The 139,175-nt window shown below is 46.9% G+C and overlaps 3 protein-coding genes across 7 annotated transcripts; 1 reads left to right on the forward strand and 2 right to left on the reverse strand.

Moving 5' to 3' along the window:
• The first annotated feature begins 6,084 nt into the window (after positions 1-6,084).
• On the forward strand, positions 6,085-34,139 carry LENG9 (leukocyte receptor cluster member 9). Its single transcript, XM_033960699.1, has 2 exons — positions 6,085-6,322; positions 31,847-34,139. The coding sequence occupies exon 2, from the start codon at positions 31,859-31,861 to the stop codon at positions 33,116-33,118; it is 1,260 nt and encodes a 419-aa protein (XP_033816590.1). The 5' UTR covers positions 6,085-6,322; positions 31,847-31,858; the 3' UTR covers positions 33,119-34,139.
• Positions 33,385-50,977, reverse strand: LENG8 (leukocyte receptor cluster member 8). 4 transcript variants are annotated; one of them, XM_033960696.1, is made up of 15 exons: positions 50,849-50,977; positions 49,580-49,751; positions 48,543-48,644; positions 47,424-47,537; positions 47,006-47,258; positions 46,682-46,820; positions 46,183-46,368; positions 38,977-39,267; positions 38,248-38,379; positions 37,570-37,858; positions 37,388-37,489; positions 37,213-37,281; positions 36,936-37,065; positions 36,636-36,843; positions 33,385-35,083 (listed from the first exon to the last, which is right to left on the reverse strand). In XM_033960696.1, exons 1-15 carry the CDS (start codon positions 50,965-50,967, stop codon positions 34,924-34,926), a joined length of 2,466 nt encoding a protein of 821 aa, XP_033816587.1. In that variant the 5' UTR covers positions 50,968-50,977; the 3' UTR covers positions 33,385-34,923. The 4 variants fall into 4 exon arrangements, with proteins under 4 accessions (XP_033816587.1, XP_033816586.1, XP_033816588.1 ...); XM_033960695.1 differs by having other exon boundaries at positions 47,006-47,282; XM_033960697.1 differs by having other exon boundaries at positions 47,006-47,282; positions 50,784-50,922.
• A 2,384-nt stretch (positions 50,978-53,361) lies between these two features.
• Positions 53,362-85,652, reverse strand: TTYH1 (tweety family member 1). 2 transcript variants are annotated; one of them, XM_033961334.1, is made up of 14 exons: positions 85,192-85,652; positions 83,365-83,537; positions 68,295-68,406; positions 67,663-67,883; positions 67,423-67,518; positions 66,396-66,468; positions 65,033-65,108; positions 64,858-64,913; positions 64,354-64,446; positions 63,446-63,538; positions 63,074-63,216; positions 56,104-56,152; positions 55,019-55,097; positions 53,362-54,058 (listed from the first exon to the last, which is right to left on the reverse strand). In XM_033961334.1, exons 1-13 carry the CDS (start codon positions 85,315-85,317, stop codon positions 55,059-55,061), a joined length of 1,350 nt encoding a protein of 449 aa, XP_033817225.1. In that variant the 5' UTR covers positions 85,318-85,652; the 3' UTR covers positions 53,362-54,058; positions 55,019-55,058. The 2 variants fall into 2 exon arrangements, with proteins under 2 accessions (XP_033817225.1, XP_033817224.1); XM_033961333.1 differs by having other exon boundaries at positions 55,967-56,152.
• Positions 85,653-139,175: the final 53,523 nt, after the last annotated feature.

Genomic DNA, 139,175 nt, shown 5'->3' on the forward strand with positions numbered 1-139,175 from the left:
GTGAGGGAGGAGAAGAGAGAGAGAAAGAGAGAGGGGAGGGAAACAAAAGGAAATATTTCATACTGGGCTGGGCCGGAGTGGAGGGAGGGTGGAAAGATTCTGGCTACCGGGTGCAGTAACAAAGGAAAAGGGGGGAAAGCTGAAAATGGAGATAGTGACACAAAGAAGAGAAAGAGTAAGCAGGACTTACTGAATAAGGATAGAGATACAGAGGGGACATGAAGAGGAGGTGAAATAGAGACATATAAGTAATGCTGAAAAAGTGTGGGGGGGGGGAGATAAAGACATTGAAAGGGCAAATGGTGAACATGGGGTAAAGACAAGGACAGAGACAAATGAAGATTCTGAAAAAGTGGTGAGATAGGGATTTAGGTGAGATGGACACAAAGAGGGGTGATGCTGGAAAATAGGTGGAATGGTAATTCTGACAAACACAGAAGGGAAATGCTGGATCAAGGAGAGATGGGGCTCAGGCTGGATGGAATGAGGAGAAATGCCTTGTTGGCCCGGAACTTCATCTCCTACGTCAGAATTGACATCAGGGAGCGGAATGCTGGTCAGCGTGACGCTTCTGCAGGGAAAGTTTGGGACAGCGGTAGCTTGGGGGCTATTCCCCGATGGCGGTGGCAGCAAACCGAGTGGCTTGGGGGAGGGCATGGAGAAAGAAAGAAAGGGGGCAGACAAGGAGACAGAAAGAAGGGGGAACAGGGAGACAGAAAGAAAAAGTTGGGGGAGAGAATGAGGTCTGGAGGACAGGAAACATACAGGAGGCTGAAAGAAAGGAAGAAAGATTGGATGCACAGTCAGAAGAAGAAAGTGCAACCAGAGACTCATGAAATCACCAAACAGCAAAGGTAGGAAAAATGATTTTATTTTCAATTTAGTGATCAAAATGTGTCGGTTTTGAGAATTTATATCTGCTGTCTATATTTTGCACTATGGCTCCCTTTTACTAAACCGCAATATCGTTTTTTAGCGCAGGGAGCCTATGAGCATTGAGAGCAGCGCGAGGCATTCAGCGTAACTCCCTGTGCTAAAACCTACTATTGTGGTTTAGTAAAAAGGGAGGGGGTGTATTTGTCTATTTTTGTATTTTGTTACCGAGGTGACATTGCATAGAGTCATCTGCCTTTCATTGTGCTTTGTGTTTTTTTTAAATTTTATTGTTGGTAGATCATTTTGACTTAGTCATTATAAAGTAGCTCGCAAGCCCATAAAGTGTGGGCACCCCTGCTCTTACTCTGGGGCACCAGACCTCCCTCACGGCACACACACGGCAAATGGAAGAAAGAGGAGAATTTTTGGTCGTAGGGAGGAAGGTACAGAATGTGATAGGGAAGAAAAAGATGAGAGTGAGAAATGTGGCAAGGGAACAATGGGACAGATTGAAAGGGATGCAAGAGGGAGGAATATTGGAATGGAGGGAGAGATGTGGCATAGTGTTGGAGAGGGGTGATAGAAGGAGAAATGTTGGGCATGGGGCTGGTGGGCAGGCACGAAAGATGAGAAAGAGATAAATGCTGGACCATGGTAGGGGGAACCAATGGACAGCAACAGAAGAATTTACAGAAGATGGGAAAGCGGAAAAAAGAAACTGGGACCAACTTTATGGAAAAATAAGTCTCCAGACAACGAAGGTAAAAAACGGAATTTATTGACTAAAATATGTTAGCTTTGGGAAATGTATATGGCAGATGTCTTTGTTTTGTGTTCAAAAGAAAAGGAAATGCATTTCTGGTTTTATTTCTACAGTGTTGAAGTACTTGTTGACCCTTGCTGTGACTGGTGGGGATCCCCAAGCACCGCCAGCAGAGGACCTCCTCTAGAGATGGCCAGAACTCCCCTCCACCAAGCGCAGCAGTCGCTGGCAGCATCCATGAGCCACTGAGGTGTCAGCATCTGTGACTCAGGGACGCTACTGCTGCCTGCCAAGCTTGGCAAAAGGGACCCCCGGCCAACTGCAAAGGAAGTCCTCAGCTGACAGTTTGTGGGTTCTCATCAGCTGAGTATTTATATTTTATATTTACATTAGAGGTTCTGGTAGAAACCCATTTACAAAGTATGTATTCTTCCCAATTAATAAAGTCTCTTTGCTTATTTGTAAATGGGTCTCTACCAGAGCCTTTAATTCAGTAGCATAATTAAATAAAATAACTATTTCTGAAGTTTATAGGGAAGGATGGTGACGGAGGGGATTCCTCGCGGGGACGGGTGGGGAAGGAGGGGATTCCTCGCGGGGACGGGTGGGGACGGAGGGATTTCTCACGGGGACGGGTAGGGATGGAGGGATTCCTCACGGGGACGGGTGTGGATGGAGGGATTCCTCTTGGGGACGGGTGGGGACGGGTGGGATTTTGGCGGGGACGGGTGGGATTTCTGTCCCCGCGCAACTCTCTACTTCAGAGGGATGGACAAAGTCTCTGACATCTCCCAAAGAAACTTGGAGAAAGGATTTCTCAGACAATAGAGGAGCCTCTTGAGAAGAGTGGCGAGTGGATTCATCATCTGAATAACCCTCATCTGCAGATAGGATCTTGTTCAGATTGAATCCCCCCATAGGTCTGAATCCTGAACAGACCGGGATGGGTGTTGAGCACTCGGTGTCGAAGGCCCGAGATGTTTTAATTTCTGGAGTGATTTTCCAGACTGCACCGGTGTCGTTTCAGGGGATGTCTTTGTTGAGGACGAACAATATTGACAAGTCAGAAGTGCCGAATCCTTAACCAGAAGTGTCTGCACCAATGGAGACTCCACTACAGGTGCAACTGGTGTCGAGGGCTCAGACTGGACTGGCACCGGGGGAGTCGGTGTTGACGTGGGCAGAAGTTGGTTCGGCACCAGCATTTGAAAATGCTCACCCAATTCCTCTCTTAGCAAATTGTCTATTTTTTTCTTGAGAGTAAACACTGGTACTGCTGGCTTTTTGGCTGGTACCTTCAGTGTGGCTCTATGCTCTGGCGATGAGGAGGCCGATGTTGAGGCACTTACCAAGATCTTGGGCCTCTTTGAGGTCGGCAGGACTTGGCTTACTGCTACTTTAACCTGAGGCCCAGAGGGGGTGGGGGAAGGCTTCTTTGACGGCTTACACACTGAAGGATGCGACACCGAAGATGGTTCCACCGGTGTCGAAAGTTGTAGGATCGATTTAGATGGCACTGCCATCAAGAGTGATGTCGAGTCTCCTTCCATCACGACACCAAAAAGAAGACGTTGCTGAATCAAGCGGTTTTTTAAATTTCTTTTCTGCAGAGAAGAACAACGGGAACAGTTGTCGGGATGGTGCTCGGGTCCGAAACACTAGAGGCACCAGCAATGCAGGTCAGTCACAGAAATGCAGCGAGCACAACGTCCACACTTTTTGAAACCCGTTTGCGGGCGGAACATCGAAGGGAAAACGGCCCCGGCTAAATCAAAATCAGAGGCCAAGGTGGTCGAACAGGCCCTGCTGGGCCAAACCCGTGAAAGGGAAAAAATGAAAATTGTTACGTTTTGGAGTTTGATTTTCTACTGAATTCAACTAAACAAACAAAAGAAAATGACTGAAAAGTCAAAAGTCCACGAGAGCGGGAAGGCAGCGGAAGAAAAAATTTCAATGGCTGTTGAAAAAACACACATCTTCTTAGCTCTGCAGAAACTAAGAAACTGAGGGACTGCACGCCCTACGTTGGGTGGGAAGGCACTCGCGCATGTGCGGTTCGGGCTATTGCGAACTTTCTAAGACTTAAGCGGCGATGCACTTTTAAAGTGGTCCGTACCGGGGCTCCGTCGGTGATGTCACCCATACGTGAGAATATGCTACTTGTCCTGGGATAACTTTATTTTCAGGGCCTTCTCTACAGAATTCAGTACCGCTGAATCTTTGACTGGAGCCTCCCTTCTCTAAATTCACGTTGTCTCTTAAGATGTACACTTTCTTTATGCATTACTCTTAATAAACTATATCATGGGGCTATGAGGGGGGGGGGGGAGAGGTGCTAGCCTGGAACTTCTAGCAGAGGGAATGCAATTCTATTGTTCTGGTATTATTCTATGCTTTCTGATCTTTTACTCTTTTTATATATTTTTATGTGCTTTACTGTTATTCTACTCTCTTTATATGGTCTATTTTACTGTTTTTACCCTGTTCACATATTTTATGTATTTATCTCCCTCCTTTACAAAGCCACGCTAGTGTTTTTGGTGCCAGCTGCTGTGGTAACAGCTCTGATGCTCATAGAATTACTATGAGCATCTGAGCTGTTACCGCCATGGCCAGGGCTAAAAACGTTAGTACAACTTTCTAATTTTTTTTTTTTTTTGCTCTTTTTATATATTTTATAAATTTATACGTACATGCTTTACTGTTCTTTTTTTATATAGCATGCTTTACTGTATTTTTAATATATATATCAGTGTACTGTTTTACTCTATATTTATGGATACATACTGTAATGTTCTTCTACTCTTTGTTATATTATATGCTTAACTGTGTTGGTTTTTGGGGGTTTTTTTTTACTCTTTTTATATATGTATATTTATACCACTCAAGTGGTTCACTAATGAATGGCATCAAAGTTTTTATTAAACTTGAAATCTGTTGGAGACAGCAGACCTTGTCCAGATCCATGGAGATGAGGCTTCCTGCTGAACCCACTCCTCAACCCTGTACTGTGATAACGTGTTCCCTATCCTATTACGTGTTGTCCTGCTGCCACCCCATGCTGTTCTGTAGCATAATTGAAGACCTCAGCCTGTGCAGCTCTCAAAAGAAACTCCTCTCCTTAAATTACAACATATAAAAATCCTGTTGCTCAATCTGCCTGATACACAGACATTGCCAGCCAAGCAATCCCACAGCACTGGCAGCTGCGAGTGCAGGGCGTTTCCTCAGACTCCCTGAAAGCCAGCATGAGGGAGGCCTTCTCCTCACATACGCACAATCCCCACCCCTTGTCACCTGAAGAAGTACAAGACCAATTAGCATATCACAATTCCAACCCTAACAAGAGATGATTAATAAATAACAACAATGGAATATGAGGCAATATCTTTCTTTTAGACCAGTGGTTCCCGACCCTGTCCTAGAGTATCACCAGCCAGTCAGGTGCGTACCTGGCTTTGGGAGCAGCTGAAAAACTTCTCCAGGAATGCAGAAGCTAGTTGAACAACAAATGTGTTGTCTTGCATGAGAACTGTGGAAAAGTGATAAGTTCAATTGCTCACGATTACTTCTATTAAAGCCGTTAAATGTATTTTGCCTTTACTTTTCGATTTACCCTTGTACTAAGGAAGCAGTGTATGCAACTCGATCTCATGAATATTCATTGTGGATATCCTGAAAACCTGACTGGCTGGGGTTTGGAAATCACCGAGTCCAATAAAAATGGGACACCTTATTTTCCATATTGTGTTATTACTTAACCTTTAGAGCATACTAACAAAGATTTCACCCTCCTGAAAGAGATGGATCACTGTCAATCCTGAAATGGTACGATTGATGGAAGTTTCAAGTTTATTAGATGATTTGATAAATCGCTTAATCAAATATTCTAAGCGATGTACACTTTAAATTTAACAATTAGTAAATATAAAAACAAACAAACAATACAGTACATACAATTATTAAATAATGGGTAAGAACTCATGATTATTAACATTGATAAACGGGAAAGAAGGGAAGAACTACAATTCATAAAGTAAAGAAGAAACATTGATGGGAAACACAAAAGGAAATAATTAACACAGGTTTCATATAGAAAACATAATACTAAAACTAAAATTATAATGTAAAAGCATCTTTAAAAAGGAAGGTTTTAAGTTTGCATCCACTTGGAAGATGTATCGTGGCTCCACCCAGGCACCCTGCATGTCTCTCACGGCTTGACCCTCGTCTGCTCAGAAGCACGTTAGACATTAACAGTCAGAGACACATATGACACACATCCTCCTACAAAAAAACAAAGCCAAAAAGGGAGGGGTGGATCCAAAGCAAGAAATAAAGGGAATAGGCAGGAGCTCTGCTAAAGGAACTAGGGATCATTGCCATCTGGCTCCATTCCTGGGATTACCCCAAATGCATGCAGGGATCTGCAGAGCTCACCTGAAATTGCAGGTCCCAGCATGACTTGGGCCACATCCCAGCTCTAGAAAGGCAGGACCTGCCCTCTGCCGGCCTCCCAGGGTAAAAGAAAACCAGCCCCACCCTGCTCTCTCTCCCTCGGCCTCCTGGGCTCTCTGCCATGCGAGCAGGCGCCAGGGGCTTCCAGAGGCACTGGCAACAGACCCAGGACTGCTCTTCTCGCCTGGGCTGCCTATAGGCCTACAGATCAACACCCAGAGAGCGGTAAGTCACTTTCCTATTTTGTCATTTTCAACAAAGTTGCTTTCTTCCTGGTTTCTCTGGCCTTGTTTTTTTCCCCAACCATAGAAGGGAGGTGCTGGGGGACAGAACAGAGTCCACTCTCTGTCTCTTCACCTGCTCTCAGCAAGAGACTTTGCTGCCCTCTCCAAAGTCATAAGAAATATGATATATAAAATATAAGCTGATACCTTTTACCTGGACTGAGCTCATCCATTTCAGGTCTAGAATGAACAAAAGATACAGATGAATCAAAAAATACATTAGAGCTACAGTCCTGGATGAAGTGGTGGAACTAGCCATATTTAGTCTGCTTTAAAGGTAATACAGAGGAATAAGCAATACAAAAGGAATAAGGCAATATGTGAGTGGGTCTGCCCTTTGAAAACTTGTCAAAAATGTATTATTAACTTAGATCCACGATTTAAAAAACAAAGTCATTTCTGGCTTTTTTTTGCGGATTGTTAGAGTGATATCCTTTTGTTGGACTGACTGACAAAGATTTCCCTTCAGTACATGACTAAGGGTTGACTCCTAAGTCTTTGTCCTTAGAAGCCCTTGTAGCTTTCAGGGAGGGGATGGGACATCAAGTGCCAGAATGTCCTGGATTAGCAGGTGTGGCACAATAAGTACATTTTAAGGCTCACCCCACAGTAGCCAGGCCCCCCCCGCAAGCAGCCACTAAGCTCTTTAAGGACCAAGGTGCTGGTCCTTGAACCCCCTCAAAAAAGCCCCAAGCACAGCTGTGCTTGACAATCTGAGACTGAATCTTGCAGTTAGTTGGCATCCCGGTTAGCCACCTCCCTGGCATTGGCATGGCTACTGCTAACACAGCTGATGAACAATAGCTTGAAGGAGGCGTGGCCAAGTGGGCACCTTGCCAAGTCAATGGGCTGTTGCTTTAACAGCTCTGGAAAGCATTTGGCAATAGAAGCCAAGTTTCACCCAGCTGCCCCCATTTTACTAGTTTATTTTGAATGTACCTCCCTCCTCGGCAGGTGTCTTTCTCATGACAGGAAACTGTTGCCCTCAGGGCTTTGTGGGTAATTGATGTCACTTCTCTCAGTCCTATCCTTGGACACACCCAGCCAGTCATATTCTCAAGATACCCATAGTGCACAAATAGGAGATAAATTTGCATGTAATGGAGGTAAAGCCTATAAATTTAGTTCATGCATATACATTTTAGGGATCTTGAAAATCTGACTGGCTAGATATGTCATGAAAACTGGGTTGAGAATCCCTCCTCTGGCTCCAAACCTAAGGCCACCAACTGGATGCAGATTTGGACAGGGTTGATCCGGTCCTGGGTTTACCCCAGTGCATGCTGGGACTTGTAGTTATGATTGTCCCACAGTATAACTATAAGAAAATCAAGACTACAAGTCCCAAACTCAGGACCAAATTAACCATGTCTTGCCTCCTCTTTGGCACAAGGGTCAGAAAGCCACACCAAGCATAGGAACCAACTCTGTGGGTGTCAATGGGTAACCCCCCCTCCCTGGAGGAAGTCTATATTGTAATCTGTTATTGAGAAAGACATGGGGGAAGCCACTGCTTGCCCTGGATTGGTAGCATGGAATATTGCTGCTCCTTGGGTTTTGGCCAAGTACTACGGACCTGGATTGACCAACGTGAGAACGGGCTACTGGGTTTGATGGAGCATAGGCTATTCTTATGTTCTTACAAAATGAAATTACAGCTCTGCTACTACTAATTTGCACCTTATTTTTAAAATCAAGCATGGTACCTGAGAATTGGACAGTGACTAAAATAAAGATAATTTTTAAAGAAAGTTCCAAATGTGACCTAGAAAACTATAGACGGGTAAGCCTAGTATTGGGTAAAATAGTAGAGACTGTTTCCAGAAACAATTGACTTAGCCTATACAAAGGCATGGTACCGGCCTGCATCCTATTACCACCAGGGAACCAAGTACTCTGCTAAACACTGGATGATGACTAAACAGACTCTACCTACCTCAAGGCTTGCTTCTAACCTCGTGGCTTCCTCGCACATGCTCCTCCCCAAATGTTTTTAATGTACTTCTCGCAATACCTTAGAGTTGTATCAAAGTCCCCTTTAATCACATAATACATCTTTATCTCTTCAGTTCCCCAAGATCTTAGCCTAATGCTTCTCTATGCTGTAATATAGACCTAAGCTTCCTTATACCACTCCTGTCAGTTCTCCATACTCCATTTTTGTAAGCATAGCATGGCCCATAAATCCTTATTAGATTAAGACAAAGCCAACATGGAGCAAACTAGTGCTGCCTGATTCAGGAAAAAAAAATTTCAATTCAATTCAGCCTATTGAATCGATTTTTCGATTCAATTTTCCTGTCCAATTGGGTGTTTGTTTTTTTTCAAACATCCTGGTGGGTTTATTTTATACCTCTTCACTCCCTTTGCCCTCTCCTACCCACACTGGCACTGTGGTGTAAACAAAATAAACAAACAAAAAAGACTTTTCCTCTCTCTGTTAAATCCTAGCTCACGTTCGCGGTCTAACACCAGCTCAGGCAGGATACAGATTTCAAATCTGACATATTTTAATCATAAAACAGAAGGAGAAATTAGGTTCTTACCTGCTAATTTACTTTCTTTTAGCTTCTCCAGACCAGTAGAGGTTAATCTTTACGAAACCCAATCATGACCAGCAGGTGGAGACTGAAAACAAAACTGTGGGACAGTATATAATATACTCCCTTCTCTATTTACATCAGTCTGCCGAATAGCCAAGCAGAACTAAGAACTGGAAAACAGAAAGAAAACAATACTCCGAACAGGAGTAACAAATAACATACCCAAATGCTGTTGGAAAATGCAGAGGAGAAATACCAGAAGGAAAATGTCCCCACAGCTCGCCAGCTAAGCCAGCTGAGCCACAGCCGCTGTTCTTTAATTCTCCCCGGCCCTAGAAAAATACTAGAACCTGCAGCAAAAAACAAAAACTGCCTGCGAAACAGCCCCAAGCACAACAACAATAGACAGGGTGGGGACCTCTACTGGTCTGGAGAAGCTAAAAGAAAGTAAATTAGCAGGTAAGAACCTAATTTCTCCTTCTTTAGCACTCTCCAGACCAGTAGAGGTTAATCTTTACGAATGGGACGTACCAAAGCAGTCCCTCACACGGGCGGGACCCCCGAAGGGCCGACACCAGAACACACACACCGAACACCGCGTCCTGACACGCCAGAACATCTACCCGAAAGAGTCTGACAAAGGAATACAAGGAAGACCAAACCGCAGCCGTACAAATGTCTACTGGAGGCACGAGCGACGACTCAGCCCAAGAAGCCGCCTGACCCCGAGTAGAATGAGCTTTGAGAAACTCCGGAACGGGCTGCTGCCCCAGAAGAGAAGCGGAAGCAAAAGTCTCCTTGATCTAGCATGCAATAGTAGCCCTAGAAGCGCCAGCCCCCCTAAGAGGACCAGTCAGAAGGACAAAGAGATGATTTTATTTCTTGATCTCCTGGGTCCGGTGCACATAAGAGCGAAGGACCCGACCAACATCCAACATGCTCAGCTGACTTTGCTCAGAAGAGCCCTCCCAACTACCCAAGACCGGGAGGACCACAGATTGATTGACATGAAAAGGAAAAACTACTATTGGCAGAAAAGGAAGGAACAGGCCTCAAGACAACCTGCTCCCTAGAAAACTCCAAGAAGGGAGCCTTCAAGAGAAGCATGTAGCTCAGAAACACGCCTAGCGGAAGAAATGTCCACCAAAAAGACCGTCTTCAGAGGAAGGTCCTTCAAAGAGCAGCCGCCCAACGGTTCGAAGGGCGGGTGCATCAGAATAGAGAGAACCAGACTGTGATTCCAAGAGGGAATAGAGGACCGCACGGGAGGCCTGAGCACCTTGGCCGCCCGCAAAAAGCGAATCACATCAGGAATGGCTGTCAAACGCTGACCCGTCACAAACCCCCGAAAGGCTGACAAGGCCACAAGCTGAACCCGGAGAGAAGCCGAAGCCAGGCCTCTATCCATGCCATCTTGCAAGAACTCTAAGAAGTTAGGCACAGAAACGCGAAGAGAGACCACTCCTCGCACCTGGCACCACCCCTCAAAGAAGTGCCAAATCCACACAGAAGCCTGAGAGGTAGAAAGCCTCCAGGACCCCAAGAGTGTAGAAATCACCCTATCTGAATACCCCTTCTTACCAAGGCGACCCCTTTCAAAAGCCAAGCCGTAAGACAGAAGGGAGACGGGTCGAACATGGGAATGGGACCCTGCGTCAGAAGGTCGTCCAAGGGAGGCAGAGGAAGAGGATCCGCCACCAAAGTGTCACCAGATCTGCGTATCACGGATGTCGAGGCCAATCTGGAGCCACCAGAACCCCCAGACCCGGATGGCGAACAATGCGGAGAAGAACTCTGCCCAATAATGGCCACGGAGGGAACATGCACAACAGCCCCTCTGTTGGCCATGCTTGAACCAGAGCATCCAGACCCTCGGCCAGTCCATCCCTGCGACGACTGAAGAAGCGGAACACCTTGGCCTTGCCACTCGAGGCCGACAGGTCCATCAGGGACTGACCCCAAGCCGGCATTATCAACTGAAGAGCCACAGGGCTGAGACACCACTCTCTGTGATCTAAGATGTGACTGAGGAAGTTCGCCTGAACAACCTCTACCCCGGCCATGTGAGAGGCCGAGAGGTCCAGAAGGCGTGACTCCGCCCCAAAGCATGAGCCGAGCCGCCTCCTCCGCCACCTGAGCGCTCTTGGTGCCTCAACGATTGACATAAGCCACCGCTGTGGCATTGTCAGACCGGACTCTGACCGACTTGCCCCTCAAGCGGGAGCGGAAGGCTAATAGCGCCAGAGGGACGGCTCTAGTCTCCAACATGTTGATTGACCAGGATGCCTCCTCCATGGACCAGGTGCCCCTAGACATTGAGCCCCCCCCAACCGAGGAGATTGGCATCCGAGAGAAGCACCGTCCACTGCGATAGGTCCAGACTCATCCTCTGGACCAGATGAGAGGTCTGGAGCCACCAAAGAAGACTGCAGCGCGTCAAGCCTCACAGAGGGACAGGGACCTCCAAACTGAGCCACTGGGGTGACCATCTACGGAGCCGAGCATACTGAAGAGACATGTGGGCCCACCACACAACATCCAGGAACGCTGCCATCGACCCCAAGACTTGGAGGAAATCCTGCGCCCGAGGACACCGGGACGCCAAAAGAAGGCGAATCTGAGATTGCAATTTGCTTACCCGGGCCTCTGGAAGGAAGACCTTCCCCAAGGAGGTGTCGAACAGAACTCCAAGGTACTCCAGATACTGAGCGGGGACCAACCGACTCTTGGAAAGGTTGACCACCCAGCCCAGCGACCAGAGAAACTCAACCACTTGAGCCGTAACTCGGGCGCTCTCCTGCAACGACTTCGCCCGAAACAACCAGTCATCCCAGAAGGGGTGCACCAGAATGCCCTCTGACTGCAATGCCACCGTGACGACCACCATTAACTTGGCGAACGTCCGGGGAGTCGTGGCCAGGCCCAAGGGAAGCACCCAGAACTGATAGTGCAGACCCAATATCGCCAAGCAAAGAAAGAGCTGAGGAGCGGCCCGAATGGAAACAGGCAAGTAGGCCTCCGCCAGAGCGAGAGAAGTCAGGAACTCCCCCGGCTGAACCGCCAGAAGGACAGACTGCAGTGTGTCCATGCAAATAAAAGGGAATTCTGAGAGTCCTGTTGACCTCAATTTAAACCAAGGATGGGCCGAAAGGTCCCCTCCCTTTAGGGCCCCATAAAGGAAATGGCGTACCAGCCGATACTGCACTCCTGAGGGGACACTGGACAACTGCTTAGAGATCTAGCAAGCGCTGAAGGGTCTGGCGAAAGGCTAGCGACTCCCATGCCACCTGACATGGAAAGGCTAGATATGATCCGGCAGAGAGCGGATAAAATTCAAGTACATAACCGTCCCGCACCACCACCAGGACCCACTGATCGGACGTGATCTTGGCCCACTTTGGAAACAAGTTGCGAAGCCGGGCACCCCCGGGAACCAAAGGGGGCGCCGGCAAAGAGACATCGCGCAGGACGGGCAGCAGGGGAACCGGGGGGGAAACTCCCAGCCCCCCGACGGGCCCCCTGAAAAAGACTGCATGCGCTAAGCCAATCGACCCCGGGGAAAAACCGGAAGCCTGGAAAGAAACAGTCCCATGCCCCAGGCGAAACTTGCGAAATTCCCGCAGACGCCCCCGGGCAATGCCAACCCGAGAAGCCGGGCGGGCACGGTCCTCAGGCAGACAGGGCACCTCCGGGTCCGTCAGAGTCTGAACCACCGGATCTAAGTCCTCTCTAAACAAAAAACAACCCCCGAAAGGGAAATTTTGGGAAGTTCAGTTTTGGATGCGGCAACCGCCGACCAAGCGCGAAGCCACAAGGTACAGCGTGCGGCCACCAAATAACCCAGACTTAGCAGCACCAAGTCACAAAGAACAACCGAGAGGAACGAGGCAGTCATCTCAAACTTCACCACCTCCAGATCCACTAAGGACCAGTCATCAGACTCACGATCCAGGACATGCTCAGACCACCGAAACACGGTGCGAGCCACCAGCCCCACACAAATAGCTGCCGGGACCCCCAAGGCAGAGACATCAAAATTATACTTAAGAAGTGTCTCTAACGTACGCTCCTCAGAGACCCTAAGAGCAGATCTGTCCATAACAGGCACGGTATGCCGCTTAGGAAGTGCCGAGACCACCGCGTCCCCCATTGGCGTAATTAAGGTAGCCCTATCCCCCTCTGGGATGGGATATCCATGAGCCAAGGCGCACACCAAACGAAACGGCACCCGTAGGCCACTGCGCCAACACAAAATCCCGAAAATCCTGATGCACAGGAAAAGAGCGGGAAACAGGACAGACCCCCTAAGCAGAGGGGCCCCCATACGCGGGGTCTCCGGTGGCGCAACTTCGAAAATGCAGCACCAAGGAGACCTGCTACATCAGGTCTAAAAGCTCATCCCTCTGAATAAAAAGCGCACCACGGACGCATCTGCTCTGGAAGACGGGAAAACCGCCGCCCCGCTGCCAGCGGGCGTCCCTTCTAGAGGATCCTGGAAGCCCGCCAAAGCAGCCAGGTTCTCAACCATGCCAACACGCTCCTCCGACCACCAATTCACAATCCAAGCCCCCCCGCGGGCGCTTGGATGAGGGAGGAGAAAGAGGGGACGCCAAACGAAAAGAGGGAGGCAAGCCATAGGGGGCGCGGAGGGAAACCCCCCCGAAACCCCCCAGGTGCACGTGGGACCCCCAATTGTCTGCACAAAGAAAGAAATTAAATTGGGGACAAAAAACCCCTGGGGGTCCCCAGGGACTCCCTGCCCCAGCAGGGGTCCCTGCTGAAACCTGCCCCCGTGTTTGCAATACAGGGGGAAGGTCACCTGAGGTTGCAGACAAAATGGAGGGGCCAGACAGAGAAAATGGTGAAGTTCCCGCCAAAAATGCTCCCCTCCATGGCCTATAGCGGCTGAGAAGGCTGAACAGTCCCAGCCGCTAAAACAGGCAAGTCGGCATCAGCTGTCAAAAAATCAGCTGAGAGGGAATCCTTCGGCGAATCCCTCCATGGGCGGTTGGGGAAGACCGGGCTTCCCCACTGCTCCCAGCCGACTCGCGAGGCACCATCGGCGGGGAGCTCTGGGCGCCTGCAGCTGCTGCCGACGGAGCTCCACCACCTCACCGACCCAAACCGCCGAGTTCAGGCCGGCCGCGAGTGCCTCGTGGCTGGACCTAATTGTGTCCCACTCCCCCGGAGAAGGGCACAATTGCTCCATACGCGACCTAGCTAGAAAAAAGTGCCGGTTAGATGAAAAAATACAGTAAAATACAGTTTTCTTAAAGGGAAACAACCCTTCAGACCGGCACTACCTCAGGATTTTTTTTTTTTACAGAACAGACTCCACAGGCTCTCGAAGCAATATGCCTTGCTTGATTTAGGGGGCAAGGCTTACTGCTGAGGCTCCTCTAAAAAAATGTGGGGAGGTGGAGGAAGTGGGGGGAGGGACCCCGCTCGAGACCCGCCGGGTTTGACACCCCGAGGTCGGACGGACCCCCAAACAGGGCCCGCCCAAGCTCTGTCCGGCCAAAAACAGGGACTAGAAACCCCCTAAACAAATTCCAACAGCCCTACCAAGGGAGATGGGTACAGATCACTCAACACCTGCTGGAGACTGAAAGAAGACTGATGTAAATAGAGAAGGGAGTATATTATATACTGTCCCACAGTTTTGTTTTCAGTCTCCACCTGCTGGTCATGATTGGATATATACCCATTCGTAAAGATTAACCTCTACTGGTCTGGAGAGTGCTAAAGAAAATAAAATTATTTCTTCTACCTTTTGTTGTCTGATCATTATTCAAATCACAATGGCCTGCTAGGATCGCTACAGCACTGGTGATCCTCTGCAGGCTGTTCTACTTGGCTGTCCCCCCCCCAAAAAAAAAAAAAAAAAAAAAGGACTTTTAGTTTAGCTACTGATTTGTAGTACTAACATTTCATAGGTAAAGTCAGTGCAACTAAAATCTAGATATTCCATCGCACAAAGGCAACAAATGGCAGCACTTCAGCAGTCTGGTAAATTCTTCCTCACAAATTCTGACGCAGCTCATCTGAAACACACACACAAGAGCTCCACCTCAGAAACATGTCATGTTACAATTCTTCTACAGGCCAGTACACTTCTAGGCCTCAGCTACTAGAGTGAAACAAAGCATTTCTTAACAGAATGCAGAAAAATTCAAGAAAAGACAGAATAGAGAGATAGTACAGCAACTTCTTATGTTCCAAATTGTGGAAAATAATACATCTTCCTCCCTTTATGACTGTGGCAAAGTTAGAGATTATTGCCCCCACCCTTCCCTACTTCTATGACTAGGCCTAAGTGCCTCTTCTAGGTTCCCTTTTGCTGTGATTAATCTTGCTCTAGTCTTATTCCAAAAGACAACAGCAGTACACGCTGAAAGTGGAATGGTGCACGTTTAAAAAGGAGTGAAGGAATTTTAGAAAAAGGAGAATGTTGTATAGGGTCACATCCACATGCCCCCGAGGTTTGGTGAGGGGCTCTGAAGGTTTCCTTCTACCATCCTCTGACAACTCATCATGTGCAGATTCCTGGGGGTGCCGGGCTTCTAGGACCTCTTGTGGATTCAAGCTAAGTGGTGCGAGAATGCAAATGGACCTGAGCAGCAGCCACTGGAAAGCAGGAACCAAAAAAACCCCCCAAAAAACCCACTCCAACTAAATGGTGGGCGTATCTCCTATACCTTGTAAAAGGATCCATTCGGTCCCTGAACCTCCACCACCAGTGCTTCTATATTGCTCAGTGCAACGGGGGGGGGGGGGGGGGGAAATCCTGCACCCACTTCCTGGGCCTACTACTGTTGTTTTTCCTTCGTCGAGCCTGGCGCATGAATTCCTATGGGCGGCTCTAAGGCAGGCTCGGCCCTAGTTAGCGAAAAAAATGAAACCGAAACAGGAAACCCACAGCTGACACAAGTCCAGGACAAATATCAAGAAGTCCTGCTTCACGCAGCGAGTGGTGGACACCTGGAATGCTTTCCCAGAGGAGGTTATTGCGGAATCCACCATTCTAGGATTTAAAGGCAAGCTAGATGCACATCTCTTTGCAAGGCACATAGAGGGATACGGGTGACTAAGGTTATGCCAGGGTACACCTGGCTGGGCCTCCGCGTGTGCGGATCACCGGACTTGATGGACCTAAGGTCTGATCCGGTGCTGGCAGTTCTTATAACACTGCTACAATGCCGCACTTCCTGACTGACCTTCCTCCCTCACCCCCTAAAGCAGGAGCGGCAGTGGATGGCCAGCAAGAGGCAGCGCTGACGCTTGAGGTTGGGCCCTGAATCGGCCAGGCTGATTTAAAAAAAAAAACAACCCTAATCCGAATCGATTCATAAATCAGGCAGCACTATCGCAAGCCATTGCAAAAACTCTATTACATTACATTATATTGGTGTCTTCTATCCCAATACCTTTCAGTTCTAGGTGGTTTACAAAAAGAATTGGCCTGGGCATTTCCAGGGAGATTATAAGGTTGATAGTTGGAAAATGCATTCGGATCTGGGGAGTCAGGAAGGTTTAGTTAGATCAATTGACAAATTTCTTAAATAGCATAGTTTTAAATTCTTTCCTGAAGGTTTTGTATTTGGGCATTGTGGTCATCAGATTGGAGAGGTGGTGGTCTAGTCTTGCTGCTTGGGTTGCTAATAGTCTGTCATATTTTTTTGCTTTGTATACCACCACTACTGATGCTCTTTTATGGAAAATCCATCATTGCAACTCAAACCCTGTTCGATACCAGCCGTACAGCAGCTCTTGTGTTGTAGTTCCTCCCAGAAGCTCATGTATCAATTGCAATACCATTACAGAATCTTATGTAAACCACTCTGAATTGATTCCCCGGTCCTTATTAACAGTAGAGAAGCTTTCAATAAACAATTTAAGTGATGGGAAATCTTGCCTCACCACTCCATTACATTTCTTTGAAGGGGAGAACAGACATCTGGATTAAAGGTGAGCCAGTTGCTATTTGAATCTTGATTTGACAGAGGACCTTGTCAATGACTCCTGAGGGACTCAGAAGTTATCAGATAGAGGCAGTGTTTCTTATGGTAGATTAACAACTGGTTAAAAAACAGACAATGAGGATGATTACATGATCATATTCTCAGTGGGCAAAGTGTAGAAAGTGGGATGACCAAGAGCTGTTTGGACCACTGCTTTTTCACATTGATCAAATCTGCTAATGACAATACAGGTAGGAAAGAGGAACCCAAGTCTAGCTTTGTGATGTAAGGTTCCACATTAGGAGTCACAAGCTTTCTAAAGTTCTTAAAGTGCACGTACACTTTAGCAGCTGTCAGTACCAGGGCTCTGTGGCTGACTTCACCCACATGAGAATATGCTACCTGCTTGTCCTGGGATAAAGAATCACTACTTCCAGCATCACATCTAGTCTGTGGCCTGAATTAATCATTGCTGGAAACAGGAAAGTGGGCTTGAAGGACCTTTGGTTTGTCTCAGTAAAACAATGCTTACTTATGAAATCTTCAGCCTGTTCTTTTCTAGAACCATCAGGGCCTGTGGCTCTTCCATACTAACATAGTAAATGACGGCAGATAACGACCCAAATGTTCCATCCAGTCTGCACAACCATACACTATACAATTACTGATTTAAATTGTCCTTTATTTTAAGATATTTCTTGGCCAGAAGACCAGAGCTCTGGCTGGAGTCTCTGTCAAAGCTCATTCCAGCCATCTAAACCATCCCCAGCCCATCCTCCACTCAATGGCCATATACAGGACATTGGCCATGCAAGTCTGCCCAGTACTGGCCTTAGCTCAATATATACCATTATTTTCTGATTAGAGATCCTGTTTATCCCAAGCTTTTCTGAACTCATCTCCTTCAATATTCACATGTCACACTCAGGCATTGGACCTAGAACTGCCTACAGGACCAGAGGAAAAGCAGGTGGCAGTCAAGTCACTCACATTCAGTTTTTTTTTAAAATAACACATTAATAGATATAAAAACCTAGAGTCACATCTCTAGTCTGTCCAGTTAGAACTGCTGCTTCATGTAGGTTACACCAGTCTTTGCTTAAGGTCATAAAGCACAGTTACTTACCGTAACAGGTGTTATCCAGGGACAGCAGGCAGCTATTCTCACTAATGGGTGACATGATCCAACAGAGCCCCGATGCGGACACCTCAGTCTTGCTTGAGGAAACTCGAAGTTTCAAGTCACCCGCACCGCACATGTGCGAGTGCCTTCCCGCCCAGGGCGCATCTCCTCAGTTCAGATAGCTAGCAGAGAAACCAACCCAGGGAGGTGGGTGGGATGTGAGAATAGCTGCCTGCTGTCCCTGGATAACACTTGTTACGGTAAGTAATTGTACTTTATCCCAGGCCAAGCAGGCAGGTATTCTCACTAATGGGTGACCTCCAAGCTAACCAAAGTGGGATGGTGGGAGAGTTGGCAACTTAGGAGAATAAATTTTGCAATACTGTTTGGCCAAACTGTCCATCCCGTCTGGAGAAAGTATCCAGACAATAATGAGAAGTGAAGGTATGAACCGAGGACCAAGTAGCAGCTTTACAAATTTCCTCAATAGGTGTAGATCTGAGGAAAGCCACAGAAGCTGCCATTGCTCTGACCTTATGGGCTGTGACTTTACTGTGAAGAAGAAACCCAACCTGGGCATAGTAGAAAGAGATACATGCCGCCATCCAATTGGATATGGTACGCTTAGAGATAGAACGTCCCAACTTGTTCGGATCAAAGGAGACAAAAAGTTGAAGAGCAGTTCTATGCGGTTTGGTGCGTTCCAAGTAGAATGCCAAAGCACGTTTACAGTCCAGAGTATGAAGAGCTGATTCTCCAGGATGAGAATGAGGCTTTGGAAAAAACACTGGAAGTACAATAGATTGGTTGAGATGAAACTCCGAGACTACTTTAGGAAGGAATTTCGGATGAGTGCGAAGAACCACCTTGTCATGATGGAACACGGTGAAAGGCGAATCTGCAACCAACGCTTGAAGCTCACTGACTCACTGAGCAGAAATGAGGCTAATGAGAATCACCACTTTCCAAGTGAGATATTTCAGATGAGCCTTGTCCATTGGCTCAAATGGAGGTTTCATCAGCTGAGCAAGAACAATATTGAGGTCCCAAACCACTGGAGGCGGTTTGAGATGAGGATTGACATTGAAAAGTCCTTTCATGAATCTGGAAACCACAGGATGCGCAGAAATAGGTTTCCCTTCAATAGGCTGATAGGAAAGCAGCAATTGCACTAAGATGGACTCGGATCGAAGTAGACTTAAGACCAGACTGAGAAAGGTGCAACAGATAATCCAAAACTGAAGCTAAGGAGGAAAGTAGAGGCTCCTTATAATGAGAAACACACCAATCTAGTCCATTTTTGGTAATAGCATTGTCTAGTAGTAGGCTTCCGTGAAGCTTCCAAAACATCCCTCACAGATTGAGAAATCTGCAGAGGAGCTATGTCGAGAGGAACCAAGCTGGCAGGTGTAGAGACTGCAGGTTGGGATGAAGCAGAGACCCCTGATTCTGCGTAAGCAGAGAGGGAAAAACTGGAAGAAGGTAGGGCTCCCTGCTGCTGAGTTGAAGTAGAAGGGAGTACCAGGGTTGTCTGGGCCACCGAGGAGCAACCAGAATCATGGTGGCGTGGTCGGACTTCAGCTTGACCAGCGTCTTTTGAATTAGAGGAAACAGAGGCAACGCATATAGAAAGAGATTCGTCCAGTCCAGAAGAAAAGCATCTGCCTCGAGGCGATGAGGAGTGTAGATCCCGGAGCAGAACTGAGGCAGTTTGTAGTTGGGGGGGGGGGCTGCAAAGAGGTCTATCTGAGGCGTTCCCCACTGAGAGAAGATGTGATGAAGGGGCGTGGAATGGAGATCCATTTGTGAGGCTGTAGAAGACGACTCAAGTTGTCCGCTAAGGCATTGTCTGCCCCCTGAATGTAAACAGCTTTGAGGAAGGTGTTGTGGCGAATTGCCCAATCCCAAACTTTCAGAGCTTCCTGACAGAGGGAGGCAAATCCCATGCCTCCCTGCTCGTTGACATAATACATGGCGACTTGATTGTCCGTGCGAATGAGGACTACACGGTCGTGAAGCAGATGCTGAAAAGCACTGAGAGCATTGAAAATTACCCTGAGTTCCAGGAGATTGATGTAACACTGACGATCCATACTGGTCCAATAGCCTTGAGTACAGAGACCATCTAGATGAGCCCCCCCAAGCGTAAGTTGAAGAATCGGTCGTGAGAACCTTCTGATGAGGGGGCGTGTGAAAAAGTAAGCCTCTGGATAGATTGGAAGAGAGCATCCACCAGCGAAGAGATTGTGTCAGTGCAGGTGTGACCTGGATGTGTCGAGTCAGAGGGTCGGAAACCTGCGTCCATTGAGATGCCAGGGTCCACTGAGGAATTCTGAGGTGAAGTCTGGCAAAAGGAGTCACATGCACTGTAGAGGCCATATGACCCAGAAGAACAATCATGTGTCTTGTCGAGATGGACGGGCAAGAGGAGATCAAATAACAAAGACGGAGAAGAGCTTCCAGATGTTGTTGAGGAAGTAACACTCTGAGTTGGACAGTATCCAGAACAGCACCGATGAATGGAAGAGTCTGAGAAGGTTGGAGATGGGATTTCGGAAAATTGATTTCGAACCCTAGACTGCAGAAACCAGATAGTTCGTTGGGTCGCGAGGACGACTCCCCGAGACGTGGAATCCTTGATGAGCCAGTCGTCCAGGTAGGGAAACACTTGCAGATCATGGTTCCTGAGCGCAACGGCCACCACCACCAGACACTTGGTGAAGACTCTGGGCAACGAGGCCAGGCTGAAAGGGAGCACTCTGTATTGAAAATGAAGATTTCCCACCTGAAATCTGAGGTATGGACAGGCCGGTGGATGGGAATGTGTGTGTAGGCCTCCTTGAGATCCAGAGAGCATAAAGCAATGTTACTTACCGTAACAGTTGTTATCCAGGGACAGCAGGCAGCTATTCTCACTAGTGGGTGATGTCATCCGACAGAGCCCCGATACGGACGTCTCACAAGCATATTTTGCTTGAAGAAACTCAGAAGTTTCGAGATGCCCGCACCGCGCATGCGCCAGTGCCTTCCCGCCCGATGGTCCGGGCGCGTCTTCTCAGTTCAGGTAGCTAGCAAAGAAGCCAACCCAGGGGAGGTGGGTGGGACGTGAGAATAGCTGCCTGCTGTTCCTGGATAACAACTGTTACGGTAAGTAACATTGCTTTATCCCAGGACAAGAGGGCAGGTATTCTCACTAGTGGGTGACCTTCAAGCTAACCTCAATGGGATGGTGGGAGAGTTGGCAACTTAGGAGAATAAATTTTGTAACACAGTTTGGCCAAACTGTCCATCCCTTCTGGAGAAAGTATCCAGACAATAATGAGAGGTGAATGTATGAACCGAGGACCAAGTGGCAGCCTTACAAATCTCCTCAATTGGTGTCGATCTGAGGAAGGCTACAGAGGCCGCCATTGCTGTGACCTTACAGGGAAGGGGTAATCCAGCCTGGGCATAGCAGAAAGAGATACAAGCCGCCATCCAGTTGGAGATGGTGCGCTTCGATACAGGTCGTCCCAACTTGTTTGGATCAAAGGAGACGAAAAGTTGAGGAGCAGTTCTGTGTGGCTTGGTGCGATCCAAGTAGAAAGCCAAAGCACGTTTACAGTCTAGAGTGTGAAGAGCTGATTCTCCAGGATGAGAATGAGGCTTTGGAAAAAAACACTGGAAGTACAATGGATTGGTTGAGATGAAATTCAGAGACCACTTTAGGCAGGAATTTTGGATGAGTGCGGAGGACAACCTTGTCATGATGGAATACTGTGAAAGGTGGATCCGCCACTAAGGCCTGAAGCTCACTGACCCTGCAAGCAGACGTGAGGGCCACCAGAAAAACCACTTTCCAAGTGAGAAACTTTAGTGGAGCCTTGTTGAGAGGCTCAAAAGGAGGTTTCATAAGCTGAGAAAGGACAACATTGAGATCCCAAACCACTGGAGGAGGTTTGAGAGGATTGACATGAAAAAGTCCTTTCATAAATCTGAAAACCACAGGATGAGCAGAGAGAGGTTTCCCTTGTCGAGGCTGATGGAAAGCTGCAATAGCACTCAGGTGGACTCGTATAGATGTCGACTTGAGACCAGACTGAGACAGGTGTAGAAGATAGTCCAATACAGAGGATAGGGAGGCTCGCTGAGGCTTAGAATTGGAAATAGAGAATGACACGGGGAGCGATCCTCGCAGGGAGCCGCGGCGTGGCGGCAGTTTGGCTGCGGGTTATGGAGACTCCATAGCCAAATCGCCGCAGACATGGGGACAAAAGTTTTCACTGCCCGCAAAAACGGTGAAAAGATTTGTCCCCGCAGGCCAATGTACCCCCTTCTAAGTACCGCTATTTACCTTGTCTTCACCGTGTGTCTTTGGTTCGGGACCGGGTGTTTGATTTTTTTTCCGGCGGCCATGTTTGTCTCCGCCATGTGGTCTGTCTCCTCCAACTGTCTACCCGACTTGCACGTTGCCGCATTGACTCCGCCCCCCAATATACTGGCTCCTCATTTGATTCGCGGCGTCCCCTGCCGGCTCAAGAGCTGTGATCAGCTGATCAGGAAGAGGAGCTGTGCCTAGCGATTGCTCTGCTAAGCAAGTACCAGGCACAGCCCCTCTCCTCTTTTACCGTACAAACAGCATGCTAGTTGTGTGAGCATAGCCTGGTAAGAACATAAGAAGTTGCCTCCGCTGAGGCAGACCCTAGGTCCATCCTGCTCAGCGGTCCGCTCCCGCGGCGGCCCACCATGCCCATTGCCTGAGCAATGGTCTATACCTATCTATACCCCTCAATCCCTTTTTCTTCCAGGAATCTATCCAAACCTTCTTTGAAACCATTTAATGTTTTCTTGTCTACAACAGCCTCTGGAAGCGCGTTCCATGTATCCACCACCCTCCCAACCCAGCATTTTTAACTGGAATTGATGGAGCTTTGTGCATCATACCCTTAGTATATTGAAATATGCTCACTATGCAATGACATGCCCACAGGGGGCTCGAATGGAACACACAGCAGTGCCATTCCCAGACCAGGAAATCAGCCATTTTCGGTAACCTGCAAATGCTTGGCCCTGATACTTTCCCACCACCTTTAGGAGATATTTAATCCTTTATTTAATTGCAAAAATCCTGAATTACCATAGGAAAATCAGGACCCAATCATTTTTTTGCAGTCTGTTAAATGGACAGTACTATGCAGATCATGCAGTAACAGCCTTTTGTTCATTTCTGCACTGGAAAAAGGATTATTTCATATCCATGTGCAATGTTATTGTGGAGGGGGGCCTGGTAATTAGAACCACGAGTCATTTGTTCTCTTCCCTCTAATACACACCTTGCTCCTTTTCGGTAAAGCCTTAAGTCAGCAAACCTTCCACAAAACGAGATTCATATATCACTGCCTGACATGGAACAAAAGGTAAATTGCATTGCTCAAGAAAAGCAGGAAAGGGAGACCTCAGAGAAAGAATAAATGTATGCTGCGGTGACGGAGCGGTGAAAGGGATGGCAGTGGCGGTGACAGGGCGGTGAAGGGAATGGCTGTGACGGGGCGGTGCAGAGGATGGTGGGACGGGGCGGTGACGGGGACAAATTTTTCCCCCGTGTCATTCTCGAATTGGAAACACACCATGAAGAAAATCTAGTCCATTTTTGGGAGTAGCATTGACAAGTAGCAGGCTTCCTGGAAGCCTCCAAGACATCCCTCACCGCCTGGGAAAACTGGTGAGGAGTTACGTTGAGAGGAACCAAGCTGTCAGGTGGAGAGACTGCAGGTTGGGATGAAGTAGAGATCCCTGATGCTGAGTAAGCAGTGAAGGAAACACTGGAAGAAGGAATGGCTCCCTGCTGCTGAGTTGAAGTAGAAGGGAGAACCAAGGTTGTCTGGGCCACCGAGGAGCTATCAGAATCATGGTGGCATGGTCGGACTTCAGCTTGACCAGAGTCTTTTGAATGAGAGGAAAGGGAGGAAACGCATACAGAAAGCGATTCCCCCAATCCAGCAGAAAGGCATCTGCCTCAAGACGATGAGGAGTGTAGATCCTGGAGCAGAATTGAGGCAGCTTGAAATTGTGGGGAGCCGCAAAGAGGTCTATCTGAGGCGTCCCCCACTGAGAGAAGATCTGATGAAGGGGCTTGGAATGGAGTGTCCATTCGTGAGGCTGGAGGAGACGACTTATGTTGTCCGCCAAGACATTGTCCTTCCCCTGAATGTAGACAGCTTTGAGGAAGGTGTTGTGGCGAACCGCCCAATCCCAGACTCTGAGAGCTTCCTGGCAGAGGGAGGCCGAGCCCGTGCCCCCCTGCTTGTTGACATAATACATGGCGACCTGATTGTCTTTGCGAATGAGGACCACCATGTCGTGAAGCAGATGTTGAAAAGCCTGAAGAGCATTGAAGATGGCTCTGAGCTCCAGAAGATTGATTTGATGGAGTCGGTCCGCACTGGTCCAGAATCCCTGAGTGCGAAGACCATCCAGATGAGCTCCCCAGGCATAGGTCGATGAATCGGTTGCGAGAACCTTCTGGTGGGGAGGAGTGTGAAACAGCAAACCTCTGGCTAGATTCAAAGAGGTCATCCACCAAAGTAGAGACTGTCGAAGAGCAGGAGTGACTATGATGTGTCGAGTCAACGGGTCTGACACCTGAGTCCATTGAGAAGCCAGGGTCCACTGAGGAATTCTGAGATGGAGTCTGGCAAAAGGCGTCACATGAACTGTAGAGGCCATGTGGCCCAGGAGGACCATCATGTGTCTCGCTGAGATGGACTGGTGAGAAGACACAGACTGGCAGAGATGAAGAAGAGCATCCATGCGCTGAGGAGGAAGGAATGCTCTGAGTCGAATGGTATCCAGGACCGCCCCGATGAAGGGGAGAGACTGGGTAGGCTGTAGATGAGATTTGGGGAAGTTGATCTCGAAGCCCAAACTCTGCAGGAAGCAAATTGTAGCCAGGGTCGCCGAAATGACCTCTGGAGCTGAGGGGGCCTTGATGAGCCAGTCGTCGAGGTAGGGAAAAACCTGAAGACCCCTGTTCCGTAGTGCAGCGGCCACCACTACCAGACACTTCGTGAAGACTCTGGGAGACGAGGACAGGCCGAATGGAAGCACTCGATACTGCAGATGGAGATGTCCCACCCGAAATCTGAGGAACTTGCGAGAGGCCGGATGAATGGGAATGTGAGTGTAGGCCTCCTTGAGATCCAGAGAGCATAACCAGTCGTTCTGCTCGAGGGGGTAGAGGGAAGCAAGGGTCAGCATGCGAAACCTCTCCTTGACCAAGAACTTGTTGAGGACCCGAAGGTCCAGTATGGGTTGCAGGTCGCCCGTCTTCTTCGGGACGAGGAAGTACCGGGAGTAGAAACCCCGGTTGTGTTGGTCCACAGGGATCGGCTCGACGGCCCGAAGCCGGAGCAAAGCTTGAGCTTCCTGAAGAAGGGCGGTCTGTGTCAAGTTCGAAGGATACTCTCTTGGAGGATGGTCCGGAGGGACCCGATGGAAAGGACCCAGAGGTCGGTGGTAATAGCCTCCCAGCGATGAAAGAAATGATGGAGGCGACCCCCGATGGGAAAAACAGGAGGATGCAGAATGAGGTCGGTTATGCTCCCTGGAAGAGAGTCAAAAAGGCTGAGGAGCCTTGGGGACAGTAGGAGGCTCAGGTTTTTGCTGAGCCTTCTGAGGCTGCCTCTTCGCTGGTTGCCTCGCAGCTGGAGCCTGCCTTGGAGTGTAACGCCGCTGATAGATCAAGGGCGGTCTAGCAGGTCGAGACTGTTGAGGCTTAGGCTTGGGCCGAAGGATGGACTGAAAAGACTTTTCATGGTCAGATAATTTCTTCGTCACAGTCTCGATGGACTCGTCAAATAAATCCGCTCCCGCACAAGGAACATTGGCAAGTCTGTCCTGGAGGTTCGGGTCCATGTCAATGGTCCGAAGCCATGCCAATCGACGCATAGCCACGGAACAGGTGGCAGCCCGTGCCGAAAGCTCAAAGGCATCGTAAGAGGATTGCATCAACTGGAGACGTAGCTGGGACAGCGAGGCCACTACTTCCTCAAATTCGAATCAAGCCTGAGATTCAATGTAAGGTGTGAACTTCCGAAGCACAGGCAGGAAGAACTCCAAATAAGATGCAAAATGAAAAGTATAATTGAGAACTCGGGAAGCCATCATCGAGTTCTGGTATATCCTCCTCCCAAACTTATCCATTGTCCTGCCCTCGCGACTCGGAGGCACCGAGGCGTATACCTGGGACAGATGAGACCGCTTGAGGGAGGATTTGACCAGCAGGGCTTGGTGAGAGAGTTGAGAGCCCTCAAACCCCTTGTGATGAACCGTGCGGTATCGTGCATCCAACTTGCCCGGGACCGCAGGAATGGAGTATGGCGTTTCAAAACATCTCATAAACGTTTGATCGAGTAGTTTATGCAGAGGCAGGCGAAGAGACTCCGCAGGAGGATTAGGCAAATGCATGATGTTGAGGTATTCCTTGGAGTACCGAGAACCGGTGTCCAAGGTAATATCTAGGTCATCCGCCATCTGCCGGAGGAAAGAAGAAAAAGACAATTGATCCTTCAGCACAGGCCTCCGAGAAGGACTGGACAAAGTCGAGGCCTCGGGATCCAGAGAGACCTGGGATCAACAGGGAGAAAAAGAGTTAGACGGTTCCTCGTACTCCGGCCCCTGCGGAGGGGACATGTCTGATGAAGAGTACCCCAGGCGTGGCAGCTTCTTCTGCGGTGAAACTTCCGAGTGCCGCGAGGAGTGCCTGGACCGATGCCCCTCCCGGTGTCTGGAGGGGGATCTAGAATGACGATGCTTAGCATGGTCCCCCGACGCCTCTAGCGAGTAGATGGGACTCGAGGCCGTGGAGCGAAGAGGCGGGAGATTCGACGCTTCTCGAGATGCAGTCCAGGCCTGGTAAGGAGTGCGGAAGAATTCTTCCCGAGACTTGCGATGCCCAGGGTTTCGATTACCCGAAGAGGTATGCCAGACCTCTTCATCTGGAGGCGAGATAGGCTCTAAAGGGGGCATGTCACTAAAGGAGGCCCGCCTCGAGGGACCGGCCCCATATGCCGCTCCTCCTCGCCAAGCAGCAAGACCGACCGGCGAGGAGGAGGGGCGGTCCGCCCCCCGGAATCGGAAGGTCACCCTGGATGGTGGCAATTAACTTAGGTCCCATGGTGTGCATGAGCTCGACGAACTGAGCCTCCAAAAGGGACCGCAACGAAGCTGATATGGAGGGATCCGCACCGAAAGGGGGTCCTCCAGCACGGTCTTTGCGCTCCTTCGTGGTCGAGTGCTTTTGCTTGGAAGCTTTCGGCACTTTGATAACCACGGGTGGAATGGTAGAAGGCGGTACCTGATCTGAGGAGACGGAGGAAGGCACCGGCGCCGAAGTCGGGGTCGAAACCGGGACAAACGAAGCCGGCTTCAGGAGACGGAGCAGTAGGAGTGGTGGCGGGCTTCGCATGGGCAGGCGAAGCGGCAGCCGAAGTCGAAGCTGAAGGTTCCTTCGTAGCTTCCATTTTGAACATCGACTCCCACAAAAAACAGCAACGCTTAAACGCCCGCGCTGTAAGAGTGGAACAAGGCCGGCACGATTTCGGGAACTGCTCTGGACCAAGACACTGCAGGCAGCGTCGATGCAGGTCCGTCAGCGAAATCGCGCACTGGCACTTCCTACACTTTTTAAAACCGGTAATTGGCCGGGACATATGCCGAAAAAGCTCCGCCTCGAGATCGAAGGAGCGGGGCCTGAGCCACGCGGCCGAATCGCCAGAAGAAATTTTTTTTTTTTAAAAGAAATAAAACACACGATGAGTAAAAAGAACTCAAACCGCGGCTAGTTAGAAGGCAAAAAACGGGAATTCAGTCAGCGCAGAATCGAAGTAAAACTTCTCAGCTCCGCGGAAAGAAAAGAACTGAGGAGACGCGCCCGGACCATCGAGCTGGAAGGCACTGGCGCATGCGCGGTGCGGGCATCTCAAAACTTCTGAGTTTCTTCAAGCAAAATATGCTTGTGAGATGTCCGTATCGGGGCTCTGTCGGATGACATCACCCACTAGTGAGAATACCTGCCTGCTTGTCCTGGGATAACCAGTCGTTCTGCTCGAGGAGGGGATACAGGAATGCTAGGGTCAACATGCGAAACTTTTCTCTGACTAGAAATTTGTTGAGCACCCTGACATCCAAAATAGGACGCAGATCACCCGTCTTCTTTGGAACAAGGAAGTACCGGGAGTAAAAACCCTTGTTCTGTTGAGCCAAAGGAACGGGCTCGATAGCTCGAAGCTGAAGCAAAGCTTGAGCTTTCTGAAGAAGGGCGGTCTTTGTCGAGTTGGAAGGATACTCTCTTGGAGGATGTTACGGAGGACCTTGATGGAACTGAAGAGAGTATTCCTCCCTGACGATGGAAAGGACCCAGAGGTCGGTGGTAATAGTCGTCCATCGGTGGTAAAAATGATGGAGACGATCTCCGATAGGCGGAAAAACGGAAAAAGGCAGAACGACTGAGGTTATGCTTTGAGACAATCAAAAAGGCTGAGGAGCCTTGGGTACAGCAGGTGGATAAGGCTTCTGCTGCTTCTGAGGATGTTGCCTCTTGACAAGCTGACGGGTGACAGGAGCCTGTTTTGGTGGAAAACGCCATTGGTAAATCAGAGGTGGGCGTGAAGGCCGAAGAGGAGCTGGCTTAGGACGGAGAATAGATTGAAAGGACTTCCCGTGGTCCGAAAGCTTCTTGGTGGCAGCTTCAATAGACTCAAAGAGGTCAGTGCCAACACAAGAGACATTAGCCAGCCGGTCCTGCAGATTTGGGTCCATGTTGATGGTATGGAGCCACGCCAGACGTCGCATGGCCACCGAGCAAGCAGTAGCCCGAGCAGACAGTTCAAAGGCATCATATGAGGACTGAAGAAGTTGCAGTCGAAGCTGGGACAATGATGCCAGGACTTCCTGGTACTCAAAGTGTGCCCGAGAATCCAAATAGGGCATGAACTTGTGAAGGATGGATAGGAAAAACTCAAAATAGGTGATGAAATGAAAATTGTAGTTGAGAACTCTGGAGGTCATCATGGAGTTCCGGTACATGCGACGACCAAATCTGTCCATCGTCTTGCCCTCTCTGCCCGGGGGAACAGTGGCATAGACTTGAGAAGGGTGAGAACGCTTCAAAGAAGATTCCACCAGAAGGGATTGATGAGACAATTGAGCACTGTCTTGGACAGTCCTGTATGTGGAATCCAATTTCCCTGGAACAGCTGGAATGGAATAAGGAGTTTCCAGACAGCGGACAAAAGTTTGATCCAAAAGCTTGTGGAGAGGAAGCCTGAGGGATTCCGCAGGAGGTTGAGGGAGATGCATGGTCTCGAGATACTCCTTAGAAAATTTGGACCCAGTGTCCAGTTGAATATCCAAATCAGCTGCCATCTGATATAGAAAAGAAAAAGACAGCTGATCTGCCAAAGCCTGGCCTCGAGAGGGACTCGAGGACGTCGAGGCAGCTTGGTCCAATGAAGACGGAGATCTGGATGGAGAAAAAGGCCCCACCGGGTCCTCGAGATCCGGAAGTGAAAGGGTCAAAGTAGACGGTGAGGAATACTGAAGAAAAGGCTGCTTTCGATAAGGCGAGGCGTGCCTGGATGAATGCTTCGAAGAATGCCTCAATCGATGATGTGAGCTGTTCCTCGAAGCAGGCCTCGATACTCGAGGAGAGTGTCCTCGTCGAAGCCCCCAGAGAATGGATGGGGCTGGAGGCTGTGGAACGAAGCAGCAGTGGTTGGGTGGAAGAACCTCGAGGCACTCGCAAAGACTCTGCTCCTTGCATCAAGTGGACAGGTTCCAACGGAGGCATGGGCAAAGACTCTACTACTTGCGATGCATGCATCGATGCCAGACCAGACACTCGCAGAGACTTTGCTCCCTGTAGAGCAGTGGTCTCAAAATCAAACCCTTTGCAGGGCCACATTGAATTTGTAGGTACTTAGAGGGCCGCAAAAAAAAAATAGTTAATGTCTTATTAAAGAAATGACAATTTTGCATGAGGTGAAACTCTTTATAGTTTATAAATCTTCCCTCCCCTGAAGGCCTGCATGTCCCCCCCTTGCCTCCCGGTCTTAGTTTCAACTAATTATCGCAGCCTGCAGAGAGGATCACTGGTGCTGTAGCATTCCTTGCAGGCTGCCATCGGCCTCTGCAGCATGTTCCTTCTTCCGTGGTCTTAGTTTCAACTAATTATCGCAGCCTGCAGAGAGGATCACTGGTGCTGTAGCATTCCTTGCAGGCTGCCATCGGCCTCTGCAGCATGTTCCTTCTTCCGTGGTTCTGCCCCTCCTCTGACGTCAGGGGCAGGATCGTGGCAGAGAGAATATGCTGCTGAGGACGACGGCAGCCTGCCAGGATCGCTACAGCACTGGCAATCCTCTCTGCAGGCTGCAGTAATTATCTGAAGGTAAGAGCAGACCAGGGGGGAACCGGAGGACACCGCAAAGAGTGGGCAGCACTAGTAAAGACTGCGGGCCGCAAAATAGTACCAGGCGGGCCGCATATGGCCCCCTGGGCCGCAAGTTTGAGACCACTGCTGTAGAGAGTGTGCATACGACTGAGGCACAGGAGGCGGCTCGACCTTGCGGGAGACCTCCGCATGCCCAGGCTGGATTTGAGAGAGAAGCTTCGGCCCCATTGTGATAAAGAGCTGAATGAATTGCTTCTCCAATAAGATCTGGAACAAAGCCGGCAAGGATGGATCCGCGTCTCCAACGGGACCACCTGCATGGGCTTCGATCTCCCTCGAGGCAATGTGAGAGTGCTTGGACTTAGAAGCCTTGGGCACTTTAAGCACCACCGGGGGAATGGGCTGCTGTGCTACCTGACCTGAAGAGACAGAGGAAGGCACCGCAGCCGGTGTTGAAGACAGAGTCGGTACAAACGAGGCAGGTTTGATGAGGCTCGGAGCAGAAGATGTGGAAGCCTGGAGAGCCTCGGATGAGGTTGATGGTGAAGCACCCTTTGATGACGAAAGCTCCATCGAAGACTTCATGCTGAAAAGCTGCTCCCACAAGATGCAACGATGCTTGAAAGCACGGGCAGTAAGTGTCGAGCAAGGCTGGCACGATTTCGGGAGGTGTTGAGGCCCAAGACACCGAAGACAGCGTCGATGAGGGTCCGTCAGGGAAATCGCACGCTGGCACTTGGAACACTTCTTAAAACCGGTTGTAGGCCGGGACATAGGCCGAAAAAGCTCCACCGCAAGATCGAAGCCGCGAGCTGCAGCCACGTGGCCTGCCCGGTCGAACAGACTGAATAAATTTTTTTTTTTTTTAAAACAAGAAAAGAACAATGAAAATCAGCGATTATGAGAAAAATAACCCAAAACCGCGGATTTAAAGAAGGCACAAGTGAAAGCACTTTCACGCAGAGTCGAGGACAGACTTCTCGGCTCCGTGGAAAAGTAAGAACTGAGGAGACGCGCCCTGCACTGGGCGGGAAGGCATTCGCGCATGCATGGTGCGGGCAACTCAAAACTTCGAGTTTCTTCAAGCAAGACTGCTTGTGAGGCGTCCGCATCGGGGCTCCGTTGGATCACGTCACCCATTTGTGAGAATACCTGCCTGCTTGTCCTGGGATAACAGCCCATTTGTAGCTCATAGTATTGCTCCTGAAATAAATGAACAATGTACCACCCCCATGTCTTATTATAATAAAGCAAGTTCTTTTCCATCAGTCTTGTTAATAGATCAGCATTTTCTTTATGCCTTTTATCTGAGCTTGCCAGTCCTACTTCAATGGTAGATTACTCCTCAAGCCATGATTTTGATTGTTGTGTGTAGCATTGTTTTTCTGACTAAAGTCTCTCTCTTCTACAGCCCCCGAAAACAATGGAGAAGAGCTCAGAGCAGGAAGGTTGCAGTTCCTCTGAGAATCATGACAATGGAAAGGAACCAGCAGCAGAGAAAGAACCCACTGTTGAGTCAGACGACACTGGCACATGTAGTTTCTACCTGGAAGGGCGCTGCCGCTTTGGGAATCGTTGTCGGAGCCTCCATCCTGGATCCAGCCAAGAGCAGGTGGCTGTGCTACTTCCGCCAAAGTCTACAAAAGGAGAGACACCACAAGCACATAAGAAGCCTCCCATGAAAACGGCAGAGGATGTTATCTCTCGCATTCAGTGGGATGAGCACTTGCCCAGTGAGTGCTTTGCAGTTGGCTATCTGGATCGGTTCCTAGGTACCCTTGAGAAACCCTTCTCTGCCTTTTCGTGGGAGGACTTGGCTGCTGTGGGACATGATGTGCTGGCAATACCTAAACACAGAATCCAATACTTCAAATTTAGGGACTTGATAGTGTGGGATAAAAGAACACGTACGGACAATGTATTTGGCTCTACAGGCAGTGGCCAAACCATCCTGGACATTGTGGATTCATATGAGACACTGGTACAGATGGAAGAACCCAGACACACAGTTGCAGATCCAATAGAGGAGAACGAAGGTGAAAATAACGCCGACAATGCCATTCGGGAGCACCCCTCACCACAGAGGCTGAGACCCACTCATTTTGTTGCCGTGCAAATCAGCAGTACCGAGGTGAAAGATGCTATCAAAGAGGTTCAACAGTACCTGGTGAAAGAAAGGCCTCAGCTCGAGGAATTCTGCTGCTCCGTGTCCACTCTCCACCTGACCTTGTGCCCATTACACCTTGATTCCCCAGAGGAGATTGAGAAATCGCTCACCATTCTACAAGAGTTCATGTCCACTACACAACGCCTTCTTCCTCCCACACTTATTCTTCACTTCCAGGGCCTGGAAGACTTTCACGCTCGTGTGCTCTACATTGCACCCTCGGAGACAACACAGCTGTTGAGCTTCGCGCATGCTCTAAATCGCAGCTTCTGTGAGAAAGGACTGACAGTAATCCAGTCACCTGACGCTCAGAAACTTCACCTGACTATTGCTAAGATTCCCAGACGCTACTCTCATAAGGACCCCAAGCTTCAATTGTGCCCTGATCTCTACAGGGAATTGCAAGGAAAGGAGTTTGGGTCACAAGCAGTTGACTCCCTCTGTTTCTGTTACGCTGGAAAAGAGAGACGAGCAGATGGCTTTTATACCACACTGATAGAGTTCCCACTTTATTGATACAGAAGCTTCTCGTCACCATTCTCTACTTAATGCAGATTCTAGTTATTATTCCTCACTCACTTCATGTTTCTGTAATTCAAAGTGTTGCAGTGGGATATTCTGACAAGTGGCATTTCATAGGGGTGGGAGTGAGAGGAGGATGTTTTAAGTTTCTTGATATTTTTTGAATATAATCCTAATCCTGTCAACAGCAGACAATAGGAAAAAAAATAAATAAATTTTGAAAAACTTTTAGTTATTTAACAATGATGAAAAACACACTATTGTACAACAAAATCAATCTTTTAATAGCAGATAGAGGGAAGGAAGACAGGGAATAAAAACATCTGTAAAAAAAATTTACTTTTTACAACTGTGCATTAAAGTAATACAAGGTGGAACAAAAACTGGGTGAAGGAAAAAAATAAATAAATAAAAGGGAAGAGGGAAAAATAAACAAAGGTAGAAAAAAACCCCAAGAGCTGAAGAGGAGACTGGAAAATGTTTAAATTGGGTACTGGCATAGCATGACCTATTTACCTGTAAAACCAAAAGAGAAACCAAGGAGAGAAAACTAAAGGAAAATGCAACCTAGCTGTACAAAAACAGAAAGAACACAAGAAAAAAAACAACAAAAAACAGGACAGGAACGAAGTTAACACTACAGGTCTTCTCACAAGGTGGCAGAGAATCTTGATGACTCTGGATCAGATCTCTCTCATCTCTTTCTCTTTCAATCAGTTGCAGGGCTTCAAGGGTGGTGAGTCGCTTAACAGTCTTTCAGGTCTGCACAAAGTCTCTCAGCAGGAAAATAGAAATGGTGTCTTCTTTCACCACTAATCTTTGCGGGGAGTTTGACTTCCCTTGCATCGGCCTCTGCTTTTGATTGATAACTTTTGCCCCTCCCTTAGCAGCGCCTGTTTCCACCGGACAGAACCTCATATGGGGAGGGGAGAGAAAGAGACAGGAAAGAAAACTAAGATGGTTAGTTTGTTTCATTGCACATCAACATAAAGAACAAAAACAACTTACAAAAATAGTTTTTTTAAAAAAATGTAGAAAATCATTTGTACAAAGATGCTCTGTATTCACATATTTACACCCTAACCTTATACACACACACAAAAAAGCTGTGTACTTCTGCCTAAACTTAGGAAAAAAAAAATAATACAAAAACTTCAGTTGCCCCCATCCCTTGAGATGTCTGAGCAGAGGCACCACTGCCTTGTTCAGACAGCAGCATGAGCAGCCAGGACTTCCAGCACTTCAGGAGAGACGAGGTGGCAGGCCTGGGTCACTGCCTCTGAGCCACAGCTTCCGCAGCACCGATTGGCTCGCTTCTTCTCCCGTTACCTGACCTCTCCTTCCCACCAGCCCACCCTTCACAGGCCCGCTAGCCAAGATTAACACTACACCTCAGAGCACCAGTCCTACAGGGCTAGCAAAATCTCCTCTCTTCGGTGAACAGGCAGGTGTATGCAAGCCTTTTAAAAATTCTTCAGAGAGAAAAGTGACGATTCTCCAACACCGAGTGTATAGCAGTAATGATTCCAAGCATCAGCTGTTAAAAAAATAAAAAGCGGAAAAGGAAAAAAAAAATAAGCCACTGGTGAGGCACCTGCCCAATTTCTCCATGTCGATTATTCGATGACCTCACACCCCTCCGTCTGGATCTTCATGCCTGCCCAGCTACCATCTCCCTCCCACCATCTTCAGCCTCTGGTCTTGGGAGGCAAGTGGAAGGGTGGTATTCCTCAGGCTCGCACACAGCAGGAGCTCTATGTGCGTTTCAGAGAACACCTTCTCTCATTTCTATTATTTGCTTAGAAGTTGGGCAAGACCGCTAAGCTCTGCTTGCAGTCGATCTTGCTGGCGTTGTCCGAGTATGTAAGGGACAGAGCAGCCAGGAAACTCTGGCACTCTTCCTCGCTCTCGAAGGCCAGCTCTGACTGAACGTAGGAAACGGGGAGCGCTGGACGGAAACTAAAGGAATGGGGAGAAGCAGCAGAAAGATATGTCAGAACTGGAAGAGGTAACATTTCATTACATTATCAGCAAAAGTAGCAAATCAGTCTTCCTCCCCCCCCCCCCCAACCCCTCAATAGAATCAGAAGGACTTAAAGGAAAGATGGACTGTACCTACACTATGTACAAGACCTCTTTCTAAAAACTGCAATGTTCTCTTCTGTAACCCACAAGCTAGCAGATGCCACAATTGGGAAACTTAGTAAACTGCTTACCTGTAACAGGGGTTCTCCAAAGAGAGAAGAAATGCAGGTACACTCTGAGTTGACTTCAGCCGACAAAGCCTCGGTGCAAGAGTTCCTCTTCAGCTCAGAATGTGCCTGCATTTTTTTTGTCTGCTCTACAGAGGACACCTTTACTTATTTTCCACCCCACCCACCCCCCCACACCTTAGTCCCAGGGGTCTGACAATGCAAAGTAGATTGGGCTTACCCATTCTTCACCAAAAACTGCAATGTTACATTCTTATTTTTGACATTCTTTGGGAAACTAACACCCCCATTGCATATCTTACATGCTGGTTAATGCCACATCCAAAGTTCTTTCACCAGCCATCCCTTTACTGTAACCCCCCTCCCCAATGTCTGCATCCACAGAAAATACAGCTTTGTCAAATGAATTGGGAAAGTCTTACAACAATCAGACATCATCCCTCTGCTGCTCCTGTTTATGCAGGGTGTAACCACCACAAAAACAGGAAAACAATCCCTATCACATGAAAGTCAAACCACCAAGAAGAGTAGGGACAAGATGCTTCCACTCCAGCTCTTAAGTTCTTGAAGAATATATCCACTTGAAACACTGATTTGTAAAAGTATTTATTCATATATGTAAACCACAGCCAGTATTTTGACACTAAAAAAGTGCCTTCCTCAGGAGTCGAGCACTGCACAAGCATTGTTCAAAATGTCTGAATCAAACAATAGACACTTTATTGGCCTATTTCTCTAGTCTCTCGCTGCTGTTTGATTCAGGCGTTTTTAAACCATTATTGTCCCTACTTCTCTTACGCAGGGTGTAACCCCCATCACAAGCATCCTCCTCATCCTCACAGCAAGAAACAGGCTTGACCAGGGTACAAGAAGACATCCAGGACACGAGCAAGTTCATTCCAAGGGAAGAATGGCCAAACATTGCGGCACACCAGAAAGAAAACCACTGGCAAGGGAAATCCCACTTTGCCTTCATTTTATTCAGAGCTTTTCAAAAGCTAATGAGGGGCAGGAAGTTCAGCGGTTGCACATCTACGATATTACTGAGTGAATATGAGCACTAACCTAAGGGTATAACTGACTCCCTTAGCACAAAACAGGGCCAGGAAGGTCCAGCACTCACACTGCTTTACACACAGTGAATGTGCATGGCACCCTTTCAGGGTGGGATGGGGGTAGGGGTAAAGCTTCCATTAGGAAGCAACAGGGAGCACCAAGCTCCACTCACTTTGCTATTATGCAAGACAGCTGTGAAAAGAAAACCAGTTAACTCAGCAAGCAGTACCACAAACACATACGTTTTGATCATGGCCTTGAGGGCAGACTTCCTCTCCCTCTCAGCAAATTTATCAATGAGGTATGCAGACATGCGAGGCGCCCCACGGTACAGCTGGAAGAAGCGGTGATAGTTAGCGAGTGCCCACGCATTACGTAGTGCCAGAGCATGGGCCACGCAGGGATCGGCCTTCAGCTCCTTGGTAAGGTAGGCCAGCTCAGTAGTGATATCTGTGTGAAAAACAGAAAGCCGTGTGCTGTGGTCAGATGTGCTGTCTAATTAAAGTCTTCCCAGAGAGACATGCCCAGCTCCTTCTCCTTACCTCCAGAGTTTTTAGTGAAAATATAATAGAGGATGCGATAGGCAGTGAACTCCCCAACATTGCCTGCGATATTCTCGGCGTACAAAGACTTCAGCTGTGCCTGACACTGGTTAAACTCCTCATGGTCGCCCTGACATAAGAGGGGCAAAAGTCATCACATAGGTACAGGGGGGGGGAAATCCCAACATAGCACCCTGACAGTTAAACCCAACTTTTCTACACAAAAAATAACCTCACTTACTTCATAATTAACAAGAAGCTTTAGAAGTATGTTTACCTTCTCCAGAGCTATCCTTGCATGTGTCTCATATACTTCGACTGTGAGTTCAGTGCGAATTCCTTGAACCTGCAAAACCCCCCCAAAAAACCAACAGTCTCATAAAAGCTTCAGGGCTATTGACTTCTACATATTCCTCACTTGCAGAAATACTGCAAAACCAGCTAGAACTTACTGTTAGATCTTGCCGGAGAGACTTCATCTGCTCACAGGCAAAGGCATAATCCTGGTGCTCCTTCCAGTGGCCTTTCACCATAGCAAGTGCTTTCTTCAATACCTGAAAGAACGCATATGGTTAATAGCAGCAGGGAGGGCTCCATCCAGCCCATGGATATGCCTAATTTGCTGACCACTCACCGGCACAGGCCTCACGGTAGATGGGTCGGGCGCACACGTCAGCCGCAAGTAGTGCTTAGTGATGTCTTGGCAGGTGCCTACGATTTTCAATTCGTTCCAGTCCAAGCTATCCGAGGCACCGGCCTGCAGATTGTTGATCTGCAGAATGAGAGGCTCCATGCGCAGTTTCCGAGAATGTCCGTGCTGAAAGCGTGCTGCTCGTTTCTGTTTCTTTAGCTCTCTCTCAGGATCCTCGTAATCCAGGGTTACATTCTTCCTCCGGTTGCGTTTTCCAGGACCTTGGTCATGCCTGCCACAAGAATGGGTATTACATCATAGCAAATGTACCAACAGAGACCATGGCAGGTTAGGGGAAAGAACTGGTAAGTCAGTAAAACTTATATTATTTGAAGCTATATCAACACTCACAAAAACATAAGAGCTGCCATACTGGGACATACCGAAGGTCCATCAAGCCCAGTATCCTGTTTCCAAAAAGTGGTCAACTCAGGTCCCAAATACTTAGCTAGATCCCAAGTACTAAAACAGATTTTATGCTGCTCATCCTAGGAATAAGCACTGGATTACCCCAAGCCATTTAGGAAATTACTCAAACCTTTTTTAAACTCTGCTAAGCTAATTGATTTCACTCCTTGAAAGAACTTTTGGATACATTGCTCATTTCAGGTGCTCTTTTACCTTGAGCCCCGTTGAATTCTCCCTCGACCCAAGTGTCCACCTCTGCCCCGTCCCTTCTGGAGGTTCCTGCGGCCCCCCGTTCTGGTCTCACCATCAGAAAAGGAGCTGCTCTCTGAATCTGAATGGGAATCACTGTAGGGTAAAACAGAATCATCACAGGCTTCCATAGACAGCTTCCCATCACCCAGCTATGCTCTCATTAATAAAGTAAAACCCTTCCATCTCCCACGAAAAAGCCCTCAACACTGCTGCACAATCAAAATCGGTAACGACTATTGCAATCCAAAATACCTATGTATCTTTACTCATCATTAGAGACTCAATAATAGATGCAATAAATCAGTGACACTAGAGATCATGGGTGTGGGGACGACTAGGGAGGCACTGGCAGGCTTCAATTCTGCAGAAAGTAAGTGGGTGAGTGCTGGCATTACACAGTCAAAAAGATGAGAGGGGCACTGGGAAGGCTGAACATTAAGGATGAGGCTGTTCAGAAAAAGGAAATAACAGACAATGTTACAATGAGGAGCTGGGATGTATTCTTAACAATGAAACTATTAAAAAAAATCTTAAAAGTAGTTGGCATTCTCCCCAGAACCCTTAAATGGGCATACAACTCAGCAGATTTTACCAACCACTAGGCTAACTTAAAATGTACATCACTGTGCAGTACTTTATGCCCCTGGGTGACATGAGATGACAAGAAATAGACTCACTGCCTTCACATACCTGCGTCGGTAGCGGCGGTGGGGTGACCGTGACGATGACCTGGAGCGGGACCGGGACCCAGTACTGGAGGAAGAACTGGATTCCTTCATGAAGACATTTCTGTTCCCAAACTTGGCGCCAAAGCTGTTACCATGGCCACGAAGAGGGCCAGTGCTGCCATTATCCCTCTGAGACTGCGTCACAATGATGTTGCCACGGTGTGATAAGCTAGCTCCGCGCTGGGATGGCAGTGAGGATCCTGCTTCCCACCTCTTCTTTTTGGGGCTCTCCTTCATACTGTCCTTGCCAACCCTGGCAAGAAAAAGGCACAAGTTTCACAACATAAAGGAGAAATTAGGTTCTTACCTGTTAATTTACTTTCTTTTAGCTTCTCCAGACCAGTAGAGGTTAATCTTTACAAATGGGTATATATCCAATCATGACCAGCAGGTGGAGACTGAAACAAAACTGTGGGACAGTATATAATATACTCCCTTCTCTATTTACCTCAGTCTGCCGAATAGCCAAGCAAAACCAAGAACTGGAAAACCGAAAGAAAACAATACTCCGAACAGGAGTAACTACTAACATACCCAAATGCTGTTGGAAAATGCAGAGGAGAAATACCCGAAGGAAAATGTCCCCACAGCTCGCCAGCTAAGCCAGCTGAGCCACAGCCGCTGTTCTTTAATTCTCCCCGGCCCTAGAAAAATACTAGAACCCGCAGCAAAAAACAAAAACTGCCCGCGAAACAGCCCCAACAACACAACAATAACAACAACAGACAGGGTGGGGACCTCTACTGGTCTGGAGAAGCTAAAAGAAAGTAAATTAGCAGGTAAGAACCTAATTTCTCCTTCTTTAGCACTCTCCAGACCAGTAGAGGTTAATCTTTACAAATGGGACGTACCAAAGCAGTCCCTCTCACGGGCGGGACCCCCGCAGGGCCGATACCAGAACACGCTCATCGAACACCGCGTCCCGATGCGCCTGAACATCTACCCGATAATGTCTAACAAAGGAATGCAAGGAGGACCAAACCGCAGCCTTACAAATATCCACTGGAGGCACGAGCGACGACTCAGCCCAAGAAGCTGCCTGACCCCGAGTGGAATGAGCCTTGAGAAACTCCGGAACAGGCTTCTGTCTCAGAAGCGGAAGCAATGGTCTCCTTGATCCAGCGTGCAATAGTAGCCTTAGAAGCGCCAGCCCCCCGGACGAGGACCCGCCAGAAGGACAGAGAGATGATCGGATTTCCGGACTTCCTGGGTCCGCTGCACATAAGAGCGAAGGACCCGACCGACATCCAACTTGCGCAGCTGCCGTTGGTCAGAAGAGCCCTCCCGACTACCCAAGACTGGGAGGACCACCGATTGATTGACATGAAAAGGAGAAACTACTTTCGGCAGAAAGGAAGGAACAGGCCGCAAGACAACCCGCTCCCTAGAAAACTCCAAGAAGGGAGCCCTACAAGAGAAAGCCTGTAGCTCAGAAACACGCCTAGCGGAAGTAATGGCCACCAAAAAGACCGCCTTCAGAGTAAGGTCCTTCAAAGAACAGCCATCCAACGGCTCGAAAGGCGGGCGCACCAAAACAGAGAGAACCAGATTGAGATCCCAAGAGGGAACAGAGAGCCGTAGGGGAGGCCTGAGCAACTTGGCCGCCTGCAAAAAGCGAATCACATCAGGAATGGCCGACAAACGCTGACCTGTCACCAACCCTCGAAAAGCCAACAGGGCCGCAAGTTGAACCCGGAGAGAAGACCAAGCCAGGCCTCTATCCAGGCCATCCTGCAAGAACTCTAGAATGGTAGGCAGGGAAGCGCGAAAAGAGACCACTCCCCGAGCCCGGCACCACCCCTCAAAGAGACGCCAAACCCGCATATAAGCCCGAGAGGTAGAAAGCCTCCGGGACCCCAAGAGCGTAGAGATCACCTTATCTGAATATCCCTTCTTACTAAGGCGACTCCTTTTCAAGAGCCAAGCCGTAAGACAGAAGAGAGACGGGTCGAACATGGGAATGGGACCCTGCGTCAGAAGATCGTCCAAGAGAGGCAGAGGAAGAGGATCCGCCACCAGATGCCTCACCAGATCCTCATACCACGGACGTCGAGGCCAATCCGGAGCCACCAGAACCACCAGACCCGGATGGTGAACAATGCGAAGAAGTACTCTGCCCACTAATGGCCAAGGAGGGAACACATACAACAGCCCCTCCATTGGCCACGGTTGGACCAGAGCATCCAGACCCTCGGCCAGACTGTCCCTGCGACGACTGAAGAAGTGGGGCGCTTTGGCGTTGCCACTCGTGGCCATCAGGTCCATCAGGGGCTGCCCCCAAGCCTGCACTATCAACTGAAACGCCACGGAGCCAAGACACCACTCTCCTGGATCCAAGAAGTGACGACTGAGGAAGTCCGCCTGAACATTTTCTACCCCGGCTATATGAGAGGCCGAGAGGTCCAGAAGATGGGACTCCGCCCAAAGCATGAGCCGAGCCGCCTCCTGCGCCACCTGAGTGCTCTTGGTGCCCCCCTGACGATTGACATAAGCCACCGCCGCGGCATTGTCCGACAGGACTCTGACTGACTTGCCCAACCAAAGGGAGCGGAAAGCTAACAGCGCCAGACGGACCGCTCTGGTCTCCAACACGTTGATCGACCAGGAGGCCTCCTCCGTGGACCAGGTGCCCTGAGCTGAGTGACCCAAACACTGAGCCCCCCAACCAAGGAGACTCGCATCCGTAAGGAGCACCGTCCACTGCAGGAGATCCAGACCCACCCCTAAACCAGGTGAGGGGTCCGGAGCCCCCAACGCAGACTGCAGCGCACCACGCCTCGCAGGGGGACAGGAACCTCCAAACCGTGCCTCTGGGGTGACCACCTCCGGAGCAGAGCATACTGAAGAGGACGCATGTGGGCCCGCGCCCACCTCACCACGTCCAGGGACGCCGCCATCGACCCCAAGACATGGAGGAAATCTCGCGCCCGAGGACACCGGGACGCCAAAAGCAGGCGAATCTGAGATTGCAATTTGCTTACCCGGGCCCCTGGAAGGAGGACCTTCCCCAAGGAGGTGTCGAACAGAACCCCAAGGTACTCCAGACGCTGAGCCGGGACCAACCGACTCTTGGAAAGGTTGACCACCCAGCCCAGCGACCGGAGAAACTCCACCACCCGAGCCGTAACCCGGGAGCTCTCCTGCAACGACTTTGCCCGAATCAACCAGTCGTCCAGGTAGGGGTGCACCAGAATGCTCTCCAAGCGCAAGGCCGCCGCGACGACCACCATCACCTTGGTGAACGTCCGGGGAGCCGTGGCCAGACCAAAGGGAAGCGTACAGAACTGATAGTGCCGACCCAAGATAGCAAAGCGAAGGAAGCGCTGATGAGAGGCCCGAATGGGAATATGCAAGTAGGCCTCCGTCAGATCGAGAGAAGTGAGAAACTCCCCCGGCTGAACCGCCAGAATGACCGACTGCAGAGTTTCCATGCGAAAAGAGGGAATCTTGAGAGCCCTGTTGACCCCCTTCAAATCCAGGATGGGTCAAAGGTCCACTCCTTCTTGGGCACCACAAAGTAAATGGAGTACCTGCCGGTGCCCCACTCCGGAGGGGGCACTGGAACAACTGCCTTGAGATCTAGCAAGCGCTGAAGGGTCTGGCGAAAAGCCTGTGTCTTCCAAGGAGTCTGACATGGAGAAGCTAGGAAAAGGTCCGGCAGAGAGCGGGCGAACTCCAGGGCATAACCGTCCCGCACCACCTCCAGGACCCACTGATTGGACGTGATCTCGGCCCATTTGGGGAAAAAGTCGCGCAGCCGGGCCCCCACCGGAACCAAAGGGGGCGCCGGCAAGGAGTCATTGTGCAGGACGGGAAGCGGGGGAACCGACGGAGGGATTCCCTGCCCCCCCCCCTGAAAGGGCTGCATGCGCTGGAAGAACTGACCCCAGGAAAACCCTGGAGCCAGGAAAGAAGCAGCCCCACGCCCAGGGCGATACTTGCGAAACTCCCGAAAACGCCCCCCGGCAGTGCCACCCCAAGACGCAGGGTGGGCACGGTCCTCAGGCAGACGGGGCACCTTTGAGTCCGTCAGAGTCTGAAGCAACTTATCTAATTCCTCCTCAACAAAAAAGACCCCCGGAAGGGAAATTTAGTAAGCTTAGCTTTGGACGCAGCAGCCACAAAATACGCCACACAGCCACGCCAAAGGCCATAGACTCAGCCGAGATCCGCACCAAGTCATAAAGAGCATCTGAGAGGAACAAGGCAGCCATCTCAATCTTCGCCACCTCCTGATCCACCAAAGACCAGTCATCAGACTCCCGATCCAGGACACACTCAGCCCACCGAAACACGGCGCGAGCCATCAGTCCCCCACAAATAGCCACCTGGACCCCAAAGGCAGAGACCTGAAAATTTTGCTTAAGAATGTTCTCCAACTTGCGCTCCTCAGAGTCCCGCAAGGCAGAACCACCCTCAACAGGCACGGTATGCCGCTTAGAAATCGCCGAGACCACCGCGTCTACGACTGGCAACGTTAAAGTAGCCCGAGCCCCCTCTGGGATGGGATACAAACGAGCCATGACGCACACCAAACGAAACGGCGCCTCCGGCGTTTTCCACTGCTCCAGTACAATATCCCGAAGTATGGGAAAAGAGCGGGAAACGGTATGGATCCCCCGAAGCAGAGGGCCCCCCACACGAGGAGTCTCCGGCGGCGCATCCTCAAAATGCAATACCGAAGAAACCTGTGGAATCAGGTCCGGTAGCTCATCTCTCTGAAAAAGGCGCACCACGGACGCCTCTTCGCCGGAAGACGGGAAACCCGACAACCCGCCGCCAGCGGCCGTCCCCTTGAGAGGGTCCTGGAAATCCTCAAAAGGGTCCAGGTCCTCATCCAGACTGACACGCTCCTCAGACCATAAATCCTCATCCCAAGACACCCGCGGATGCTTGGACGAGGGAGGAGGAGGAGGGGACGCTACAACAGACGAGAGAGGCAAAGCCGCAGGGAGCGCGGAGGAAACCCCACTCCCCGAAACCCCCTGGGCGCATCCGGGACCCCCAGCCGCCTGAAAATAGGCTCTGCACAAAGAAATCGGGAAAAAACCTCCCCGGGGGTCCCAAGGGACTCCCTGCCACAGCAGGGGACCAGCAGAAACCTGCCCCTGTTTTTCCAATACAGGGGGAAGGTCACCTGAGGTGGAAGACAAAATGGAGGGGCCAGACTGTGAAAATGGCGACTTTCCCGCCAAAAATGCTCCCTCCATAGCCTGTAGCGGCTGAGAAGCCTGAACAGTCCCAGCCGCTAAAACAGGCAAGTCGGCATCAGCTGTCAAAAAATCAGCTGAGAGGGAATCCTTCGGGGAATCCCTCCGTGGGCGGTTGGGGAAGACCGGGCTTCCCCACTGCTCCCAGCCGACTCGCGATGCACCATCGGCGGGGAGCTCTGGGCACCTGCAGCCGCTGCCGACGGAGCTCCACCACATCACCGGGCCAAACTACTGAGTTCAGTCCGGCCGCGAGTGCCTCGCGGCTCGACCTAATTGTGTCCCACTCCCCCAGAGAAGGGCACAATTGCTCCATACGCGACCTAGCTAGAAACAAAGTGCCGGTTAGATGAAAAAATACAGTAAAAAACATTAAACTGACAGGGAAGCAACCCTGCAGACCGGCACTACCTCAGGATTTTTATTTTATTTTTTTTACAGAACAGACTCCACAGGCTCTCGAAGCAATATGCCTTGCTTGATTTAGGGGGCAAGGCTTACTGCTGAGGCTCCTCTAGAAAAATGTGGGGAGGTGGAGGAAGTGGGGGAGGGACCCCACTCGAGACCTGCCGGGTTTGACACCCCCGAGGTCGGACGGACCCCCAAACAGGGCCCGCCCAAGCTCTGTCCGGCCAAAAACAGGGACTAGAAACCCCCTAAACAAATTCTAACAGCCTTACCAAGGGAGATGGGTACAGATCACTCAACACCTGCTGGAGACTGAAAGAAGACTGAGGTAAATAGAGAAGGGAGTATATTATATACTGTCCCACAGTTTTGTTTTCAGTCTCCACCTGCTGGTCATGATTGGATATATACCCATTTGTAAAGATTAACCTCTACTGGTCTGGAGAGAGCTAAAAAAAATAGAAACTGCTACTCCACTATAAATAATTCCTTTAGCGCGCATGTGCACATCAAAGTTGGTGGGTACGTGATCCGTGGCGCCGTGCCCACACAGTGCCTGCCTCAGCTGATTTCCTGATCTCCGATGCCGGCTGACTTCTGACTATGCTGTGCTTGCTGGATTCCCAACCCTGTTCCTCCAATACCGGAAACGGGGAGAGGGAGGAAAAGCTAAGCCGGCAAGTACAAGTGTTAAGAGCCCCTGGAGCATAACCGTAGTCGCTTCCTTGCTAGGGTGGCATTGAAGGAAGATAGTGGAGGGAGGGAGCAGGAAGACCAGGGAAGGGGGGGAGGAAGAGAAATGCTGCTGTTGCACAGGTGGGAGGTCATAGAAAGGGAGAAGGGCTACTGCTGGACAGGGGGAGCAGGAAAGGGTTCCTACTGGACAGGGGGGGGGAGAAACAGAAAGAAAGAAATACAAACAGACAGGGGGCCAGGGAGAGAGACAGAAATAAAGACAGACATAAAGAAAGAAAGGGGGCAGGGAGAGAGACAGACAGACATACAGAAAGAAAGAAATGCCTAAATCTACACATCTATTCTAGCACCTGTTAATGTAACGGGCTAAAAAACTAGTCTAAAAATAATCCCCAGTCTTACAAGCTAAACTTCCTTTCCCTCCCAACGTTAATTAATAACGGACAGCACCAGTTGCCCTCTTGGAAGGCAAAAAGTGTATGCACCCTACATACTGCTGGCATCAAAGGCTGAATAATCTGGAGGAGAAGACTGCGCTTAACCACAAGGTACTGTCTCCAGATTAACCATGCAGATCTTGGTGAATCTGAGCCACATGCTGTCCAAATACTCATAAGACTATGCAAGATGAAGTAATCTAGATACTGCACCTAGAGCTACATGATACTAAAAACGACAGGCACCAAGGACAACACTAAAGAAGATGGGTGATGATCTGGGCTGGAGACACAGGGACAGGATTGGTTTAGTAGTAAGTGGATTGGGGTAGTGTGCCTAGGAAGTCACAGTGATCTAAGTGTGCTTGGGCAGTCATTGCATGAGGATCGCCCCATATTCTTCGCACACTGGCGTACCCAGGGAGTGGCTCTCGGCTCCAGTCGATAGTATAAGCTGTGCCATCCTGTAAGCGGGCCTGTAGCACCTCTTTCAAGAGTTTCTCTGTTCTGTCCTTGTCCTCCTCTGATTCACAGGCTGTGAAGCAGCGCTGCACATATTCTTTCATCGCCTGAGGCCAGTCTTCTGGCTTCCCCGATGACGAACTGTCAAGTAGAGCACCAAAATCATTCAATTCGTTGCAATTATTAACATTCACTACATCCCAACAAGTTCCTGTTTCCAGCTCTCAGATAAAAGCCAGCCTCCTCCTCCCCCCAAAAAATACTCTTCTCTATTCAAGGCTCCTCTCGTTATCTTCCACTTGACTTTGAACATCTGCACAAATTGAGTTTGGTGTGGTACCCTCTCTCTCACTGAAACAAGTTTACCCACTGTAGTTATTAGACTGCATTTGCACACAGAACCCCAGTTTTGAGACCGCATGTGCCACCCTGCAGAAGCATTCTGGTTTCTGACCTGTGATCTTGGTGCCTCTCGGGATTCTGCTGCTGTCCCATACTGGAACTGTGGTGCTCTGAGAACCTGAATGCCTGGTTGGCTGTCACAAAGGGGCGCTTCTGAATATTAAATTTCAAGCCCCCTGCTCCAGGAGCCTCTGTTAACACAAAAGGGATTAATAAGTTGCTCTGATTCACATGCAACCATGACTGAAATTTAAGCCACAAAATGTAATCACAAAAAAAAAAAAATAATTCTTTCGATAGCTGCCTGAGAAATTATAGTAATTCTGCTGGTCCCTAGGTAAAGCCTGCCTTGCCCAAGCTGATTTTGGATGCTCACGTTTCATGCGGTTCCATGGCTGCGGTCCTTTCTTCTGCTTTGCTGGCTCATTGTACGAATGATGATTATAGCTAGATGAGTCACTCAGTGCATGCTGTTGCAAGTGGTGTGAGCCTAGCAATCCTCCCTGCTGATCTGAAGGGGCCATAGAGTGGCTGCCATGCTGCTGAGTGGCTTGGGACTGACTGGAAGCAGACAACTGTGCCTGCGAGGTGGCATAAGAGAGGCCTTCATCCATCACAGGGACTTGAGGCTGCACAAAAGCATAAAACCCCCCCTAAGCCCAGTTAGAAAGCTTTGCTTTTCCAAATGCCAGCTGTAGTGTACCCTGCACCTCACACATCTCATACAAATACTGATGCTTCAGGAAAGCACCACATCAACAATCTCAGATCCAAGCCCAGCCCTTTCTTTTTACCTGGTTTAAGTTTCCCTGGTGCTGACCAGGGGCTGTAGGCTGCTGGGGTGTTGCCGCTGGGTATGAACCTGCCATGGCATATTGACTAGCCTGGGCATACCCACCATACATATTCTGCAAAATAAGGACGTGTGTGTGTCAGAATTTATTAACTCAACCATGCTCCTTCAAGCTGACACTTAAGAGCAAGGCATTCCCAACTCCACTAGCCTACTACCTTAGGCACAAGAACCGCCTGCTGCAATACCTCATAGCTCTGACAAAAGTGAACTCTAGTTCTTAGACAACACTGAGCATATCTACTGTCTGTTAAACCATCCTACAAAATTGATATTTCGTTATAAACTTGGACTACACATCTAAAGATCACATCATAGTGCTGAAACTGAATACACATCAAAATATTTTCTCCATAACTAAATAAGAATGTTGCCCAATAAGTGAATTTCAGCTTCTCCATGTTAGCTCAAAACAAATTATGGTCACTAGCAGGGATGTGTATTCATTTGTACACCTCCAAGAATTTACTGTGCACCTACAAACATACGATTATTTCATCTACCACAATTTGACATCATTGGAGTTTACAAATCATAGTTACCCAGTCCAAACATTACATTAAAAGTGAAATTTGTAAACCACATTAACACCAGTTCAAAGCAGTTAACAAAATTAAGACTGAACATCAGCATTCCATCAAATCCATATCTAACTACTCACAACACACATTTCCTTAATAAATACCTGACCAGCAGGGAGAGGGTGAATAGAACAGGTATTCCAACCATGGTAACCCATGAATCAGCAAAGTGATGTATGTTAAACTTTAATATTGGCTAATCAACATTGCACAACACCTAGCCACTAGCAGACTTTAAAAAGCTGAATCACCTCATCAACCTGGTAAACCCAGTTATGGAGCAGGACATGAAATGTTTCAATATACATTTCTTCAAAGCAGCTGAATCTCAATGTATCTATTTACAGAAGTTGCTAGTTTATAAAAGAAAAAGAAAATCCCATATACAGTAGATTAAATTATCAACTGTTACATCAAAACAAATGCAATCCCTTTTTGAAACATACGAAATAAGGACAAGAAATCCATCCACTGCTCACCATAGGATAGTAATAGTTGTAAGGATAAGAGTAACTGTACTGCTGCTGATACCACTGGTAATATTGCTGCTGTAGGGCTGCAGGATCTCCCTGAGTAGAATACTAAAAGAAGAATATGTTACTACAGGTATTCTGGTAAAGAATCTCATTTCACAGATTATTCACATGAGCAATTTGTGTGTGAAGATGCAACATTCATCTATAGCTACTTGTTAGAAATGATTTTAGTTTTCAATTCACATGGGATAGTTTGAAATAGTGCTGTCAATGCTATTAAAGCTCTCATGATATATTTGATTGAAGTTCTAGGTTTTTCCTCTGAAAATATTCCCTACCTTCCTGGGAAAAAAAGAAATGGGAGCCACTTCAGAGAACATACAAAAAGAATTCAGAATTCAGAATAACCACCTTTGAATATCACAGATATACTAGAATCAACTATTACAGAAGATTCCGAAAGAGTGACTATTGGTGTCCTTTGTTTTTGAACAGGATGTTAATAGTATTATTAGGTTGTTTTTCTGTAATTCTCAGAAATTGTTCTACGGTAAAAAAAAATCTGGATATTTCCAGATGTGACTAAATAAACTCAGGATCGTAGGAAATTATTTCTTGCAATAAGACCAGATGTGATTTCTTTGGGCGCCTTGTTCTTGTTGTCCTATCCTTGCAAGTGTTTGATAAAATATTTAGGATTAAAATGTGTTTTCTTTTTCCCAGAACAGTTAAGAGCATTTATAGAGATGAACAGGCTGGCAATTGGAAATGTTTAGTATTCGGGAACAGCAATATATGTTGGCGGGATTTGTCTGTTAAGCATTTCTATATTAGAATTATCTTTACAAGTTGATTATCTCCTTATTAAGATTACCTAGGTCCTCCCCTTCAACTTCATTAATGGGGTCTAAGGAAGATTTATTTTCTTACCATTTTCTATTTTGCCTTTTCTTTTGTTTACTTATGTATTTCCTTAACAAAAGAGTTGATCTTGTATGTCATTTCAAAATGTTATAAAAAAAATTAAGCTCTCATGATACCTGGGCATTTGCTGATCCATCATTCGCTCCCTTATTGTTGCTGGCAGCAGTATTTGCTTTGCTGATACTAGCCAGTGCCTGGCGAGCCTTTTCCCATTCAGGATTCTCATGCATCGGAGCCTCCATTCTGCTGTTCGCCGAGTTACTGCTTTCTACATTAGAGGGTAGCACCCTATTAGAGAAAAAGAAACAAGCAAAACTAGTCTTCCTTCCAGAGTCTCTCTCCCCTCCACTATACCTTTAACACACTGGGAAAGCTAGAAACAAGAAACCAAGGGTGGAGCCTATTATCATGGGGAAAAGCCACTTTACAAAACAAAAATGACCTTAAATAAGCCAGTAGCCTCCACAGGGAAATGGCTATTCTGCCAATAAAGAAGTGAATCTAAAACCCAATGCTACAAAAGATAAGGAGGCTTCAAAGGAGCCCTGGGGGCAGGCAATACAGATGTTAAGTGGCAGTCTTTCATTTGAAAGGAAGCTCTGGAATGAGAGGAAATAGGATGACCTTAATAGGCTCAGGAGTAATCTGAGGAAATACTTCTTTCCAGAAAGGTTGGCGAGACAGGGACTGTGTCTGATTTCAAGAAAGCCTGGGACAGGCAAGTGGGATCTTAGGAAGAGATGATGGTTACTGAATTGGATGGGCCATTTGGCCTTTATCTGCCTTCGTTTCCTGGGCTCAATCTCAAGCAGTACCTGAATTAACAGAGAGTTGGTGAAGTTCCCGGCCCTATCGCGAAAGCGACGTGGTTAACGAAGCCGCTGTCGATTGCCCACCGGTCGGGCCAGAGCCGGAGCAGCTTCCGGGAGAACAGCCGTCCCATTCTGACGCCTCAGCCACGTCATACCTCCTACAGGCGCGAACCCGCCCCCATTGTGACGCAACCACGCAGGCCTCGCGCTCGCCCATCTCGCCGCGCCCCGTCCCTCTACGCCTCCGCCCTCCATTCTTTCCACATCAACGTCACAGCCCCCCCCCACATCGCGCGCGCTCACGAAATTCACTCCGCCCCCCGCCCCCTCCTCTAACCGCCCTCGCGTTTCATGCACGACAAAGCGGCCACGTCGACCAGTTACCCCCACCCCCTCACCGTGCGCGCGCGGATACTTTTACAGAACTGGCAGCGGCGCGCGCCGAGGTTTTATGGGGGCTTTTTCCCCCTGATAGAGAAGCCCCAATCGCAAAAGAAAGAGAGCGGACCTTCCAGGAGAAGATTCGCCCCTTCTCCGACCTGCGCGACGCTGCGGCCGGGACGCGCTTTCTACCTTCCTCCGTCCTTCCTTCGCCTCCTCTTCTTTCGCTTCCACTGAGCGCTGACGCCACCCTCCTCCGGCTGAGGCTGCGCAGCCGCTACAAACGGCTTCCGGTCGCGAGCCCGCTCCATCCTGGCGCTCTCAGCCAATCGGAACAGTGGAGAGATTAAAGTGCCCACCTTATGTTATGACGTCGAGATCCCGCCCCACTATGTTCGTTTTAGCTAATCCCCTTCGCGCTCTCTTAGCGCTCACTTTCCGGGGGAAGGAAACCGCCCCACCCTGAACCAATCAAAGGAGCGGATAGAAGCGTGTGGGAACGCCTTATGTGACTTAACTATGAATTTAGATAGACGTCCGATCGGTCCAATAGGAGGACGGAACGAGGGGCTGATTGACAGGATTTATGGTTTAATCCGGAAATGGCGTCCGGTTTGTAACTGCAAACTGGATTTAATGCAGATTATTAGTGCAAGTTATATAGTAACATAGTAGATGACGGCAGATAAAGACCCGAATGGTCCATCCAGTCTGCCCAACCTGATTCAATTTACATTTTTTTTTTCTTTTTAGCTATTTCTGGGCGAGAATCCAAAGCATTACCCGGTACTGTGCTTGGGTTCCAACTGCCGAAATCACTGTTAAGACTTACTCCAGCCCATCTACACCCTCCCAGCCATTGAAGCCCTCCCCTGCCCATCCTCCTCCAAACGGCCATACACAGACACAGACCGTACAAGTCTGCCCAGTAACTGGCCTAGTTCAATCTTTAATATTATTTTCTGTTGGGATATTATTAAATGATTCAGTTGAAGTTACAGCAGGTTCACCTCTTCAAGTTTTATATAAATGCTCTCGTAGGGTTACCATATGGCTCCAGAGAAAGGAGGATGGATTGAGACACCCGGGTTTTACTTCCATTGAAAGCAATCTGTCATCTCTTTTTCTGGAGCCATATGGTAACCCTAGTAAAGAGGGAAAAATACCCAGTGGGGGGACTAGGGTGGCTGCTTCACCCTCAGGACCCTGGAGAGGTTGACTCCTGCCTGGATTTCTGTCCTCCTCTGCCCCCACTTGCTATTGGCACCAGGACACTGCTACTTCAAAGGCTGGATTTTCAAGGTAGAGAGCGATTTGCATAAATGCAATATTTCTTGTATGAAAATCTCTCTCCAATTGCGACCTGTTTGTGTTCCTCAGGGACTGCTGGGGAATTTTAGAACATTTCAGGAGATTTGGGAGCCATTAACAAACTATTGTAGTGATTGAATATTATTTTTCCCCTTAAAAATGCACATCCAGGATGGGGGGGAAGTTTTTTTTTTTAAATTTGAATATTAAATAAGGTATATAGGAATGGGGTTTATGGTAGGTTTCTTGAATTTAAAGAATGTTATTGATTAGGGGTGGAGGGGGGATAAATTCTGATATGGATTTTAACAGAATATTAGTGTTGTATTTAAGTTTAAAATGTTATAAATGCTGTTACACTTATTGTAAATTTAAAAAAAATGAATAAAGAATTGGAAAAAAAAGACTGCTGGCTCTTCCTTTCACAGCTTGGGTCTTCAGTCCTAGTCTTCTGGTGCCAGGTTGTCAGAATATCTTTTCCAAATGTTTATACTGAATATGCACTGGACTGACTTGCCTAAATTGCCCCAGGGTAAGTTATAGGCATGATAAGACTGATTCACATACTATGAAACATGGGGGTAGCTGCTAGCAACATAGAAATGTGATGGCAGCATCCACTATCTCATTCTTTCCCTCTTGGCTAAGGCTCTTAACATTTGCATCTCCTCTTCCTATAGGCTAAGGCTCTTTACACTTGCATTGTGAGGTCTTAGAGCTTTATGGTTATAGAAACACAATGGCAGATAAAGGCCTAATGTATAACTTGCTTTACTGGCTGTAGATAATTCAGAGTAATGCCGCTTTCCTTTTGTGTTGTTATAATTCTTCAATATTGTATTACCTGTTAATCTCTTCAAATATAATGGACTAAATATCCTAGTAATTGTTTTCTATTTCTTTTGTCAATTTCCACTATGTTATATTGATCTATTCAAGTTGTAATTATTCTACTTGATTGTAATAAGAAAGTTATTAAAAAAACAAACAAACAAACCCCCCCCCGCCCACAATGGCAGATAAAGGCCAATTGGCCCATCCAGTCTGCCCATCCGCAGTAACCATTATCACATTTACCGCAGTTCCCAGGCAGTGGGCTGCCTCAGATATATCAAGGTCCAGGCTATAGACTTTGGGACAATCCTGGTTTGGACCTCACATCCCAAAGGAATGTGGGATTTGCAGTGCCTGATCTAGCTCATTGACATCCATGCTACAGGTCCCATAATGCACCGGGATGGGGTGGTCAGACATTGAGGACTGTTCCAAAATGTCCAGCCTGGCTATAGAGGGCTTCCCCCACCCTATGCTGTCAGCACTATGTTTATTTAAAAGGAAATCAAAAGGCCGCAGAGGCCAAAGTTGCCCCTGTAAGAATCAAAACCCCCCTTCCGATTTTCTGTTTTATTTCAAGTTGACACACATATAGTAAGTCCAAGTTAGCGAAATACATCCTACTCAGGAACAGATCAGTTTTTGAAGACAAAGAGCTCTGCGGCTTCAGTCTCAGCACCAGCTATTATCTCCCCTCACCTTTTGCATTTTTTTTTTTTTTTGGGGGGCGAGGTTGGAGGGGATTGCTTTTCTTGTGCCTCCAGCAGCTGCTGGCCTCTCAGTTCCGTAACTGAAGTGTGGCTTTTGTGGACTCATCTCACTGCTGGTGTGGCTCTGTGATCAACATGAAGTGGTGGAAGTGGAGGGGGGGGGGTGCAGAAGCACCTGCCACTGTCCATCACTCCAATCTGTATTTTTGCTGTGCTTTTTCTGGTTGTCTCCTATGGTTTTTGACAGTGCCATGTCTTGGTTTCTGCTTCTGTGAGACATTACCCCATAAGATACTGGGGTTTCAGCTCTTTAACAAAAGTGGAGAGGCAGAGAAGTGGGGGGGGCGGTAACTGCTGACAGCAGAAGCAGATAGGCCTGCGGCACCCGGGGCAAGTATCTCAGTTCATTTGTCCGTCTTTCTGTTAGTCTGCTGTGAGCACAGAGGATGCAGGAGGCTGGCAGAGTGGAGCAGGACTCGCTCTAAGATACAGATTCAGGTGAGCATGGCGTGGCACTGATGTAAGACGTTCGCATGCTGGGAGAATACTGGTGGTCCCCGGTAGGCAGCATCCATGAGGGAAGGGAGAGAGAAAAACAGAAATCCACTGGGTCAGTGTTCCTTACGATGAAAGTATGCACACAGCACGGATAACTGATGACCTCAAGGGAGGGGACAGCAGCGTCCTCAGAAAATATAAGCATCCCCCCAAAAAAATAAATACAGCAAGAACATCTGAAGAGAGACTTCAAAGGAGGGGACAGCAGCTCACAGACATCCAAAGTATGACTACAGCAGGGATAACTGTAAAGAAACTTTGGGGAGGGGATGGCAGCATACAGAAATTAAGAGTATGACTACAGCACAGATAATTAAAGAGACCTTGGGGAAGGGAACGGCAGTACCCAGGCATCCAGAGTACGGCACTGGTCAGCATTTTTTTTTTTTTGTTTTTAGTTCAGATATTTTATTAAATATTTTTTTCCCCAAAAGAGAGAGAAAAAAAATCTTGGCACAATAGCAAGGTCATAACATGAGAAAAAAAAAGAATCTTTCAGTAACTAGGGAATTAAAACGTGAATAAGATGATGCAGAATGCAAACAGACATAACATTTCCCCCAAGAACAAAGAAGGAGCTGAAAGTCTCCAATAGGTTACATTTCTACCTGAAAGTCAAAAAACATTTGGTCTCCTCATCAAACCCTGACCTTTTCCTCTATTTATCCAGTTAACTTATTAGGTTAAGGACCGACTATCAGTATTGCCATTTCTCAGATTGCCCATACAATAGTCTGTTTCAGCTTTAGTGGTTAGAGTGCGTGCCACTGAGTATTCTTTTGGGGGCCGAGTCAGCATGAGCTAACTGGATGAGTTAACTCACTTGCAATGGATGAGTTAACCTCACTTGGCATATCGACCACAATGTTCTGCTGAAGAATATTCACTCTTCATTCCAGATGAAAATCACATGTAAAACCAGAAGAAACCAAGATGTGCAGGGACTTACCGAAGGGGGTGGGGAGTGTCGCTCTGCCAGGATCACATTTTCAAATCGAGGACTGCCACTGAACGAAGCGCTTTGATTCCTGCAGAGGAGAGAAGGTGATAGAGTTCTTACCTGGGTACTAGGAAGATGCTCTCCCCCTGCCCCCCAAGGCCTGCTCAGCACCCATGGCTGGCCACAGGTACTCCATGGGACTCTAGTGAGTGGAAGTGGGCCACCATCAGCAAAGGGTGAGTTTAAAGCCATTACAATTCTTGAAATGTTGTCTGCTGCTTCTCATTTCATCACCGTGCCCCCTTGGCATGTGGTACATGGATGGGAAAGACTGAACTCAGGCTGGGATACGATGCTGCTTGACTGCTCGTGTATGCCGGCCAGAACCAATAGTTTTTTTCACATTTCCACTGTGTCTAACCCCAGCCCTGGGCATCTTTCCCTGGGTTAGCTGCCACTTTTCAATCTCGGTGCCGTTCTTGGAGAAAGCAGGCCATGAGGCCTCACAGGACCTCAGGACATCAAGGCCTCACAGGACCAAGAAAATTTTAGTCTCCAAAGGGCACCTGTTGTGCCGTGTAACAGGGTCAAGATGGCTGTGAGGGCGCCATACCAGAACACGAGACCCTGCTCTCTGCTGCCCCACTAAATCCCAGCGGCTCTGAGTGACATGTCGCATTTTAAACTGTGAAACAAGCCTACCCCAGAGCATGCTGATCAATCTTGGCGATAAACAGACAACTTAGCAGAGAGAATAATGGCAGAGGACCTACAGGGGTCCCAGATGGAGAGGAAACCCCAGAGCAGAGAGTTGGAGAAGCTCCAGTCCTTGGCGTTACAGCCCAGTTTGTTGTACCTTTTGCTGTCCCCTGGGCAAGGGTGCCAAGCACAGATGAGAAGACCCGAGGGGTGTTAGCATCCCCCATTGCCCACCAGATGTGTGCGGCAGCTACTCACATGTACTGTGAGATGGGGGCGTTGGAAATGGGTGGGGCCATTCCCTGCAGGCTGTTGCAGCTGCCGCAGCTACTGCGGTAACTAAAGAAGCTGGGCAGGTGTGGCCTGCCCGCCATGCGCAGCGCCTGCCTACGTGCCTGAGGGTTAAAGGGGTCGTCCTCATCCATGTCATCATAATCCAGGTCCCTGCAGAGGAGAAGAAAGAGAAGCACAGGCATGTCAGGGGCTGCGTGGCACCACTAACTTAGTTTCTCTCTCTTTTGTTTGTAGTGATTTTCCTAGAGAAGGAACAAAGAAATGGGGCCTTTTAATCTACCCCGACCCCTCTCCACTTTTGAAAAAACTCTTCTCTGAGCCAGTTCTGCTGCAGTCCCTCCTCTATTCCTGCATCCTGATTATAAACAGCACAGTTACACCACCCAATGTAAAATGCCAAGGTGAACCCAACACACCGTATATTCAAAAATTTTAGACACTAACTCCCAAATTTTATTAACGATTCCCAAAATTAGACATGCAGTTATAAAGGCGAGACAGACATGTGGTAAAAGTGGATAGCGTAGCTGGTTTTAAGAAAGGTTTGGACAAATTACTGGAGGAAAAGTCCATAGTCTGTTATTGAGCAAGACATGGGAGAAGCCACTGCTTGCCCTGGATTGGTAGCATGGAATGTTGCTACTCTTTGGGATTCTGGAATCTTGATACTCTTTGGGATTCTAGACTCTTTTGTTACTCCTTGGGTTTTGGCCAGATGCTAGGGACTTAGATTGGCCACCGTGAGAACGGGCTACTGGACTTGATGGACAGTTTGTCTGACCCAGTAAGGCTTGTCTTATGTTGTTATAAATAATTGGCACTAAGTGATTTATGTTTCTATTCTAGCGTGTCTAGCTTCTTTCATGTGCAAATGCAAAAGAGGCAGAAAGGTGGGAGATGGGCATGTCAGTGGGTTTCCGACTATTCTTGCGCACTTTATAGCTGAGTTGCAATTACGAGCCCAACGGCTGCATTTAGACACCAGCATAGATACAGCACAAGAAGTCATGCCTAATGTTTGATGCGTAACTGCAGTCTTACTAGGGTTACCAGACGCCTGGGAAAACCTAGATATGTCCTCTTTTTAGAGGACAGTTCGGATGCCCAGAGGGATTTCCAAAACCTGGCAGTTTGTCTGGGTTTTGGAAGTCCCTGACCTCAGGATGACATCATATGCAATGACATCATAGCATGCATATGACATCACATCGAGGTCTGCGCATGCGCAGACACGGTCCCAAGCTCGGGGAGGTTCGTGTGTGTGTGTGGGGGGGGGGGACTGGAGGTGAAATGGGGCAGGGCTCAGGGTGGAATGGGGTGGGACCAGGTATCCTTTTTTTTTTTTTTTTTTTTTAGGAAATCTGGCAACCCTAGGTCTTAGACTTGTGTGTTGTGGAAGATTTGATGCGCTACTCCACCAGAATAGAAAACTGGCTTAGTGTCTATTTTTTTGCACATAAATTCAATATATGTCACTAAATGTTATCCCTAATTTCTCTTCAACTGTGAATTAGAAACCTGCAAAAAAAACCCCAAAAACCCCAAAACCAACAACCCAGAGGTCTTGACAAGCAGAAGTACCTGCCTGCTCTCATGTAGGCTGAAAGGCTTAAATTCCATCCCGATGCTGGGGAGCTCTATAGGCTGCGATGCCATACATCACATAAGAACATAAGAATAGCTCTACTGGGTCAGACCAATGGTCCATCCAGCCCAGTAGTCAGTCCTCATGGTAGCCAATCCAGGTCATTAGTATCTGGCCAAAACCCAAGGAGCAGCAACATTCCATGTTACTGATCCAGGGCAAGCAGTGGCTTCCTCCACGTCTTTCTCAATAACAGACTATGGACTTTTCCTCCAGGAACTTGTCCAAAACTTTTTTTTATACCAGCTACGCTATCTTCTCTTACCACAACCTCTGGCAATACGTTCCAGAGCTTAACTATTCTCTGAGTGAAAAAATATTTCCTCCTATCAGTTTTAAAAGTATTTCCCTGTAACTTCATCGAGTGTCCCCTACTCTTTGTCATTTTTGACAGTGAAAAATCAATCCACTTGTACCCGTTCTACTCCACTCGGGATTTTGTAGACTTTAATCATATTTCCCCCTCAACCGTCTCTTTTTCAAACTAAAGAGCCCTAACCTGTAAAGACTTTTTCCAGACTACATGTTCTGACTTTTAGAGGCTCCTGGGCGGTTAAATCGCCTGGTTAAGTGTCACTGAAATCGACTGTTTTGGGGGAACACAGCTGCTAGGTTAATTTTCTCTCAGGGTAAATTCCACCGAGCTTCTCCTTTGTTGACCAAGTTACACCGGCTCCCAGTTCCTGAAAGAGTGAAATTTAATCCTTCTTTGGTTTATTACCAGAGGGACATATTGAATATATTTTATTACCGAATAATTGGTTGTTTTCAAGGACTGTGTAAAAGTTAGTTGGGTTTTCTGTCGGTAAAGAATCTTAAATCCCAAAAAATATTTTATCACATGTCAGAAGGTGGAGTGGTCTCTTTGCAAATCCAACTACTGCCATCCCATCTACAGTTCTGAAAAGCTATAAAAAGTGCATTTGTGTTTTGGGAGCGGGAGGTACAGAGGGGGAGCAGTGGCCTAACTGGGAGGTTATTTATAAGGGCTTGTTTACACCTACTCTGTCCATTATGTGGAAAATGGCTATAAAATGTATTATAGGTGGTATTTTACCCCCGATAGGGTGCAGCGTAATTTGGGACGGGGTTCAGACAGTTGTTGGAGGAACTGTGGGGGCCGGGGGGATTTTTTGCATATCTGGTGGGTTTGCCCTGCTGTTAAGGAATTCCTTGGTTTACGAGCATAATTCATTCCAGAAGCATGCTCATAAACCAAATTGCTCATATATCAAAGCGAGTTTCCCCATAGGAAGTAAGGGAAACTCGCTTTGATTCGTTCCACCTCCTCCCCTCTCCCCGAGGCTACCTGCGCTGCTCCATCACCCCCCCCCCACTCAAACCGTCATTGCACCCCCCCGCCCGCGAACGCCCCCCGCAAGAACCGCATCGCACCCCCTTGCTGGAAGCGGCATCCACCCGCCCAACCAAACAAGCTCCTTACCCCATCTGCTGCATGCCGGTGCCATTTAAGGAAAGATCCCACCTCTTGCCTGGGCTGGGCCTTGAGCATCTGAGAGAATGAGAGCCAGAAGGCCTTGAGCATGCGCAGATGCTTAAGGCCCAGCCCAGGCAAGAGGCTGGATCTTTCCTTAAATGACACTGGCACGTAGCAGATGGGGTAAGGAGCTTGTTTGGGTGGGTGGGCGGACGGATGCCGCTTCCAGCACGGGGGTGCGATGAGGTTCTTGTGGGGGGGCGTTTCCGAGCGGAGGGTGCGATGCCAGTTTGAGCGGGGAGGGGGGGGTGCTCGTTTAGTGGGACAGTGCTCGTTTTGCGAGTTAAGGTTTGCGGGAGTGTTATGCTTGTCTTGCAAAACACTCGCAAACCGGGTTGCTCGCAAACCGAGGTTCCACTGTATTGGCAACTGGTAGGATGCCTGCTGGTACGTGTGTTGCAGAAACATTGCCCAGTGTGTTTAGAGAGTACCAGGCTTTATGAACAGAAATTTCCAGCTTGTGTGTTTACAGCCGCCCGGTTGACATTAGCCCATCGCTGGAGGTCTCCGGCTATCCCTGGTTGCCATGAGATATATCACCAGCTGGACTACCTCCAACTGATGTCTAAGTTGACGGCTCTTCATCGTAAGACTTTGGGTAACTATCATAAGGTGTGGGATAATTATGTGCAGTGGCAAGCAGTACAATCAACGTCAGTCCCCCTCTCTAATCAATGTCTACATGGCTTTGTTGGGACACATGTTATCTGACCTAAAACTGAAATCATATATATACGCAGATGACCTCACTATTATCATCTCCATAACCTCGCTGACAGAAGAGACGGAACAATTCACCTCTTCCTTCCTCACCAAGATAGAACAATGGACCACACTATTCAAATTAAAACTGAACCCAGAAAAAAACAAAATTTTCCTGGCAAGTCCTACCTACAAGCTAACAAATACATCTTTGAAATTGAATGGCCTAGACTACCCAATTAACCCTACCATCAAAATCCTTGGAGTCATACTGGACCTTCGAAGATCATACTAGCGCTCATGTTAAAAAATGCTTTTGTACCCTCTGGAAACTTCGCACCATTAAACGCTACTTCGACTTCCTCTCCTTTCGCCTGCTGGTCCAATCACTAATCTTAAGCATCTTAGACTACTGCAACATTATATACCTAGGATCCTTCAAGAAAACCATCAAACGCCTGAGAATCGTACAGAATGCTGCCGTTCGCCTCATCTACGATCTCAAAAGATCAGATCATGTAAGCCCTTATTACAAGAAACTGCACTGGCTGCCGATGGAGGCAAGGATCATCTTCAAATTTGCTTGCCTCTGCTTCAAAACCTTAACAGGATCTTCCCGTCAGAACACTTTGAATTTTCAGGCCCCACTCGCACACGTAATGTCTACCTGTTTGCCTTCCCCTCCTTAAAAGGCTGTATCTACAAGAGATTCCTTGATAGATCCCTGGCATTCCAAGCAGGCAAATGGAATAAATGCTTAACCACCCTCATTTCACATTCACCCTCCTACCAAACTTTCAGGAAATCAATCAAAACTTATTTCTTTGACAAATTTCTCTGACTCCCTCCCCACCTTATATCCCTGCCTTGTATCTCTGATATGCCTCCAGCTATACCTAACTACTCCTGTCATGTTAAGTTAATCAGAATGTCTTGTATGTAACTTCGCTGTCTATGTACAGTCTCTTCCTCTGTTAACCGCTCTGAATGTAATGGTACTGCGGTATACAAAAATAAAGTTATTATTATTATTATTTTAGTAACATAGAAACATAGAAATAGACGGCAGATAAGGGCCACGGCCCATCTAGTCTGCCCACCCCAATGACCCTCCCCTACCTTTCTCTGAATAGATCCCACGTGTCTATCCCATTTGTCCTTAAAATCAGGCACGCTGCTGGCCTCAATAACCTGAAGTGGAAGACTATTCCAGCGATCAACCACCCTTTCAGTGAAAAAGAATTTCCTGGTGTCCCCGTGCAGTTTCCCGCCCCTGATTTTCCATGGATGCCCCCTTGTTGCCGCGGGACCCTTGAAAAAGAAGATATTTTCTTCCACCTCGATGCGGCCCGTGAGATACTTGAATGTCTCGATCATGTCACCCCTCTCTCTGCGTTCCTCGAGTGAATACAGCTGCAACTTATCCAGCCGTTCCTTGTACGGGAGATCCTTGAGTCCCGAGACCATCCGGGTAGCCATTCTCTGGACCGACTCCAGTCTTAGCACATCCTTACGGTAATGCGGCCTCCAGAATTGCACACAGTATTCCAGGTGGGGCCTCACCATGGATCTATACAATGGCATAATGACTTCAGGCTTACGGCTGACGAAACTCCTGCGTATGCAACCTATGATTTGCCTTGCCTTGGATGAAGCTTGCTCCACTTGATTGGCAGTGTTCATGTTCTTACTGACAATCACCCCTAAGTCTCATTCTGCTTCAGTTCTTGTTAGGATCTCACCATTAAGGGTGTAAGTCTTGCATGGATTTTGGCTGCCCAGGTGCATGACTTTGCATTTTTTGGCATTGAAGCTGAGTTGCCAGGACCTAGACCAGCGCTCCAGTAGGAGTAGGTCGTGCATCATGTTGTCGGACATTGAATTTATGTCTGTTGTGCTTTTGCCCACTACATTGCTTAGTTTGGCGTCATCGGCGAATAATGTTATTTTACCTCGCAGCCCTTCTGCCAAGTCTCTTATAAAGATGTTGAATAGGATCGGGCCCAGGACCGAGCCCTGCGGCACTCCACTGATTACCTCCGTCATTTCGGAGGGGGTGCCGTTCACCACTATCCTCTGAAACCTACCTCCAAGCCAGTTCCCAACCCATTTCGTCAATGTGTCACCCAATCCTATAGAACTCATCTTGCTCAGCAACCTGCGGTGTGGTACGCTATCGAATGCTTTACTAAAGTCCAGGTATACGATGTCCAGGGACTCCCCAACATCCAGCTTCCTCGTCACCCAGTCAAAGAAGCTGATCAGGTTGGATTGGCAGGATCTCCCCTTAGTAAATCCATGTTGACGGGGATCCCGTAGATTCTCCTCGTTCAGGATTGTATCCAATTGGCGTTTGATTAGAGTTTCCATTAGTTTGCACACTATTGATGTGAGACTCACCGGTCTGTAGTTTGCTGTCTCCATCTTGGAGCCTTTCTTGTGGAGTGAAATGACGTTAGCCATCTTCCAGTCCAACGGGACGTTACCCGTACTAAGGGAGAGATTGAAGAGCGCGGATAGCGGTTCCGCCAAGACATCACACAACTCCCTGAGCACCCTGGGGTGTAGGTTGTCAGGCCCCATTGCCTTGTTAACCTTAAGCTTTGACAGCTTTGATGGCTGCTCCGTGTCCATGTTGTCTAGTTGATTGCTGCTGGGCTGTTTGGGGGGAAGGGGTGGAGGGTTGGGGGGGGGATGGGAAAAAAATGGAAAAATTTTGAGAGTGTTAAGATGTCTTTTTGAATTGTTTGTACTTGGCTATGCTATTTTGATGATATGGAGGATTTTGATTATTGTGTTCTGTTATGTGTTTCTCTCTTGAAATAAACTATTCAAAAAAGCATATTTGTATCTGGATAATAGGTGATATTTAATGCATTTGATAGTCTCTAAGTGAATGTTATGGTGCTGATTTTCCTTTCATTATGTTTTGCTTCTTCAGATTGTAAGCAGACTTATTTTGACTGTAATCCACTTAGAACGCTCTTTGAAAATAAGTGGAATATAGTATAGTCAAGTGGTTGATGTTCAGAACCGTAACCGGCCATGCTCACCACATACCTAGGACCACATAAAAGTCTTTCTGCACTGAATATCACACTTAACTGATCCTTTTGCAATGAAAATAGCTAAGAATTTAAAGGACATAGTTTGGGGTAGAGGAAGCTTTTGGCAGAGGGGCCAGGACAGACCTTCGTTAGCCCCCCCCCCCCCCACCCTTCCTCACCTGTTCTGGAAGCGTTTACAGGCACGAGGCAGGCTGCAGATGGCGGTGGTGAAGGCCAGAGCGGACAGGAAGGAGAAGAGGAGGAGGAAGAGGAGTCCCTCTATGCCATCGTAACAGAGACCCTTCAAGGCATCAACGTAATCCTAGGAGAGAGCAGAGATCCCATGCCATCAGGGATTCGGTCTGTCCTTGGCTTCCTAGCGACCGTGTGAGGATGGAGACACCACAGGCAGCTGAGCTAGGCCTAACTTTTATTAAAGAAATACTCAGTCTAAAAATCTTAAAGTCTGGGAGAAGCACAGAGGGCTTAGATAAAGTCTGGGATGTAGACAGGCTCAGTATCAGGAATGCCCTCCATATCTCTCTGGTTACCTTGTGAAGTCCTCGGCAATTGAGCAGAGCCACAAGGTGGTGGAAGCTGCCCTCAGTAGAGTTCAGTACACCCTGCACCACCATTAGGTTCTTCTGTTATGAAGAGAGGGAAACAAACAAAACACAACATTAGAACAGACATTTATTTTACAATCTGTAGCTTAGCTTAGTTTAGATTATTTCTAAGAACATAACATGAGAACCTAAGAATTGCCATACTAGGACAGACCAAAGGTCCAACAGTGGCCAATCCAAGTACCAGGCAGAAACCCCAAAAGTAGCAACATTCCAGAGCTGAGATTGTGATGTCATAATGCCTCATTCTACCAATGCTTAAGAGCCAATATCATCAGTGATGTCACAATGGCTCGATTGTCCTATACTTAGCTCACATAAGAACATAAGAGCTGCCATATTGGGAGAGACCAAAGGTTCATCAAGCCCAGTATCCTGTTTCCAACAGTGGCCAACCCAGGTCCCAAGTACTTAGCTACATCCCAAGTAGTCAAACAGATTTTATGCTGCTTAGCCTAGGAATAAGCAGTGGATTTCCCCAAGTCCATCTCAATAATGGCCTATGGACTTCTCTTTTAGGAAATTAGCCAAACCTTTTTTTAAACCCTGCTAAGCTAACTGATTTCACCACATTCCCCAAAGCGGATTACAAAAGTGTACATACACAATAAAAGCAATTAACCCCAAATATCATCACAGTGCAGCAGTCCTGTCCCCATTACAGGGCAGTGTCCCTGTGCACTGTCGGTGGCCTCGTTTCATTCCAATGAGATGTCCGTGGTCCTCTGGCCAATCTGCCTCTTAAGAACAGCATTTGAGCTGTGATCCTCCAAGAAGCATTTTTCCAGGACCAGTGGCTGGTGAAAGCCATCATTGACCATGCCAACTTTTACCTCTGCTGTTGGGAACTGAGGCACAGCTTCCTGCTCCAGGCCGTGCAGCTGGGAATGAACGTTGGACAGTCCCCTCTGCGACATGGTCAGCCTCTGGGAGCAAAGAGAAAGCAGAGATTGTAAAAACAGTCTGGGCCTCACATCAGCCTTTCTGTTTTGTCTAAAACCCTTTTTTGTACACACATGGCTACTGCAGTGTGACCCTGGATCAGAAAGCTCGTTATGCATTTTGAAGTTGATTTTGAGTCACTAAAGAACACAGCCTGAGCTTTGTAGTCCACTATCACTCTGCAGTAACTCAGCAAAGGAAGAACAAAGGTTTTGTAAGATGGACCAATGTGGATTTGAACTGGGACCTGTAGAGCCACTGAAAGTCTTCCGTGGCACTCCAAGCCACCCTTATATGATGACAGTCTCACCCGCCTGTCTCACTCTTCTGGTCTCTAGAGAGCACATGAGAGGATAGAGGTGAGGGTATTAGGCATTAAAGGTGATTTTCCATACCTGCTGGAAGGGGCTGACCACATCCTGGTTACATGCCAGGAAGTACTGAAGCACCTCTAGAAGAAAAGAAAGAGGTTGTGAGTATGCCACAGAGCTGTCACCTTTGTCAGGTGCTAGAAATGAGTGGGGCAACATGTCACTGCGCACAGGGGCTGCGATGCGAGGCGAATCTTACCCAGCCTGACCCCCGTCCACAGGTGCGTCGTGTTCAGCACATAAGTGTCCGGACTGGAGCAGAAGTCGCTCAGACCCTGGGGGGAGAAGAGAAACAGACACTCGTTTGTGCGTCTCAAGAATAGATTGTTTTGGTACAAAGACGCAGCCACCTCCAGTGTGCCACTTCTGCATTATCTGTTCTCCTTAGCCTGCTGTATCTCATCATAAGCACTGCTCCCTGCAGCCCCAGGGGAAGATCGCTGATACAACCAAATGTGGCCATCTTTATGGGGGAACACCTCAGACTGTAGAAATTGTGGAGTTGGGGCAAAAGCTTTTCAAATGGGTCGAGGAGCTAATATTTGTTTCAGATACGATATGGCACCAGGAAGTATAAGTCCATGGTTGTGGAGAATTTTAAATAAAAAGATTCATTGGAATGGGATATCGCATCCCTGCTCAACCCTGGCTCTGGCTTTCACCCTGCTGGGACTGACTGATTTGGAAAGCTAATTGCGGCTGACAGAAGTGATGAGAAAATCACTGACCCGGTGCTGAGCAAGTAAACCTCTCTGGCTGCTCGGGTGGAGAAAGCAGAGACAAAACTGAATTCCAAGGCAGGTACCAGTGCTACTGATAGTCATATACATATGGTGTGAAAACAGCACAGACAGATGAAGAGCTGATTTTCATCAGGTCCCCATGCAGACATCACATTGATACATATACAGCACAGACAGGTGGAAAGTAATCTTCAGCAGAGTCACAGGCAGGTATCACACTGGCACACGTAAACCATGAATACAGCACTGACACCTGAAGAGCAGCTCTCTATCAGAGACCCATACAGGCATCACACTGACACACAAAGCATGAATACAGCCCTGACAGCTGGAGAGCAGATCTTCATCAGAGCCCCATGCAGGGGGTCACACTGATAACAAGTATAACATAACATAATAGCAGACTTCTAGACCGCATAGCCATTAGTTCAATGTGGTTAACAAAAGATTATGCTATGGGAAAATACAGTATTAGTGAGATGCGAAGAAATTTAGCTAGTCAGAAATATGGAGAAAAGAAAAGTCTTCAAAAGTTTTCTATAGTGCTTATAAGATATGGATCTGATCAATAATGGATGGAAATCTTTATCGTGAGAAGCAGCCTGCTAAGAAAGACAATGCCCATGATGTCTCTTATTTTTACATCCCTTTACAGAAGATTTACTGAGATGGTGCGGTATATAAACCCAAGGTTTAGTTTAGTTTAGAATGTAAATAGGGTGTGAGATTTTCTACTCCTCTCATGAGTCATGATGAATACAGCACAGACAGATGAAGAGATGATCTTTTCTCTTTCAGCACAGCCAGAGATGAACTTACCACAGCAGCAGCTGTCTCCAACCCCATGGATCCCCAGCTCAAGATGAGCACTAAAAAACTCATCACAGTCATCCTGCAAAAGGAGAGAGAAAAACAAGTCAAAAGGAATTCTGATCAGGCACACATGAAGCCTGTGGGTGGGTCTCTCGCCATCCACTTTCTCCAAAACTGTCATCAGGAGCCATTTTAAGAGGTCTTTCTGGTTACACCTCCTCTTCCATGTGAGAGCTACCAGCCTTTCTCCTTACCCCTAGTCTCTGGCTCTTATCGGGGAGCCAATGCACATATCCTGGGTATCTAAAAACATAGAAACATGATGGCAGATAAAGGCCAAATGGCCCAGCCAGTCTGTCCATCCGCAGTAACCATTATCTCTCTAAGAAAACCCACGTGCCTATCCCAGGCCCTCTTGAATTTAGACACAGACAGTCTCTGTCTCTCCCACTCTTTCTGTAAAAAAGTATTTCCATACATTACTCCGGAGCCTATCACCTCTTAACTTCATCCTATGCCCTCTCATTGCAGAATTTCTTTTCAAATGAAAGAGACTCAACTCATGCACATTTATATTACGTAAGTATTTAAACGTCTCTTATCACATATCCCCTCTCCCGCCTTTCCTCCAAAGTACTGTATACAGATTGAGATCTTTAAGTCTGTCCCCATATGCCTTATCACGAAGACCACACACCATTTTAGTAGCCTTCCTCTAGACCGACTCCATCTTTTTTATATCTTTTTGAAGGTGCGGCCTCCAGAATTGTACACAATATTCTAAATGAGGTCTCACCAAAGTCTTATACAGGGGCATCAATACCTCCTTTTTCCTACTAGCCATACCTCTCCCAATGCAACCTAGCATCCTTCTAGCTTTTACCGTCACCTTTTCAACCTGTTTGGCCACCTTAAGATCATCACATACAATCACACCCAAGCCTCCCTCCTTATAAACTCTAGTTGCCTGTATACAAGTAACACATTTGCACAGCGCTGCAGTTCTCATTTGGCCAGCAGGTGCCGCACTTACACTATCACCAACCACTTGATCTGCTTGGCAAGTCCCAGTAAGGTGAAGAGAGCGATGATGAGGTTCAAGAGGAAGAGGAGGATGTATGCCAGCCACCTGCAGAGAAAGGCATCAGAATGTGACATCCAGCACCAGGGCTGCTGGGTCAGAATTGGGACTGCATCCTTTAGAGACTCCCCAACTAGTGATAGGTGTCCTTATGGGTTCAGTACGGCCATGCTGCATCACTTCTGGTCTTACCTGTAATCCTCCATGAAGGTGATCTGCTCTGCCAGCTCGGCAGGGCTGAGGCTAGCGCTCCTCCAAAAGGGGATGTGGCTGAGGTGGTGGGCCACGGCCTCCATCTGCCGTCGGGTGCTCCTAATGGTGACCAGGAACTCTGTGCGCCGGGAAAAGATGTCCTCCAGTCGGGTCAGGTCGCTCCTCACTACCGTGCCCAGCAGCTCCACTGTGTCTGAGACCTGAGGAGGGAGGAGGGAGGAGAAACCTCATGATACCCCAGGGCTGTTTGTGGGTCTCTGTGTTTGAAGGAAGGAATCCTCCCTGTGGGTGTATTAGGGTTAGAGCCAGGTATGGAAGAGAGAATTAGATGGGTCGGACTTCAGATGGGAGTGGGACTTCTGGTGCTACGCTGAACAGATTAACAAACTATATATAACTCTCATATCCAGAGGGCCAGACTGAGCCAGTGTGGGAGAGGAAGGCCAGAGAGGCTGTTTGGATTCATTCCTCTAAGGGGCAGTGTGCAAAGGAGACCTGCCACTTGTTCAGGGCTGGAATCAGTGCATGAAGGACACCCGCCTTTTCCCCAGGGTTGAGTTGAGATTTTCTCCGGGTGCGAAGGCTCTGTCTGTGGTGTGTCCTCCACTCACCAGCAGGTCGATGGCGGTCAGCGTGTCGTTGGCATTCATGAGGGAATGGGCCACCTGATAGGTGCCATCATTGGTTTCACTGTTCCCATAGAAGCCGACTCCGATAGCAGCACTGAAAAAGGGCCAAAGAGAAAAAGAGAGAAGTTCCTTTCTGTCCCAAATCTTCCCACAATGTAACATCTTTAATTAGACAGTGAACTTTGATTACTCTTATTTTTAGGGAGGGGGGGGTGACCTTGAATGAAGTGTGGGCTGTCCTTCTCCCCTCTTTGTTTCTGCTAACAACCCCAGCCAAAGAGGAGACCTGAAAACAGACTTCCCCCCCTTTAAAAAAATGATGAACAGTATGTTGGAGGCAGATTTAAAATAGGCCTTGATAATTTATTTGGAAACATCTCTCACTTCCCCCACCACCACATAACGCTGATGGATCTAGGAGTGAAATCATTTCCCTGGATTACTGAGACTGGAAAGGGTGAGGGGAGGCAGTCCCTCAATGCTTCTCCCGGATTTAGCGAACAGAGGGGCCAAGCATTTGAAATCCAGCCAGGTGCCACGTGAAAAGCCTGCCACCCCAGGAAAATGCAAGGCAGGTGAAGGGCAAGGAAGAGGGCCTCAGGCTCCCCAGATTTCACCAGGGACATGACAGGAAAGGAGAGCATTGCCGCAAGTGACTTTTGTGCTTTTCATCTCCAGCCCAGTAATTTTCTTTGCATGAAATGTGACAGCTTCTCCCTATCATTAAAGGGTGGGTTAAGCGTGTGTGTGTGTGGGGGGGGGGGGGAGGTGCATTGCATCTAAGGGAGACTGTCAGCTGGAAGGAGGTGGAGGAGAGTATGGGAAACATCTGGGCTGGCATCCTATCCTGTACCTCTTCTGCCCCACACAGACTGGCACACTAGCCAATCTTTTTACCACAGCACGAGGACCCCGGAGCTGGTCCTGGGCGGAGTTCCAGCATGGCCTGGAAATGGACAGACTGGGAAAATGGGGGAGCAGAGTCCTGGCAAGCTTGACCCACAGGAGGCGGCCTCGCTTATAGCTGGCACCGGGAGTGAACCCGTCGGGCACAGGGCTTGGAGTCGCTCATGGTATCTCATTGCCAGTTGTACTGGCCCCTAGCCACTGGGCACAGCTTTTGATTGTATGGCTAACTGTGGTTTGGGGATTTTTTTAAAACTCTTCTTCTCGTATGAACAACTTACCAGGCCACCTCTGCCTTCTATCATTTGTCAGCTGTAGCAGCATTTTGGAGATGCGTAGCCATGGTCATTAGATACACCCATGGCTGCTTTAGTTTGCAAAGCATAATCTACTACATCCCTCTGCCAAGCAGTAATGCCATCAAGGCTATGATGGGAAAACAAAAAAAAATAAATAAAGAATGCTCCCTCACTGGGTGAAATGGTAGGAACTGACCTGTGCCCTCCTGCTCCCTCCTTCCCCCCCTGTCATTCTCATTCAGGCCTTCCGCACCCCCTCTCCACCCCACATTCAGATCCGAGTTGCCTTGGAGACAGGCTGCTCTGCAAACTCACAATGAAGGAGAGGAGGAAGGGAGGGGGGGGACCATTTTCATGTTAATAGAGCTGGTGGGAAAATCATGGCCCTCTAGGAAAGAGTGAGCCGAGGGGGGAGGAGAGCAGAGAGGCCTTTGCAACTCCCAGCTAGCCAGCTTTTAACCCCTTGCAAGAAAAGAGAAAGGGGGGATTTGTGAGCTGGCCAAGTGCTACCATGCTCTCTTTTCTACATTCTCTGCATTTCTGTCCCCCTCCCCCTCCCCAGTGCACAGATCTCTCTTAAGATGGTGATTATGTCTGTCTTCAATCACAAGATCAGCACAACCTCCAGGTCTCACTTCTCCCACAGTTCACCAGCACTGGACCAGACATGATGGAGTTTTGTGAAGCTGTGGCATCAGGCTGGAAAGCCTACTAGGTCTGATTAAAGATTCAGTCATAAGAACAGCCTTACTGGGTCAGACCAATGGTCCATCAAGCCCAGTAGCCCGTTCTCACGGTGGCCAATCCAGGTCACTAGTACCTGGCCAAAACCCAATGAGTAGCAACATTCCATGATACCGATCCAGGGCAAGCAGTGGCTTCCACCATGTCTTTCTCAATAACAGACTATGGACTTTTTCTCCAGGAACTTGTCCAAACCTTTCTTAAAACCAGCTACGCTATCCGCTCAGAGTCAATTATGCTTAGAGAACTGCCATGGCTAGTCTGGGGCAGGAAGCCCCTGTGTTCACCTGAGAGACCCCTTTTATGCTTCTAGCATCAAGTATGATGTGGTACTACATATGCCCTACTCAATTTGTGCTTGCCATTCTCAGGGCTCTAGCCTTAGTCTCCAACTACTGAAGCCACCTTCAAAGCCCCACTCCAGCCATGACTGGGGCACAGACCATAGAAGTCTACCCAGCACCACGGAGCTTGTGTAGATCCCATGCCTTCTGTGTGTTTATCCCATGCATTTTTTAAATCCTGTTACCATTTCCATTCCCACCTGCTCTAGTGGAAAGCTGTTCCAAAAATCCACCACCCTATGTATGAAAAAGTGCTTCCTGATGTTATTCCATCCTCAGTGTCACCCCATCCCCCCTTTACAATCTAAACTCATGTCCTCTAATTCTACCACCTTCCCTCCTGTGGAAAAAGCTTGTTTGTATAGTAATACCTTTCAAATATTTGAAGGTCTGTATTATATCACCCCTGTTTCTTCTTTCCTCTAGGGCAGGGGTCTCCAAACTTTTCACCTCAAGGGCCACATTGGGTACTTCTGAACTTTTCAACGGGCCATGGTAAAAAAAGAAAGATAAATACTAAAGATATATGAGCGCCAGAGCTACCTACAGCGCCACAAATTGGCACTGTCGATCGAGGCCGAACAAGTACGAAGTAATACCACGAAGTATACAATTACGATTCAGTATTAAATAAAGTTGCGACAAAGATTAATATTAACATAATATGGAATATCAATATATTTTGAACACAATTTTAATTAAATGCATGCGAAATCTATCAACACCCCATGTGTTGGTTTTTTTTTGTTGCAGATTCTCACTGGAAAATTAGTGCAATTGGCGCTTTTTTGCGGGACGGATAAAATCATATTGCGGGCCGCGCTTTGGAGACCCCTACTCTAGGGTGTACATCTTCAGGTCACCAAGTCTCTCCTTGTGGCATAAACTTCATACCATTTTCGTTGCTTTTCTCTGAACTGCTTCCAGTCTTTTTACATCCTTAATCCAATATGGCCTCCAAAACTGAACACAGCACTCCAAGTGGGGCCTCACCCATGACTTGTACAGGAACATCAACACCTCCTTTCTTCTGCTGGTTTTACCCCTGTCTATGCAGCCTAGCATCCTTCTGGCTGTGGCCACTGCCTTGTCACGTTTTTCCGTTGCCTTCAGATCCTCGGGCATCTTAAACATAAGAACATAAGAACATAAGCAGTGCCTCCGCCGGGTCAGACCATAGGTCCATCATGCCCAGCAGTCCGCTCCCACGGCGGCCCAAACAGGTCACCTGTCTGAATCACCAGAAGGGGCCCCCTTGCCACCCTGGTTTCCCATTGAAGTCCTATCTTCCCATCGAAGTCCTAACCCTCCGGTTTTGCACATGCACGACCTGGTCGGGTTTCTATACTTATTTCCTGGATACTTCTCTCAGTATCCCACGATCCCTTTATCCCTCAGGAATCCGTCCAATCCCTGTTTGAATCCCTGTACCGTACTCTGCCCGACCACCTCCTCCGGCAGCGCATTCCAAGTGTCCACGACCCTCTGGGTGAAAAAAAACTTCCTTGCATTTGTTTTGAACCTATCTCCCTTCAGTTTCTCCGAGTGCCCCCTCGTACATGTTGTTCCCTTCAGTCTGAAGAATCTGTCCCTATCCACCCTCTCTATGCCCCTCATGATCTTGAAGGTCTCTATCATATCTCCCCTGAGCCTCCTTTTTTCCAGGGAGAAGAGCCCCAGCCTATCCAACCTCTCGGCGTATGGGCAGTGATCTTCACCTCGAGATCCCCTCCTGAGCTGTGCTTAGCAATCTCTCTCCTCCTATTTCATACATCTCCTTTGGATTTCTGCCCCCAAGTGCATCACTCTAAACTTCTTTACATTCAATTTTAACTGCCAAACTTTTAACCATTCTTCTAATTTTTTGGAGGTCTCTTCTGGTTTCTACTCTCTCCAGGGTATCCAGTCCATTAACTATCTTTGCGTCACCTGCAAAAATGCAAACATTTCCTAGTAACTCTTCAGCAGTGTCTCACACAAATATATTAAATAGAATCGGCCTCACTACCAACTCCTGAAGCACTCCACTACTCACCTTCCTTTCCTCCAAAGTGATCATTTAGTAACTGTCCCTGAAACAGAAAGAGAGAGCTCCAATCAAAGGGAAGAGATGTCTATTGAGCATCATGATAGCGCAAATTCCGGAGGTAGCTAAAAACTGATCCATTTAGATCCCAAACCTGAGTCAAAGCCAATGGGCTCCAGACAAAGACATGAACTGCGCAGCCAGCATTATGACCGAGAGAACAGGCTCTATCCAAAGGGAAGACCTGTCCATTCAGCACCATGACAGAACACACATTCCAGATGGAACACACATTCCAAATTCATTAATTGAATTTGAGGATCATGCCAGGTACTAGATTTATCACTGGTAGAAAGAAGAAACTGGGCTAGGTAGACCTTTTATCTGATCCAGCATGGCTTTATGTTCTTAGGAATTTATATTTCACCCTTTAATCCTGTAGAATATATAGGTTACATTACAATAACAAACAGTAACCAAACTTGAGGCAAAGAGTGTGCTCCAGAAAGAGGCACTGGCTATTCGCTCAACTTTATCTATAGAGAATCCAAAGGTAGGAGCTGTCCATTCAGCACCACGATAGACAACAGGGGTTCTGGAGGCAACTAAGTGCAATCCATTCAGTACCAAACCTGAGGCAAAGAGTGTCTTTTAGACACAGGCATGAGCTGTCCACTCAGCTTTATCTACAGAGAACCCAGAGTAAGAGCTGTCCATTCAACACCACAAAAGACAGTGTGGGTTCTGAAAGCAACTAAGTACAATCCATTCAGTCTGAGGCTGGACGTTTTGTGGACGACGTCCACAAACCCAGTAGGAAAAATGTTCAAAGCTGCCAAATATCTTTTATTTTTGAAAATGAGCTAGATATAAGTTTTGGTCCAAGTTAGGACATCTACCCAGGGCTCGGTACTTGGGCTGATCCTATTTAATATTTATATCAATGACCTGGAAGACGGAATATCCAGTGAGATCATTAAGTTTGCAGACGACACAAAGCTATGCCGGGCAATCAGATCGCAGGAGGATATCGAGGAAGTCCAGAGCGACTTGTATCGGTTAGAGAAATGGGCAGAGCAATGGCAGATGAAGTTCAACGTGGAGAAATGCAAAGTAATGCATTTAGGTAATAAGAATAAGGAACACGAGTATAGAATGTCAGGCGCAACTCTGGGTAAGAGCGAACAAGAAAAAGACCTGGGTGTACTGATAGATAGGACCCTGAAGCCATCGGCACAATGCGCGGCAGCAGCAAAGAAAGCAAACAGAATGTTAGGCATGATAAAGAAAGGAATCACGAGTAGATCGAAGAAAGTCATAATGCCACTTTATAGAGCAATGGTCAGACCACACTTGGAATACTGTGTCCAACATTGGTCTCCCAACCTAAAGAAGGATATAAAACTACTGGAGAAGGTTCAGAGACGAGCAACGAAGCTAATAAGAGGTATGGAGAACTTGGAATATGAGGAACGACTCAAGAAACTGGAACTGTTCTCCCTTGAGAAGAGGAGGCTGCGAGGGGACATGATCGAGACGTTCAAAATACTGAAAGGCATCGATAAAATAGAGCAGGAAAATAAATTATTTACATTGTCCAACATGTCATGGACAAGAGGACATGGTTTGAAGCTAAGGGGGGACAAGTCCAGGACAAATGTCAGGAAGTTCTGCTTCACGCAGCGAGTGGTGGACGCCTGGAATGCTCTCCCAAAGGAGGTTATTAAGGAATCCACTGTGTTAGGATTCAAAGGCAAATTAGATGCGCATCTCATTACGAGAGGCATAGAGGGTTATGGGTGACTAAAACTACATCAGGTATATACCTGATAGAGCCTCCGCGTGTGCGGATCGCCGGATTAGATGGACCATGGGTCTGATCCGGAGATGGCAGTTCTTATGTTACCTTTGTTGTCCATTTTCAAAAATAAAAACATCCATGTGAAAAACGCACAAAAGCAACTACCTTGACTGATCGCGACAGAGGAATGAATCCCCATCAGCTGAGCCAGTTTTGGAGATTCCTGGTAGCTCAGCTGATGGGGATTCCCCCTGCCAGGATCTGCTGAGCCATGGAGCCCTACACTCCTCCCCGACATCCCAGACCTCCCCTGACATCCCCTAACAATCTCCACTCCCCTCAACATTCCTGGGTCCCCTTCCCATATTCCTGGACCCCCTGTACTTTTGGATGAGAAAACGGCAGGAGGGAAACCCACTCCCTTCTGCGTACAGGGCTAAGTGCTGTAAATGACAGGGCTTCCCCCCTCCCAAAGCAACTTGGGATGCAGTGGGAGGAGCCAAAGGTCCTGATTGGCTCAAAATCGCCAAATCACATCTCCAAGCTGAAGAGCCCTAGCCACTTTAACCTTTCCTCAAAGGAAAGTCGTCCCAAACCTTTTAATCATTTTTGTCGCCCTTCTCTGTACCTTTTATAATTTCGCTATACAGTGTTCCCCCAGTGGTTCACAGTCAGCGGTTCGTGGTCCCGGTCATTCATGGTATTTTCTGACCGCAAACCACCGACAAGGAGCGGGCAGCAGGAGAGAGCAGCCGGAGCGCCATGAGTGCAGGAAATCACTCACAGTACGCTCCGACCGCCTCTTCCTGCACTAAGTCGGGCCTTATCCAATCAGGAGCTCCTGATTGGATAAGGCCCGACTTAATGCAGGAAGAGATGGTCGGAGTGTACCGCGAGTGATTTCCTGCACTTGCGGCACTCCGGCTGCTCTCCTGCTGCCCTTTTAAGGCTCCCCCATGAAAAACCGTATTCGTGGTTTTTCGAGATTCGTAGGGGTTCCTGGAACAGAGCCCCCGTGAATCTCGGGAGAGTACTGTATCTTTTTTGAGATACAGTGACCAGAATTGCACACAATATTCGAGGTGTGGCCATACCATAGGGCAATATAAGGGCATTATAACATTTTCATCTTTGTTTTCCATTCCTTTCCTGATAATTCCTAACATTCTATTTGCTTTCTTAGCAGCTGCCACACATTGAGCTGACGGTTTCAATGTATCCTCAACAATGACACCTAGATCCTTTTCCTGGGCAGTGACTCCTAGCACAGAACCCAGCATCACATAGCTATAGTTCAGGTTCCTTTTTCCCACATGCATCACTTTGCACTTGCTCACATTAAACATCATCTGCCATTTTGATACCCAGTCTCTCAAACTCGCAAAGTCATCTTGCAATTTTTCACAATCCTTTTGCGATTTTACAACTTTAAACAACTTTGTGTCATCAGCAAAATTAAATATCTCACTAGTTATTCCCATCTCCAGATCATTGATAAATATGTTAAAAAGCAGTGGTCCCAGCACAGACCCCTGAAGATCCCTAACATTTACCCTTCTTCATTGAGAATACTAATCATTTACCCTACTCTCTGTTTTTATCTTTTAACCAGTTCTTAATCCATAATAAGACATTACCTCCTATCCCATGGCTTTCTAATTTCATTAGGAGTCTTTCATGAGGTACTTTGTCAAATGCTTTTTGAAAATCACGATTCACAATATCAACTCAACTCACCTTTATCCACATGTTTATTCTCTCCTTCAAAGAAATATACAGTAGTAGATTGGTGAGGTAAGATTTCAATATCAATTCAACTCACCTTTATCCACATGTTTATTCTCCCCTTCAAAGAAATATACAGTAGTAGATTGGTGACGTAAGATTTCAATATCAATTCAACTCACCTTTATCCACATGTTTATTCTCCCCTTCGAAGAAATATGCAGTAGTAGATTGGTGAGGTAAGATTTCCCTTGACTAAATCCAGGATGGTTTTGTCTGATTAATCCGTGTTTATGAACAGTATATGCTCTGTAATTTTGTTTTTTATATGTGGTATCAGACCAATTTTCTGGATCATTTTTAACAATTGGCATTACATTGGCCACCCTCCAGTCTTCTGGTACCACGCTGGATTTTAAAGATAAATTACAAATTACATACTAATAGCTCTGTAAGTCCATTTTTCAGTTCTGTCAGGTACTCTGAGATGTCTACCATCAGGTCCAGGCAGTTTGCTACTCTTTGCCTCATAGTAGAGAATGACAGGCAGTTTGCTACTCTTTGCCTCTTAGTAGAGAATGACACGGTGGTTGTTACCCATGGTGAGCCATGGGTAACCCGCCGAAACGGTGGCAAAAAAAAAAGGTCACCGCAAGTACGGGGACAAGGCCATTCACCACCCTGTGGAGCGGTGAATGGTCTTGTCTCCGCAGTTAAAGGAGTGATCACGCGCAGTGAACAAGTGTGTGGTCTGGCAACCCCTCTCTCCTGCTGGCCAGCTGTGCATCTCCCTCCCTACCTTTCCCTTACTTTCTCTTTGTGGCAATTTCTATAAGGCTATCCATTGTATTGCAGCCAGAGCCTTGAAGTCGCGTCGCGTGTGGCTGCTGGAAAATTCTCCTCTGACACAACTTCCTGTTTTCGGTTGCATCGGAGACTTTTCCAGCAGCCAACACGACATGACTTCAAGGCTCCAGCTGCAATACAATGGATAGCCTTATAGAAATCACCACAAAGAGAAGGTAAGGGAAAGGGAAAGGGAGGGAGGGAGATGCATAGCTGGCCAGTGGGAGGGAACTGCTGGACCACGCAAAGGGTGCTGGGGGTGGGGGGATGGAGAGGAGAAGACCCTGAAGCAGCCTGAAGGAAACTGGGGAAGAAAGAGAGGGGAGAAGATGCTGGGAACTGAGGAAGAGAGAGTAGGGAGAAGATGCTGGGAAAAGGGGAAGAGAGAGTAGGGAGAAGACACTGGAAGGGAAATGGGGAAGACAAGAGTGGGCAGAAGACGCTGGAAGGGAAATGGGGAAGACAAGAGTGGGCAGAAGACAGAGATGTCAGATTATGGGGGGAGCGGAAGGAAGAAGATGGGTGCAAGACCAATTGGGGGGGATGGGAGAGGCACAGTAACAGAGCAAATGGAAGATGCTGAGAGAAGACAGACAGTGGATGGAAGGAATTGAATGAGAAGATGAGGAAAGCAGAAACCAGACAACAAAGGTAGAAAAAAAAATTCTATTTCTTTTTTTTGCTTCAGGATAAAGTAGTATATTAGTTGTGTTGATAAAAATTTATAAACAAAGCCCTGCCAGCTGAACATCTCTTTCTCCAGTTCAGCAGCCAGAACTTTGATTTATAAGGAAGGAATAAGCTAAATATTGCAGTACTGAGGCTTATATGGATGCTGCGGGGATGGAGACGGGGCGGTGAAGGGGACAGAATTTTTCCCTGTGTCATTCTCTACCTCTTAGCTGTGCTTTATACTGATACTATGGAAATTTTAAAACAACCCCTTTAAATGCTAGCCTATGGATTATAACAGAGACTTTCTATGTTAAGAAAAAACTATCCTTAAACTCCCTTGCTAGCAATGAAGCAGTAAGGGAGGAGGGCAAGAGGCAGACTAACCAATCTTGGCACCTCCATCCCCCATATTTCTTTGGGTTTTTGATGGAGCAAGCAGCATTTCCAACCTGCTGCTCATGCCGGCTTCAGCTCTCTCTCTGAAATCACTTCCTGGGGTCCTCACATGTTACACCCTTTCCAATCCCTTCACTGTCACCCCTCCCAGTCTCCACCCTCCATATTCCTTCTTTCTTCACCCCTCTTTTCCCAAGTGAGTACCACTTTTCTTCCCATCATCCTTTCATTGTGTGTTTGGGGCTCAGAGAAACACAGCACCGCACAATACTTTGCTGTCTGATGCTGGAACTAGACTGTTGCACTTTCTTGCAAACTGAGACACTGCACTACCCCTTGGAGGTATGGGAGGGTCAGTGAGGGAGAAGGGAGAGTGAGGCTCCATTGCCTTGCTGTTATCATCATTTCAGTTTTAGCTGGGTCCTGGCCCCTGGTTTCCCACGGTGATTCTATAGAAAAGGACGTAATTGGTGGCACTCATCACAGCTGAGGAAATATGGGAGACTTGTGGGGAGCAGGGAGCTCTGCATTCATCCCATTTATTCATCATAGGTATTTTGCAAACTCAATTGGAAGGGGGTCCTCAGAACCAGAGAATGACATGGGAACGGGTACCCACAGTTAGCCATGGGGTGGGAACAGAGCCCATGGAAACAGGGGTAGGGACGGAGACAGGGGCAAACTTTGTCCCCATGTCATTCTTTAAAAACTTGACTAGTATCAATATATTAAAACTTAACACATCTTAGACAATTGGCAACTGAATTCAATAATTTAAAAAAACAAACAAACCTGCAGAAGCTGCTTTTGGATTTAAATGAGCTACTGATAAATTACATTATTTGTGTCTTGTCTGCTTTTGATGTGGCAATAAGAGTCTTGTCTGCTGATCAGACTCCTACCATCTGCAACGTCCTTCCATCATGTGCCCAGTTGCTCAAACATCTTACTGTAACTGCAACAGATTCATCCATCATTGCTGGCATCGAGGAACTTTTCCAGGATTCAAGAGCCACTTATTTTCCTGTTTAGGTTCTTTTCTACACCCATGTATGAAAGACAATCAAATTACATTCCCAGATGATATTAAAACATAAGAACATAAGAACATAAGCAGTGCCTCTGCCGGGTCAGACCACAGGTCCATCCCGCCCAGCAGTCCGCCCCCGCGGCGGCCCAACAGGTCATGACCTGCCTTAATCACCAGAAGGGTCCCCTATTGCCCCCTAGGTTTGTCATCGAAGTCTTATCTTCCCATCAAAGTCCTAACCCTCCGGCCTTGCACCTGCACGACCTGGTGAGCTGTCTATATTTATGCATCACCCCAGCACCTCCCTCAGTACCCCACGATCCCCTTTTCCCTCAGGAATCCGTCCAATCCCTGTTTGAATCCATGTACTGTACTCTGCCGGATCACTTCCTCCGGGAGCGCATTCCATGTGTCCATGACCCTTTGGGTGAAGAAAACGTAAGCGACTGAATCTTTGGGAAAGTTGCACCAAAACCAGATCAAAATGAAAGGCTCTATTTGTGGTTTATAAACAGTTGTACAACTTTTGTCTCCATATCATCCTCTACAGAACCACAGGTCTAGAGCAGGTAGGAGCTGTCCTTTCAGCACCACCTCAACAGAGAATATGCTCTTCTTAAAGGTAACTCTAGAATGGTTCACCTTCAGAGCAAGAACTCGTCCATTCTGTGCTACCAGAGAGCTATCAGAAGGAGCTCCAGTATCCAGTGAGTGCACCATGAAGCCAAGATAAGAGGGAAATTCAACTTTAACACATGCCACTTATCTTACCTCCAGTAAGCGTCTACTGGAGAATGAACCGGATAGTAACCCTCTTAAAAATCTGGAGGACCGGAGGAGAGGTTTTAATGAGATAACTGAACCTTCTCTATGCTGGAGGCTTCCAGTGCTCTACTGATCTTTTCAGGTAAAAAAACCAAAAAGATTACTGAGCAAGCTCATTGCATCTCAGTAGCCTGTGACGACCATGAGGCAGCTTATGACTCGGTCCACTTTGACATTATTCTCTGTGATGTCACTTATGCTCCTGGATGTCCGTGTGAATTTTCCAGCCAAAACCCATGCACACCCCTGCCCACTGTCTTCCTCAGTGCCTGGGGGAGGGGTGGGGGTAGCTAGCTTTCTTTTTACAAAGGAGCAATTCTGGTTGGTGAATGTATTTGAGACAATGTTCACTCCTCCCCCCTTCCCCTTCCAAGCCCACTGCACAGAGCTGGCTTTGTTCGAGCCTGTGAATGCCCCGTTCCGAGATGAAAGGCAATGCTTGTTCCTAAAAAGATGGAAATTCCAAAAGCTTTCTGTAACAGCAGCAGCTTCAAGCTGTGCGGTGTCTGACCCACTCCTGCCCCCTTCTCTTTCTCCCATCCCACCCTGGACCAGCCAGTGGACCAGAACTTCACAGAGAACTTGCTCTGTAGCACTGAATCCTAGATCATCTTAGTAAACAAGGGTAGTATGATGCAGGCATGAGAAAACAGGGAGAGACAGTCAGAGAGAGAGTGATGTCTAGAACAGAAGCAGCGATTTAGTGACAAAGACTTTCCAAGACAGAAACAGAGATACAATAACAGAGAAAGAGAGAGAGAATATTCAGGAAAGAGAGAGAGAGAGAGGTGAGACAAAGAAATATAATGTGAGAGAGACAGGGATACAGGAGCTGAGACAGAGAGATACAGAGAAAGGAAGAGAGACATGCAGGACAAAGAGGCAGACATCCAGAACAAGTAAGGATACTGTGAGTTTGAATTTGCAACTATTACACTAACCACGCACCAAGAGCTGGGCCCTGTGTTTGGGGTTCAGGAATGAGTCTTTTTCAGTGGAAAAGATGGGGTGGGAAGGGTTGTGTAGGACATGATGTGGCTCCCTGGAAGGGAGCAGGCCCTATCCCACGAATCCTGGAAGGATTCCATGCCCTATCCCACGAAGTGAAGAGCCAGGCAGGGTGATACTGGGTGACTGAAACACAGCCTGGGCCTCCCACTACATGGGGGTAGTGGAGAACCGCTACAGAACAGCCTGGGAACAAAATGCCCCATGGTCAGCTGAAACACTTTCCATTTCAGAGGCACAGAACAAACAAGGCTATCTTTGTGACTGTCCCTGAGATGGGAAAGGGGGGAGAGGCCGGGATGTTCCCAGTGGCTCCAAGGCTCAGATAAACAAGTACCATCTGGGACCTCACTCGTGGGGGGGGGGGGGGGGAGGGGGGGGAAGCTGCTTGTTACTGTGCATCCAGAGGCTGCAGGAGGAGGAAATGATGACCACTTGACTGCTGTGACAGCAGAGTGCAGAATGGTTTGCAGGGTGGGGATGGAAAGGCACCTGTCACCGGTTGGAAATATTCTGGGAATGGCAGTCTCTGGGCTCATGATTTCCTAATTTTAAAATCACCGGCGCTGTGATGCACTAAGAAAGCACAGTCCCTTATAACTCCAGGACAGATGTGTGGGCATCAGAGGCCATGTGGGATCTCTCATTCAGTGACAAAGGGCTAAGAGGTTCAACCCGCTCTCAGCTGCCCAGCACCCTTGGGGCATCCGGAACTGGCAGGGCTGGATAGGAAAGGGTTGAGGATCTCAGCTGCTGTGCAAAACCAGGGAAAAATTGCAGCTTTCTTCTCAGTGCCAGGGAGGGAGGGAGGGAGGGTGTGATAATGCTGTGTGGAGAAGTGTGTGTCTCATTCCTGTCTGCCCATGTTTGATGGTAGCCGGAAGAGGCTGTGCAGTGAAAGGTGCCAACGCTTCAGCAGACACATGATGCCAGTAGGCGTGGGGGTGGCTGCTTCTGAGCTCATCTTCCTTCCAGCCTCTCTCAGTGCCCTCTTTACCAGCTTCTTTCCCACTTGATCGCTTCCTCCTTCACATGCCTCTGGTTGGGGGCTTCCTGCCACTTCAGTGGCATAATAAGGGGGGGGGGACACTGGCACCCCTCCTCCCTCATTCCCCTTCCCTTCCCCCGTCACTCTAGTTGTTCACCGTGCACAGGAAGTGACATCAGCGGGAGAGATGATGGGGTCGCAAGGAGCACATTAAAGTTCTTGTTGCCCATGGCAGTGAACAACTGGAGGGATAGGGGAAGGGAAGGGGCCCGCTTGTGCGGCAGAGGGGAATCGGGGAAGGAGTAGGGGGCAAGGGAGGGGGGAGGGGCGCCTCTTACCTTTGCTGCGCCACTGTGCCACCTTGTGAGGTCTGGATAGTGTCATTTCCCACCAGGGTGCAGAAGCGCCTCCTGCTGATATGGCAGTGCCCGTCCTATTCCAGGGGTACTCTGTGCCCTGGATAAACCTCAGCCCTGTGCCCCCTCCCAAATTAAACTTTTGCCCTCCTGGTTCCCCCTTTGACATTTCGATAATTAAACTCCATCATAACTAATCCAACACGACCCCTCCAGTGACAAGGCACAATTTTATTTTCTACTAGTAAATATGAAAATCTTGGTTTGTGTATATAAATGTCCACACTGAGGGTCTTTGGGCACCTCCGGCGTTTCTACAATCACTTTCCAGAAAACTCCCACATGGTCACACCTGCTCAGAGGCAGAAGCAGCTCTGTTTATGTAGATGCCAGTGGAAATAAATACAAAAAAAACAACCCCCACTGCACATATTCTCCCTCAGGAACACCTAGGCGTCTTGCACCGAACATTACTGCTATGGAATCAATATTTGAGGTGGTTAACCAGGCAGGAGAAGCTTCTGCCTGCGTTAAACCATGCTGACTGGGCTGGGAGCAAATATCCAGAGGCTACAGCGGACTGTCTGCTCTGATAGTTGTAGCACTCTGCGGTCAGCACTAGGGGGCAGAGTTGAGGCATAAAGGTTGTCCTGTTAAAAAGGTCATTCTCTGGGTACTGCCACGGACTGTTGGGATATGATGGTTTCCCGGATAGGAGACAACAGCGAGTATCCATGGCTAATTCAGCAAGTGAGGGCCAATGTTTTAGAAAAATGCTCAATGCCGCCAGCTGAAAATTTCCCCCTCTGGTTCTTTTTTTGTTTTGTTTTTAAGTCCACTTTTAGGTGCTTATACCTTGGGCTAACGTTTTTTTAAGGCCAAAAACTCTGTTCTAAATGCTTTAGTCACTTAGAAAATACCCTCCAGCAAGGGCAATTTTCAGAAGTGATGTTTGAAAATGACGCCTCTCCCTGCGGGTAAAAATTTGCACTCCCACTTTGTGTAGTTGGTGGGATCTGTTCTTTTGCTACTTCCCAGAGGACGTCACCCTAGGCGAAGCCAGCCCTGCCCTACCATGCTCACCAGCACACGATGACAGCCATCACGCAGCTCCACGTCACACAGCATACGCGATGACTCTTTGCACCCTCCTCTTCTTCCAGGCCACAGCAGAAGAGACGGATCAGGTACACACAGACAAGGACCAAGCTGATAGCCAGGCAGAGCCCAGCAAAGGCAGCCAAGAACAGCAGGGCCTGAGAGGGGAGGGAAGAGCAAGATTAAAAAAAATCAGATGGTGAGCTTAGCCCTCATTGTAGCCCAAAGTCCCTGTTAACAACTGCCTCCAAGCTTCTGATTTCTGATGGGTAAAATTAATTGAAGAAGGGGGTGTGATAAAGTGGACCAGGTGGAGGTTTTCCTCATGATCATCCTTCCCCCTCCTCCCCCAAAAATGTGCTCACCTATGAAAATTGACTTGCTTGATCAGAAAAGCAGAATCCATGCCCCCAAAACCTCTGATTTCTCTAGCCACTAGGGGGAGTAATAGTAGAAACCCTGATCCCTAGAGTTCAGAAGGGGAAGAGCGGCAGTGATCTGCGCTGCAATGGGAGAGAAGGGGGTGATCAGAAGGTACTTCAGTCTATGAAAACATTTCTTTCCTCTGAGCTGCTAATGGGTTATATAGGAGCGAAAGGGATGGGGGGGGGGGGCAGGAGGAAAGTAAGAGTCTGACTCTGGACTTAGAAAATCAAAAGGTCAGAATTCAGGGTCAGTCACCTCTTGGCCCTGACCTTGAACAATGGGAGCCCAAAGCTTGTCAGAGCCAGGGGGAGGGGACAGCATGGGAAAGTGCAGAAAAAGAGAGGAAAGGGAGCTTGAAAAGGGAGGGAGAGAACGAGAAAGGGACATGGGTGGAGGAGAGGAAGGATTAGTCTGGGCAACAACAGAGAAATGGAGGCAGTCTGGGTAATAGGAGGGGGGGGGGATAACCTATGAAACCAGAACCTGGATAGTAACCCCCTCCCAGCATCTAATATACCCCCTCCCCAAATTCTCTCAATAGTATTCCTAGGGCCAGCTGCAGAGTGATAACAGCACTTGGGGGGGTGGGGATCAGAAAGAGTGACTGGAATCTGTCTCTGTCTGTGTGTCCGTCCATGTGTAAAAGGGTCAGACACAGCTGATAGCCTTACACTGATCTGTATAACAGCTGGGGGGGGGGGGAATTTATTATTAATCTATATCAAATGAACAGTCATTAAAATAAATTCTCAGCTTTGCTGCTCCACTGAATTAATCTGGGATAGAGGGAGCTGAATCCTCTAGTCCCCTCTCTGGGTCCTGATCGCTGTCTATCATTCCACGTAAATAGCAACAGGTGACAGAGGGAAGAAGAATTCGGGAGGGGGGGAATGACTATGTGTGTCTGACCCTTTTATCCAGTACTGGATCTCTCTCTGGCTCTTTTGGAATATCAAGTGAACCCTCATCATTGCCAGTCCTGTCCTAAATAGCACCAACCCTGCCCCCTCCCAATTAGCACCTGTATTGCATCTCCCCTAACCCAGCAAGGCAAGGACAGCTCCGGGGAGGGGGGGGGGTGTTAGAAGGAGCGATAACCAGAGATTCAGGAACTGCTGAGGGTGGGTGGGTGAGGGGCAGCAGAGGAAAAGCAGGAGTAATAACCAGAGATACAAAAACTGTTGAGAGAGGGGTAATTAGGGGAAAGGCAGGGGTAATAACCAGAGATACAGGAACTGCTAGGGGGAGAGAGAGGCAAGAAGGGAAAAGCAGGGGCAAGATCCAGATATAGAGGGATTGCTGAGAGGGCTGAGGAGAAAAACGGCAGAATTAGCAGTGTATCAAATAAATCAAACCAGATCCAGAGAGTGTCGATTCCTCTCTTACCTGTTGGTACTCCCAGTCCTGGGGGTCAAAGGTGTTATCCACCACCTCGAACTGGAAATTGGCGTGTGGGACCTGGTGCAGGAGAAAGGTCCACCAGGACGCCCGGTAGCCCTGAGTGACACTCATTCCTCTGTCCTCCCCTCTTCAGCCTCTGGCAGGGCACAGCAGGGACCTGCTAACTCGGAGCTCCGCTGAAGGGTGCTGGCTGGCGGGCAGCGCTGAGTGTGGCATGGGAGCTGCCTGGATCTCAGGGCTGAGGGCTTGTTGTGCTGGCAGAGGAAGCCTGGTAGCGGCTTGCCATGCTGAGATGGGCTCTGTGTGGAGAGGGGACTGAGGGTGCCAGCAGAAGGGTGAGAGGCAAAACATCCAAATTGCATCCCTGAGGCTGGGATGGAGAGATGGAGGGAACGATAGTGCCCCCTGGTGGACCCTATGCCCACAGTGCTGATTAAATGCTCCCAGGTGCCTCTTCAGACTGTCCTGAGCTGCTCTCCCCTGGGCACTGTGCCACAGGGACTCGATGGCAGGTCAGCCTTGATTCCTGAAAGGAAATAACAGTGTGAGGTGTCTGTATGTGAGGAAGAAAAGAATTCTCTGCACAGATGGCTTCAAAATCAAATGTAAGGAGCAAAGACTAAAAAAATAATTGCACTGAAGGACATGGCGGTGCTTGAGAGAGTCCAAAGGAGAGCAACGAAACTGGTAAGAGGGCTGGAACACTGCCCATATGCCGAGAGGTTGGATAGGCTGGGGCTCTTCTCTCTGGAAAAAAGGAGGCTCAGGGGAGATATGATAGAGACCTTCAAGATCATGAGGGGCATAGAGAGGGTGGATAGGGACAGATTCTTCAGGCTGAAGGGGTCAACAGGCACGAGGGGGCATTCGGAGAAACTGAAGGGAGATAGGTTCAGAACAAATGCAAGGAAGTTTTTCTTCACCCAAAGGGTCGTGGACACTTGGAATGCGCTACCGGAGGAAGTGATCAGGCAGAGTACGGTACAGGGATTCAAACAAGGATTGGACGGATTCCTGAGGGATAGGGGGATCGTGGGATACTGAGAGAGGTGCTGGGATGTAACACAGGTATAGAAAGCAAACCAAGTAATAAGTATAGAAATCCGACCAGGTCGTGCATGTGCAAGACCGGAGGGTTAGGACTTCGATGGGAAGATAAAACTCAATGGGAAACCAAGGTGGCAAGGGGGCCCCTTCTGGTGTCTCAGACAGGCCGTGACCTGTTCGGGCCGCCGCGGGAGCGGACTGCTGGGCAGGATGGACCTGAGGTCTGACCCAGCGGAGGCACTGCTTATGTTCTTATGCTTATGTTCTTATGTTATGAAATTTGTGACCCCCGTCCACTAGGACATGTGCGCAACCCCTGACCCCCCACCGTAATATACTCCCAATATACATACACCCCCAATACACACACACACACCACAGTTTCTTTTGGGTCATGTGATGAGGGCAAATTCACTAGAAAAGGAGGTGCAACTTGGAATGGTCAGTGGTACAAGGAAGAAGGGGAGACCAAAGGCCTGTTGGCTGGATACCATCAAGAATGACAAGGGAATGAGCATCAAGCCATTGAAAGAAGCCATAGAAAACAGGGAAGCATGGCGAGGACTGGCTTACAGAGTATCCAAGGGCTGGACATCACTGAATGGATTGTAGTAGCTTCTTTTTGTCAATTTATGCTTCCACTGTCATTCATCCCAGTGTTGAACTGGTTTCTTTTCTGTAATCCTCATTGGAGCTTTTGAGAGAAGGCTGTTTAGAAATATTCAAGGTTATATTATGAATTCCATGGTGATTTTAATGAAATACATTTCATAATAGCCCTCTCTATAAAGGCTACTCACTATTAGAGATGGGCCTTTTTGTGCTTTCCTGCCATCATTCAGAACATCGCTGTTCCCCGTTAAGTGGGAGGACAGGTTTACCTCTGTAAATCCGCTTTCAGGCTGTCCACGGCCAGTTGGCTCCTTTCATTTGTCCGTGTAATGACAGAGCAGTGACCACGCAGTTGAGGTTCTAGGCTGCAAACCCACACTCAAATGCCACATGCCAGCACCAGGGCCTGAAGAAGGTATTTTTGGCTCCTGAAGCAGCAGCAGCGGAAAATAAAACCAGAGCACAAGAAAGAAGGATGTGGAGGACAGGGATAGTAAAGGCCAGAGAGCGCACTTGACGGGTACATGGAAGTTCTCTGGTAGAGGCCATGAGTCTCATCATCTGGCTCTGATCTCAGCAGTTTCTGAGCACCCTATAAACCAGGAGTGGCCTCAGTCAGGCTTTCAAGATGTTCACAGTGAATATGCATGAGATTTACTTGCATACAGTGGAAGCAGTGCATGCAAGCAATCTCCTATTCATTGTGGCCCTTAAGAACCGTGGTTTAAACTGTGGGACCCAGTGCAATGTCCAGCTCTGATTGCCACTGACACACCTTGTAACCTTCGGCAAAGTCAACTTTTCTTCTGATGCCTCCAGCTATATATTCTCTAGGGTAGGAACATTCCCTGAATTCTAATAAATCTGTAAAATTCCTTAGACATCACTTAGAGAGGTGAACTATAATCCAATTACAGTAGTCGTACCTGTATTCAAGATAACAGCCACAGGAGGGCGCCATTATGCATGTATGCCCTTAGAATCCTAAAGTAATGGCGCCTTCCTGTGGCCAATGTCTGAAATTCCGCATCGAATCTCCACAATTATGTCAAAGTGAAGTCAATGCCATGCAAACACACTTAATTGGCAGTTCTCAAACTACAAAAGGAATGATCATAACTTTTAATTGATGAACTTTCTATATTTTTGACTAGCATTCAGGAACTACAAACCCCAATCTTGAAAACCCAACTGGATTGTGGCCCTTGAGGAGGGACTTAGACACCCCTGTATTAACTTCAAGATCTCCAGGAATCTCCTAAGGCATCTCCTAAGGAATCTCCTAATTCTGGTCCTTAAGAGCTGGAGCCAGATCAGGTTTTCAGGATATCCACAATAAATATGCATGAGATAGATTTGAATCTCAAGGAGGCAGTGCATGCAAATCCATCTCATACATATTCATTGTGGAAATCCTGAAAACCTGACCTGGCTCCAACTCTTGAGGGCCGGAATTGCCTACCCCTGTCCTAAGGCAATGGTTCCCAAACCTAGTCCTGGAAGCACCCCAGCCAATTAGGTTTCCAGGATATCTGTAATGAATATTCATGAGAGAGATTTACATGTTGTAGATATCCTGAAACCCTGACTGGCTGGGGACCAGGACCAGGTTTGGGAACCATTACCCTGAGGTTTTGCAAAGATGCCAAGTTCTAAGCTGGAGATTGTAAGCCAGTCCTGGTTTTTGATTACATCTCAGAGCAGTGTGGGATGTGTAGTGCCTGATCCTGTCTGTAGAAATCAGTGCAAGTTCCATAATGCACAAAGATGGGGTGGTCAGCGACCTAGGATTGTTCCAAAATCTCTAGCATGGGACTGGTTTTGATGACCTCGGCAATTATGATCATCTCAGTGTTATCATGCCTCCCTCCATTCAGAAGGGGTTCCCTGATTGGCAAAATCTTAAAAATCTGTATAGTTTGCCGGTCCTATGCTTCCAGACAGATTACCTGGGGCATCAGGCCGCTCAGTGGTACAAATTAAGATCTGAAGTTTTGAATAAGAAACCAAAGACTGGTCTTTGACATTTGGAGCATTGAGATAAAGCAGCAGATTTCTGTGTCTCAATGGCCACGAATTTGGACTTGGAGGATGAGATGCACAGCGTCTGCATCTATGAGACAAACATGGTTTTTCTTGTTACATAGAGCTTTTTGGACCCCTATTCGAATACAGAAATTAGATAGTTCCAAGTCTAATAGATGCTGGCACTGTCATTTTGATGTAGGGACATTGGATCATCTACTGTACTATTGTCCCTTGATACTTAAGTTTTGGAAATCCATTTGGGGTCAAGTGAATACATTATTGGAAAATCCAGTGGCATTGACGTACGATACTGTGCTATTTGGCACGTTAATGAGGGCTAAAAACCAATTATCTTCTCATAATAACAAACTTCTCTTTATAATGACAGGGGTTGCCATACAACTTATTTTGAAGAACTGGAAAAACTGGGATCGGTTAAATTATACTTTCTGGTGGGAATCTCTATGCCACACTTTTAAAATGGAATGTATGATGGCCATACAACAGGGACATTATAGGAAATTTATGGATGTTTGGGAACTATTGACAAAATTATGTAAAGAATGATAACTGATCTTATTTTTGGCTCTTTCAGCATACACATCCAGGGTGGGTGGGTGGAGGGGGGAAATTGCATTATTATTTTAAATTGGGAAAGGTTATTGAAAGATTCTATGTATTTGTGTTTTCTTGTTTAATTATTGGGTGGGTGGCTTTTTCTTATTAACAAAACCACCAGAAGTAACGTTGGAGACTATTTGGGACTTAGTAGTGAACTTGGATAAAACCTTTTCCTCACAAGTTAAAGAGATTGAAGGAAACTTAAAATTACAGAACGAAGAAATCGTACAATTGAAACAAGAAATTGAAATAGATAAAAGTGAAACTCAAAATTTGAATATGGAACGGAAAACAATAAAAAAAACTTCCAGGAAACTCAAATTAAAGATATTAACAGTATTCGACAAAAATTAGAATCTCTTGAAAATTATAATTGGGCTAATAACCTGCGGATTTTAAATTTTCCTAAAAATCCCACTACAACACCTCGAGATATGTTGAAGAGATTTTTTTTTTTTTTTTGAAGTCTTGAATGTTCCAGAACAGTCATTACCTCCTTTTGTTAAATTATATTACCTTCCTGATAAGAAACGACAGGAACATTTAGATCAAGACCAAAATGATCAAGATAAGCCTCTTGATGTTTCCAAACTGTTGGAAACTCCAGAGGAAATACTAGTGAAACCAACAACTTTATTAGTAACAGTGGCTCTTGCACCTGATAAAGAATGGATAATGAGGTTATTTTTTTTTTTTTTTTTTAATAAATCAAAAAAATTTTTGGGACAAAAAATATTGATGTTTCCAGATGTCTCCAAAGATACTCAGAGAAGAAGGAGAGAATTTTTGTTAATGAGACCAGCAGTTTCTTTTTGCGCTATCCGTGCAAGTGCTATGGTATATCTGGGTCTCCAATCAGGAGTACCTAAATGGGCCGCCGCGTGTGCGGATCACCGGACTAGATGGACCTCGGTCTGATCCGGTGAGGGCTTTTCTTATGTTCTTATAAATCCTTTAAATATGTTTTCTTTGACCCATCTCAGTTGACTGGTTTCTTGTTTCTAAAATACCTTGATAAAGTTTAAGATATAACAACTTCATTTAATGTAGATTATTCTCCTACCATTATAGGCTGTTTTTTTCCTTGATTAACTATTTTGGTTGTATTATGTTTAGTCACTTAATGAATCTTGGAACCCTCATAATTGAGGACTTGAGAATGATAGGAAAATTTCTTGATTTCTTGGAATTATATTCTTTATTAAGATCAAAACGAAGATGAACAAGTGAGGCAACTTGGACTCCCAAAACAAATATCAACCTCGCTTGTAAAGAATTGATTACGAAAAGGCTCAAAGGTATGAATTGTCACTAAAGCCTTCAATACGATGATAGCAGATATGCTAAATCCCTAAATTAGTATGCCTGCTGTTGTATGCAATCGTTGTCCAATAAAAATAACAAAGACAGCAGCTTATATATCATTTACTTATCCTAAAAGGGAACAAAGCCATAGCACCAGATAATCTACACCCCAGGGTAATTCGGGAATTGAGAGATGTCCTGGCAGAGCCATTAGCTGCGCTTTTCAATCTGTCCCTAAACAAGGGAAAAGTCCCCTTGGACTGGAAAATTGCTAACGTCATTCCACTCCACAAAAAGGGATGCAGGTCAGAGGCTGAAAATTACAGACCTGTGAGTCTCACATCAATAGTGTGTAAACTTATGGAGAAGTTGATTAAAAACAGATTGGATATGATTCTGGATGACGAGAGGCTGAGGGATCCCCACCATCATGGATTTACGAAGGGAAGGTCTTGTCAATCCAATCTGATAAGCTTCTTTGACTGGGTAACGAAACAACTAGATAGGGGAGAGTCCCTGGATATAGTGTATTTAGACTTCAGTAAAGCCTTTGATAGTGTCCCACACCATAGATTATTGAACAAAATGAATACAATGGGACTAGGAGAAACATTGACTGCATAGGTTAAAGACTGGCTCAGTGGTAGAATTCAGAGGGTGGTGGTAAATGGTACTTCCTCAGAAACTTCGGAAGTGACCAGTGGAGTGCCGCAGGGCTCCGTCTTGGGTCCGATACTATTTAATATCTTTGTACGACACCTGCCCCAAGGACTTCGAGGTAAGATTACATTATTTGCTGATGACGCTAAGCTATGCAACGTAGTGGACAGCGCAACCGTGCCCGACACTATGAGGCAGGACCTACTTTTACTGGAAAAATGGTCAAATACTTGGCAACTGAGTTTTAACGTCAAAAATTGTAAGGTTATGCACCTTGGTAACGGTAACCCCTGCAATACATACACCCTGAATGGTGAAACCTTAACAAGAACTGTCGCAGAACGGGACCTGGGTGTAATCATTAGTGAAGATATGAAGACTACCAATCAAGTAGAGAAAGCTTCAACCAAGGCTAGACAAATGCTAGGTTGCATCCGAAGAAGTTTTGTCAGCCGAAAGCCTGAAGTTATAATGCCGTTGTACAGGTCCATGGTGAGACCTCATCTGGAGTACTGTGTTCAGTATTGGAGGCCACATTATCAAAAGGATGTGAAGAGAATGGAATCGGTTCAGCGAATGGCCACTAAGATGGTCTCAGGACTCAAGGATCTCCCATATGAAGAACGTCTAAGCAGGCTGCAGTTATATTCTCCCGAGGAACTCAGAGAGAGGGGAGACATGATAGAGACGTTTAAATATCTTACAGGCCATGCTGAGGTGGAGGAAGATATTTTTTTCCTTACAGGTCCCACGGCAACAAGAAGGCATCCGCTCAAACTCAAGGGTGGGAGACTTCATGGCGACATCAGGAAGAACTTCTTCACCGAATGGTCTTCCATGTCAGGTAGTCAAAGCCAGCAACATGCTCAACTTCAAGAGATGATGGGATAAACATGTGGGTTCACTCCGGGGAAATGCTTAGGGGAGGGTTCTTTTAAGGGGAGGGTTCTTTGAGTGGGCAGACTTGTTGGGCCATTGGCCCTTTTCTGCCGTCATACTCTATGTATTCTATGTATTCTACGCTTGGAAATGTATTTGAAAACTAAATAAAGACTTAATAATAAATTAATTATTGGGTGGGTGGGAGGGTTAAAATGATTGCTCATGTATGTCTGTAAGGTCAATGTGCTTTTCTTGTATTATTATATGTATATATACTTGTGTTTTGCACTGCTGTTGTTTGAAAAATCAATAAAGATTAAAAAAAAATAAAAAGGTGATAGGCTCCGGAGTAATCTGAGGAAATACTTTTCCAGAAAGGGTGGTAGATGCGTGTAACAGTCTCCTGGAAGAGATGGTGGAAACAGAGACTGTGTCTGAATTCAAGAGGGCCTGGGATAGACACGTGGGATCTCTCAGAAAGAGATAATGCTTACTGTGGATGGGCAGAGTAGATGGGCCATTTGGCCTCTATCTGCCGTCATGTTTCCATGTTAATTATCCTGGAACTGTAACCCTCAGAATTTTGTGATTCTGGATATGTTATGTCAGACATCTTGGTATAATGGGTTCGATATTATTATTATGCCAGTTCATTCATCTGCCTTGGGGAAGGCAGTGGATAGGAGATGATGCACTTATATTCCTCTTTTCCACCCCAAATATTCTGTGACATGCTTCTTCTTAGGAGGCACCAGCCAAAGGTCCTGTGTCTGGATAAGCTCCCTGCTTAATAATTTGTATTGCAAACAGAAATGGGTCAGGTGTAGTGGAAATACACAGCAAACGCCTCAGCGGGACAGGCTTGGCCCATCAGAGTTCCCAATATCGATTCATCTTTTATTTTTGAAATCCATTTAATCTAGAACATACCCTCTCTAACAGCAAGATGTTCTTCCAAGGAACTATACTCTTCTCCAAATTCCAGGAGTGTTGGGTGCACATTCCCATCCCTTCTGCTTAGGCTCCCACCTGGTGCCACTGCTATCCAGCCCAGGGAAGCTTTTAGCCTCATTAGCTAAGAGACAGAGATGTCCTGTATGACACAGTTCAAATGCGGAGGAAACACAGGAATATTTGAAGTCTCCATCCCTGGATTAGTTAACGAATGGATCCAGTCCACCTTTTATCCCCACTGAATGCCAGGCTGATTGTCTCAAGAAAAAGCAGAGGACAATTAGAACAAGTCTCTGCACACAGTGGGATAATATTTAGGACTGGATCAGTTTGGTTGACCAGGGATGGAGTAGCAAATCCAAGGTCATTTGAGACTCACTAGACCAGCCCGTTCTGAGCTCCTGGGAGAACGGATATAAATAAAAATCTATAAATAAACCTGCCAAAATATGTATTAAGTTAGTCCAGTAAAATGTATCCTTTATATTCTTTTCTTTGCATATCTAGACTTCTGGGTACATTAACAGAGGCAAGCTTACTACTTTGACTGATTCATAATGTAGAAACCCCTTAAAAAGAAGTCTAAGAAAGTCATGATTTTATCCTGCCACACAAGAAATTAACCTGAGGACAGAGTGAATCCTTGGTGAATCTTCAGCCTTTCACCTTTTTCAATTAACTTCAAGACCTTCAGGAATCCCCTAAGTCAGTGGTTCCCAAACCTGGTCCTGGAGGCACCCCATCCAATCAGGTTTCCAGGATATCCATAATTAATATTCATGAGAGAGATTTACATGTTGTAGATATCCTAAAAACCTGACTGGCTGGGGACCGGGACCAGGGCCAGGTTTGGGAACCATTGCCCTGAGGTTTTGCAGAGATGCCAAGTTCTAAGCTGGAGATTGTAAACCAGTCCTGATTTTTGATTACATCCCAGAGCAGTGTGGGATGTGTAGTGTCTGATCCTGCCTGTAGAAATCAGTGCAAGTTCTATAATGCACAAAGATGGGGTGGTCAGAAACCCAGGATTGTTCCAAAATCTCCAGCAAGGGACTGGCTTTGATCACCTCGGCAATTATGATCATCTCAGTGTCATTATGCCTCCCTGAACAATGATTTTAAAGATACATAATGGAATATTATCCATTTAAATATTAAATTCTAGTATATACCTAAAGAGGGCAGTTTTTTAAGTCTTTACCTGAATAAATGGGACATTTGGAAATGGCCACTCTCCCTGTACAGGCTGATGGCTCTTTTGAGTTTGTATGGATGTTGGAATTATTGCTTTGTTTTACCAACAGGTTCTCTTTACTGTCCTAGGCGATTGTCTGGTCTTGTTTAGTGGCTGGGCTGGCCCTGCAGCTTCACCTGTCTCTGCAATTAAAACGTTCACAGAACATTTCTGCAGAACTGCCTATAGAAGGGACTTTACCTGCAGTTTCAACATATAACCACATGATGGCATCATTGCTCCTTACAACAGTACCTGTACTCTCTGCTGCCATCTGGTGTTCTTTTGCAATATAGCAAATGGAGAATTCATTCCAGAATTTAATTAGTTTAGGGCTTCTGATGATAACTTTATTCTTTTATACCGCCATAACCAAAAGTTCTAGGCGGTGTACACTGAAAACAGCTGGACAATCAGTGAAATACAATAATACAGTAAAAAATACAAATATTTGTAAAATAGAATTTCAATAATAAAACTCTCATCCTCTATAATAAAACCCTAAGTGCGCATACGCACTTAGGGTTTTGTGATTCCTGCAGCATGCTGTGTCCTTTCATGGCTGCTTGAGGCGGCTGTTGGCTTGAGGTGCGCATGGCGGCTGTCAGCGCGTGCAGGCCTTGGTGGCTTGAGCGGCTGTCAGTGTGTGCAGGCAGTTGAGCTGTGGCGAAAGGTGTTGTGTGGGTGCTGACAGAACAAGAGGGCAGACTCGAAAGGAATGGAAGCTGGATGCTGGACAGGGGGAGCAGGAAAGTGGTGCTGCTGGACAGGGGGGGAGGTAACAGGAAGGGAGAAGGCCTACTGCTGGACAGAGGGAGCAGGGAAGAGGTGCTGCTAGATGGGGGGGAGGTAAAAGGAAGAGAGAAGGCCTACTGCTGGACAGGGGGGAGCAGGGAAGATGTGCTGCTGGACAGGGGGGAGGTAAAAGGAAGGGAGAAGGCCTACTGCTGGACAGGGGGAGCAGGGAAGAGGTGCTGCTGGACAGGGGGAGGTAAAAGGAAGGGAGAAGGGCTGCTGCTGGACAGGGGGGAACAGTGAAGGGGTGCTGCTGGAGAGGGGAGACATAAAATGAAGGGATAAGGGCTGCTGCTGGACAGGGGGAGCAGGCAAAGGGTGGTGGTGGACAGATGAGGAAAGAGAGAGACAGAAAGAAAGAATGACAAACAAACAGACACATCTATTCTAGCACCCGTTAATGTAACGGGCTTAAAGACTAGTTAAGTAATAAACTTATCAAACAAAGTGGTCTTAATTAATTTCCGAAAACTGTAATAGGATAACATAGCTTGCTGAATACATTTATTTAACCTAGATTGTTGCCTACCAGTTTGAAATTCTAGGGTCCTATCTAAGAAGTTCTTATATCTATATCCATTAATTTTTGGATAAGCAAATAAGTAGAAGTTTCTAGTTTCTCATGATGGTCAATGCAACACAAAATGAGGAAAAAGGTAAGCTGGAGACAATCCCGATATCCAGGGCAGGATTAATTTGTCGAGGGCCCCTAGGCACCCAAGTACACTGGGCCCCCTGCCCCGCCCCACCCCACCATGCACCCAGGTGGAAACAGGAAGCTGCATCAGAGGGAAGCTTTGGGCAAGCAGCACCGCTTGCACAATTACAGTTCCCGTTGCCTTTCTTACCCACATTGCTTGCTTGTCTTAATTTCCGTCGATGGGGGGGGCCGCATTGCCGATCGGGGTGGGGCCCACGTTGCCGATCAGGGAGGAGCCCGCGTTGCCGATCGATGCTGGAGGGGCCCATCGCCGTTTGGAAAAAACAATGTTGATGCCCTCCTTCATCGGGCCCCCCTGACCATTTCGGGCCCTAGGCACGTGCCTACTTGGCCTATTGGTTAATCCTGCCTGCCGATATCAGCTTAAAGCAGATACAGGAAAATCTGAATAATACTCTTGCCTCCAAAGGCAGTCAATGAAGTAAACGATAATATGGACTAATATAGTTGTTCTTTTTTAAACCAAAAATCAATCAAACAGCTATATTCTGAATTATCCTTAATTTCCTTAGAATTTTTTTGGGCGCTCCTAAATAGATGATGTTACAATAGTCTAAAATAGATAAAATAATGCCTGCACCAATAGTCTGGACAATAAAGGATCAAAATATTTTTTTATGGTTCTTAATTTCCACAATGTAAAAAAGCATTTTTGTACCACTAAGTTCATGTGTTCTGCTAGTTTAAATATTGGTCTAGTGAGACTTCCAGAATTTTGATAGATTTAATAATCAGGTAGTCATGACCATTATTAACATGAAGCAGTGAGTTTGTTATTTTGTCGTTGGGACTAGCCAAGAAAAGTTTGATCTTTTACATATTGAGTTTCACTTTGAAATTAATTGTCCACTGTTCTATCTGAGTCATAATAGAAGATATCTGGTTTAAAATTTCAGTGGCAAAATTATTTGAGGGATTAAAATAGAAATGTCATCTGCGTATATATAAAATTTTACATTTAAACTCTGTAATAAATGTCCTAAAGGGGAAATGTAGATGTTGAATAAGGTAGGCGATAGCGGAGAACCTTGGGGTACACCAGATGGGTTGCTCTATGAATGAGAATAGTTACCGTCACAAATCACTTGATAAGATCTTTTCTTCAAAAAACCTTGAAACCAGTTCCAGACCCTTCCTGAAAGTCCTATTGTGTCTAAACAACTCAACAATATTTCATTATCTACTAGATCAAAGGCACTACTAAAATCTAGCTGAAGAATTAAGGCACTAGTGCCTTTGCTAAATAGACCATGAAGATAATCAAGCATTGAAGTTAAGATGGTCTCCATACTATTTCCTCTTTAAATCCCGACTGATGGTCAATAAGAATATTAAATTTTTAATCTGATAAACACCAATAAAGTACCCCAAAGCAAAAACATTAAAATAGGTGTTTAACAGATAAGACTGGTACTCTCACACCCCTCTGCCTTGTATTCCCCACTCTGTTTATGTATTTTGTAAGTGAGATAAATGTACATATTTGATTCGGCTGGAAAGGGTCCCCATATGGCATGAAAACAGCAATAAATAACATCTGATTTTTAATAATACTAAAATCAGAGGCTCCCTCCATTACTATTTCTAGATCTCAACATTCTTTGTTTGATGCACTCCTTATCATTGCGTTAAGACTTATACTTTCTAACTGGAAATCTTTTGACTCGCTTACTGTCCATTTTTGGTTCCAATCAGTCTTATTACAACATAAACGCGAGTTATTGATCTCCTCCGAATTGCCTCTTTCTGCTAATGTTCACTCTAAATGGGCCGCTTTTACAGATTATTTGGACTCTCTTTGAGAACTCATTACATCTGAGCATATTACTGCTCTCTTTTTCAACTTCTTTCCTCTTCCCCTTTTTTTATCACTCTCCTCCCCTTTCTCTTTCTGATTATCACAAGAATCCAATGACAATATTATTGTTATATATACACATATTTTTTTTTCTTTTATATATATCTTTCTGGAATTCTTTTATCTTGATTATGGTAACCATTTATTGTTGACCTGTTTTGTTTATTTTTTATTTCTGTATTTATGAAAATCTTCAATAAAATTTCAAGCAAAAAAAAAAAAAAGCAATAAATTACATTTTTGTACCTACCAGACCCCCAATTAGCTGGAAAATGAATACTTAAATTTATTAACACTGAAGATTAGCAAGACCTTTCATGAAACCCACAGGAAAACTCACCCATCTCTGTTTGGTACAGCAGGGATGAAATGAGAAAGACTAGCTGGAAGGTGCCCACCTCACTCCTGACAAATTAATTCACCTAGTTTAGTCCCAGTGCAGCCTGGGACTTGTAGTTTCTCTGTATTCAGAGTAGGGTTTCTTTGCCTTATTGTAACCCCCTCCTTCTCAGACTGAGGTAAAAGGTATCCCTCTTGAAATAAGATTTATTTTGTAATCCTGAACACCGAGAGTTAAATTGATACCTTTCCCCAGGAGAAGGAGTGAATTACATAAAAAATAATAATGTATGTAATAACAAAATGTAATGTAACCTGGAAATAAAAAATGTTATTTAAACCTTTAATAAAATATAAAGAAGCACTAAGGATTCGAAATTGAAAATAGAAATAAAATTTAATAAACAAATGCTGAATAACAAGTCTAGTCAATGAAATTCTACTTCCCCTCTGTACAGTTCTTCTTTTTCCTCAGGTTAGTGTATTTGAGGCTACTACTCTAACCTACTACTCTAACTAAAACCAAATCAATAAGAAAAACCCTATCCTCAATCTAAAATCTCCACAGTTGCCTAAAATACTTTATAAGCTAGGAAAAAAAAAAAAATAATTGATGTCCCCTATACTATTTCCCTCCCCAAAATTTCCTATATATAATCACAAAACTCATCCTTCCTCTAAACATTTCATGCATATAAATCTTTTCTCCAAATCCCAAAAATCTTTACAGAAAATATTCCCAGAAAAAGATTTCCAAGGCAGTTTTACAACTTTGCTTCACTAATAGTCTCTCACAACATGCCACAGAAATCTGTCACAGGACATCTCATTAACTTCTCCAGAAATCAGTATCACAGACCTATGGCGTACCTAGCATATGTGACACCTGGGGCCCATCATTTCTTGACACCCCCCCATCTGTATGAAAAACATGATTTTTAGAAACAAGCCACATGTCACACAAGAGTGTACCTAGGAAAAGGCAGCACCTTGCATATTGCAGTGAGCAGTACATCAATACACCCATTGTAAAACTAAACAAGCCAGACTAGTACAGATCAATCCTGAACAGTCAATCCTAACAGAAAACCATGTCTTTTCGAACACACAGAACACAGAAAAACACCTTCGCCTAGTATGTAATCACAAACTAATCTCTCCCCCTTTTACAAAGGTGTGGTTTTTAGCCAAGGTGGTAACAGCTCAGATGCCAACGCTAAAAAACGCTCTACAGTTTTGTAAATGGGGAGATAGAACAAAAATACATAGAGAAAAGTTAAACTGAAGCACCAAGAAGCTGGACTCTGCATTCAATGCAACACAACAGAAACAGCGATGCATCTCCTCTAAAGCAAAAAAAATAAATATAATTTTTTTTTTACCTTGTCTTCTCTGGTTTCTGCTTTTCTCAGCTTCTTGTCACTTTCTTCCTTTCATCCACTGTCTACCCTTTCTCTGACCCTTCTATATGGCATCTTCTTTCCTTCTATTTCCCTTCCAGAAACTTTGTGCCTCCCTCTTCCATCTTTCACTTCACCCCCATTGGTCTGGCATCCATTTTTTTCCCTTCACTCCTCCAATGGTCTGGCATCTCTCTCCTCTCCTTCCCTTTCCCACACCCCCATGGTCCAGTGGCGTACCAAAGGGGGGACGTGAGGGGAGGTCCACCCCGGGTGCACGGCTTGGGGGGGTGCACAGCCGGCCAGGTCCGGGTCCTCCTGCACTATTGCCCTACTACCCGGGTCCTCCTGCCAGTTCCGGGTCCTCCTGCCCTTCCTTTCCCCCAGTCTGCGCTGCTGCAATCTTACCTCCCCGCTGCTGCTGCTAATCAATGACAAGAAGTCTTCTTTCCGGCGTCAATTCTGACGTCGGAGAAGACGTTCCGGGCCAGCCAGGCAATCCGGCCCGGAACGTCCTCTCCAATGTCAGAATTGACGTCGGAAAGAAGACTTCTTGTCGGCGATTAGCAGAAGCAGCGGGGAGGTAAGATTGCAGTGGCACGGATCGTGGGAAAGGAAGGAAAGAGGCACTTTTTTCCATGGCAGGGAGGGAAGGATGTAGGCAGGCAAGCTGGCTGGCTTTAGTGCGGCAGGAAAGGAGGGAGATAGGTAGGCAGGCAGGCAGGCTGGCTTTGGGGGTGGACAAAATCTGGAATGTAGTGGGGGGACATAAGAAGGAGGCACTGGGGGCACCAAGGACACAGGAAGGGGGTACTGGGGGCACTATGGACACAGGAAGGAGGCACTGGGGGCATTATGGACACAGGAAGGAGGCACTGGAGGCACCATGGACACAGAAAGGAGGCACTGGGGGCACCATGGACACAGGATGGAGGCACTGGGGGCACTAAAGACACAGGACGGAGGCACTATGGACACAGGACGGGGGCACTGGGGGCACTATGGACACGGGACGGAGGCACTGGGGGCACCATGGACACAGGACGGAGGCACTGGGGGCATCATGGACACGGGACGGGGGCACTGGGGGCACTAAGGACACAGGATGGGGGCACTGGAGGCACTATGGACACAGGTCAGGGGCACTGGGGGCACTATGGACACATGAATACAAAGGGCGAACGACTGGCTGCGAGGATGGTGCAAGGAGATGAACTTCGGGTTTCTGCACCATGGAAAAGCATTGCAAGGACTATAGGGACACGACGGGCTACACCTAACCAGAAGAGGGAAGAATGTCCTTGGACACCGCCTAGCCCGCCTACTCCACAGGGCTTTAAACTAGGTAAGTCGGGGGAGGGTACAGGCACAAACAACATACCAGGCGAACTAAAATGCCAATACATTTATGAGGCTGAGGAAAGTAGACACCGAAATTCTGGGTCAGGGGTGAGTGCACACACTTTTGAGTCGGGAGTAGGGTCACATCATATTTATGGGTCACATTGTAATTCCGGGTCTAGGGGGAGTACACACTGTAGTTCTGGGTATATGGGGAGTACACATTGTGGTTCTGAGCCTCAGGAAAGCACAAATAACACAAACAATGCTAAAGGTGTTCAAATAGCTCAAACAGGAATATCCCCACTGAGACATAACAAAAATATAACATGGAGGGCTATGTACGTCAACGCACACAGTTTAGGAAACAAGATCCTGGAATTGGAAACAGAAATAAGGAATGCCGACCTGGATGTGGTGGCGATATCCGAAACCTGGCTCACAGACTCCCACGGGTGGGACATGGTCATACCGGGTTACAACTTGCTTCGCCGGGACAGAGAGGGTAGGAAGGGAGGGGATGTAGCATTATATACGAAAGATGACATTAAGGTCACGAGAATCTCAGATGTCCAGTATACTGGGGAATCCCTTTGGGTTAATTTGGCCAGAGGGAAGGACAAATGCTTGTATCTTGGCGTAATTTACAGACCCCCAAGACAACAGGATGACCTGGATATGGAAATAATCGAAGATATAGAAAATATCACCTTGCGTGGGGACACAGTATTGCTAGGTGACTTCAACATGCCTGATGTGGATTGGGTTACACTTACCTCTGCTTCCGGCAGCAGCAGGAGGCTATTAAACTCTATGAAAGGAGCAAGCCTCAGGCAACTGGTGTTGGAACCGACAAGGGATCAGGCAATACTGGACCTGATACTTACCAATGGAGAAAGTGTCACAGAGGTCTCGGTGGGCGACACATTGGCCTCCAGTGACCACAACATGGTATGGTTCAATATCAGGAAAGGTTTCCCTAAATCTACTACAATAACCAAAGTCCTCAAATTCAAGGACACAAATTTCAAAGAAATGGGAGACTTCGTTCACCAGGCGCTACAAAGCCAAGAAGAAACCGATAACGTGGAAGACATGTGGTCGACTTTGAAAGCAACCATACAAGAAGCAACAAACCGCTATGTAAAATCAGTAAGTAAACGGCGAAGGAACAATAAGCCACAGTGGTTTACTGCGGAGATCTCAGACCTGATCAAGGAGAAGAAAAAAGCATTCATCTCTTACAAACAATCAGGGAAGCAGGACTCTAGAGCAGACTACCTGGCCAAATCAAAAGCCGTCAAAACAGCAGTCAGGGAGGCTAAATTCCTCATGGAGGAGTCTCTAGCAAAGAACATCCAGAAGGGAGATAAATCCTTCTTCAGGTATATCAGTGATAGAAGAAAAAACTCAGGCGGGATTGTACGTCTTAGGAAACCAGACGGAGACTATGTGGAAAAGGATTCGGAAAAAGCCCAACTATTAAATGAAACTTCTGCTCAGTCTTCACCCGAGAAGCGCCAGGGCTCGGCCCTCAGCTATAGACAAGGGTTGGCTCAGTTGACCCGTTTAGTAACTTTGAGTTTATGCCCAGCAGTGTCTACGGTGAGCTGTCAAAGCTCAAGGTTAACAAAGCAATGGGGCCGGACAACCTGCACCCCAGGGTGCTTAGGGAGCTGAGTGATGTATTGGCGGAACCACTGTCCGCGCTCTTCAACCTCTCCCTTAGTACAGGCAGCGTCCCGTTGGACTGGAGGACGGCTAACGTCATTCCACTCCATAAGAAAGGCTGAAAGATGGAGACTGCAAACTACAGACCAGTGAGTCTAACATCGATAGTGAGCAAACTAATGGAAACTCTAATCAAACGCCAATTAGATAAGATCCTGGATGAGGAGAATCTACGGGATCCCCGACAACATGGATTTACTAAGAGGAGATCCTGCCAATCCAACCTGATCAGCTTCTTTGACTGGGTAACGGGGAAGCTGGATATTGGGGAGTCCCTGGACATCGTGTACCTGGACTTTAGCAAAGCATTCGATAGCGTACCACACCGCAGGTTACTGAGCAAGATGAGTTCTATAGGATTAGGTAACACATTGACGAAATGGGTTGGGAGCTGGCTTGAAGGTAGGCTCCAAAGGGTGGTGGTGAACGGCACCCCCTCCGAAATGACGGAGGTGATTAGTGGAGTACCACAGGGCTCAGTCTTGGGCCCAATCCTATTCAACATCTTTATAAGAGACTTGGCAGAAGGGCTTCGAGGTAAAATAACATTATTCGCCGATGACGCCAAACTGAGTAATGTAGTGGGCAAATGCACAACAGACGAAGATTCAGTGCCCGACAACATGATGCACGACCTACTCCTACTGGAGCGATGGTCTAGGACATGGCAACTCAACTTCAATGCCAAAAAATGCAAAGTTATGCACCTGGGCAGCCAGAATCCATGCAAGTCTTTTACCCTTAATGGCGAGATCCTAGCAAAAACGGTAGCAGAACGAGACTTGGGGGTATTCGTCAGTGAGGACATGAAGTCTGCCAATCAAGTGGAGCAGGCTTCGTCCAAGGCAAGACAAATCATGGGCTGCATACGAAGGGGTTTCGTCAGTCGTAAGGCGGAAGTCATTATGCCATTGTATAGATCCATGGTGAGGCCCCACCTGGAATACTGTGTGCAATTCTGGAGGCCGCATTATCGCAAGGATGTGCTGAGACTGGAGTCGGTGCAAAGAATGGCCACCCGGATGGTCTCGGGACTCAAGGATCTACCATACGAAAAACGGCTTGACAAATTACAGCTATACTCGCTCGAGGAGCGCAGAGAGAGCGGGGACATGATCGAGACGTTCAAGTATCTTACGGGCCGCATCGAGGCGGAGGAAGATATCTTCTTTTTCAAGGGTCCCACGACAACAAGAGGGCATCCGTTGAAAATCAGGGGCGGGAAACTACGAGGTGACACCAGGAAATTCTTTTTCACTGAAAGAGTGGTTGATCGCTGGAATAGTCTTCCACTACAGGTGATTGAGGCCAGCAGCGTGCCTGATTTTAAGGCCAAATGGGATCGGCACATGGGATCTATTCACAGGGCAAAGGTAGGGGAGGGACATTAAGGTGGGCAGACTAGATGGGCCGTGGGCCCTTATCTGCCGTCTATTTCTATGTTTCTATGTTTCTATGTTTCTGTTGCTAAGACAGCACCTTTAGAGTTTAAACAATGAAGCACATATGCTGCTCACCCCCCCCCCTTCCTTGTGTTGGTTACTTACTTTTTTGAAGTTTATGTACCCTTTTCCAAATATGGTTTGTACTCACGTCATCTGCTGATACCACTGACCCATGTAAAAAGGTATAAAACTGGATGTAAGACTAATAATAAACAGGCAATCTCTTTAGGACAAGTCTGAGTATCCTTCTTGCCTAAAGGGACTGCTTCCAGATATCTGAAAGGGCAACAGAGTGTGTGCAAGGTGGTTTCGGGACCAAGAAACGGACCCCGTTCGTTTCAGTTTGGGGGTGTCATCCGGGATGGACTGGACATCACCAGTACCTTGTGAGTATTTCTGAATTTTGAGTTCTGTTCTTTAATGCTCACTGGTATTGGTGTCCTGTTCCAAACCTTTATTTTTTTAGTAAGACTTTTGGGAAGTCTATTTCTATTGTGGAAACTCCCGCCGCGAATGTGAGCAGCTGCCGTTCTTTCGGGAAGAACGAGATTATTTATAGAGACACCTGCCCACTCTGTCGTCTATGGGGGTAACATCTATTGCATGTGCTTTTCTCTTCTATCGCTTTAGAGATGAGAAATAGAGTATAAGATTTTATTGTATATTATTACTGTACCTAGCTTATAAGGTAAGGTAAGCGACAATTTCTGCATTGTTATATTGTTTTTGTAATGGGTCAGAAAGGCAGTAAGGTTCCCCCCCTCCTAAGAAAAATGAGACTTGTAAGGCTTATGTTGCCCGTGTGTGTGACACTAGATATTATCTTATTAACTCCTGGGTAGATAATATGGCTGATTGGACTAAAGGATTTCGTAGTTTGAGTCCATTTCCCCGAGATGGGACAAATGATAAGTTCCATATGGATATGATAAAGGGTTTGTGTTTGGGGGATCATAAGGCATGGCCATACTATTTAGGGGACCCGCACTGGGACAAAAAATACATGAAAAGGGGAGGCATTAACTAGCTTACATATGCTCCTTTATTGGTCAGCCACTGCCAAAAACAAAACTTCCAAGCTGTCCATTCTCTCCCCTGCTCAATTACATGCAGCAGAAAAATTTATCTGTGCTGCTAGTCCTCCTCCATATCATTTACAAGTTCCATCACCCAGTGCTCCTCTTAAACTTTATCCCTCCTTATCTAAGGATGATATCGATCTCCTTGTCGGTAGTACTCTTGTTGTACCCCCTCCTCCTCCTCTTCCACCTCCCGTCCTGTCCGGGGCAGCTGCATCGGGACAGGTTAATGATACTTTGCCCCAAGCCCTACCTTCGTCCACTGTATCCACTACCAGCCCCACCGTCCGGGGGCCGGTAATCTCCTTTTCGCCCATCCACACTCGCAGCAGCACTCAAAGGGTTGCAGAAGTACAAGAGCTGATGCAAGAACAGATGCCCTTTCTCACAGTGGGGGATACTCTCTTAAAGAAACCCATTGAATTAGAAGACATTAACAAGATTATTAAACACTGCCCAAGCCTCTTGTCTCTGCTAGTGCCACTTTTCACTATCTAAAGCGAGCATGCAAGGGTCGAAATTATACGCAGGAAGATATGCGCCTTATTATAGATGGCATTGTTGGACACAGTTCCCCCTGGAACTGGTCTAACGTCCCTAGTGTCAGTGTTTTAGAGCCTACTACTGTCACTGCTACAGCTTATAAACTTAATACTGAAACAGGAAATGCAGTTATGTGGAATGAATTGCAGGCAGAGCTTGATAGGTGTTTTAAATCTAGATCTTCCCTTCCCACTGCAGTAGCTTGCAAACAGAAATCCAGTGAAACTGTTGTGGATTTCTGGAAGAGGTTTAATGAAACCTGGACCCAAGAGGCAGGTCTCAGTGCCCATGCAAATATGGATTCCCTACTTATTCAGACTTTCCTTTCTAACCTCCGTTCTCCCTTGCAAATTCTGGTCAAACAAATGATTTCAGAATGGTCCACTAGTTCTCGTGCCGAATTTCAGAATAAATTAATGGAAAAAGAAGCCGCAGGTTGCTTTGAGATTTCTAAACCTCGGGAAATCCTGCATTATCAGGGCCAGCCACCCACCTGGGGACCGCGTCTGTCTGCTCCTTGTGGAAGAAGGGGTCGCGGGTTTCGCAGGAGGTGGGCCCCTGCCTCTGGTCGAGGTGGTAATAATCTATCCAGAAGTACTGGATGTTTCAATTGTGGGGACCCTGGTCACTGGCTTAATCAATGCCCACATCCCAAACAACCTGCATTGCCAGTTCAGTCCACCCCATCCGTGGTGCCTACCCCTCCCTCCACTGTGAGACCATCTGCCACTCCTCGTCATTTTCCCATCTCTTGGCACAACCCCCCAACTTCCCAATGAAGGGACCCGGAGGTTTATATCCCAGCATTCACTTTGGTCTCTGCCTCTGCCAAGGATTCCCCCTTGATATCTCTTATTGTCCAGGGGAGTCCAGTGCCTTTCCTTGTAGATTCGGGTGCCACTTGTAGCACCATCAGTGAGGATTACCTATCAGGGTCCGCGCATGAATGCTGAACCTTCCATGGGAATTAATTGGGTGTGGACTAAATCTTCCCATACTACACCCCTGTCTGTAGCCCTTCCAGATACAGGCTTCACTCTATTCCAGCACTCCTTTCTTATTATTCCCCATTGCCCTGTCAGCCTTCTTGGTCGTGAACTTTTCTTCACTCTTCTCATCCAGCTCACTTCAGATGATACAGGAGGCTTGCATGTCCTTTCCTCCGTCATTCCCATTCGTCCTCTGTCCACCCTTTTTACCTTTCCACTTGCCCTGACATGCTTTTGCCCCTTCCCCCAGACTCCCCGGTTTGGGCTTTCACTGACAATGATGTAGGCTCTATTTCATGCACCCCCTATCGTGCTTCTCTGAAATCACTCACTCCCGTTTTCATTAAGCAGTACCCAATCTCCCGAGAAAAGGAGAGAGTCATGATTCCACTGATTGCTTCTTTTCTTTCCTCCGGTATTATTAAAACCACCATCTCTTCCTACAATACGCCCATCAATCCTGTTGTCAAAGCTGATGGCACCCCCCATTTTGTCCAAGACCTTAGGGCTGTTAATGCTTTGGTGATTCCCATTGCACTCATTGTCCCTGATTTTCCTTCCCTCCTCTCTTCCATTCCACCTGGAGCCACTGTTTTTTCTGTCATTGACCTGAAGAATGCTTTTTTTTCTGTCCCTGTGGATGAGGCTACTCAGCCTCTTTTTGCCTTCACATTTAAGCAACAGTAGTATACTTGGTGTAGAATGCCCCAGGGCTATGTTGACTCCCCTGTGGTGTTCTCCATTGTCCTTCGGGCTACTCTGCAGCCATGGACTGCCCCTCATGGTTCTGTCCTCATCCAGTATGTGGATGACCTCTTCTTATGTTCCATAACTCAGGAGACCTGTCAGACTGATAGTTTGAACCTTTTACAATGGTTGTCTGTGTGTGGTCACAAGGTGTCACGAAAGAAACTGCAATGGTGTAAATCTGAGGTGGAATACCTGGGTTTTGTCCTGTCTCATGGTCAGAGGAAAATTAGCACTTCCCGCATTACTGCTGTTCTTGGTCTGCCCCGCCCAGCTACCAAGAAAGACATGCTTACTTTTCTTGGTATGATTGGTTACTGCAGCCAATGGATCCCTGATTGTTCCTTCTATGTTTCTGGTTGTTCGTGTGGGGTTGTGTAAAGTGAAGTGAGTTTGCAGGTAGGAAGGTGCTAGGCCCCAGACTTGTTTGAAGCAGATACAAGCAAATTTGAACAGTATTCGCGCCTCCACAGGTAGCCAGTGTAATTTCTTGTAATAGGGGCTAATGTGGTCTTTTTTCTCAGTCCGAAGATCAAGCAAACTGCAGTGTTTTGCACTAATCTTAATTTTTGTACTGTTTTTTTTGGGGATACCCAGGTAGGCGATGTTGCAGTAATCTAGTGTAGATAGGATCAGCGACTGCACCAGTAACTGAAGGATGTTGTGTCAAAGTATTTTCTTATAGTCCTTAGCTTCCACAGCATGTAAAAGCATTTCTTCACAAGTAGGTTTGTGTGGTCAGCCATGGTTAAGTGTGTATCTAGAGTGATGCCCTGTATTTTTATGGTTTTGGCGATTGGATATTCATGGCCATTTATTTTTAACGATGTTTTCATTATTTTGTTGTTGGGGCTTGCCAAAAAGACTTTTGTTTTCTCTGCGTTTAGTTCTAGTTTGAAGCTGGTGGTCCATTTTTCATGTTAAACAAGCTGCTTTAGACCCCCCCCCCCCCTTCCTCTGTTCTTCTTCCTCTTCTTTCCCCTCCTGCTTTTCCCCTTTCCTCTCTTTTTTCTCAGCTTCAGTCCTTTGTTACCCCCTCTGAACTTGATGCCTCGCGTCTGGCCGGTGCCCAAAGCCGCCCTTCAGATGGACTTTGGTGCAAAGAGGGGAAACCCTGTATACCAGCCGCTAGCTCCCCCTTATTCATTGCCCAATATCATGGCATTGGTCACCGCAGTGCTCGCTCGACATTTCAACTTCTTGCCAGTGATTTTTTCATTCTTGACCTTTGCTCCCTGATACAGACATATATAACTCGATGTCTAACCTGTCTCCGCGCTAATCCTAACATACCCCATAAAGCACCACACCAGCACCTTACTTACCCCACTTTTCCTTTTAAACACTTACAGATTGACTTTACTCATATTCCTCATGCCACCGGGACCCACCAGGATTACACCCTTGTTATTGTTGACATGTTCTCCCGATGGCCTGAAGTTTTTCCCACTACAAATGAAACTGCTCAGACTGTGGTGAACATATTACTTCGCAAAATCATCCCTAGGTGGGGATGTCCCACACACATCAACTCAGACAATGGTCCTGCTTTCACTGCCAGAGTATGCAAAGATTTAGCTACCGCACTCCGCATTGAGTGGAAATTTCATCTCCCATATCACCCACAGAGTTCCGGTATTGTCGAACGCATGAACAGGACTATAAAAGACAAAATCAGGAAAACCACAGCTGGCACGTTTGTGAATTGGAAAAAATTCCTCCCTATTGTTTTAGCTGAAATTAGGATGCAGCCCCACTGCACCACTGGCTACTCTCCCTTTGAAATTCTCATGGGTAGACAAACCCTCAATAGTTGAGGGTAGTGATCTCCCCTTGATATAGGAAGGCTACGTCAGAAAGCTCATTGAAACATTAGGGCATGTTGAAAGAACCGTGTCTTGCACCTCTCCTTTCTCTCCACAGATTCCTACCCATTCCTTTCAGCCTGGTGACGAAGTCATCGTCCAGAAGCTTTCCAAGGATAGGAAGCAGACGGATTTCCCCTTTGGCCCTCCCACCACTGTGACCAGGTCCGCTGTACTCACTGAGGAGTCTCCTGTTTGGATCCACGCAAGTCGCTTGAAGAGGGTTAACCTAAAACCCCAGAAGCAAGTCGTCCCTGCGCAGATTTCACCTCCTCCAGTGGAACAACATGATGATCTCATCGCAGCATTCTACCAATTTTATCATTCTCCTACTGGCAACGTTGCTGCTAGTTTTTCTTCCTGTATGGATCATTTCCAACTGTGTCTACAGGGATGATGTGTCCTGGGTCCACAACACTTTCTGCCCATACCCATCTGTAAATGACACCCCTGCTGTAAACCACACCCCAGGCACCTCTTTGCGAACACGACGTCAAGTTGGACTTCCTCCCAAGGGCTGCCTTTCAATTGGAATCCAGAAAGACAGAAGTATACTACCTTTTGGTATAATTCCAGCAGTGTGCACGTAGCCAACTTCACTTTTGAGTATTGTGACATTGTGGACTGCTCAGCAATTGATGTTGCATGGCTGTGCCATTGGTCCTCTGAGATTTCTTAAACTAAAGACATATACATATGTGTTACTGACTCACGTTGGGGGGATAAGTGTGCATCCTGGGGAGCGGTAGGATGGAACACTGGCACTGACTGGGTTTATAAATCAGAAAGTGCTCAGAAAAGAGTGGACCAAAATGGTAAATCTCTGCTTAGCCGTATGACCCTTCGTAAGGTTGGAAACTGTTATAGGAAAAGTGTTCCTGAACAAATTATTAAGCTTTCTCTTACCATTGAAAACCCTAGACCTACCGATGAAGGCATGTACGTTATGGGCATGTGGTTTAAGGGTGGGTCTAGCTCTCTGCCCTGCCAGTTTTTCTTACGGGATCTATCTACCTCCACTCATCCTCTCCCGTCATTTTGTGGGGCCCCCAAAAATGCTAATCAAGTTTCAAGTTTATTGAGATTTTGATTTAAATGCAATATCAAGTATTTTCAGTGTGAATAACAAGAATAATTGGGGGGGGGGGACAAATAAAACAGTTTAAAACCATATACATACAATTTTATCCATAATTACATTAAAGATACGTAAAAAATTAGAGGTTAAATTACATTTGATTTAAAATAAACAATTAAAATAGAATAACAATTAGGGAAGAACAATATTTTATGAAGACTTAGTCTAAGAGTAATTGTTAAGGAGAGACCTGATCTAAAAGTGAATAGGAGAATCGAAAGGATTGTCTGATCTAAGATTCATAAGCATAGTAACATAGTAACATAGTAGATGACGGCAGATAAAGACCCGAATGGTCCATCCAGTCTGCCCAACCTGATTCAATTTAAATTTTTTTTTTTTTCTTCTTAGCTATTTCTGGGCGAGAATCCAAAGCTTTACCCGGTACTGTGCTTGGGTTCCAACTGCCGAAATCTCTGTTAAGACTTACTCCAGCCCATCTACACCCTCCCAGCCATTGAAGCCCTCCCCTGCCCATCCTCCTCCAAACGGCCATACACAGACACAGACCGTACAAGTCTGCCCAGTAACTGGCCTAGTTCAATCTTTAATATTATTTTCTGATTCTAAATCTTCTGTGTTCATCCCACACTTCTTTGAACTCAGTCACAGTTTTACTCTCCACCACCTCTCTTGGGAGCGCATTCCAGGCATCCACCACCCTCTCCTTAAAGTAGAATTTCCTAACATTGCCCCTGAATCTACCACCCCTCAACCTCAAATTATGTCCTCTGGTTTTACCATTTTCCTTTCTCTGGAAAAGATTTTGTTCTACGTTAATACCCTTTAAGTATTTGAACGCCTGAATCATATCTCCCCTGTCTCTCCTTTCCTCTAGGGTATACATATTCAGGGCTTCCAGTCTCTCCTCATACGTCTTCTGGCGCAAGCCTCCTATCATTTTCGTCGCCCTCCTCTGGACCGCCTCAAGTCTTCTTACATCTTTCGCCAGATACGGTCTCCAAAACTGAACACAATACTCCAAGTGGGGCCTCACCAATGACCTATACAGGGGCATCAACACCTTCTTCCTTCTACTGACTACGCCTCTCTTTATACAGCCCAGAATCCTTCTGGCAGCAGCCACTGCCTTGTCACACTGTTTTTTCGCCTTTAGATCTTCGGACACTATCACCCCAAGGTCCCTCTCCCTGTCCGTGCATATCAGCTTCTCTCCTCCAAGCATATACGGTTCCTTCCTATTATTAATCCCCAAATGCATTACTCTGCATTGAATTTTAGTTGCCAGGCATTAGACCATTCCTCTAACTTTATAAAGATAGCTTTATAAAGATAGCTTTATAAAGATAGCTTTTTAGATTACTTTTAAATTTTTCTAAGGAGGTTTCAGCGCGCAAATAGATTAGAAGTTTGTTCCAAAGCTGAGGTCCGAAAATAGAAAAGGTTGTGGTTCTTCTGGTGCCAATTACTTTCAATGATGGAATGGTCAACAAATACTGATCTGTTGATCTAAGAGATCTAACTGGGGAGTAGGGTATTAAATATCGATATAAGAATATTGGAGTATTAGTTTTCTGAATTTTGAATGTTAACAATGCGATTTTATATGTTATTCTATGTGAAATAGGTAGCCAGTGTGCTTCTTGCTGTGTTTTGTATAATTTGTAGTCTTCGTATTTCTTTCTGTGTTATGCCTTGGTATAATGTATTACAATAATCTAGCTTAGAAATTATCAAAGAGTGAATTAGGACATTAAGGCCCTGATTCTACAAAGTGCGTCCCGATTTTAGGCAATTGGGATGCACGTTTTTAAAAAAAATGCTCCCCAGGCAGACCGCCTATATTGAAGGCGCCTCCGGGAGCTTAGGGAGGCCCGCAAGATGCCTAAGCTCGCCTAAGGGCCTTAGGCGGGCCTTAGGCGAACCTAGGCGGCCCTACGCGTCTCCCTAGTAGAGGAAGAGACGCTTACAATGTAGGCCAACAAAATGCTGGTCTACATTGTAAGTAGACGCGGCCGCTATACTTATCGCGGCAAGGGATCTCTCTGCCTGTCCTATTGCCCAAACCCTCCTGCCAGAAGATGCATCCCCGACACTACCAATCGCAGGTAGGAGGGTGCCCAAACCCTCCTGCCAGAAGATGCCCCCCGACACTACCGATCGCTGGCAGGAGGGTGCCCAATCCTTCCTGCCCGAAGACGCACCCCCTCCGCACCCTCCCCCCAAACCTCCACCCCACCAAACTAACCTTTTCTTTTGACCAGACGGGTCTTGCCCGTCCAGCCGGCAGGCCCGCCTCGTTGAAATGAGGCGGGCCCGCCCCTTCCCGGCCCATCCCGCCAAAGCCTAAGGCCTGATTGGCACAGGCTCTAGAAGCAGACCGCCCATCCCCACTTAAACTAAGGCCTGATTGGCCCAGGCTCTAGGCATGTCGATAGTGTCTTCTGGCAGGAGGGATTGGGCACCCTCCTGCCAGCGATCGGTAGTGTCAGGGGGGCATCTTCTGGCAGGAGGGTTTGAGCACCCTCCTGCCAGCGATCGGTAGTGTCGGGGGGGCATCTTCTGGTAGGAGGGTTTGGGCACCCTCCTGCCAGCGATCGGTAGTGTCGGGGGGGCATCTTCTGGCAGGAGGGTTTGGGCACCCTCCTGCCGGCAATCGGACAGGCGGCCGTACCCGCTATACTTATAGCGGCAGAGAGATCCCTTGCTGCGATAAGTGTAGCAGGCTGTATCTAATCTAACCCGATTCTCTAACCAGCATCTGTAACATGGACGCCGGTTACAGAATCGGGGTTTAGTGTAGGCCTGATTCTGAATAGGACATCTCTCCCGGGCGTCCTATACAGAATCAGGGCCTAAGAGCTTTTGGTTCTAAGACTTTGGCTAAGGATCTGATGAGGCGTAGTTTATAGAAACAACTTTTAACTACAGAACTGATCTGATCATGATATGATAGTTCATGTCCAATAATATTCTGAATATTTTTGTCGTTGTCACTTTTTGTAGTGGAAAATTGTCCAAAAAAATTTGTGCTGCAAATGTAATGTCCTTTTTCCATGGTAGGAACATCATTGAAGATTTAGATGGATTTAATGCCAGCATGTTGTCTTTTAACCATTGACTAATTTGTTTTAACTAACATAGTAACATAGTAGATGACGGCAGATAAAGACCCGAATGGTCCATCCAGTCTGCCCAACCTGATTCAATTTAAATTTTTTTTTTTTTTTCTTCTTAGCTATTTCTGGGCGAGAATCCAAAGCTTTACCCGGTACTGTGCTTGGGTTCCAACTGCCGAAATCACTGTTAAGACTTACTCCAGCCCATCTACACCCTCCCAGCCACTGAAGCCCTCCCAAGCCCATCCCCCACCAAACAGCCATACACAGACACAGACCTTGCAAGTCTGCCCAGTACTGGCCTGAGTTCAATTTTTAATATTATTTTCTGATTCTAAATCTTCTGTGTTCATCCCACGCTTCTTTGAACTCAGTCACAGTTTTACTCTCCACCACCTCTCTCGGGAGCGCATTCCAGGCATCCACCACCCTCTCCGTAAAGTAGAATTTCCTAACATTGCCCCTGAATCTACCACCCCTCAACCTCAAATTATGTCCTCTGGTTTTACCATTTTCCTTTCTCTGGAAAAGATTTTGTTCTACGTTAATACCCTTCAAGTATATGAACGTCTGAATCATATCTCCCCTGTCTCTCCTTTCCTCTAGGGTATTGTCGCACACCCGATAGTGAGTAGTCAGAATGGCTACCGGGTGCGCGCACAAATACAGTTCCTGGACGTGCCTTCCCGAATTGAAAGGCCCTGCTGGTGATAATAATGTCAAATAAACACAAAATGCTCAGGATGCTTCAGCTTTTAAAGATAGCACACTTTATTTACCACAGTCACTGTGCTCAAGTCCATATCCAAAAGGAAAAGAAAAACAAAAGAAAGCTCATTAGTTCAGCTTATTTTATAGCTAAACCTGAGCAGCCCTTTCCTCAGGGTAAGTCTTTCTTATGTAGTCTTTCTTGTGCAATTCAAAAGTCAATTTGTTTTCACAAGCACGCTGTGTCAGCCTGAGAGTATCACAGGCTTTTCCCCTTTTAAGCCAGCAAAGCTGACGGGGGTGGGGAGTTGCTGAATCCACCAATTTAGCTTGCCAGAAAATGGCCCCTCTATCCCAACCTAGGATCTTTGTGGATTCAGACCCCACAACTCCCACTGCACAACAATCAGCAGCTAACTTGGCCTTATCACAAAAAAGGCAAACCAAAAATATTCCAAACAGAGTTCACAGTTCTTCAAAGAACAAAAAGGTTTCTTCAGGGTGAGACTTGATAAGAATTCTCACACACACACACACAGTCCCAGCCAGCACAATTCCCAGGTGCCTCAAAACACAAATCAGGTTTGTCAGAGAAGAACAAACATAGCAAAAACAACTTAGCTCTCTCTCCTGCAGTCTTCTCAATTGTCACAGGCAATGTCCATTGCTTCTTCAGGTAAGCTTGCTAAAGGGAAATTACTCAGGTCCTCCATTTCTATCTCGTTCCCTTGCTGAGACATGGGAGCTGCACCAGGACATGAGTCTTCTTCCCAGGTTGGGTCCAGACTGAATCTTCCCAGCTTGGACTGCTGGTTATGACCAGGTTTGAGAAAGCCACGCCCTGCTCTAAAAGGAGAATGGGTTGGCTTTTGCTGAGCCTTGTGGTGTTGCTCAATTAGTCTCAGGAGCTGTGTGCTAGCTTGATTAGGAGCCTGCCTACCAGAGTGCTTTCTAACAGGGATTGTTCTAGGTTCAGGGAAGTTTTTAAACTCATTCTGCTTCCCCTCCCCTCAGGGCTCCTGCTCTTGGGCAATCTCCTCAGGGCTAGAATCCTGTTCCCCACTGCTAGCACTGCTGCTGCACTGATCAGCCCTTTTAAAGATCAGGGGTTTTTGTGCTTTCACAGGCACAAACCTGACCTCAGTAGCAGGTTTGTGACATACTCCCACCTTTGGTTGATGACTGTCCTCAGGCATTAAAGGGGGTTCAGGGATCTCCTGTATTCTAGACAAACTCTCAATATCGCCTACGTGTTTTGTTATTTTTCTTCCCTAGTGGTCCGGGTGGTGGCTCAGGGTCCCCAAAATCATCGGGCCACTGTAACACCGGGGTCTCATACCTAGCTTCCAAGGCTATGGTAGCATCATTTTCCACATTTTCCAACCCCTCCACCCGCTTCACCAGGGCAGTCATTACATTTGCTATTCCTTCCAATTCCTCTTCCTTCATTTGGGCTACTTGCTGTCTCATCTCGCTTATTCCCTTTTCTACTTCTTTAAAGGTTTCTATAACCTGCCCAAATTGTTGATTATGTTGTTCCAGTTGGTCTTTCTGGGTCTGTTGTTGCTTGACCCACCCTTCTGTCTTACCATGTTTGTTGGCTAACTCCTCACATAATAGCCTTACCTCCCCAACACTCTGTTTCACTCCCTTCTGTTGAGCTTGGTCTTCTACCATTTGAACTTTCAGCTGACTTATTTGTGAGTTCATCTGAGCTAACAGCTTTCTCAATTTTTCCGACTCCTGTTGACATTGTGCCAGCATTTCCACTCCCAACTTCTCTGCAGAACTCTCGGGGGGGGTCCTTTGAGGGGAGGGCATTATCTTCTGTCTGCAACTTCAGCTCTGATTCCCATTTCCGCTGTGTTGCACCTAATTCTTCCCTAAGGGCCAACATCTCTGCTCGCAGCGCTGAGAGGGTCTCCTCCACAGGATCCCCTTGTCCCCCCCCTAATATTTTAGGTGTTGACGGGGTCGCCTGCGACCTATCTCCTGATGACCCAAATCCTTCCTGTCCCCTTTTTGTGTCTGGAAGCCGCCCCCTTTGTTCTAACCTGGCATGCCAAATTCGTTCACACACCATTTGGGCAATGCGGTCTCCGGGGTGGACATTATATTCAGTATCCCCTTGGTTGACCAATAAGACCGCTAAATTCCCTCTAAAATCAGGGTCAATTACACCCGCAGCCACATCCACAGAGTGCTTCAGTGCTAACCCTGACCGAGGAGCTATTCTTAAATAGGACCCTGGTGGGGATGACACTTGGATATCTATAAATACCAAGGCCCTTCCTCTAGCTGGGATAGTTTGTGCTTGGGCAGCATAGAGATCATATCCCGCTGCCCTAGCATAAGCTTGGGTCGGTGTTAAGGCTTTAACAGAAAGAGGGGCCCAACGAATAGAGGGACGCCATCCCTTGGGCCTTGGCTCCCTAAATTGACGCCACCCTCCCTGCGGGAACAGAACTTTTCCCTTTTACCTTGTCTCCTAACACCCATTTTTCCCTTTTTGGTGGGTTCTTACTTCCTTCAGGACTCTTTGCCTGAGTCTGGCTTAACCAGTCCCTACCCAGTATCAAAGGGTAAGGGGTAGAGTCCACTACAGCTATCTGAATGTGTGCTCTTTCCCCTTTATGCTCTATTGTGACCGGCCAGAGAGGATACTCTCTGGTCTCTCCATGAATACATGTAATAGGGACTTTCTCCACCCTATCCCCCATGCTTTGGGTTTTTCCCAACTGGGTCCATAGTTGACACGAGGCTACCGACTGCTCCGCCCCTGTGTCAACCAGGGCAGAAACTTCACTCCCCGCTACGGAGACTAACACTTGGTAATCGTTAGGGATATTAATATTTGTCCCTTGGATCACTACTAAGTCTTTTCTTTCTCTACAAAACCGCCAGGTGTGTCCCCTTTTCCCACAATGAAAACAACGGCGACCCTCACTATGTGTGGGATAACCCTGGGTTTTATCCCTCTGGGTTTGGGGTTGAGTAGCCTTCCCTTCCCTTAACTGCTCCTTAATTCCCTTAGGGTTCTGAGCAGGGGTGGCTTTCTCAACCCAGTCGAGATCCAGATAGTCTCCCGCTATCTTTTCCAAGGAATGACCACCTGAGGGTGCTACCCTTTCAACCTCCTCCCAGGCTCCATCAGACGCCCCACTAGAGGTTATCCTGCCTAAGTCCAACCTAGATAAAAAATCAGCTCCTACCGCTGTCCTGGGCTCAGGTTTCTGGATTGGCCTTCTGGCTGGTCTTGGAGGCGATTGTTGTAGCAGTTGTTTAACTAGCTTTGTCTGCTCGCTCATAGCTGTGACCATTTCATCATGTTGTCTCTGCGAGTGTTCCTGAGACTGATACCAAAGGTCTTGATTTGCTTTGAGGACAGCCTGCAGGTCTTCGCTCTGCTTCTGCCTCTCCGCAGCGATGAATGCCATCAACTGTTGTTGGTCCATCCTCGCTGAATCTGGAAGGCAAACAAACACAAAAGAAACCCAAGTGTGGCACTTCAAACAACCTGACACCCCTTCCGCTGAAGGAAATGTCAGCCACTTAAGCTAGGGTTACTTTTATCCTCATCAGCCCCTTAGGTTGGGTACCCTTACCCGCAGTACTGATGAGTCTACGCCTTTGGTTGTTAGGCCTCCTTGGCCTCCAGTCGTTCTCTGCACGGCTTGGGCTCTGCACTGCAACACACCACCTCCGGTCCCCGCTGTCTGCTTTCCGGAACTGTGTCCTCCGCAGTCCTCAGCTCTCAGCAGGTCTGGTCCGGTCAGGTCCCTCTGGATCCGGTCCTTGGTTCCACCACTGCACTGCTCCTGGCTGTTCGTCCTGCTGCACTTCCTTGCAACCACCAACAAAAAGAGTCCAAAGAACAGTAACTGGAACCAACAAGCTCAAAAAAAAAACACAATCCAAAATGGGTTTTCTTTTTTTTTTTTTTCCCCCAAAAAAAATTCCAAACAAAAACGTTTTGTTTTTTGTTTTTTTTTTGTTTTTTTTTTTCAATTCTCACATGTCACCAGCAGGAGGCACTGTATCCCACTTCTGATACCACTTGTCGCACACCCGATAGTGAGTAGTCAGAATGGCTACCGGGTGCGCGCACAAATACAGTTCCTGGACGTGCCTTCCCGAATTGAAAGGCCCTGCTGGTGATAATAATGTCAAATAAACACAAAATGCTCAGGATGCTTCAGCTTTTAAAGATAGCACACTTTATTTACCACAGTCACTGTGCTCAAGTCCATATCCAAAAGGAAAAGAAAAACAAAAGAAAGCTCATTAGTTCAGCTTATTTTATAGCTAAACCTGAGCAGCCCTTTCCTCAGGGTAAGTCTTTCTTATGTAGTCTTTCTTGTGCAATTCAAAAGTCAATTTGTTTTCACAAGCACGCTGTGTCAGCCTGAGAGTATCACAGGCTTTTCCCCTTTTAAGCCAGCAAAGCTGACGGGGGTGGGGAGTTGCTGAATCCACCAATTTAGCTTGCCAGAAAATGGCCCCTCTATCCCAACCTAGGATCTTTGTGGATTCAGACCCCACAACTCCCACTGCACAACAATCAGCAGCTAACTTGGCCTTATCACAAAAAAGGCAAACCAAAAATATTCCAAACAGAGTTCACAGTTCTTCAAAGAACAAAAAGGTTTCTTCAGGGTGAGACTTGATAAGAATTCTCACACACACACACACAGTCCCAGCCAGCACAATTCCCAGGTGCCTCAAAACACAAATCAGGTTTGTCAGAGAAGAACAAACATAGCAAAAACAACTTAGCTCTCTCTCCTGCAGTCTTCTCAATTGTCACAGGCAATGTCCATTGCTTCTTCAGGTAAGCTTGCTAAAGGGAAATTACTCAGGTCCTCCATTTCTATCTCGTTCCCTTGCTGAGACATGGGAGCTGCACCAGGACATGAGTCTTCTTCCCAGGTTGGGTCCAGACTGAATCTTCCCAGCTTGGACTGCTGGTTATGACCAGGTTTGAGAAAGCCACGCCCTGCTCTAAAAGGAGAATGGGTTGGCTTTTGCTGAGCCTTGTGGTGTTGCTCAATTAGTCTCAGGAGCTGTGTGCTAGCTTGATTAGGAGCCTGCCTACCAGAGTGCTTTCTAACAGGGATTGTTCTAGGTTCAGGGAAGTTTTTAAACTCATTCTGCTTCCCCTCCCCTCAGGGCTCCTGCTCTTGGGCAATCTCCTCAGGGCTAGAATCCTGTTCCCCACTGCTAGCACTGCTGCTGCACTGATCAGCCCTTTTAAAGATCAGGGGTTTTTGTGCTTTCACAGGCACAAACCTGACCTCAGTAGCAGGTTTGTGACATACCCCCACCTTTGGTTGATGACTGTCCTCAGGCATTAAAGGGGGTTCAGGGATCTCCTGTATTCTAGACAAACTCTCAATATCGCCTACGTGTTTTGTTATTTTTCTTCCCTAGTGGTCCGGGTGGTGGCTCAGGGTCCCCAAAATCATCGGGCCACTGTAACACCGGGGTCTCATACCTAGCTTCCAAGGCTATGGTAGCATCATTTTCCACATTTTCCAACCCCTCCACCCGCTTCACCAGGGCAGTCATTACATTTGCTATTCCTTCCAATTCCTCTTCCTTCATTTGGGCTACTTGCTGTCTCATCTCGCTTATTCCCTTTTCTACTTCTTTAAAGGTTTCTATAACCTGCCCAAATTGTTGATTATGTTGTTCCAGTTGGTCTTTCTGGGTCTGTTGTTGCTTGACCCACCCTTCTGTCTTACCATGTTTGTTGGCTAACTCCTCACATAATAGCCTTACCTCCCCAACACTCTGTTTCACTCCCTTCTGTTGAGCTTGGTCTTCTACCATTTGAACTTTCAGCTGACTTATTTGTGAGTTCATCTGAGCTAACAGCTTTCTCAATTTTTCCGACTCCTGTTGACATTGTGCCAGCATTTCCACTCCCAACTTCTCTGCAGAACTCTCGGGGGGGTCCTTTGAGGGGAGGGCATTATCTTCTGTCTGCAACTTCAGCTCTGATTCCCATTTCCGCTGTGTTGCACCTAATTCTTCCCTAAGGGCCAACATCTCTGCTCGCAGCGCTGAGAGGGTCTCCTCCACAGGATCCCCTTGTCCCCCCCCTAATATTTTAGGTGTTGACGGGGTCGCCTGCGACCTATCTCCTGATGACCCAAATCCTTCCTGTCCCCTTTTTGTGTCTGGAAGCCGCCCCCTTTGTTCTAACCTGGCATGCCAAATTCGTTCACACACCATTTGGGCAATGCGGTCTCCGGGGTGGACATTATATTCAGTATCCCCTTGGTTGACCAATAAGACCGCTAAATTCCCTCTAAAATCAGGGTCAATTACACCCGCAGCCACATCCACAGAGTGCTTCAGTGCTAACCCTGACCGAGGAGCTATTCTTAAATAGGACCCTGGTGGGGATGACACTTGGATATCTATAAATACCAAGGCCCTTCCTCTAGCTGGGATAGTTTGTGCTTGGGCAGCATAGAGATCATATCCCGCTGCCCTAGCATAAGCTTGGGTCGGTGTTAAGGCTTTAACAGAAAGAGGGGCCCAACGAATAGAGGGACGCCATCCCTTGGGCCTTGGCTCCCTAAATTGACGCCACCTCCCTGCGGGAACAGAACTTTTCCCTTTTACCTTGTCTCCTAACACCCATTTTTCCCTTTTTGGTGGGTTCTTACTTCCTTCAGGACTCTTTGCCTGAGTCTGGCTTAACCAGTCCCTACCCAGTATCAAAGGGTAAGGGGTAGAGTCCACTACAGCTATCTGAATGTGTGCTCTTTCCCCTTTATGCTCTATTGTGACCGGCCAGAGAGGATACTCTCTGGTCTCTCCATGAATACATGTAATAGGGACTTTCTCCACCCTATCCCCCATGCTTTGGGTTTTTCCCAACTGGGTCCATAGTTGACACGAGGCTACCGACTGCTCCGCCCCTGTGTCAACCAGGGCAGAAACTTCACTCCCCGCTACGGAGACTAACACTTGGTAATCGTTAGGGATATTAATATTTGTCCCTTGGATCACTACTAAGTCTTTTCTTTCTCTACAAAACCGCCAGGTGTGTCCCCTTTTCCCACAATGAAAACAACGGCGACCCTCACTATGTGTGGGATAACCCTGGGTTTTATCCCTCTGGGTTTGGGGTTGAGTAGCCTTCCCTTCCCTTAACTGCTCCTTAATTCCCTTAGGGTTCTGAGCAGGGGTGGCTTTCTCAACCCAGTCGAGATCCAGATAGTCTCCCGCTATCTTTTCCAAGGAATGACCACCTGAGGGTGCTACCCTTTCAACCTCCTCCCAGGCTCCATCAGACGCCCCACTAGAGGTTATCCTGCCTAAGTCCAACCTAGATAAAAAATCAGCTCCTACCGCTGTCCTGGGCTCAGGTTTCTGGATTGGCCTTCTGGCTGGTCTTGGAGGCGATTGTTGTAGCAGTTGTTTAACTAGCTTTGTCTGCTCGCTCATAGCTGTGACCATTTCATCATGTTGTCTCTGCGAGTGTTCCTGAGACTGATACCAAAGGTCTTGATTTGCTTTGAGGACAGCCTGCAGGTCTTCGCTCTGCTTCTGCCTCTCCGCAGCGATGAATGCCATCAACTGTTGTTGGTCCATCCTCGCTGAATCTGGAAGGCAAACAAACACAAAAGAAACCCAAGTGTGGCACTTCAAACAACCTGACACCCCTTCCGCTGAAGGAAATGTCAGCCACTTAAGCTAGGGTTACTTTTATCCTCATCAGCCCCTTAGGTTGGGTACCCTTACCCGCAGTACTGATGAGTCTACGCCTTTGGTTGTTAGGCCTCCTTGGCCTCCAGTCGTTCTCTGCACGGCTTGGGCTCTGCACTGCAACACACCACCTCCGGTCCCCGCTGTCTGCTTTCCGGAACTGTGTCCTCCGCAGTCCTCAGCTCTCAGCAGGTCTGGTCCGGTCAGGTCCCTCTGGATCCGGTCCTTGGTTCCACCACTGCACTGCTCCTGGCTGTTCGTCCTGCTGCACTTCCTTGCAACCACCAACAAAAAGAGTCCAAAGAACAGTAACTGGAACCAACAAGCTCAAAAAAAAAACACAATCCAAAATGGGTTTTCTTTTTTTTTTTTTTTCCCCCAAAAAAAATTCCAAACAAAAACGTTTTGTTTTTTTTTTTTTTTTTTTTTTTTTTTTTTCAATTCTCACATGTCACCAGCAGGAGGCACTGTATCCCACTTCTGATACCACTTGTCGCACACCCGATAGTGAGTAGTCAGAATGGCTACCGGGTGCGCGCACAAATACAGTTCCTGGACGTGCCTTCCCGAATTGAAAGGCCCTGCTGGTGATAATAATGTCAAATAAACACAAAATGCTCAGGATGCTTCAGCTTTTATGGTCAAATATATTTTATTGAGCAAGCAAAAACACAACACAGTAACACAAAGTACAGTAACAGCTCAAAATTTTGTTTTTTTTGAAACAGTCCCCAAAAGAACCACCCCTCCCCCGAACCCCCCTCCCCACCATACCCACCCCTGGGTCCTCCTTCGAAACACAAAGTAACAAAGAATGAAATTACAAACTATACAAAAAGCATAAAAGGGAAGTACAGACAAAGCATCAATTAAGTATCCGGCTACGAGCCAGAGGGGTCAAAGTATTCCAGAAAGGTTCCCAAGTGGTCTGGAAAAGACGACCATGTCGAGAAGCCAAGTCAGACACATCTCGTCGCTCCCACATCAAAAGAGCGATCATGCGGCTCCTCCAAAGGGAATAGTCCGGTGCCTCAGCTTCAAGCCATTGCAGCAGGATGCATTTCAAGGCAATCAGGATAGACCACTTGAGGAAAGCGGCAACTCCCTTGAAACGTGGAAAGTAGTGAGGAACAGTCCCAAATAAAAGCAAAGGAGAACTACGAACAGTAACATGCCAAATAGACTCCACAAAAGCAAATACAGCAGTCCAAAACAGTTGTATCTGAGGACAAGACCAGAACATGTGGCCTAAGCTGGCTTCCGGAGCCTGACATCGAAGACAGGCTGCATGGGGACGGAAGTGAGCCAAATAAGCCCTTTTAGGAGAAATATATAAACGAAAAATCAATTTAAAATGTTGCTCCCAAAAGGTAGTGTATTTACGAAAAGCAGGCAGTCGCCGGACAGCCTGAAGAAGAACATCAGAAGGCAAATCAACAGCAAGATCACCGGACCAAGCATCTCGCAGCTTAGAATGGTCAAACAAAGGGCATTCATCCTTCAAGTGGCGGTGATGAAACTTGAGAGGGACCGATTGTTGAGAACCAAGGGTAAAGGCCGTGGACAAAGTCTCATGACAAGCGGCCTTCAAGGAGCTAGAAGGTAAGGAAGAGATATAATGATGGATTTGCATGTAAGCAAAATAGTCAGTAGCAGGAAGATCAAATGCAGCTCGCAACTGAGCAAAAGATTTAATGGCGCCTTCATCATTAACCAAGTGAAATAGATAATGAATGCCCCTTGTTTCCCACCGAGCAAAGCTCGGCCCATCAATCCCAGGTAAGAAAGAACCATTGAAACGAATAGGAAGGAAGGGAGAGACAGAAGGAGAAAGAGAGTGAAATTTACAGACCCAACGCCAAACCTTCCGTAAGGGTCGATGTAAAACTTTCATAGAAAGAGATTCAGGTTCTGAAGAAGGGACAGAATGAAGATATGCACTGAAATGAGTAGAAGAAAAGCAGGAAAGCTCCAAAACTGAGTTAGTGAATGCCGAAGTACCCCTTAAAAGATCATTAATATGCCTCATTCCACAACCAACTGTCAAATAGCGGAGATTCAGTAATCCCAAGCCACCCCTATACCAGGGAGTAGCCGCCCGCTTATAGAGCAAGCGAGGCCTCTTCCCTGCCCAAAGAAATTTTTGGACCAGGCGTTCCAAGCGGCGCTCGTCCCGAAACGTCAAATAAAGGGGAAGAACCTGGAAAACATAAAGCCAACAGGGGACCAGTAGCATGTTGTACAGGTGTACTCGACCCAAAAGCGAGAAAGGAAGAGACTCCCAAAGGCGCAACCTATTCTGTAACGTCTGAAACAACGGGGCTACATTCAACCGGTACAAACTAGACAAGTCGAGTGGAATAGTAACCCCCAAGTACCGCAAAGAAGAATCTGCCCACCGAAGAGGGAATGCACCCCGCCACGAAGTACGTAAATCTAGTGGAAAAGGTAAGGCCAAGGATTTATCTAAATTAAGAGACAGCCCTGAATAAAACCCAAATTCAGAGATGAGATCCAGAGCCGCCGGGAGCGAATCTTCAGGTCGGGTAAGAATGAGAAACATATCGTCTGCGTACGCCAGGGTCTTAAGTTCGAAGTCACCGACCGAGAGACCTCGTACCTCCGCAAACCCCCGAATAGTGCATAACAACGGTTCCAAGGAAAGAAGAAACAAAAGAGGGGAAAGAGGGCAGCCCTGTCTGGTGCCACGAAGAATAGGGAAGGAGTCAGTACGAGTCCCATTAACAAGCAATGATGCCAAGGGATTAGAATATAGGGAACGCACAGCGTCTAGAAAGAATCCCCCGAGCCCCACATACTCCAAGGTACGAAATAAGAAGGACCAGTGAATACTATCAAACGCCTTAGAAGCATCCAAGCTAACAAATAAGGTCGGAATCCGGAAAGATTGACACTGGGCAAGAGCAAGAAGTACCTTGCGGACATTATGCACAGACTGTCGGCCCCGAACAAAGCCTACTTGATCCTCATGGATAAGCTGAGGTAAATGAGGAGCAAGACGATCAGCCAACATACGAGCAAAAAGTTTGAGATCTACATTGATCAAAGAAATGGGACGATATGATTCCGGCACATCAGCAGTCTTACCAGGCTTTAAGAGTAAAGTAATAAGGGCCTCATTTGCAAAACGTGGAAAAGAACCACGGGCCGTAGCTGCATCAAAATATGCCAATAAAGGTCCATAAAGTGTCGGAGAAAGGAGCCGATAGAAATCACCCGAGAACCCATCCGGGCCCGGAGCCCGATCAGAGCGGAGCGATTTAATAGCAGACTCCAATTCAACCGCCCTAAACGGACTATTAAGAGAGGCAATCGCATCCGCTGACAAACGAGGCAACCCAGAAGAGTGAAGATAGTCCGATATCATATCCAAAGAAGCGTCTTCCGGAGCTTCATATAACCGACTAAAGAAATCAAATAAAACCCCAGAGATCTCAGAAGTCCGAGACACCACACCTCCGCCCTGGGTACGCAGAGATAAAATCGGCTTCCTGCCAGTCGTAGCATTAACCAAACGAGCCATAAGACGGCCGGGTTTGTTACCGTAACGAAGGAACCGATGATGATAAAAGGCTTTACATTTTTGGGAACGAGAATGGAGAAGGGAGTTCAAGGCCACCTGAGTAGACAAATAGCAGTCTCGAGTCTCCGGAGAAGGGCGGAGAGAGAAGGACCGCTTTGCCAGACGTAAAGCCCGTTCCAGAGTAACGATCCCCTGATTAATACGCTTATGACGAGCACATAGAAATGAAATGATATGTCCTCGAATCACCGTCTTCCCAGCCTCCCAAAACAAGATAGGATCATCCATGTGGATAGCATTATTTGTCGAATAATCATCCCATTGAGTCTGCAAAAAAGCACGAAATTCCTCATCCTTAGCAAGATAAAAGGGAAACCGCCAGGACGGTGCGCGGAGGTACGTAGGATCCAAAACAACATCAACCCAAATCGGGGCATGATCCGAGATAGACAGAGGGCCAAGCTCCGCCGAGTGAACTGAAGGAAACAGAGAGGAAGACAAGAAAATATAATCAAGACGGGACCAAGTACCATGGGCACGAGAGAGATGGGTATAGTCACGAACCTCGGGGTGTAGAAGACGCCACGGGTCTACAATCGACAGTGAGTCACAGAAATCAGAAAGGAGATGACTCTTAGAACCCAAAGAAGAGGCAGAAGAACTAGACTTATCCTGATCGGGATGCATTACCAAGTTAAAATCTCCCAAAAGAAGCAGCGGGTCATCAGGAAAGCGAGAACGAAGCTGAAGCAATCGCTGTAAAAAGGCCGATTCACCAGAATTAGGGCCATAGACCACTAAGAAAAGATAAGAACGACCCCCCAAAGTAAGGCGAAGAAGCAAGAAGCGACCGTCAGACGACTTATCAAGAACCTGGACACCTATTGGCGAAGACTTACGGACCAGCACTGCTATGCCTCCATGACGACCCGAAGAAGAAGCAAAAAACACCTCCCCCACCCAAGAGCGACGTAACTTAAGATGTTCTGCATCAGTCAATCTAGTTTCCTGTAGACAAGCAATGTCAGACCGGTAGCGTTGTAGAGCAACAAGTATTTTGGATCTCTTGACAGGCGACGTGATCCCCCCAACATTCCAAGAGGCAATTCTAAAAGGGGTACTCATAGCTGAAAAGCAGGAAGGAAGCAATGCCAGAGAAGGAAAATCAGGTGAAAACTACCCCAAGGGCCCAGCCTCCCCCAGAGCAGTAGAAATCGCCAAAAGTACAGAAAACAGAGAACAATAATGAAACATTGCAAGCTTAAGACAAATTTATATAGAAGGAGGACCCCCCACCCCCCAAAACCCACCCAACCCATTCCCAAGCCGCCCATCCCAACCCCCCTCATCCCCCCCAACCCCATCCCACCCCCCAGAAACAAACCCACCAAAAACCCAATCAGAAGGAAAACCCCGTCCCACATCGTGGAACAGAGATGGAGGCACAGATGTAGTCAGGGCCCCAAATCCCTCAGCCCCACACTCACCACAAACACACAAAATACCCCAGCCATACAGCACACCTCCCGGGAGATGTCAAAGAGGAGTGAAGCCAATAAGCAAACTAACCCCAAACACAGAAAGCAACATTGCCCAATATTCAGTGAACCTGAAATAGTCACCAAAGGACCCCAGAAGGGAACATGAAAATAAAGCATATATATTATTATCAGCCCCACCAGAACCTAATAAAGCATATACAATATTATCAGCCCCACCAGAACCGAGGATTGAAACCAACAAGCACCCACACACAACCACACCAGGACTCCCCCCAACACCCACTCCCATCCACACATACCCAGTCCATACCCCAAAGTAGAACTCAACCCCACAAGCATTCTCCAGCCCACCCACATGAGACAAACCCCAGTACCATACAGAACAAGAGCACCACCCAAAAGCACAACATCCATTCAACCCCAAGTACACCTACAACCAACTAAGGCCACCAATACTGTAAACAGCAATATCCAGAACAAAAACTGGAAAATGGAAACTGCAAAACCCTATATGCAACGAGAGTAACAGAATGTAAAGAACACATAAAATGCATTAGGAGTAGGCCACATTGCAGCCCAAACAGTGAGTGAGATATAATGGGCAATAGAGTCCAGAAGGCTAAAGATCCAAAGAAGAATCAAGCCATAGTAAAGCTCAAAAGGCTAGCAATGGGAAGCAAACTAAAGCCGCTCTTGTAAAGGAGAACAGCTCCCCACACCAACTCTGCCCCAAGATTCAGGTAGCCGAAGAGGGTCCCGCTTCTCCCGGTAGGGAATCCAGGTAGATCTGGGCATCCTCCGCCGTCGAATACAGGCGCCAGCCAGATGGAGTCCAAACCTTCAGTAGCGCCGGATAGAGTAGCTGGAACCGCTGTTTCTTATCAAAAAGGGCAGAGCACACCCGGGAGAAGCGCCGTCGACGTTCTTGGAGGGCAGGGGAGTAGTCCTGAAACAGACGTACCGGGATTCCTTCATAGGAGAGAGTATTACGCTTTTGCCGGTACTGCCGCATAAGTTCAGACTTCACCGCCGAATTGTGGACTTTGAAAATGGTGACTCGAGCTCGGTCACGATCATCCAGGCGCCGGCCCAGGCGGTGAGCGCGGTCAAGCTTCAAGGGCCCAACCCCCGCTGGAAGCGGCAACTCTTGCTGGAGCCAAGACTCCACAAGGGAAAGAAGGCGAGAGTCAGGAACTGATTCAGGCAGGCCAATCAGTCGGATATTATCCCTCCTCGAGCGGTTTTCCAGATCTTCGATCTTCTCCGCTTGTCGTTGGAGCTGAGAGCGCAGAGCAGCCAGGTCCGCCGCCGAGGAGGAGCACGTGTCTTCCACTCCCGATACACGGCTCTCCAGGTCTCCCGTTCGCCGAGTCGTTTCCCCCAACAGAGTCTCCAAAGAGGTGAGCTGGCTGGAGAGGAGGTCGAAGCGAGAGTCCAGCGCTCGCACAACCGAAGCCGACAAAGCTGCAATATGGGCCTCAGACAGGGGAAGCGCGGAACCCGAGTCTCCCGCCGCCATCTTGGGCTCGGATCGCGCCGATCTGGTCTCCCTGTCTTTCCCCCCACGGCTCGATTTTGCGCTCATTACCGGGCTGGGCGTCTGCAAGAAGCGGTCCATTAACCTCCCCACAGGCTCAGAGCAGGGCTAGGGCGGGCCGAAACGGAGCGGAACGGAGCAGAGGGATTCGGGGCCCCGGAGCACGAGTGAAGCACGTCTCACCCCGCTCAACACATCACGTGACTCCCTTGCTTCAGCTTTTAAAGATAGCACACTTTATTTACCACAGTCACTGTGCTCAAGTCCATATCCAAAAGGAAAAGAAAAACAAAAGAAAGCTCATTAGTTCAGCTTATTTTATAGCTAAACCTGAGCAGCCCTTTCCTCAGGGTAAGTCTTTCTTATGTAGTCTTTCTTGTGCAATTCAAAAGTCAATTTGTTTTCACAAGCACGCTGTGTCAGCCTGAGAGTATCACAGGCTTTTCCCCTTTTAAGCCAGCAAAGCTGACGGGGGTGGGGAGTTGCTGAATCCACCAATTTAGCTTGCCAGAAAATGGCCCCTCTATCCCAACCTAGGATCTTTGTGGATTCAGACCCCACAACTCCCACTGCACAACAATCAGCAGCTAACTTGGCCTTATCACAAAAAAGGCAAACCAAAAATATTCCAAACAGAGTTCACAGTTCTTCAAAGAACAAAAAGGTTTCTTCAGGGTGAGACTTGATAAGAATTCTCACACACACACACACAGTCCCAGCCAGCACAATTCCCAGGTGCCTCAAAACACAAATCAGGTTTGTCAGAGAAGAACAAACATAGCAAAAACAACTTAGCTCTCTCTCCTGCAGTCTTCTCAATTGTCACAGGCAATGTCCATTGCTTCTTCAGGTAAGCTTGCTAAAGGGAAATTACTCAGGTCCTCCATTTCTATCTCGTTCCCTTGCTGAGACATGGGAGCTGCACCAGGACATGAGTCTTCTTCCCAGGTTGGGTCCAGACTGAATCTTCCCAGCTTGGACTGCTGGTTATGACCAGGTTTGAGAAAGCCACGCCCTGCTCTAAAAGGAGAATGGGTTGGCTTTTGCTGAGCCTTGTGGTGTTGCTCAATTAGTCTCAGGAGCTGTGTGCTAGCTTGATTAGGAGCCTGCCTACCAGAGTGCTTTCTAACAGGGATTGTTCTAGGTTCAGGGAAGTTTTTAAACTCATTCTGCTTCCCCTCCCCTCAGGGCTCCTGCTCTTGGGCAATCTCCTCAGGGCTAGAATCCTGTTCCCCACTGCTAGCACTGCTGCTGCACTGATCAGCCCTTTTAAAGATCAGGGGTTTTTGTGCTTTCACAGGCACAAACCTGACCTCAGTAGCAGGTTTGTGACAGTATACATATTCAGGGCTTCCAGTCTCTCCTCATACGTCTTCTGGTGCAAGCCTCCTATCATTTTCGTCGCCCTCCTCTGGACCGCCTCAAGTCTTCTTACATCTTTCGCCAGATACGGTCTCCAAAACTGAACACAATACTCCAAGTGGGGCCTCACCAATGACCTGTACAGGGGCATCAACACCTTCTTCCTTCTACTGACTACGCCTCTCTTTATAATTGTTACTTGTTATTTATGTTCATTATCTCAGTAGAATCAGCAGTGTTTAGCGGATGTAATAGCTGGATATCATCTGCATAAGCATAAACAGAAAATCCTATGGACTGGCTTAGTGTGAGAAGAGGAGCAAGGAAAATATTGAATAATAGGGGGACAGAATTGAACCCTGGGGGATACCATATGAATTTATATAGTTAGTTGATAATGTGTCGTTAAATATAACTTTAGATGACCTGTCCTGAAAATATGAGTTGAACCAATTTAGAACTTGTTCAGAGATACCAATGGCAGATAGTCTCTTAATGAGCAAATGGTGATTGATGGTGTCGAATGCTGCAGATAGGACAAGTGAGATTAGAAGTACCGATTTATGGTGATCTAAAAAGTATTGGATATTGGTTGTGAGACCTATCATTGAATATTCTGTTGAATAATTGGCTCTAAAGCCTGTCTGGTTGGGATATAATGTATGAGTTTTATCAATTAAGTTTTCATGAATGAAAACTACTTTTTCTACTTTTTCTATTAGTTTTGTAAGGAACGATAAGTTGGCAATTGGCCGATAGTTTGATTCAGATGAAATTGAGTCTTTAGGGTTTTTAAGTACTGGACGGATGGTTGCCTCTTTCCATTCTTTTGGTATGATTCCTGTTGTTAAACTATTTTCAATCATTGACTGAATGAAAGGGCCGTAGAATGAGAAAAAATGTTTTATGAGAGAGGGAGAAATTGTGTAATAGTCTGTACCTTTGATGATGATACTTTGTAGCAAGTGTTTAAGGTTCTCCAAGGATGGTATATGAAAATTGGTACATTTTGAAATGGGCAGAGTTGGTATTGGATCTATATCTACAGTAAAGTTACTTTTTGCTTTAATACTGTCTCTTATTTTATTAATTTGTTTATGAAGTGATTTGCTAAGGTTTGTGCTTTTGGTTTGTTTAGTAGTTCTGGGTTTTCTATTCTTTTTGGAACTGAAAAATTTTTTTAAATGGCAAAAAGGGCAGAAGAGTTTTTAGCATTTTCAATCTTTTAAGATGTTTTTGCTAAGTTTATTTTGATTTTGTAATAGGATAGTTGATCTTTATATTTTTGCAAGTTCTCTTGTGATTTATTTTTTCTCCATTTCCGTTCTAAGGTCCTCAGTTGTTTTTTGATTAAGTTAAGTTCTTCTGTGTACCAGGGGTTATTTCTTTTTTTATAACTTATAGTTTTTGTACATAATGGGGCTAATTTTTCCATTAGGTCTTCCGTAGCAGTAGACCAGACTTTGATTTGTTCGTTAATTGGTAAAAGACGAAAATGTTCAATTTTTGAGTTGAATGATGTAATAATTGAGGAAAGTTCAATCTTATTATAATCACAATAGTGATTGATTTTGAGCAATGGTTATTCCTAACAGTTTTAAAATGAAAGTTCAAAGTGATAAGTGAATGATCTGACCATGGGACAGAGGTAATTTTAGGGTTAGAAGCAGCTTCGTTCAGAGATGTTGAGGTGAGAATTGTATCTAATGTATGGCCAGCAGAATGAGTTGGTGCATTAATCAAAGAAATGAGATTTAAATTTGAAATTAATTCTAAAAACTCTTCTGTAAATGGATTAGCTATGTCGTCTAAATGGATGTTAAAGTCACCAAGTAGTATAACATTATTTGATATTGAATTAAAGTCAAATAATAGTGCCTGTAAGAAGTCAAAGGTATCAAGTCTCATTGGTGTACAGGAGTATACAAAAGCAAAAAATCAGTTGGGGGAGAGGTATTTATTTTGAATTATTGAAATTACTGATATGATGGCTATTGCCAACCCCACCTTTGAAGATACTATGGCTGTTGAGGTAAGTTTTTCAGAACGTAACCTTTGGTTAGAATGGATGAAATTCACTGCTGATCAACATAATAAGAGTAATTGTTACAGATGTGCTCAAGCTAGACCCCATTTAGGAACTGTACCTCTGGACCTCCCTCCTGGTATCCAACCATGCTTTTTTGGGTTATTTACCAATACCTCCTCTAATTTTACTGATCCCCTTTGTGTGCTGTGGTGTTCCAAATACCCTTTGCTGCCTGGACAGAAAAAGCTTGACATAGCCATTACCGTCTATGAGGGTAATTACACATGTCATGTTTCTAATCTGACACAGGGTAATTTTTAAGGCAATTTTCCCCCTGGTTATTGTTCTATCTTGGATTATATGTATGCCCCACTGTTGCAGCATCAGATTTTCGCTTTAGGTGATATTTACTAGCTCTGTGGAGACCTTCGGCTCCGTGTTAAACTGCCCAGCCAGTGGATAGGCCAGTGCGCTTTAGCTAAGGTTATCATGCCCCTGCATATCCTCTCTGAAGGACATCTTTCCTAGTCGCATGGTTTCTCCTCCCCTTTGCCTCAACATAAATGTGATCTCCTTGGTAGTTTTGATCCGCATGTATACATAGATGCTATAGGGGTCCCAAGAGGGGTCCCAGATGAATTCAAGGCCCGAGACCAGGTTAAGGCTGGGTTTGAGTCCGTTATTCCCCTTGTCACTATCAATAAAAATGTTGATTGGATTAATTACATTTATTATAATCAGCAACGCTTTGTGAATTACTCTAGGGACGCCTTGCAAGGTATTGCTGATCAGTTAGGCCCCACTTCTCAGATGACTTTCCAAAACCGCATGGCACTGGATATGATCCTTGCTGAGAAGGGGGATGTCTGTAAAATTCTCCCCAGTACTTTATCCTATTGAACCTTTATTCCTGACAATACAGGTCCCACGGGTAAGGTTACTATGGCCATTAAAAAATTAGAAGACCTCTCTGCTGAACTTAAATGTAATTCTGGTTTATCTAATCCTTGGGATCAGTATTTTAATTGGATGCAGGGATGGGTAAAAGACCTTCTTATTGTTATAATCTCTATTATTATCTGCATTCTTGTTGCTTATGTAATTTTTAGACTGATCCTATGTTGCTTTACTCATATTACAGCTCCTAAACCCCCTTCTCAAGAGACATATCTAGAATATCTCTCCCTCCATGCTCATGCTGTGCATTTATGATGTCATTTTCATGATGTAAGAGGGGATTGAAGGGACACACTTATATCTTATAAAGTTTTCTAACTGTGTTGGTGCTGGGAAACACAAACACAGACAGAGTTTGTTTTGATTCTGCTGATATGTTCTGAGATAAGGTCATTTTATCTTGTTATGAAGTTAGCTGCTTGGGACAATGGAGGTTCGACCCCCCACAGCTGTGTTCTGGTTGAGAGAGATAAGGGAAGCTTTAGATAAGACACAGTTGCTAAGACAGCACCTTTAGATTTTAGACAATGAAGCACATATGCTGCTCACCCCTCCCTTCCTTGTGTTGGTTACTTAGGAACGAATGACACTGCCAAGAACACCCTGGAGGACATAACTACAGACTTCGGAGCACTGGGAAAGAGACTGAAACAGACAGGAGCACAGGTAGTATTCTCTTCCATTCTTCCTGTTAGGGGCAGAGGAAGGGGCAGGGACGAACGCATTCAGAAGACGAATGAGTGGCTGCAACGATGGTGCCAGGAAATGAACTTCGGATTCCTGAATCACGGAGAGGCATTACAGGGACTACAGGGACCAGACGGACTCCACCTGACCAACAGAGGTAAGAACGTCTTCGGACACAGACTAGCCCGCCTACTTCGAAGGGCTTTAAACTAGGTAAGTCGGGGGAGGGTACCCATTTTTACACCGGAGCAGTAAGTAACAATCCTGATGTGGCAAACCAAAACTACGCTTTCAAGTCTGAGGTAAGTACCCTTAATGCAAAAGAATCGCTAGGAGACACTTTAACTCCAACGGGTGGCTCACTACAGGAGCTTAAAAATCAGAAAGAGTGGAGAGCTATGTATGTTAACGCACGCAGCCTAGGGAATAAATTTTTAGAACTAGAAACAGAAATAGTTAATGCAGATCTAGATGTAGTAGCAATATCCGAAACATGGTTCACAGACTCTCATGGGTGGGATATAACTATACCAGGATACAACCTGCTTCGGCAAGACAGAGAGGGTAGGTTAGGAGGTGGGGTAGCACTTTACATCAAAGAGAACATCAAGACAACCAGGATCACGGATGTCAAGTATACTGGGGAATCCATCTGGGTAAACCTGGCCAGAGGCGGAGAAAAATGCCTATACCTTGGTGTGGTATACAGACCCCCAAGACAATCGGAGGACAAAGACACAGAATTAATTGAAGACATGGAGAATATCACCTTACGGGGGGACGTAGTTCTGTTAGGAGACTTCAACATGTCTGATGTAGACTGGAACACACTCTCAGCAACAACTTGTGATAGCAGAAGGATATTAACGTCCATGAAGGGAGTATGGCTCAAACAACTGGTACTAGAGCCCACAAGGGCCCAGGCCATCCTGGACCTGGTACTTACGAACGGGGAAAGCGTCTCGGAGGTCTCGGTGGGAGAAACGCTAGCCACCAGTGACCATAACATGGTATGGTTTAACCTTAAGAAAGGCTTCCCTAGATCACAAACAAAAACAAGGGTACTCAATTTCCGGGGCACCGACTTCACACGCATGGGAGATTTCATCTATCAGACACTGCAGGTTCAAAAAGTGACTGATAATGTGGAAGCTATGTGGTCAACCTTGAAATCGATCCTTCATGAGGCAACTATCCGCTACATAAAATCGGTAACCAAACAACAAAGGAAAAAGAAACCCCAATGGTTCACAGATGAGGTCTCGTACCTAGTCAAGGAGAAAAAAAAAGCATTTCTCTCATACAAACGCACAGGGGAAAAAGAAGCTACCATTGAATACAGGACAAAGTCTGCAGCGGTCAAAACAGCAGTCAGGGAGGCCAAACTTCGAACGGAAGAAACTCTAGCGAAGAACATTAAGAAAGGGGACAAATCTTTCTTCAGATACATTAGCGACAGGAAAAAGAACGCAAACGGGATAGTACGCCTTAGAACGCCAAATGGGAATTATGCGGAAACAGATTCCGATAAAGCCAAAATACTGAATGATTACTTCTGTTCAGTCTTTACATGCGAGGCGCCGGGACAAGGGCCACAGCTGGAAGCAAAGCAAAGCATGGAAGACCCATTTCAGAATTTTGAGTTCACACCAGCTGATGTTTACAGAGAATTGTCAGGACTCAAGGTGAACAAAGCCATGGGACCGGACAATTTGCACCCAAGAGTGCTCAGAGAGCTATGCGATATTTTGGCGGAACCGTTAGCCGTACTCTTCAATCTCTCCCTGAGAACGGGGAGAGTCCCCCTAGACTGGAAAACTGCCAACGTTGTTCCTCTACACAAGAAGGGTTGCAGAGCAGAGGCTGCGAATTACAGACCAGTGAGCCTCACATCAATAGTGTGTAAACTCATGGAAACCCTACTTAAAGGCAAACTAGACACAATACTGGATGAGGGGAATCTGAGGGATCCCTGCCAACATGGATTCACTAGGGGCAGGTCATGCCAGTCCAATCTTATCAGCTTCTTTGACTGGGTGACAGGAAAGCTGGACTTGGGAGAGTCTCTGGACATAGTGTACTTGGATTTCAGTAAAGCCTTTGACAGTGTCCCACACCGTAGACTATTAAACAAGATGAAATCAATGGGGTTAGGTGAGAAACTAACTACATGGGTCAAGGAGTGGCTGAGTGGAAGACTTCAGAGGGTGGTGGTCAATGGCACCCTCTCTGAGACATCGGAAGTGACTAGCGGAGTGCCGCAGGGCTCAGTCCTGGGACCATCCCTTTTCAACATATTCATAAGGGACTTGACCCGAGGACTACAGGGTAAAGTAGCACTGTTTGCCGACGACGCCAAACTGTGAAAGCAATCTCAAAGATAGTATGATGCAGGATCTGATCACATTGGAAAACTGGTCCTCAACATGGCAGCTGGGCTTCAACGCTAAGAAGTGTAAAGTCATGCATCTCGGTAGCAGAAATCCATGCAGAACATACACCTTGAATGGAGAAACACTAGCTAAGACTTCAGAAGAACGGGACTTGGGAGTGATCATCAGCGCAGACATGAAGGCTGCCAAACAAGTAGAGAAGGCCTCATCCAAGGCAAGACAAATGATGGGATGTATCAATAGAAGCTTCGTCAGCCGCAAACCTGAAGTCATAATGCCACTCTACAGAACCATGGTGAGACCTCATCTGGAATACTGTGTGCAATTCTGGAGGCCACATTACCGGAAAGATGTGCTTCGAGCTGAGTCGGTCCAACGGATGGCCACTAGGAAGGTCGCTGGACTCAAGGGTCTCTCATACGAAGAAAGACTGGGCAAGCTGCAACTCTATACCCTAGAGGAGCGCAGGGAAAGGGGTGACATGATCGAGACATTCAAGTACGTCACAGGTCGTGTAGAGGTAGAAAACGATATATTCTTTCCCAAGGGACCCTCGGTCACAAGGGGGCACCCGCTCAAACTCAGAGGAGGGAAATTTAGAGGTGACATCAGGAAGTATTTCTTCACAGAAAGGGTGATAGATCACTGGAACAAACTTCCGGTGCAGGTGATCAAGGCCACCAGTGTGCTCGACTTTAAGAATAAATGGGACATCCACGTGGGATCCCTGCGACGGTCGAGTTAAGGAACTAAGTCATTAGCACTCAGACTTAATAGGGTGGGTAAATGGAGTGGGCAGACTTGATGGGCAGTGGCCCTTTTCTGCCGTCATCTTTCTATGTTTCTATGTTTCTATGTTTATGTACCCTTTTCCAAATATGGTTTGTACTCACGTCATCTGCTGATACCACTGACCCATGTAAAAAGGTATAAAACTGGATATAAACAGGCAATCTCTTTAGGAAAAGTCAGAGTATCCTTCCTGCCTAAAGAGACTGCCTCCAGATATCTGAAAGGGCAACAGAGTGTGTGCAAGGTGGTTTCAGGACCAACAAACGGACCCCGTTCGTTTCAGCAGGAAATAGGCCTGTCCCACATGTGGCAGTGATTTACATTTTTGATTATTTACTGACACATCACAAGTTCTTTTAACAATTTAAATTTAATTTGAGAACTTGGCACTTGCACCACACTCAAAGAAGACAAAATCTGTCTTGTGTGTATTCATTGCTTGTATCACCTTCACATGAGTTAATTGAACATATTATGCATATATTTGGGCTTTTTAGGGTTTGCACTGGACATTTCTCCTTCATCTTAATGCATTTAATTCTAGATTACTATGCCCGGCACTTCTGGATATAGGGAAAGTAATCTTGAGGTTCTCTTATTTTAGAGGCCTTTAGGGATTTTTTGCTTTGCTTCACATATCTACTAGGGAACGCTAATTAATGCCAGATCTCTCAGTCTGGCTTAGGAAGATATAGGGACTCACATTTTTGATTATAATATATGCACCTTATTAGTAATTATTGAATATGTGATAGACATGCATGTGACATGTTTGGGGCCCCAGACTGTGTGTGAGAATGTGTTTGATTAGGTGTGTGACTTGTGGGTGTGTCATTATATTTGAAATGTGCATATAAAAATTAAACATTACTACCAACACTTTAGATTTTGAAACTTCCAGAGGCACTATGTGGAAATGATTAAGATAGCGCCAAGGGGAATAAGAAAGATTTCCCAACTAACCAATTTTATGACTGAAGCTGAAGTATCATGTACCAGGTTTACATCTGGTTTACATAAGGGGAAACATAGCCAGAAAATTACCCTGGAATGCCATGACCATTTATACCCCCATAGTAGCAAATCACATAAATCTGTCATGTGCTAGGGTACTAGAAATTGCATTAACAGTGGACTAGCTTTGTAGAACTGTTCGCATTTTGCAAATATTTCATATATTAATGCTCCCCTTGTCCTGCCTGCAAGATATCCCTGCTACTTTAACACACAATACCCAATGCTGCCTGAGTAGATTAGGGGCAGCCTTGGTAAATAGAAAGCAACTGATTAATCCCAGGATTACTAATGAAAGACGCTCTGTCTCTTTAACCTCTGACAGTTAGATATTAAACTGACCAGTGTGCTTGTAATATTACCTTGCTCTCAAAAGCTTGAAATTATCTCTTTGACAATCTCTTTAGTTGGTGTACCTGGGTTAGCATTATAGAATTAAAAAACTTTACCCCGATTAGCTTGTACATTTGCAAAAAACATCGATCATACCTCACACAGCACTTTGTTTGTTAAATCAAGAACAAGATAACTCACCAGAGTGGTGGCATGCTCTATGGTCTGGGCATGCTCTGTGTTGTGTTATTCTATGCCTGCCTTCCTTGTTTAACTTATTCATAAATCCATTTTATGGTCGCTATCCAAATTATCCTGATCAGATTTGCCTTATCTTTATAAGGCTCTTAAAAATAGTAAGGAAAGAGGAGATGTAGTAATGTTCTAATACAAGGCAAGCTCAGCACACTGATGTTTCGCCCTTGTGTATGAATACTGAATCATTCCTCATTCCCCCCTCCCTTCTTGACACAAAACCCCTGTCACATATTAACCCTTATCTTAATTGAGCAGTCCTTATTTGGAAAGGACATCAGCTGACAGGCCTTGAGGACGTGCAAAGACTCAGGTTCTGTCCACATGTTAATCAGGCCCTTGTCTAAGTGCTGATTTGGAGGGTGATCACGAGGCAAAGCACGAGGTAAAGGGAGGGTGATCATGAGGTAAAAGCATGTACCTTTCTTTGTATCCACCAATGTAAAAGCATGTACCTTTGTACCCACCAATCATGAGATGTGTAAACGAGGGAGTTACTATGATGTCATTAGCTTAGAAGCATAATAAAAGGGACTCGGAGCTAGCCCCTGAAAGCGCCTCCATCCCGACTCTAAGACTACGTGTGTGTGTGTTTTCTGTGTCGCATTCCTACAGTCTAACCTCTGTGGCGTACCCCAAGGATCACCATTATCCCCAACACTCTTCAATCTCTACATTGCATCCCTCAGCACCTACCTAGACAAAATAGGCTTAACCTCC

Source organism: Geotrypetes seraphini, chromosome 10 (assembly GCF_902459505.1).
Source record: "Geotrypetes seraphini chromosome 10, aGeoSer1.1, whole genome shotgun sequence".
NCBI classification, from domain to species: Eukaryota; Metazoa; Chordata; class Amphibia; order Gymnophiona; family Dermophiidae; genus Geotrypetes; species Geotrypetes seraphini.

What these genes read in the sequence shown, in the direction of transcription:
- LENG9 (XM_033960699.1), top strand. Translation starts at nt 31,859, where the DNA reads ATGGAGAAGAGCTCAGAGCAGGAAGGTTGCAGTTCCTCTGAGAATCAT.
- TTYH1 (XM_033961333.1), bottom strand. Translation starts at nt 85,317, where the DNA reads ATGAGTGTCACTCAGGGCTACCGGGCGTCCTGGTGGACCTTTCTCCTG. An exon ending in TGACCGCCATCGACCTGCTG is followed by an intron (nt 67,884 to 68,294) that starts GTGAGTGGAGGA and finishes CTCCCTCCTCAG; the next exon opens with GTCTCAGACACAGTGGAGCT. An exon ending in TGTAAACGCTTCCAGAACAG is followed by an intron (nt 56,153 to 63,073) that starts GTGAGGAAGGGT and finishes TCTCCTCTGCAG; the next exon opens with GGACCTGGATTATGATGACA.
- LENG8 (XM_033960695.1), bottom strand. Translation starts at nt 50,967, where the DNA reads ATGGAGCGGGCTCGCGACCGGAAGCCGTTTGTAGCGGCTGCGCAGCCT. An exon ending in AGCCGAGAGCCACTCCCTGG is followed by an intron (nt 39,268 to 46,182) that starts GTACGCCAGTGT and finishes TTTTCTTGCCAG; the next exon opens with GGTTGGCAAGGACAGTATGA. An exon ending in CACCGCCGCTACCGACGCAG is followed by an intron (nt 38,380 to 38,976) that starts GTATGTGAAGGC and finishes TTTACCCTACAG; the next exon opens with TGATTCCCATTCAGATTCAG.